General features: G+C 39.4%; 5 protein-coding genes across 10 annotated transcripts; 4 read left to right on the forward strand and 1 right to left on the reverse strand.

Moving 5' to 3' along the window:
• Positions 1 to 20,388: 20,388 nt before the first annotated feature.
• On the forward strand, positions 20,389 to 22,694 carry LOC113032457 (secretory phospholipase A2 receptor-like). Its single transcript, XM_026185388.1, has 5 exons — positions 20,389 to 20,646; positions 20,820 to 21,176; positions 21,269 to 21,622; positions 21,741 to 21,835; positions 22,397 to 22,694. The coding sequence occupies exons 1-5, from the start codon at positions 20,601 to 20,603 to the stop codon at positions 22,478 to 22,480; spliced, it is 936 nt and encodes a 311-aa protein (XP_026041173.1). The 5' UTR covers positions 20,389 to 20,600; the 3' UTR covers positions 22,481 to 22,694.
• Positions 22,695 to 28,026: 5,332 nt separating this feature from the next.
• Positions 28,027 to 34,500, forward strand: ankmy2a (ankyrin repeat and MYND domain containing 2a). Its single transcript, XM_026185590.1, has 10 exons — positions 28,027 to 28,267; positions 28,706 to 28,770; positions 29,577 to 29,715; positions 29,822 to 29,920; positions 30,330 to 30,490; positions 30,874 to 31,088; positions 32,182 to 32,317; positions 32,511 to 32,639; positions 32,839 to 32,968; positions 33,568 to 34,500. The coding sequence occupies exons 1-10, from the start codon at positions 28,201 to 28,203 to the stop codon at positions 33,705 to 33,707; spliced, it is 1,281 nt and encodes a 426-aa protein (XP_026041375.1). The 5' UTR covers positions 28,027 to 28,200; the 3' UTR covers positions 33,708 to 34,500.
• Positions 34,501 to 35,874: 1,374 nt separating this feature from the next.
• Positions 35,875 to 37,927, reverse strand: lrrc72 (leucine rich repeat containing 72). 3 transcript variants are annotated; one of them, XM_026185593.1, is made up of 7 exons: positions 37,644 to 37,927; positions 37,477 to 37,550; positions 37,307 to 37,376; positions 37,148 to 37,229; positions 36,319 to 36,432; positions 36,103 to 36,118; positions 35,875 to 36,020 (listed from the first exon to the last, which is right to left on the reverse strand). In XM_026185593.1, the coding sequence occupies exons 1-7, from the start codon at positions 37,656 to 37,658 to the stop codon at positions 35,915 to 35,917; spliced, it is 477 nt and encodes a 158-aa protein (XP_026041378.1). In that variant the 5' UTR covers positions 37,659 to 37,927; the 3' UTR covers positions 35,875 to 35,914. The 3 variants fall into 3 exon arrangements, with proteins under 3 accessions (XP_026041378.1, XP_026041376.1, XP_026041377.1); XM_026185591.1 differs by having other exon boundaries at positions 36,103 to 36,192; positions 37,644 to 37,724; XM_026185592.1 differs by having other exon boundaries at positions 36,103 to 36,192; positions 37,653 to 37,723.
• A 6,788-nt stretch (positions 37,928 to 44,715) lies between these two features.
• On the forward strand, positions 44,716 to 47,436 carry sostdc1a (sclerostin domain containing 1a). Its single transcript, XM_026184920.1, has 2 exons — positions 44,716 to 45,043; positions 46,385 to 47,436. The coding sequence occupies exons 1-2, from the start codon at positions 44,839 to 44,841 to the stop codon at positions 46,828 to 46,830; spliced, it is 651 nt and encodes a 216-aa protein (XP_026040705.1). The 5' UTR covers positions 44,716 to 44,838; the 3' UTR covers positions 46,831 to 47,436.
• An 812-nt stretch (positions 47,437 to 48,248) lies between these two features.
• crppa (CDP-L-ribitol pyrophosphorylase A) lies at positions 48,249 to 108,435 on the forward strand. Of its 4 annotated transcripts, none has more exons than XM_026184233.1 (10): positions 48,249 to 48,671; positions 52,072 to 52,345; positions 58,798 to 58,947; positions 65,351 to 65,455; positions 66,555 to 66,600; positions 68,567 to 68,664; positions 77,799 to 77,876; positions 77,974 to 78,066; positions 85,208 to 85,333; positions 107,728 to 108,435. In XM_026184233.1, exons 1-10 carry the CDS (start codon positions 48,436 to 48,438, stop codon positions 107,821 to 107,823), a joined length of 1,302 nt encoding a protein of 433 aa, XP_026040018.1. In that variant the 5' UTR covers positions 48,249 to 48,435; the 3' UTR covers positions 107,824 to 108,435. The 4 variants fall into 4 exon arrangements, with proteins under 4 accessions (XP_026040018.1, XP_026040020.1, XP_026040019.1 ...); XM_026184235.1 differs by lacking the exon at positions 107,728 to 108,435 and adding an exon at positions 95,793 to 96,931; XM_026184234.1 differs by lacking the exon at positions 107,728 to 108,435 and adding an exon at positions 86,834 to 88,089.
• The last annotated feature ends 35,744 nt before the right edge of the window (positions 108,436 to 144,179 follow it).

Consider the following 144,179-nt stretch of genomic DNA (forward strand, 5'->3'; position numbering starts at 1 on the left):
ATACAAATTGCATTTTATGAACATTCAACAAAAATGGCCACAACAGCTCTCCTCAGTTCTTTCCAGGAGGGTGGCACGGTTGCCCCTCCGTTGGTCCTCCTTGGGCTCCCGCACTCTGGTGGCCTGGATCTCCTCCATTCCTGCTTTATGCCCTGGGGGATGGGGCTTTGGCTCCCCACACCAGCAGAATGTTACATGGAGAAACCTTTTGAATACAGGCACGCCCGTTCACACAGGTATGCGCACAGGTGTATACATAGGTGCTCACAGGCACAAACTACACCTTTTTATGGCTGCTACATCAAAGCACATTGTGCACTGTCAGTTTTGCGTGCTGCATAAATACATACAATATTTAGTATTTACTGTTACTTAAATTTATTTAGGTTATTGCAGTGATGCTCTGTATTGTGTTGCTCTCTTTTTTTGCTTGTTTTCTCTTTTTTTCCTCTCAACAGGTGAGCCAGGTGATTTTTTTAAGTGCCCTCTCTCACTGTCCCTCTTCCCCTCTGTTTTTCTTCCCCTCTCTCTCTTTCTTTCTTTCTCCTTTTCCTATACCCCAGTCATGCCTGTCCCATCTGTAATAACTAAAATAAAATAAAATAAATAATAACAAAGTTCGATCAAATGGACTAATATGGCAAGGCCGTGATGATCCACCTGGTAAAGTAAATCCGTTGGGCATCTTTCTTGGCCTTCAGACAACAATTCTGATGGCTAAAAAAAACAACCCAACAAACAAAAAACAAAACAAAATATGGGAACACCTATGTGTGAAAGGCTGTGTAACAGTTGTGATCTGCCTGTAAGCAGAGGAACACCTTGCATGTAACACACTTCTCTTGAGTTTTCCCTGAGCGGTCTTTTGCTCTGCAACACGCTGCATTCTTCACTTTCGGCGCCCCTGACAGATGTGCATTAGCCCTCCTGCGGAATGAGACATGGTGTTACACCCCGGCCTAGGCAACCGGGGTGCAACGTAGAAAAACAAAGATAAGGAAAATAAAACCACGAAGGCTCTCCACCAAAATCCCAAAACGAAAATATCCCATGACGAAAGTATTAACAAACCCATTCACAACTATTTACAACAGACTATTTATTTACAACAAAACACCAAACTATTTACAACACGGGGGAGATCGCGACCATGACACACTGAAACACAGGGTTTAAATACATAGAGGGAGCAATCAGGAAATGGACCACAGGAGGGAAACACAGCTGGGGCAAATTAGAACTGACGAGACAGGGAAAATGTAAACTGAACACACTAAGATAACACAGACTTTCAAAGTAAAGCAGGAAATACATAAGTCATGCAAAAACAAAACACTGACACACCAAAACGTAACATTTCCCCCTACCCAAAAATCAAACATGTAACCCCAAGTGAAAAGTTTGATTCAGACAAACGAAGGCTGAAGCGAAGGCAGACGAAGCTGATGAAGGCTGGAGCGGTCCCACTGACCCTCCAGCAGACGACGAAGGCTGGAGCGGTCCCACGGACCCTCCAGCGAAGGCGGATGAAGGCTGGAGCGGTCCCACGGACCCTCCCCCCAGCGAAGGCGGATGAAGGCTGGAGCGGTCCCTCGGATCCTCCAGCGAAGACAGACGAGCAGCTCACTAGCTGCACACATAGACACGCAGCCCACCAGCTGCACACACGGACACGCAGCCCACCAGCTGCACACACGGACACGCAGCCCACCAGCTGCAGAAGGCTGGAGCGGTCCCTCGGACCCTCCAGCGAAGACAGACGGAGGCTGAAGCGGTCCTCGGACCCTCCAGCGAAGACAGAAGGCCGAAGCTGTCCCTCCTTCGGACCCTCCAGCGATCCCGGACGAGCCCCCATATGTTACACCCCGGCCTAGGCAACCGGGGTGCAACGTAGAAAAACAAAGATAAGGAAAATAAAACCACGAAGGCTCTCCACCAAAATCCCAAAACGAAAATATCCCATGACGAAAGTATTAACAAACCCATTCACAACTATTTACAACAGACTATTTATTTACAACAAAACACCAAACTATTTACAACACGGGGGAGATCGCGACCATGACACACTGAAACACAGGGTTTAAATACATAGAGGGGGCAATCAGGAAATGGACCACAGGAGGGAAACACAGCTGGGGCAAATTAGAACTGACGAGACAGGGAAAATGTAAACTGAACACACTAAGATAACACAGACTTTCAAAGTAAAGCAGGAAATACATAAGTCATGCAAAAACAAAACACTGACACACCAAAACGTAACACATGGGGCACTGCCTTCACTGGATGCTTTTCCCTTGGACTTACACATCTGGGTCTTCTTCCTGCACTGAAAAGTCAAAGCTGTCATTGGCATGCTCAGCCAAGAAAGTCATGGCCACTTCCATGCGAAATTCAAGGAACTCCATGCTGTTCTTCTTTGGTGTGCCACATACAGTAAGGTCTTTGCGGTACAGTAGCCAGCTGTTGGCTAAAGGCAGATCCATAAAGTGCATTAGCATTCGCATGTGTGTCCATTTCTTTGTATGGACACACATGCGATAGTAACTCATCATTCTATCAACAAGGTCAACTCCACCCATCTTGGAGTTGTATTCAGGGATAATACTTGGTCGTCAGATTGTCACATATTGTTTTAGTTGTTTGACCCATCTCCAGCAGGTGTCGTCTGGCTCTCCAGCATGAACAGTAGACATCATACCACTTAACCATGCAAATCTTTCCATCCGCAGTGGTAACTTGTGCTGAGGTCCAGCTTCGTTTCTTTTTCATTGTTTTGTCAGTTGGTCACTTCTGTACTGCTGCAGCGACCTGATTCTTCATAACTTTAGAATCTGCTTCTTCATCATGTGTTCCACACCTTGGGTGGACATAAAGAACCGATCACAGTAAACATTTGTATTAGGATGCAGTATTTGAGACAGACAATCTATGATCAAGCCTCCCAAAAACAGATCCCCTGGTTCTTTAACCTGCTCAAGGGGTGCAGCTGCCCCTTGATAAATGTTAAAGTCCAGCACAATACCATCTGCTGTTGCGTAAACACAGTTTTTTATGCCCACTGAGTTTGGCTTCATTGACAGATATTGTTGATATGGACAAGCCCCTGTCAAAGGAATCATCTGCTCATCAACTGAAACGCATTCTGGGCGAGCCTGAGATTTGAAGCCTTTCAGAATGCGTTTCAGAAAAGGCCTCACCTTCCAGAATTTATTACACTCTCTCAGGTCCTCTGGAACATTGTCAATGAGCACTTTGAGCGATTGCCTCAGTCTGAAGAATCTGTCAAGAGTTTTCAGTGATGGCAAGGAATCTCAAGGATTTGGACCAGTCCATCCTGATTGTAGGATATGGTACGCAAGACATCAAAATACAGGCACCGAAAAAAATTATCAATTTCATCAGTTGATGTGTTGAGTGGATTCCCACTTCTAGCCAGTGACGTAGCATTAGAACAATCTGGAATCATTTTTGTCAGAGCTTTATCAATATACTGCTCTATGTAGTCCAGTGGGGTCCAGCCCTCTCTGTCCTGCACAGTTTCTTGCTCAAAGTGGTCTTGATTTGGTGTTAGCGGAGAAGCTTTCCATCGCATCCCACGCCCTTTCTTAGACTGCTCTTGATGGCTTGGTCCTGGTGTTGTCTCTTCTTCCAAGAGTGACATCTGGGAGTGCGTGATCTGCCAATGTCACAATCTGAACGATATCCTTCATATTCATCACAGAGATGTTTACGTCCCCTGATAAGCTGAGTGGGCCGTGGAATGGGGTCTTCACACCCACTTCTGTCCTCCTCACTGCTGCTTAGCCCCTGTCGTGGGGGTTGATATTCAGCATCCCCCACGGGATCGTCAATGTCTAACAAGTTGTCCACCACAGTAACTCCATTGCTCTTGTGAGAGAATAACACTCTGGGGAAAAAAAACTATGGAGATTTTATTTATAAAGCATGCTATATCTGCTTGAACTGTAGTAACCTGTTGTTTTCTACCTAAATCAACCAAAAATACAATTTCATTATCACATGTTGTTAGCAACATAACTCCCTCTGTCCACACAACAAAGCTAACAAGACTAAGTCCCTCTGTCCACATACGCGTACCACATGTTTAGCAACTTTAGTAACGTTTGTAAAATTTGACTTCCATAACACACATTAAACACTTTTGTACATATCTGAACAAGAATCAGCCAAGAAATGTGATTGGATTTTTTTACCTGGTTGAAGTGTGGCTCAGGAGTTGCCATCTGAACTTCTGGGTGTGTTGTTGGCCATCTTGAATCTAACGTGTAATGAGAAATACTCTTCTGCCATCACCAGGTGGCAGTATAATGTCCTCATAAGTGGATATCAGGCCCTTATAGAATAAAATTTTGTATTGTGGTCTAAACAACACAAAATGTGACGTCGGCATACGTGGACATCAGGTCCTAGAAGGTTAAAAAAGCATTTTCTAATAACTATAAACATCCCAAATATTGACAGGTCACAGCAAAGTCACGCTACAGACATTTGCCAACTACCTTGCATGACTTGGAATTAAAGCTTTTTAACTTTCGTCTTATTCAGCAGTATATTCTGTGGCTTACATTTGGTGTTTTGATTTTTTTGTTTTGGTGCTGGGTTTTTTGTCAGAAACTGTGTGTTAGAAAAAGTGCATTATGATGATGAAAGTTATACAACAGCTCTCTCTCATTATCTTTTTTCTGTCCGTGTGTGCATTCACAAGTGTTTTACAATGAAAGGTTTTAAGAGTGTCAGAGATATAGGTGCACTTATTCTTTGTTGTGGTACTTTAGTGTTCCAATGAAAAGAGCCCAAATGAGCTCATTTTAACGTGCATTTTTTGCCATCCTGTGATCTCATGTGACATATTCTCTTAATATCTAAGAGCTATTTCCAGGGGGAGAATGTTTATGTTAGATCCTGTTTCAAATCAGGTTGTGATCGTAAAGTCACGTACATAGCACTGATTTTAGAGTAATGTACAACAATTGTAATCTCATTTAAATTTCCAAACTGCCTTTCGCCATTAAGGGTTATGGTGAAATGTCATTATTTGTGTGTCATTGCACACTGTCCATGAGAGGACCCCTTATCAGGTTTATATGTATAGTGCCAAATTACAGAGTCACCTGAAAGTGAGTCTGTTAATCACTGTTAAACAGTGTCATCTACGCCAGGCCTGGCCCATATATGGATGACATACCATTTACCATGCCAGAAGTCAGCCAGCGGTGCCGGCTTGACACCAGATCCAGCCCAGACCTGTCTGCTATGTGGGTAATTATTCTTTTGTAGTCTGTGCCCTAATCTCTGTTGATAGATTTTAAAATCAATTTAAAAATAATTTTATTTTTAACAATAAGCTGTAGTCAAATAGCTCGTCAATACATAAAAATTGTCTTGCGTTGATTCTGGGGAATACTACAGGACATACTCTTGGCTGAAACCCGAGGACCACTGCTACATAGCAAATGTTTTAACTGTTAATATTGTGGAAATGCAGTGAAGCTAATTTTACTTTACTTTGCAGCAACAAAACAAGGTGCAGATCAGTACATCCTTAAAACACAAAGCATGTTTTGGGCTGCTGCTCGGGATCACTGCTGTGGAATAAAATGAGGCGCAGGTAGCCAGGATGGGACAGAACAGTTTTTTCATATAATTTACATTCTCAGGAAAAGTTATTTACATAGTTGCAACAAACACACACCCAAGCTGCCTGAACTTTTTTGGAATTAGAAACCTAGACTAAAAGCGAAAGAATAAAGCAAACCATCCTTCCAGAGTTGTTTAATGGTTTCATTGCTTGAAGAGAAAACATAGCAAATTCGGTAGTTCACAGACACCAATTTAAAAGACACCAACATGTTAAGTAGGTTTTTAACCTTGTACACTCTCTTTGTTATTGCTTTGATCGTGGCTGTGTATTGTTATTCCAGTTCTACTGAAGGGCTGATTGTTAAATGAATAAATGTAAAAATATATGAAGTTTGTCTTGTTTCTTTAGCCTTCAGTCATCAATCAACCAAAGTTTTTAATTGGTGCCACTCACATACTCAACTCTGCTGCTCAACCCAGCAAACCTTGTTTACAGAAACCTGGAAAAGCAGGATGATTATGTTAGTTTAAATGAGTCACAATCTCAGATTCACAATAACTGTCACAATCCCCAAAGCACAGGCTGAGGAGGGGCCATTGCAGCATCTTTCACTCCAACATATTAATCAATCATAGACCCAGACAGTTTTAATTAATTTAAAAGCCTGACTCTTAGCCTTTTTCACCATAATCAGCAAACTGAGAAAACAGTTTTGTTATTTATCACCTCTTACTTAGAGACTCTCTCAGATTTCAGTTTTTACATTTTGTTTTTTATCTGATTTAGTGCTCAGCTCAGATAAAATAAATTGGGGTGATTTTAACATCCATATAGATGCTGAAAGTAAAATTACAGACCAGTTGGGAATGCATTTCATTACAGTAGTGTCACGGGGATGGAATGGACTCAGACACAGACCAATGCGTTCAGAATAAAAAGTCAATAGTTTATTTTAGAGATGGCACGATACCACTTTTTTGTGTCCGATACCGATACCGATATCATAAATTTGGATATCTGCCGATACCGATATGAATCCAATATAGTGTTTTTTAATCAACAAAACTGTTTTTTTAAATATCTTGCTGCATTTTGTATAAGTTCATACTCAAGTTTAAAACAACAACTACACTAAAGCTATTCTGTTATACCTGTATGCAAAAAAAAAATTTCATAGTTCAGCAATACTGATCAATCTAATAAACTTAAACCTACACCATCCTCCCTATTCTGGTATTTTAAAGAGTACTTAGCATAAATATTAAGCAACCTAACTAATAGGGTTCCAACTCCCAGCAACAACAAAAATAAATAAATAAATAAAAAATAGGGAACCACCCCTCACGCTCCACCTCATGATGCTCCTGAAGAAATTCTATGACTCTGTTGTGGCTTCTGCTATCTTTTATGGCGTGGTCTGCTGGGGCGGCAGCATCTCTGCTGGGGACAGGAAGAGACTGAACAGGGTGATCCGAAGGGCCAGCTCTGTTCTAGGATGCCCTCTGGACCCAGTGGAGGTGGTGAGTGACAGGAGAACAGCGGCTAAGCTGTCATCCCTGATGGACAACATCTCCCACCCCATGCAGCAGACTGTGACAGCACTGAGCAGCTCCTTCAGTGGGAGACTGCGGCACCCACGGTGTGGGACGGAGAGATTTCGCAGGTCTTTCCTCCCCACTGCTGTCAGACTCCATAATAAAGACTTTAACTGATCAAGCACACACATCCATACATATGCAATAATACTAAGTGCAATAATCCTTTCTGTCATCGTTGTATTTTTACTCAGTTGTATATAGTATTTGTATTTGTATTCTATTTTTATCTTATTGTATATTTATTTTATTTTATTCTACTGTATATAGTATTTTATTTTATTCTATTCTGTACAGTTGTGTACTGTATTTATTCTTATTGTATTCTAATTTTTGCCTCATAACTTTTGCACTGTCCACTTCCTGCTGTGACAAAACAAATTTCCCACGTGTGGGACTAATAAAGGTTATCTTATCTTATCTCATCTTATCTTAATCGACGTAATCAACCTTAATTTGATGCAGTGTGAAAAAAAATGCACAGAAATCAATTATTTTTCAAGAAATATTAAATAGATTCAACATCTTTCTTCAACAGAATTGCAGACTGCACAGATGGTACCTTCCCAAAGTAAAAAGTACTATAGCTTACTAGGGTATATATATTAGACTTAATAGTTACTATATACAGTAATGGACTTCTATTCATTTTGCATCAAATTAAAACTTTGGGTGTCAGATAATTATTTATTAAAAGCTAGACATTTTAAATGAGAATAAGAAAGAAAAGTATGTCTTTGTGCCCCCTTTTCCCTGTTAATGCCCTATCGGCCCCCCTGGCTAAACTTTGCTAGATCCGCCCCTGCACAGTTACCAGCCGTCAGCTACTAGAAAAAGATCCTGGTGTAGAAAGTAATATTAAATACATTCTAACAACAGCTGATCAAGCTTAAACGTGCTGCTGTTGTTCAGCCGCTGGTTTCCTCTTTCTGGTGCAAAGTGGGCCAAAAGCAAACTAGAGACACGGACTCGCGACAGAAAAGCCGATCAGCTGATCGTTAAGCAGTTTCATGATTGAAGTAGCAGCCAGAAGAGGCAGTCGCTCCATATATCGCTTGTTAAGCTTAACGCAGGAATGCTTTACAAACATTCAGAGATGGACTTACACACTTGCTTTACTTCTCTCGGGATAACTTTGTCGGAGATGAAAATGCTATCCAGACCACCGACAGGTCCCGCATGCCACAGCCGCTCTATCACGTGATGCATACTGCTCCGACTGCTAACGTTCTGAGGTGAGTTACGGCGTGTTGCAAGTTTTGTGAGGTGCTTTCGTGATATTTAATGGATCGGATTACATTTTTTATTTTTCTCCGATATCCAATCCAGTAATTTAGGTCAGTATCGGACCGATACCAATACGTAATATCGGATCGGTCTATCTCTAGTTTATTTATACAGAAACACCAGATGAAGATATATACAGTGCGAGGGATCAGGGGCTCCAGGGATGCAGGGAAGGAAGGTGTTAGAGTGAATTGTTAAATGTTGTCATTTTATGCATGCCAACTCTGATGAAAGGAATTCCACTGCCCCCCTCCCCAGATCTCGAGGTTCTGGGTGGGGGGGTTGTAGTCCTTTATTACAGACACATCCTTGTGCTTTTTGATGTAAGCTTCCTGTGTTTACGACCCTTTGGTCAGCAGGACGACACACGCACATTCTTACTTAGATACAGAAGTTCACACATATACATACAATGCCTTGTCTTAGAACCATGTGGGCGTTGCTTTGCTGTGATGTGTTTTGTGTGAACTGTTTCTCAATAAAAGGCAGCGAGAGGAGGCCGGATTTGGGGTCATTTCATGGTAGACATCAACGAGGCCTTTGCAAGTGAAACGATCGATCGCTGTTGCCTTGTTTTTCTTTCACGGGAATAAGTCCTGGATACAGCGGGGTCTGAGTTTAGACCCAACAGAAGGGAAACAGGTCCAAAATACACACTCCTCTCCAGTGTTGGTCAAGTTACTTGAAAAAAGTAATCAGTAACTAATTACTGATTACTTCCCCAAAAAAGTAATCCCGTTACTTTACTGATTACTTATTTTCAAAAGTAATTAATTACTTAGTTACTTTTTAAAAACCCGATTTACAACCTGAATAGGTGATAAAGCGATAGATCTCTCAGCCCAATTCTACTTTTTCTACATAATCCATCATACAAAATGTAATCAAATGGAAAAGTATCTTTTTTTTAACTTGTTTTATCAGTTTTAATCTTTTAACTTTATGCATCAAGCAAAACTTAATTATATGCAACATTCTCTGACTTGACTAAATTAGTTTAACATTTAAACCTATTTTCTGCACATTCCAGCACATAAAATAAAATATTTTCTGTGTTTACACTCACTCTTTCAAATAGATGCAAGTAAAACACAGCAGAAAATAAATAAAGTCAAAGGCTACGTTCACACTGCAGGTCTTAATGCTCAATTCCGATTTTTTGATCAAATCCGATTTTTTTGTCTCCTCGTTCACACTACAAATAAAATGCGACAGCAAACGCGCTCTAGTGTGAACGCTCAAAGCGGCCCGCATGCGCAAAAGAAGATGTCACACACAACGCGCTCTGTTTAGACCAAGAACAAACAGTATTGTTTGACTGATGGCCGTTAATATAAAGACTTCGGACTTTACGTTTCCCAATTTTTGCTTTAAGTTATTTTGTTATTTACATAATAATGTAAATAACCTAATAATGATCCTTGTTGCTGTTTAAGAGAGGAGCGGTGCTTCAAAGGATAGCTGCAGATTTCTGTCAGAATCTGCAGATTATACAGTACAAATAAAATGTTTACGTTGTCTTCCCAACAGTTTCACTGACATCTACACTGGATGGCTAGGAAGCGTTCGCGATGTCTTCTCGGGCGCTGATAATTGGCTTCAGTCTTGTGTCGGTGACGTAAAAGGCGGATTTAATGCGACTTGACCGTTCAAACAGCAGTCGCTTTCTAAAACATCGGATATGTATCGGATTCAGTACCACATACGAAAGTGACCCAGATCGGATTTGAAAATATCGGATTTGCGCGGTTCACACTGTCATATCATGATCGGATATGGGTCGCATAGGGTCAAAAAAATCGGATTTGATGCGCTTTCGCCTGCAGTGTGAACGTAGCCAAAGACTCAGCGGTCCTGTTGCTCTATTTTCACCTGTAAACCAGGACTGCGGTAGGCGGAGGTTTACCCTGGTGCAGGTGTGCCACGGTCAGTTGAAGAATCCGCGAGTTTCTCTGTGAATTTCCCATTACGTCGTTGCGCACTCGGTGCTTGCTTGGAAGTTTAGGGGGTTTTTTTCGCTGTAAAAATAAGTTTTCTTCCCACGCACAACGGACACTAATGTTTTTGTCACTTTTTATGGAATCAAACTCAAAGTAAGGTCAGTACTTCCACGCTTTAAACGCTGCACGCTCATACTCTCTCCCACAATCGATATGTGATCCATTGTTGATCTGCACACAGCTGTTGTGACGGTTTTAGTAACGCAGTAACGCAGCGTTACTACGGGAAAGTAACGGTAATCTAATTACCGTTTTTGCAATAGTAATCCCTTACTTTACTCGTTACTTGAAAAAAGTAATCAGATTACAGTAACGCATTACAAGTAACGCGTTACTGCCCATCTCTGCTCCTCTCCAAACTCCTCTTCACGCACTCGTGCTCACACTCCAAAAAACTCCACACCAGACTTCCAGACTCTCAGATAGGACAGGAAACAGGGATAAGTCCAGGAACCAAATTTAAAAAAAAAAGATACAATCAGAAAACACTAGTGATGGCCCGCTTGAAGCTGACGCTCCAGAGCGTGTGTCGAAAAAAACAACACACTGGTTCAGAAGCACTGTGTCGAGGCTTGCTTCGTTTGGCAAAAGTCACGTGACCAGTGACGTCCGAAGCTTCATTACGCACGTAACTGCTTCGGTACCTGATTCAAACGGATATAAGGAAGTGAATCATCCACGGGATTCGTGGAGTGTGTTGATGGTGACAGATAGCGACGAGGTGATCATTCCACTGACAGATATGGAGCCAGCGAGGAAGAGAGGACGTTATGGCGTGTGGAAAAATTTTGAGTTGATTTTGCTCAATTCATTTTATCTGCCGAAGTGAAAAACTTGAAATGTCCAAAATCATGTTTTCATAATGTAAATATCATTACAGCATATGACTTTAGGAACACTTCCATGTGATTTAAAGCTAATGAAGACTACAAAAATGTATTTGACACTATACGTAAATTACATTGCTACAGTTTAGAAAATCATTTTGTTTATTGTTTTTAGGTGATAGTCTGCAGGACCCAGGAATACCTGCATATCTACCAGCTTGCAGTGTAGTTCCTGCACTCCACAGCCTCTTCTGTTCCATGCAAGTGGATTTTCTCCAGGGCAGGAGAAACTATTTCTAAGAAAAGAAACAGACTCAGCCAGCGCACAGTAACACTAATCCTCTTTTTAAATGTAAATAACAAAAGGGCTACCTGACATAGAGCATGTTTTTACTTTGCAAGTTCTTGATTAGGGGTGGGTTTTGATTATCGCTTTTCTGATTACAATCCATGCTAAATTGAATAAAGTGATATTGATTCATTAAAATCCCGTGTCGATTTGTAAATTAACGTTATTATGCCTGAAACGCCAGCATCTCAGGTTAAACCTCACAACATGTCGTCAAACACCATGCAGCTAAAACAGTAACTAGGAGCAGGTTTACGGATTCTGCATACAAACGTAAACACAGAGCGCGGACCCGACGCGTCAGAATCAGATTTTGGTGTGTCGTCGGGTCCGCGCTGTGTTTGCCTCTTTTTTTTTTTCGCTGGCTTCTGCAGCTGCAGGTTTCATAACTCTCTGTTTACATCTCTAATTAAGTCTCACATGTGTCAGCTTTCTTTTAATAGATACGAAATTATGGATATATACTGTTAAATGATCAGAATTGTAATATTTCTGACTGAGGGAAAACTTTCCAGATTCCAATCAAATTGAATCGGATCCTGTATCGAATCAAAACGATTCTACAAATCAGTGACGATGCAGCCGTACTCAGCCCCCTAAGCATTTTCCCTTTCCAGTTCACAATCAATCCCACCCCTAGGTCAAAAATATGTATAGGACAATTGGCCTCATCTAATATTTTGTATGAACCTGTCCAGCTGTCCAGTGATTAAACGACAAGTAGATGGAGGCAGGACTTCACAGCAGGGGCATACTCCATAATGTGCTGTGCATTATCATATGTATATTATATATATTGCTCACTTATTGTATTTACCAACATCAAGGAGTTATGAGCAAAGAAAGGCCACACCATAGTGCATGTTTAAATAGGGAAAGTTTATTGATCAAAATGTATTACGCAGATACGCATTACATTTTTTTCAGCCCCCCAATCGAGAAAACAAAACCAATTACATGTTCAAAGCAACGGAACGGTGGCCCAATATCAGAGAGAACTCCACTCTTGAGTGAGCAGTGATAATTGAGCAGTCCGTTTTATTTTGCTCTTCAAAAAAGTGCTCTTCAAAATTTTCACCACCAGATGTCACCGGAGAGGACTGTGTTGAAAAGCTTCGAGTAATGAACCGTTTTTCAATACAAGCTTCAGTGCTTCGGAAAGCTTCATTTGGCCATCACTAGAAAACACTCTAGAGTTACATAACTAGAGCTCACCAAGGCTGTACTGACTATGGTTACTCTATGATCCAGCAACAAGACACTAGTGATGGGTCGTTCGCGAACGAAATGGCTCTTAGAGCCGGCTCTTTGACGTGAACGACGCGAGCCGGCTCCTTATCGCGAGCCGTCACGTGGGGTTTTTTTTTCTTCTTTCTCTCAGCCTCTCTCTCGCACTTTTTTCCCGCTTCACTCTGCACGCGAGCCTTGTGCTTTACGCTGGGCAGAGGGGGGAGGGGCGGTAGTTACACTCAGTAGTACAGGAACAGAGCCAGAGAGAGAGAAAGAGAGGCAGGGACAACAACATTAGAAAGGTATAGTAATCATCCACAACTATTTTCGGTTGCAGATGATAAAGGATTGAGAAAGTTTATTCATGCAGGTCCATATGACAGAGAATATGCATGTTCTTTTAGTTTTCATATTATAATTTATATTTAATTGTGTTGTGGTTTGCAGTGTTTTGTGTTCTTTTCACTTTAAATTTGTGAAAGGAAAAAGCTGAAAATTTAAATAGTTAAAACTTGAAATGTGAATAGTTGATTTTTGTATTATATGATTTATTTATTACATTTTATGTGGAGTGAATAAATAAAAGTATATTTACGGTGGCCCCTAGAGACAAAGCACATACAAACTTCAAATCACGTACGAACTCTGAAGCATGTACAAACTCCAAAACACGTAAAAACACGTACAAACTCCAAAACACGTAAAAACTCCAAAAACACGTACAAACTCCGAAGCACGTAAAAACTCAGAAGCATATAAAAACTCAGAAGCACATAAAAACTCAAAACACGTACAAAAGACAACAGAAGTGCTCCAGGATGCTGGGCGCAGTGTTGAGCCTTTGTTATCTTGTGGCTACACAAGCCAGCAAGTACCAACGACCGGATTTGGTGTGTGGTAATAACAGGTAAATGAACTTTTTTTTAAATTATTTGAATATATATATGAGTGCCTGTGTATAAATACACAAACAATACACACATGCTTTCAATTGTGTCATTTAAGTGATCTAGTAGCTCTGCTTTGGAAGTTCAGTTCATGCTAGAAATGTGTTTTGGAGTTTGTACGTGTTTTGTCTCTAGGGGCCACCGCATATATTTATATATAAACATATATAAATAAAACCACTTGTTTTTACGTTAGTAATTCCTTTTGTGCATAATTTTATATTATTGTTAATAATAAATTAATTAAAGCAACAAAACAACCTGAAGAGCCGGTTCGGAGCCGAAAGAGCCGGCTCTTTTTAGTGAGCCGAACCGAAAGAGCCGGATCTCTAAAAAGAGCCGGAAATCCCATCACTACAAGACACACTGAGCCGCCATCTTATATAGTAGCTCAGCAATCAGACAGATCAGAGGCAGGTGGTTGATTAGACCAGGTGCGTGGGCTAAGGGCAAGAGCCCGTGATGATCTCCACCCAAACAGACGGGAGAGAGGAGAAAGGAAGAGATGACAACAATAACAAAAAACACAAGACCTGAATCTATATCAGCCAAGGAGACACGGAGACCAAGACACCACTCCTGCACAGCTTCTAGTTATGTGATTTCCATCCTTTTTACCCATTCATGAGGTCTTAATGGTGTGCTGATAAGAAATTCTCATGCCTCACCTGTTGAAAATGGTGGTGTTGGAGGAATAGGCTGGAATTCAGGAAATTCAAAGATGGGTCAGTGGAGAGTGGGCAGGCAGGTGAATAACACATGAGTTCTTGTTTCCACTGAGGTGGGTTGAGTCTCAGAGAGGAAAATGAAGTGACTGGCTGTAATCTTGTTGGTTTTATACTTATTGTACTTTGGTATTGCAACATTTGAAATTATAAAATCTACTTTAAGGATACAATATATCACAAGATTATATTTAAGAGAATTTACATTGTACTGTGCCCTGTTTTTCTTTAAAGATACTCTTTATAAGTGCTTGTGTTTAAAATTAAAGCTTCCATAATAAACTAAAACAATCAGCTCCACCTCTTTTTTTTTTTCCTCTCGTCTGTCCCGTTTGGTTCTTTTGCCATCAGAATTATTGTCTACAGGCAAAGAACGGATTTACTACCAAATGGACCATCCCAGCCTTGTTGTATTGGTCTATTAGATTTACTTTTGCTTTTATTGTTTATTTTATTTTATTTTCCCTTGCTAAACACGGGACAGACTTGACTCGGGAAAAGAAAAGGAAGAAAGAAAGAGGGAAAGAAAAACAGCGGGGCAGAGGAACGGTGATGAAGGGCAAAAAAAAACAAAACAAACAGACAAAAAAAATACATATATAAATCACCTGGATCACCTGTTGAGAAAGAAAAAAGAGAAAACAAGCAAAAGAGAGAGCAATATAATAAACAACATCATCGCGAGGATCTATGTGAATATAACAGTAAATACTAAATATTGACTATTATTGTGCAGCACGTAGGATTGACAGGGCACTGTGTGCTTTGAGGTGGGAGCCAAAAAGGGTGTAGTTTGTGTGTGTGAGCACCTGTGTGTACACCTGTGAGCATGAGCGCACTTGTATTTAAAAGGTTCCTTCATGTAATGATCTGCTAGAGGGTGTGGGGGGCCATAGTCCCGCCCTCCAGGGCATGAAGCAGGTATGGAGGAGATCCAGGCTCCAGACATCCAGAGGCTCTCACAAGAGACCAAGGAAGATCAATGGAGGGGCAACCAAGTCACTATCCCGGAAAGAGCTGAGGAGAGCCCCAGATGAGGGGTCACTCAATAGCCGCGGGGCAGAAGCCAGGGGGGGTTGCTGTGACGTGCCCGTGAGCTCCGCCGTCAACCAGCTGTGCCAGAGTGACCGAGCCCCAGGAGCTCCACCTCTTCAGTGCAAATCTCCTTACTTATCCAGTCCAAGAACAACTAGTTGTAGATTCTGGTGAGGTGGATCTGTGAGCTGGTGTGTCATTCACTCATGGCATACAGTTTGCCGTCATCCATGTACGGGAGGGGACTGACAGTCACTTCACTGCTGAATCAGTATCCATATCTGTTGTTAGTGATGAGCTGGCTTGGGCATAGAGACCCAGCAGAACAGTGGCAAGGACAGTGAATCACCAGCTTAATTAACCTTGCATACACAGCTGTGGTTCTGTGAGCTTTGCAAAGTGTCTTTTTCACTTGTTACTTATTTATTTATTTGCCTGTCCCATTCGGCACTGTAGCAATCAGAATTGTTGTCTGAAAGCCAAGAAAAGATTTTTCCAAATTCTTAATTATTTGTTTGATTTTTTTTTTTTTTTTACTTTTAAGTTTTTACAAACGGAACAGACATGGCTGGAGGATAGGACAGGGAAAGATGTAGACAAGAGAAGTTCAAGAAAAGGTCCCAGACATCTAAAGGCCCTCCAGAGCGCGAGAGCCCAAGGAGGACCACTGGAGGGGCGGCCGCGCCACCCTCCTGGAACGGCCTGAGGAGATCCTCAGACTGGGCGTCACCCATCAGCCGCGGCGCTAAAGCTACAGGGAGCTGCGGCAATGTACCCGCAGGCTCTGCCAGCTGCGCCAGAGCGGACTGAGCCCCGGGACCAGAGGCTGAAGGGGCCCCCCACCCTTCAGGAGGGGCCTGACCAAGCCATGAGCGCCAGGCCCCGCCAAGCAGCCACTGCAAGTGAGCCAGCCACCAGCAGGGAGTGTGGTGGCTGGCTCAACGTGGAGACAAACAGAAATGAACACTGTCTTCTTGTCTTTTTCACTTGTTAAATATCAGTGTGGGATTTATTTTCAAGATAGACATCCAACATTTCAGTATAGAGTCATTTGGATTACTGAGCGTATTGCTGCTGTCACTGGGAATAAGAAGCTCAGTCGTCTGAGCAGGAAATATTGGAAAAATCACATTTTATTTTTTACCCTAATTTGTTTTAAGCTACTCACATACCCAATATAAAAGTCTTTATAAAGAAAAGGAAAAGTCTAAAAGAAACAGTTGTCGTCTTGTTAAGGTTCAAATATTTGCACACAACAATCACCCCCTTTATGCACTTTAACATACTTAGATTCAGCATAAGATATTAACCCCCTTACAACAACATATCATCACTAAACTATAAATTTCCTATCCAAATCTGCACTCCTGAACAGTCTGCTATACTTCCTCTCCTGAAAACCTCAGTCACACACACACACACACACACAGGAAGCTTCTTCGTCACCACTTACTCCAGCTAATTTGCATACTGAGTCATATCTCAAGAAGTTGCCGTAACAAGAGAAACACATGTTTAAACATTACCAACTTATTAAATTATTTTATTTCTTTCTACAGTGATCACTGGTTTTGATCACTCAGTACCAGGGCACTCCTAAGTCACTCTTTTAAAACTACTTCAATCACTTTTCTTTTTTCATAACTCACTCCCTTGTCATAAAGCTTCTTTTGGGCTATTCCTCAACTTCAAACTCAAGTGTATTTTATTAAACTTTCACAGCATTCGGTCACTCATACAAATAGCAAGCTGATCTTCATTGCGTATGTTTGTGTTCTTAGCCAGGTTTAATCAATGTCTATGCATTAATCTTCATGAGCTTGTCCTTGTAAGGTTAATGCATTTTCTGCTTATGTATGTGAATTTGCATATGTTGCTTTTTGCAGTGTTTCAGACTCCTCCACAATTCTCCACTTAAACAGTCAGTTTTCTCTTTCCCAAAAGTTGCTAACCCAAATTTTAAGTTCCCACCTTAAATAACAGCATTCCTGGTCCTCAAACATAGGTCAGAGTTTGATTGTGAGGTTCAGGGACAGGGACACATGGCGCTGTGAACAATTCAACCAGAAACTTGCCTTAACATGTCCAGTCATGTTAACCTATAAGTTTCTTCCGACCACTGCATGTGGAGAATTGATCCAGGTCTGTTTCGCCCCTGAAGAAACACAACTGAGACATTTTCATTATTATCATGAGGCATCTGAATGCAATATCAATGCTGTAGATTATATTATTAATGCAATGGTAATGATGATGATTATTAACAATAGCAGCAAAATAATTTCCCTGATCTCCACACTCTTCAGTGAATAATGCTCATAACTATATCTTGTGACATGAGCTGTGTGTAGTGATGGTAAATTCGATTCTTTTTACTGAATCGAGTTTTAATGAGTCACTCACCAAAGTGAATCGGAGTTTTTGAGTCATTTGATTCACTGAGTCAGTTGACCAGAGAGTGCAAAAAATTTACATTTTCACTCAAACTTAATTTGTTTCTCTTTTCATGTAAATCCCACTGCTAAGATGAATGATTCTAAAAAAAAAAAAACCAACTATTTTATAGAGCAAAAAAAGAGCAAAAACATTTCTAAAATTAAGCAATTTCCTATCAAAATTGCTTAATAAACATTTAGTTTGTTTATTTTTATTCTATTAGTATTTTCCTTAAATGTGTTAAATATATATTTTCTCATCGAAATGTCCACTGAGCTGCCAGGGGGCGGTAATGCACCTTAATATTGGTTGCCAACCAAGAAGAAGAAGAAGAAGAAGCTGTTTTTTGTTTTTTGTTTTTTTTTTTCCAAAAATTTTAACTTTATTAAGAAACAGTATACAGAACATGTATACAATCAGAACAAAATTAACATATGCCAGGGGGTGTAATACAAAGAATTACAAACATTCAAATAATTTGTAATTACTACAAATAGTAATAGTTTTCATAGCCTTTTTGTTAAGTGATCCACTAATCAATTTTTTGTAACATAAAACATCATTATAGTAATGTTTAAAATTAGGTTTTTTGTTACTGTATTTGCATTTGTGAAAATAAAATTTAGCTAAGATAACTAACAAGTTTATTATAAAGTAAACGTCTTCTTTTTTTTGCCTTCGAAAGAAACAAAATACAACATTTTCCCATTTCACAGTAAAGTCTTTGTAGAGATGTCCAGCAATGAATCTACTGAAGTCTTTCCAAAATGTTCTAGCGTATGAACAGATCCAGAAGAGGTGTTGCACAGTCTCAGGACGGGAGGGAGGGGGTGAGTGAGTGAGTGATTCTTTCGCTCGCTCTATGATTCAGCACAGGAGGGAGGGGGTGAGCGAGTGAGTGATTCGTTTGTTCGCTCTATGATTCAGCACAGGAGGGAGGGGGTTAGTGAGTGAGTGAGTGAGTGAGTGAGTGAGTGAGTGAGTGAGTGAGTGATTCGTTCGCTCTATGATTCAGCACAGGAGGGAGGGGGTGAGTAGCTCAAATGTGCTGTTAGCATGTTAGCAGAGCGATGCTACTGTGAACCGAGGAGCTATTTTCTTGATGTGAGCTTCTACTCAGGGTTTTTTCTTCCAGTTCAGAGCAGAAATGCTTTTGTTAAGAAACTGGCTGTTGTCCCCCCCCCCCCCCCCCCCACACACACACACACACACACAATTTTAATTATAAGCTAGATATATTTCTACTAAGCGAATTAGTTTGCTAACAAAAACAGGGATGAGTCAGTGAGTCAGTTGGGCTTGTGATTCATGATTCACGAGTCAGTAAAGTGATTCTCGAGTATTGAACGATTCGTTCACGAATCGTTCATCAACTAGCTGTGTGCAGCAGTCAGGAATGGAGGACCCAAATGCAGACTCCAGGACGCAGAAGGTGAACTCAAACAGCCTTTTTGCTGGACCCAGTGAAAACTAACCTAACTGAGGAACACAAAGGCAGACATAAAACACAGCCTGATGAGGGTACAACATAACACTGACGAAGAGAAACACACTTTTTTAAATACACTGAAAAGCCGGCGATTGAGACACAGGAGAAGAGCACAGCTGGGAGCACAGCTGGGAGCAAAGCAAAACTAGAAACACTAACATGAGACATGGACTTTCAAAGTAAAACAGGAGTGACACAGAGACGCAGACTTGACTGAACTGAACTTGAATGAACATGACACATGGAACACAGGGAAGGTACAGATACTGAAACTAGAAACTACTACAACGAAATAACCCGAAAAGAACTAAAACCACGAATAACAATAATCAAGAAATATAAATAAAACACAAAACACACCCAGGACCATGACAGGTTAATGCCTAAAGCATATAAACTTAGCACAAAAAGTAAGGAAATTTATTTCGTTTGCTTATTTCTTTGTTGTTCATGTTGGCCATAAATCTTATACTGTTGGAAAACTTATTTTCCCTCTGTATGGTGCCATATTTGGAAGTACAATGCATGCAGGTATGTGTCCAGAGGGTATTTGTGGATTGGTACTACCATTATATCTGGCAATATTAAGGGTCAGGTTAAAGCCTTGACTTTGACTTTTCCTTTAAATGGAGAAGAATAATTTGCATTACTTAGTCCAGATTTCCACAGGCTTTGCATACTGAGGAAGAATTATTTGCGCATACAGGTAAATGTGTCAACCCACCTCTTTCTGATAAACCCTTGTCAGTATCACATTTAGGTCCAAAGACTGAATCAGTTCTAGCATAGTAACAACTGCAGTGCAAACTGCAGAAATTTAGGACACATTTGCTCGTAAATGTAATTTTGGGACAGATCATGAAGCAGTTAACATTAGGTAAGATTCTTTCATTATCTTCTTTCATGTCATGTTTACATTACTTTTTGAGAGATAGATAGTTGACTGGCAACCCTTTCCAGGGTGTACCCCTAGGAAAGCTTGGATATTATTTAAGGCAGTACGTAAAGGTTCTGCTTTAAAGGATCTTGATTATTTAAAATATGAGGAAATAAATGTTCTTACATTATTCTTATGAATGTCTTTACAGTCTTGGAAACACACCTAATTCTACTTGCAGGTCAGTGAACTCCCAGTATTTCTGAAAGCCCTGTTTCTCCTCGGGTAGTATCTCCCACAGCAAATCCCTGTCACCTTCTCAAATGATAAAATTTACTATTAGTTGTTGTCTTAATTTCAGAATTAAGTAGCAATGTGTTATGCTGGCGTAAAATTATGACCTTTCTTCCACAGGGATGTGTTTTCTACCTTTGTATCCCTACCAGATCCAAAACGTCTTATTCTATAGTCCAAAAACATGGTATGAGGCACAAAGCTACTGCAGAGAGAAATGCATTGACCTGCTCACCTTTGACAACATGAAACAGATAGAAACAATTGTTAATTTTCTTGAGAACAAATACAATGATGCTGTGTGGTTTGGGCTTTGGAAAGGCAAGACTCAGAGATGGCACTGGTCTATGCCAAGTAACGATTTCTACAATTATTTGCCTTGGGGCTCCAACACAAATTACAACTGTGGTACATATGAAAATAGGAGTTTGTCTTCAGACCCTTGTCATTACGCCAAAAATTTTTTATGCTTTGACGGTAAGAGAGTACCACAGCTACAATATACCAATATACAAATTAAGTATATTAAGTTTGTTTGCTTTTCTTTAATTTTCCTTTCTTTTTATCAGGAAAGAAAAAAGGTGCTGAGCAGTATATTCTCAGTTCAGCAACAATGGGTTGGAGTGAGGCTCAAAACTACTGCAGAACCAACCACACAGACCTGACCAGTGTGAGGAATGATGCAGAGAATCAGATAATTCAGAGTCTAGCTAATGGTATGGATGTTTGGATTGGACTCTTCAAAGACCCCTGGGAGTGGTCTGACCAGAGTAACTCCTCACTGAGATACTGGCCAGTAGAGCAGAAAATTTGGACTGAAGAAACTGAGCACTGTGGTGCTTTGATGAAGAATGAATCTGGTAAATGGGGGCAACTGCCATGTTCTAACAAATACCCATTCTTATGTGTCTGTAAGGTCAAAGGTAGGTACTTAATTTACAGCATCTCTTGTTGTTTTTACTGTGTAAATATCTGAACTAAACACACAGAAATGATGAATGAACAATTTTCTGCTTATATGTTCCTTTCCACTTATAATAGAAACCACAGTCAAAGTGATTAAATTGAGAATCAGCCTGCAAGACTCTGGGCTGGATCTAAATAACCCTACCATACAAGAGAACATCTTGAAGCAAGTAAGTCTTGCAGATCTTTGCTCTAAGTGTTTTGCCTCCTACATTCTGCTCAGAGAATAAGAAAATACAGTATTAATGACCTACTTAAACCAGGCCAAAACATGTTGTCCAGTCCTACCTGCAAGGTAGTAGCTGGGTTCAATGCAGGCTCCTCCAGTCTGTATGCCAAATATCCTTGGGCAAGAGACTAACCCTATGTTGTTCTCCAATGCATCCATCTGAGTATGAATGTTAGATACTAAGCACTTAACAAAACGTGATTGGGTGAATGAATTAGTTGAATAAAGCGCTTTGAGTGCTCAGATAGAGTAGAAAAGTGCTATGTAAGAACCAGTCCATTTACCATAGCACTCCTTTAATGATAATTTACTTGCTGTTGTTGTTGTTGTTTGGTAACGTGGCAAGTTAAATAGTTGATCACAGAAAATTTGGACATGTGATGTATCTACAAGATCTGAAGATCACATTATGTGCTTTTTGTTGTTCTGTTAGAACATTTTGTGTAAGATGTCAGATCTAAATGATCCTATAAACAGGTCTTGTTTTTTTTCTGTTTTCTAGCTGATGGCTTCAACTGGAGCTAACATAAATCTGAAGTGGAGAAAGCAATCCAGTGGAAAGGTTTTCATTAAAGAGATTCCCTAAAGTGGCTGAGCGCTTAACACCAGTTTTCTTATTTATTGATTGGTTTGATTTGATGATTTTGCCAAACATATAACAGTATGCTAAATCCAACAGCACAGTGTAGAAGCATAACCTACGAGTATAAAACAAATAATCCAAACTGACACTTTTTCCAGGTTTAATAAATATAGGCAACTATCTTACAAGCACCAAAATTAGATCTGTTTGACACTGTCTGAACAGCAAAACATTTCTGGATTTTTATATATATATACATATATATATTTATTTATTTATTAGGGGTGCAACGATTCACAAAATTCACGGTTCGATATTTTTTCGATACAAAAAAATGTTCATGCCTTTTTAATTTGTCATTTATTAAAATTATAAATATATATTTTAACTCAAAAGTACAAGATTTCAATTTTATGTTGCTGAAACAACAAAGTAATAAAAAAATTTATCTATCTGATCGACAAATCACTCATCTTTGGAAAAGAGAGTTTATTACAGAGAAATGGCTCTTTCCAAAATAAAAGCTATACTATACGCTTCTTCTGGGCTATATTCTCAGCAGCATATTAAACATATCAGGTCCCCATAAGGACAATCATGTGCTAACTCAGTGAATCTGCGTTCGACTACGCCTAGGCTGCACTGTCGAGCGCAGATCCACTGAGCGCTCAACACAGACAGCATCGTCAGAAGAAAAGTTGATAAAATAAATTAAAATTCTTGTATTGTTCGATACATATGCGTACCAAACCGAAAGCACTGTATCGAACGGTTCAATATCGATACGAGTATTGTTGCACCCCTAATATATATATATATATTCCTTACTTGGACTGACATTACAGAATGAAATGTCATTCATTTCATCTTCTCCTAATTTACATAATCCACACAGGTATCCATGTCTGCCAACTTCACAGAGTAGTGCAAGGATTCCTGTTTGGAACTCTGCAAGTAAACAACTCATGTTGCTGATAAGAATTCCTGATAAGTTTGCAATAACATACCGTTCAGGACTGTAGTTTTGCTTAATTTGAATATATATTTGTAATTTTGGCTTTCATGATATTTTAATGAAAGTATCTTTCTTTTAATTGTGTTCAAAATGAGTGTGCAGCACTTTTGCTTCCTCAAAAACAGTATAGCCTACAAAGAATTATTATTTATGTATTTATTGATTGTGTTCAGCTTAATTAACATCTTATAGTTAGATTATATTTTTATCGTATTTATCCAAGAATTAACTTTTTCTTAGGAGTCAATCAAGCATCTAATAAGAGTTTATTTTGTCTCCATGTAAACACCCACCAAGCAAGTTCTGTGTAGAATCTGCTGTTGTGGAGATCAGAGAAATATTTTACTGCTATTGTTCATGGTCATCATCATTATCATTGCATTAATAACATAATCTACAGCATTGATATTGTATTCAGATGTTTAAACATATTGGCACCCAATTAGCCTTTATTACAGGTGCAGTTATAACCACTTTAAACTGTTGAGTTAAATCTATAATCTTAAATGCTTTGGAATGCTTTTCATAATCTTAAATGTTTATATGTAGATTACATTGCATTATAAAAAAAGGCCTAACTCTGAGTACACTCTGTGCCAAAGTAGACAGGGATCGCAGGCTTTTGCAGAGCGTGCTTGTGAAAGTGAAACTAAAGCAGAGTCTAAGTGTAAGTTACTTTGAGGAGCTGTTGGGAGGATGCTACTCATTTATAGGTGAGAGGTTAATCATATTTTGCTTGTGACTGCAAAACTGTGCCTGCAAAAGAACAGTTTGTTGCAGAATGTGTGCCTGATGTTCCAGACGATAAGGCAGCATCCGGCAGCGACAGGAAGACACCTGGCATGGAGATGAGGCGATGTTGCTTTTTCAAACTGTGTTAAAAGTCATTGTGGTTTTGAAACTTATGCATGTGATGACCCATGAGGGGGCGTCATAAATTTCCCTGATGATATAAAAACAACTGATTGTGTATTGTTAGAGAGAGATCGATGCTGTCTGCGTACAGTGTTCATCTCCCACACGTGTGTTCATTAAAATCATCGTTTGACTTAACCCGGCCAGACCAGTGTTGTTATTTTGGATTTCCTCCTATATCCCTCCTCAGTATTTGAACCCTTAACACTGTTTTACATCCTTTACATTACCCACACCCTGTATCATAGTTGTATATAAAACAGACACATGTACGATAAAGCTGAAATTAAAACATCCAAGATCTTTTCCTACAGTTTGCTTTCCCAGTCAAATTGAACCATCTGAATTTTCAGTTTCACAGTCCCTCAGAGTCTTAGAATAATAATAATAAGAGTAAATCCTAACTATGTGAACTGATATGTATATTAAAATGTAAAATCTTTAAAAGCCAATGCCCTTTTTTCTTCTTTGATTACCTTTAATATTACCTTAAAAAAACAGAATAAAACAGCTTTCCACTGGAACCTATTTGTGAAAGCTGGTATGTAACTTGTAGCACTACGTAGTCTCTATATATGAAATCTTTGCAAAAATAAATTATTATAAATGCAGCAGGTCAAATCAGAACAGACTTTCCTGTCACTGCATCTACTCAAGTAATTTATTGTATTTATTTTATTTCATTTTATTCTTGTATACCGTGGCACATTTTTATGTTTATTTTATTTTGTTAATTTATGCGCTTGGATGACAATGAAACCTTGAACCTACTGTTCAACATTTGTTTTAAGTCAGTGTTTTTGACCACAAGTTGATGAAGCCTTCTAAATTTATTTCAACCTAGCATATTTGCCATTAACATGACTGTGGCTGAAAAGTAAAATGCCTACAGATTTTGACTTTCTTAAAAAGCTTTCGCATCACAAGTTCATACACCATAAACCTCACTACATCAGTAAACACATACATAATAAATTAAAAATTTAATTCAAATTTTAAAAAGAACACACACATCGGTCTCCTGTCTTTAGTATCTTTATTCTTATTATTTTGTGAAAGCTCATCAAAAAAACATTAATTTGAACTGTGGCTGATCTACGTGGGTTGGAGAATTTAACATCTTAGACAAAAAACTGCCTCAGCACTTGTTTATGACCTCTAAAATAGCCTATTAAATCAGGACTTCCCGAAAAAGAGCTAGGATGTGCCAAGATTTCTCCTGAAGCTCTTTGCATGCTGATGTCACAAACCTAAATCCAGACAGGAGACTTTGCATATAGTCAGGCTTCAATCTCTTCAGAGGAAATTACATGTATTTACTTTCATTCCAGTCGTCTAGTTCTACTTGCCTAAATATGATCATGAGATTTTAAGACAATATTATTTAATGATCAACAAAATACATATAAAGTGAAATGCAAAGAGAATTCTAATCAAACAGACCAATTCACGTATGTACCGCGGCACAGAGGTTCGGAAACACTGGGCTATAATACATACAAATCTAAAAAATATTTTAATGAGGGGCTACATAAATAATATTTTTGTCACCTCAGACACATCACAGCAAAAACTTTTTTGTGTGATTTTCAGACATTAAGCTTGTTATTGGATTGCATTTAAACATTGATTAATTGAGGTATTTTATTTCCCTTTATCTTGTTTTACTTCTCTCTTTTCTTTTTTTTTCTTTTCTTTTTTGTCTTTTTAATCGTGGTACTTTATTTGTGTAGACTTAGACTTCTTTTTTTTAACTCTTTTGTCTTCTCATTGATTTTTTTTTTATTTCATTGAACTATATTCTGCTTTTCAGTTATTTAATTTTTTTTTATTATTTTATCATTTTAAATTAAAATATCAGAGAAAGTTTAAAGGGTAAATTGATTTTTGCTGGAATGGCAAACAGCTGTGAATCAAAGAGTCCCAAAATACACATTTGTAAGATATTATTTTATCTTCGAAGTATATACTAACTATTGTGCTACTTTACATTAAATAAATGTAACATTACATTCAAAATACTAAATTGATTAAAATGCTAAACAAGGTTTTTGTTTTTCTACTTTATATACCCTAAATAAAGGACAAATCTAATAAATGGTTGCTGCATTCCAAAGAATCCCCTGTGCTGAAGTAATATGCCTGTTATCTTATTCATGTTGCTTGAGTGTGTGCAACTTATTTTACGATTTCTTACAATTTGATGAGAACAAGTCTTTTTTTCTTCTTTTATTTGTGTTCTAATTGTACTTCTTCATAAGCACAAAAAAGTAGAAATGTTCAAAAAAGAAAGACAAGAGAAAACAAGAGATAAGACAAAAAACAGCTCACATTGTGTTTATGTAACCAATACGTCTACTCACCAAAGAATGACTGAAGCAATATGGATAACAGCAGAGGACAATTTATTTAGGGTCTGATGCCGATTTACCATCGGTGTCCAGCACTTTAAAGGATTGATGGACTGGAGCACATATCCCTCAAAACATTCTATGTACAGCATATAATCTTTTTCAAAACCCTGACTATAGATCCCCTGACCTCCCTGAACTCTTGGTAAATGGGCATAACATTACAGCTAACAGTCTAAAAAAACTCCCAAATTAGGGAATTATTTACCAATGTTTTTTTCCCTTATAGATCCAATCCAAATTCCATCTCACATCTGTTCCTTGGTGATCAAAAGAAAGAGATCAGAAACAATTACCTAAAACTTCCCATTCCTCAAAGCTAAGGAGGTCCACTACAAAATCCTTTCTGGTATTTACCCTTCCAAAGAATTTCTCAGACGTCGCTTTGCTATTGATAGTAATTCTTGCTCTTTTTGTGATGGGGATATTGAATCAACAGAACATTTATTTTATAATTGTATATTCTGTAAAGCCCTGTGGAACGATGTGCACTACTGGCTCTTCCCAAAGATTCCAAATTTACTTGAATTTTCTAAAAATGATATTATCTTTGGTTCTCTAAGAAAAGAAAAGAAGCTTGAAAGTGTTCTAAATGTAATAATTATTATGGGCAAATTCTTCATTCACAAATGTCGTTTTCTGAAAACAAAGCTGTCCTTTTGTACTTTTCACAAAGAACTCTGCCTCTTCCTCTCATCTGTTAAATTTATTGACAAAAAACAAGCTCTGGTCCTGAATCATATGATTATTGAACTAGATCTGCTAGAAAACCCCTAAGGTATAACGTCTTTTTTTTTTTTTTTTTTTTGCTTGTTTGTTTGCTTTGATTCTGTTTGGGGTTTGTTTTTATTTATTTATTTGTTGTTGTTTGTACTTCCTGTTCATTATCTATCTTCTATATGTTGGAATTCAGCCTGTTCTGATAATATTTCATGTTGGGAAAATAGAATCTTTGTAGAGATTGCCATAATTGTTGTACATTTCTGTGCAATTAAAAAAAAAAAAAAAAACTTTCTAGACTTCTGTGGAACTCATCAGTTTTTTAAAGGGGTGTTATCTCTTGCACTTCACTGTTGTGACATATGATGAGAAAATGTGACATTATATCTAATCCTCATATTTCTTAGATTTTTTTGTTGCATTGTTCTAAAAAGTCAAAAAGTCCAGACGGTGGATTAAACGTTGACGTATTTTTGACTGTGACACATATCCTCCCTACTAGGGGTTGGCAGTGGTACGTTCCAGATGACAGCTCGTTCTGAGCTAGCCTTCATGCCTGAGCATCAGCATACTGTCGGAGCCACGGACAGTGTAGAGTTATTTGAAAACTCGGTGGTTTATTTGTGCCATTATCGTCTCGTTTGAAGCTAATATTGGCCAGAATGTCTGCTTTAAAGAAAGGAGACTTGTCACCAAGTGAAAAGGAGTTGTTTGAGGTTATTACTGCAGGTAAGCTGGCTAACGCTAATCCCTGAAAACACCATACAGCAGTTAGCTCTTGTTAGCTCTTTGGAGAAAATGTGACTGAATTAAATAACTGAACCGCAGTTAAAGCCGTGATGCATGTTTGCAGCTTCTTTATTAATAGCAGTTGACTTTAAAATTAGCTGTGTCAAAGCTTGTGAATAGCTGATGTTAGCTCAAAGCTAATCATTCAGGCTAAAATGTAGTCCCACCTCACTAATGCAAACTTGCAGGATAACATGAGTTTTAAACGTGATCTAAGTGGACCGAACTACATGGTAGATTAGAATGATTATGCAGTGTATAAGTTGGACTATGGCAGACTAATTTAGAAAAAAAAAATCTTAATTTAATATAGTTTAGTAGCTGTAAATCGTAGTGTTGTGTGTACTGAAATAATACTGAGGGGTTTTTTGTCTTTAGGAAACGTTCAAGAGGCCTCAAGGTTGCTGGGCTGTAAGGATGTTCGAGTCAACTGTTTGGATGAGGTAAAAGAGTATGTCTGATCGCAATATCGAGAAAACAAAACATGCACATGTAACAAAGCACGTTATCTGTCTCGTCTCTTTTACGTATTTAATCGAATGTTGACTTGCAATGATAATTTTTAGTTACGTTTAATTTATATTAACAGCGTATGCACTAATAATTCTTTTTTTGAGTACAGATACTAAATCTGGTGTCATAAATTGACAACTTACTGGACATTTTTCAAAAGCTCCTCTCTACCTCGTTTACAAGGGTCAGGGGGGCGGGGGCATCGATTTATATTATTTCTTGTGTCTTATCCTTGTGACAAAAATCGCATTCATCTCTAATTACGATATAATCATCAGGCCAAAAGGTTCAAATGGTAAAATAACTACATCTGAGACACCATCTGTGGTTTCATCTAAAAAGTAAGTCTTTTCATTTCAGGACTGCAGTGTATTTGTGGAGCACACATGATGAGCTATTTAAGACAAGGTCAAACACATGTGTTGCTGAATAAAAGGACAAATTATAAGTCACCACTCTGAAGGACTTTAGAGGACGTTTGTCCTGTCCACCTGTCAGAAGCAGATGGTTGTAGTTTGATGGTTTTTAACTTTACTGTACCTGTAGCAGATGGTGAAGGTAAGTACAGACAGATAATAAAAACAAGCATTTTAACTGTTTAGAAGCAATTGTAGTAACCTTTTTTTTTAATCTATTAGTTTTGAATTTTTTTCTGTAAATATTTCCTTATTTCTAATCTTTGCTTAAATGCAATAAATATCAGCAGCTTTTCTTAACTTTTTTGTCTTATCCACAGTATGGGATGACTCCTCTCATGCACGCCGCTTACAAGGGAAAAGCAGACATGTGCAAGTTGTTGCTTCAACACGGTGCAGATGTGAATTGTAATGAGCATGAGCATGGATACACAGCGCTGATGTTTGCTGGCCTGTCAGGTAAAACCTGTGTGTGCATGTTGGTTTTAATCGCTCCAGCAGCATCACTGAAGAATCAGTTGTTTCTTTATTAAGTGTTGTGACTTTCCTTCTTTTGTGCCTGCAGGAAAGACTGATATCACATGGATGATGCTGGACGCAGGGGCAGAAACAGACGTAGTTAACTCTGTCGGAAGGACTGCTGCACAGATGGCAGCTTTTGTTGGTACGTTTGGAGTAACGGTTAGCTTTTAGGTCTAGTGGTCTACACACAAAGACAAAAAGACAGAGACAAAACCTTTTTAGTCAGATTTTTTTTTCTTCTTTTTGCATTGGAAAAAAAACTAGAGATTGGCATTAGCTTCAGTTTTTTTTATGTATTTCTTTTTCTTAACATCCCTTACCTACCTACTTGACCTACATTAGATACAAATTATTGGAACTGACTGATCTTGGGTATGATCACTTTTTTTTGATTACATCACTTCATTTTTTGCTAGCTGGTACATTCCACCATCCGTGCCCTCCATACACACTGAAGAAATCTTAGAATTGCCTTTAGTATTTCCGTTTGACTGGTCATTTGTTGTACATGTGCTAAAACAAATGAACAAACTAATTTGTTCTCTCTTTAGGGCAACATGATTGTGTCACAGTGATCAACAACTTCTTCTCCCGTGCCAGACTGGATTACTACACTAAGCCTCAGGGTTTGGAGAAGGAACCCAAGCTACCACCCAAACTTGCTGGACCTTTGCATAAGGTCATCATGAGCACCAACCTGAACCCTGTCAAGGTAAAGCTTCCCTGGTTTCTAAAAGGTCATGATATAAAAATATATAATTGATGCAGCTATTGTTATTACCCACTGATACAGATTAAAGTGCTGTTGCAGTCTTTATTTATTCATTTGCAAATATTACTCTGATTTCTTCTGGTTATGGGCATTGTGCAGCAAACTTTCAAATACATTTTGTCACTGAGCAATGGGGTATAGTTAAAAACAGCCAGATACTGGTTTAGCTCTGATTGACTGGTCAACAGCAGGGATGTCCTGTGGTGCACTTGGAGCTATGAACGGAACTGAAAACAGATTTTTACATCACAGATTATGAGCAAAGACATGCAAACTGCATTTCTTTTACTAAGAAGAACCTCGGTGTTTGATTTGTTTTCCAGATGGTGATGCTGGTGAAGGAGAATCCTTTACTGGCGGAGGTGGAGGCGCTGGACAAATGTCGCCGGGTGATGGAGCTTATCTGTGAAAAGTGCATCAAGCAGCAGGACATGAACGAGGTGTTGGCCATGAAGATGCACTACATCAGCTGTGTGCTGGGAAAATGTGCCTCCTTCCTCAAAGACCGTGAGGACAAGCTAGACGGTCTCCTTAAGAGGTGTGTGACCTACAATAATCTAGTGTTTACTTTCTGTGCTTTTTGTGTGTGTTAAATAAATGTAATGATAGCACAGGTTAGAATGTGTTCTTAATTAATTTTTTTAATGCTTCTAAGCAGCTTTTCATGGTAGGGCATTTGTTTTTGTCAGTGTTGTGACCAATATGGAGCGTAACAACACTGATGGTGACAGAATTGTTGGTTATTCTACCCACTCTAAGGCTACGTTCACACTGCAGGTCTTAAAGCTCAATTCCGATTTTTTTGATCAAATCCGATTTTTTTGTCTGCTCGTTCACACTACAAATAAAATGCGACAGCAAACGCGCTCTAGTGTGAACGCTCAAAGCGGCCCGCATGCGCAAAAGAAGACGTCACACACAACGCGCTCTGTTTAGACCCAGAGCAAACTGTATTGTTTGACTGCTGGCCCTTAATATAAAGACTTCGGACTTCATGTTTCCCAATTTTTGCTTTAAGTTATTTTGTTATTTACATAATAATGTAGATAACCTAATAATGATCCTTATTGCTGTTTTAGAGGAGCGGTGCTTCAAAGGATAGTTGCAGATTTCTGTCAGAATCTGCAGGTTATGCAGTACAAATAAAATGTTCACGTTTCTCCAACGTTGTCTTCCCAGCAGTCTCACCGGATGGCCAGGAAGCATTCGCAATTTCTTCTCGGGCGCTTCTCCGGCGCTGATAATTGGCGTCTGTCTTGTGTCAGTGACATAAAAGACGGATTTAATGCGACATGACCGTTCACACAGCAGTCGCTTTCTGAAACATCGGATATGTATCAGATTCAGTACCACATACGAAAGTGACCCAGATTGGATTTGAAAATATCGGATTTGTGCCGTTCACACTGTCACACCATGATCGGATATGGGTCGCATAGGGTCAAAAAAATCAGATTTGATGCGCTTTCGCCTGCAGTGTGAACGTAGCCTAACACTCAAGCCTGATCCTGAGTGGAGCTATGTCTGTTAAAACCAAAAATTCCAAAATGCAGTGAATTTTATTATTTTAAGTTATTTTTGAGATGACATCCACTGTACAGTTATAAATGCCTCTAATCCTTGTTTTCCAGCTTGCTGAAGGGTCGGGACTCTGATGGTTTCCCCGTGTATCAAGAGAAGTTTATCAGAGAATGCATTCGCAAATTCCCATATTGTGATGCTACTCTGCTGCAGCAGCTGGTGCGGAGTATCGCTCCTGTAGAGATTGTGAGTTTGCAAATCCAACTCACTGGAAAGCTAAATGGATCAAAAGGCTAAATTAAGCAATGTGTATCTTTTCATGAAAAAAAAAAAAAAAGTCAGAACTTTGTTTTGAATAGGTTTCATTCAAGCTTAATGTATTTTGTAATTAGCTGTGTGTGGTGGTTGATTTGTGTCTTTCTTTCTAACATCATTGCAGGGTAACGACCCCACAGCTCTGTCAGTGCTGACTCAGGCCATCACCGGTCAGGTCGGCTTCATGGACGCAGAGTTCTGCACGACCTGTGGAGAGAAAGGAGCCGAGAAGAGATGCTCCATCTGTAAAATGGTGAGCGTCAGAGCTACAACAGATTGTCGGTTTTACCTCAACAATGAAGCCTGTTGTTGTTTCTTTGTTTTAATTTGATGTGAAATTTTTAATTATGACCTTTTCTGAGAGTCCTTTCTTTAACTGACTGCTTGGATTGTTTACCTTTTTTGACATAAACGGTGTACAAATAAAGTTGTTGTTTTTTTTTTCTCACCAGGTGATCTACTGTGGCCAAGCTTGCCAAAAGATGCACTGGTTCACCCACAAGAAAGTTTGCAAGAAGCTCCAAGAGCAGAGAGAGAAACAAGAAGCAGAAGCAGCCAAACTGAGGATGCAACAGAACAAAGGTATTTTCTTCATTAGAAAGCTAAAATAAGTCACACAAAATAGTAACGCAAACATTTGTCCCACAGAAGCTACTAAATGTAGCTTCTGTGTTAAATGTTACAAAATGTGTGTAATGACAGCGTTCTATTAAAGTAGAATCAGTTCCATTTTAAGGTCATTTTAGCATCAATATCTGACTTTTTACTTAAAATCGTCTGCTTCAGGATCAGTGTGAATAGAGCCATCATGTTTCAATATTTTTCTTTAAATTTCACTTTTGAGAAAACCCTTAAAAGCTCTAATTTTCTGCTTATGGATTTACAACAAAAAATATTTTCAAATTTTAAAAAAAATTATGCTTTTCTTTTTACATTCTTAAAAAAAGAAAATTTAAAAAAGGGAGGCATACAAAATAACATCACTAATTAAGAGCTCATTTGAATTTTCTCCCATATTTAAATAAACTCACAGTAAAAGCATGCTGTGAAAGACTATATTAAAATATGATCAGTTTAATATAGAATTTTAACTGACGGTCATCAAGAGTTGATCAGGGATAAAACACAAAGCTGCATGTGATTAAAATAGGTTTGAATGACTTGTCTTGTTTGTCTTTCAGAGGAGAGTAAAGCTGTGCAGGATGCCACAGACTCCATGCAGGAGCTTTCAGTAGACACTAGCAGTGAGGTCACCCCTTCAAACACTGCAGCAGAAACGGTAACATCAGACCCTGCAAGCACCCCAGCTGCTGGCAACTGATGAACATCTGACAGTTGAAGACAATGACCATCTTCTCTAGGGTCTATCCACACACCACAGATAGAGAGCAAACTGGCCATAAGAATAAACGCCAGATAAAGACTCGAAGAAGGACTCATATTTATTAACAATCTAAGACTCTCACCATAACGGCAAGACACATCCGAGGAATGCCACAGTCTTTGTGTCCTTTTTCTAAGTTAACTTTTCATATGGAATTGTTATAATATCTGAATGTGAACACTGCATAGGCTAAAGTGTTTTTGGTAGACGTCACTGGGAGGGATTCGTAATGGCTCACATCCATTATGGAAAGCAATTCTGCCTTAAACTGTAGCAAACTGTGGGAATGAAGTAACCAATCAGAGTTGTTTCTTTGCAGTTATTTGATGTATTTCTGGGACGTCTTTTATACTGAAAACATTATGGGAGCTGTGAGTGAAAGGCATGGCTGAAAAATGTTGACCAAAAATGTATATTTTTAAATATAAATGCCATCAGTTTATTTTTCGTGAATGATGAGATGTGACTTTAATTCTCAGGATTTTCCAAATTCCGACTAAATGGAAACATTTACTCCAGCATCCACTGTTGAACAAGGACATCATGTCAGGATGGCAAGTGTCAGTTTGTCTTGAAAGATCTCACTGTTTTAGTTTTGATGTTCTTTCATTTGTTGTGCACCATGAATTATTAGAGAAGCTGAAGTCAAAATATCAAGTTCAATAAGGCTGTGATTGTTCTGAGAGCTGGTGACTTCAAATACATTAAACAGAGACCAACTTCACTGAAATATGCTGTAGATTCTCATTTTTTAAGTGTATTTATTTATGTTTGTTCACTCACTCCTGAAATTATCAGGGTGTGTTTAGTGCAATCGATAGCATGTAAATCCTGTGAAACACACTTGCCCCTGATCACAAATCATCACAAACTGCACATTACTTTTGTGTTTCCAGCTGTGCTCGATGTGCCCTATTGATTTGTTTCGAGTCTTCCTGAGGCCTTGACAAACATATTCAGCATAGCTTTCCTTTATTGTTCAAAATGCCAATTAACACTTTAAACTTTTACCTATAAACATTAAAAGTTACCAAGATGCATTCTGGGACTTGACACCTTTTCATAGTTTAGTAAAGCCGTGGAAAATCATTTTGGCATAAGCATAAATGTCAGCGATGGACGAGGAGGCAGAGCGGTTCTGCTAATCAGAAGGTGTTTCGATTTATCCAGTATGCATGCCAAAGTGTCCTTGAGCAAGATACTAAAACTCAAATTCCCCCTAATGCATGGATCTAGGTATGAGTCCATGATGGGGTAAAGACATTCAAGGAATAGAATAATGAGCTGTATTGATGTGCAAATTTGTGAACGGGTGAATTTGAGAAGTTCTTTGAGTGCTGCTATTATTTATCAAGTGTATTACTTTGAGTTTTTTTGGTCAGAATAAAGTGGAAATATGTATTTATGATATATTCTGAGTGATAACTGGACTATAAATCACTTTTTATTCTGTAATTGTTAGCTTTAACTTTGCTAATTAGGACCAAGCATGAAAACATCAAGTATATATGTGACTCACATTGTTTGTGCTGCTGTAACTTTACTGTATGGTTTCCATTGGTGGTATTTAACATCCAGAAGTGACGCATGTGAAAGAGCATGGAAATATCTTTTACAAGGAATCTGTAGTTCCGAGTATGTTGTCCAGGAAAGAACTGGTTAAAATGCGACGCTTCCTACTGATTTGAAATCAAGTCTGAGTATATCCTGTTCAGCAGACATAAACCACATTCTCCTGTCCATTAACCCATTAAACTCTCTTGTTTAGTGCACACTTAAGATGACTGTACAAACTGTTACTGCCAGTTTGCATCTATCATTTCATTTTGCATTTTATTCTGTTTGACATTTGTTTTAATTTCTTTTCATCTCTGGGGTCATCTGTGGCTCACTTTGTGTCAAATAACATTTTGACACAAAGTGATTTACTTTTACTTCCTGTGATTGTTATTGGTCTTGGGGGAAATCTTCAGTTGTAGCTCTTTTTTTTGTCTCAATCCTTCACTGTTTTGGTTTACTGGTACTTTAGGCTATTCAAATTTACGTTTGCAGTGCACCTTTTGCTCTATTTTGAACATATCACAGAAATAATGAGAATGGAGGAGAAACTTTGCACTGTGTAATGACTGAACTTGCATAGGAAGTTAGGAAGCTATCACTGGCATCTTCCAAAAGCCACAGACTGGAGGATGCGGTGACAATCCTGACTGTAAATCTGGAACGACGTCTTCCTCTCTGCTGGCTCCACTTCTAATAACACAACAGAGACAGTTCCTGTGTTTGTAATGACAAACCGCGTGTCTGATATGTCAGAACATTTCAACATCTTTACCTTTTCCATCTAAGATCTGGAGTGAGGGCAGGCGATGGATTACATGTTGGCGATAGCCAAGTTCATGAGAGATGGGATTGAGGAAAAAAGCTGCATTTTAAAATACACAGTATAGTCAAACATCCACATTTGCAAATGGATCTTTAAAGCATGAACAGAATTTCTCAGGCCAGGTTGTTGATCGGTGATGGGTGTGGTTGATGGTTCAGGACTCACTGGCATTTTGGAGCTGCTGCATCCTCCTGAGCTCGTGCATTGTGTCCTCCAACCCTCTGATCAAGTTGTTGTGAAGAAACAGGATTTGCAGGCAGGTCAGATGACTTAGAGCACCTGTGTGGGAGAGAAAGTTTTAAAAAGTCATGACTACATATGTCTTCTTTTCTAGAACTTTTTCTTCAGGTCCCTACAGCATATCTATATGCACAAATGTGCATGTCGAGGTGAAAAATTACTTTTAATAATTAAAAATAATTTAAGCATTAATTCCAGCACATTAGAGTAAAATGTTTTTTTCACCACTTTATATTCATCTGATTTGTGTAGTAACTTTAAAAAAAAAAAATCAAATAACTAATCTAAAAATACACAAGTAAGTATATATGAAAGAAAATAAATTGTTAAATGTTAAATCATTAAAAAGATGGGACTGTGTTATAACAGAGGAAACTATGTATTATTTCAAAATAAAAGTACAAAAGTGTTTGCCACAAATGTGTTGTAGCCTCCCCCAGTATTTCAGGGAGTTTCAGAATTTAGTTTAATAAGGACCTTATATACATGATTTTTTCTTGTAATTCAGGTGATGCTCTTTCTTAAAAGAAAGACTGCAGCACTTGTTTCAACACCTAAAAATTAAAGTACCTAACTAAATATGTTGCAAACTGTGAGTAAAAATAGAAAAATATATTATACGCATATTTTAAAAAAAATCTACCATTAGACTTTCTTTTGACCCAGTAAAAATTACGAGTTTGTGTTTCTTTTTGTTGTTGTTGTTGTTTTTTGTTTGTCTCTTTTTTCATTCAGGGGAGAATGAGAGGTTAACCTGAGACAGACTTGATGTTGTTATTTTGAAGGTAAAGCTCAGTCAAGCAACAGTTGACGGAACGGCAGCTCAGCTCTCTAATCTGTAAGAATTAGAGAGAAATAAATTTAATCGTCTGTTCCATCCTGTATGCAAAAAAAAAAGCTGTAAGTAGATTACCTTGTTGTTGTTCAGCCACAACGTCCTCAGAAAGTGAAATCTTGATAAATCAGGAACACTGGTGAGTTTTCTGTTTAACACAATACAAACCGTCTAAATAATCTCTGGAAATTTTTCCTCTGTAAGTTAAAGATATACATATATTTTAGAAAAGTAAATGCTTTTCTTACTTTGTGGCAAGGCTGAGTTGACAAACATCGCAGTCCCTTCTTATTCCACGCTTCTGGAGAGAGTCTTCGATGACCTGTGGGTAGTAGGAAAAGGAAAAAAAGGGGTAAAACATACATTCATGGCTGTGAAATGGTTGTGAGTGGTGTTGAGGTTAAAGCCGATTCACCTTGCCCACCTCCATCTTCTGCTATATTTCCTGACCAAGGCACACCTGTTGCCAGGATACACCTGTTGCCAGGATACACCTGTTGAAATCACAACAAACACAAAAGTTGCTCTTCTATTTCAAAAAAAATATGTGATTGTGATATGTGATGTTGTTGGTTTTTCTCTCATAGGGCTGTGGGAGATTTACGCACTTTTTGTTCATTTTTGCACAGGTTAAAGAGTTTATGTTTGTAACATCTGCAGGACAGCCAGAGATCCAGCAGAGGGCAATGCTTCACCAGACCTGAGTGGCAAAGTCAGTAGAATTCATTTAGGTTAACACAGTACATGCAGCAACCTAAATGATTAGTCAGATTTTTCTATTATCGCCAGCTGCATTTCAGCCACTTAGTGCAGTGATTCACATTTAAGTAACAACAGTTTAAGTCTCCATATGTGGAAAGTCATGTTTAAAGTACTTTTTTCCCATTTACTTTATCTGAAATTTGACTGTTTGTTTTTATTAACGTGCTTGCATGAACTATGTGTGCAACAAGGATGGCTTTTTGACCCCAGATACTATGTTTAGTGTCTGTTAGTCATAAGTAGAAACTGTCTCTTATGCTCTCAGACAGTTAACTGTTATTTAATGTGACTGGGCATGAAACAGAGCACTAAAACCCATTTGTGAAACTGACAAAGGGAAAATTTGCTAAGTTACTTGTTCTACATTTCTTTCTTTGTCATGGCTCACTCGTCTTCACATTGTTGGAAATAGTTTTACTTGCATAAATGTAAAATCAGGCTACACTGTTACATCTTCAACATTACATAAATATTTTAAATAGAAAATATGTCTATGTAAAGTTTTAATAATCATTTTCATTTACAAATATTTACATTATTATTTTATTTAAGCCCTTCATAGACTTCCATACATAAAACTGAAATTATGGCTCTTGAGGAACTTGTGTTTGGTCATATCTATTCTCAATCTAATCTTAATTGACTTAATCGCTTTTGATTAATCAAAGTACTGATATACTGTAAATAGCCTCAGCTTGCGGTCAATTTGATGGGTGTTCAATCACATTTCATAATCTTCTTTATCAGCTGGAACAGGCTGATTGTAAAGTGGTTGCATAAAAATGAAAACTGTCAGTGGGAAGCATGATGATGACAAGAGTGATACCACTCCCCCTCTTTTGTTTGTATTATACATACAGAAGCTGACTAGCTTTGTTTACCACAAATGCTTGAAATGCAAAAACAGCTTGTTATAAATGGTAACTTAAGACAGCTAGCAGCATTTCTAAAACTCACAAATAACAACACATTTATTTGCCTTACATTGGCGTTTTCTACCTTTCCTTTTCACTATAACATTTCAAAAGTGTAAAAAGCAAACTGGCTAAACTCTGTATTGGATTCCACTATGACACCATGAAATCTTGTTGTTCTAAGCACCTCGGAGGACCTGCCAGTGTTCCTCCATAAATTTCGTTTGTCACATTCTCTTTTATCTTTTTGTGTAATCCGGGATTATGATGTTGAAATTTAGGGCTGGATCAGGTGACCCTGAATCCTCCGTTAGTTACACTGCATTAGGCCTAGGCTGCTGGGAGTTCCCATGATGGACTGAGTGCTCACTCAACTCTTTTCATTTCAACATCATTTCATTTAATCATTAGTTATTATTCATCTCTTGCCGTCTTCCAAAGTGTGTGTTTTATGCTGTCTTCCCAGCCGGTCATGGCAGATGACTGCCCCTCCCTGAGCCTGGGTCTTCCGGTTGTTTCTTCCTTTTGAAAGGGAATTTTTTTCTTCCCAGTGTCGCCAAGTGCTTGCTAATAATAACAGTGTAAATACCAGACAGGTAAACTCGGGAGAGAACAGCAGTGACTGAGACACCAGCCACGTTTTGTTCAGCTTCTGCTGAGAACTTTTCCAAACTGTGTTGCCACATTGACCCTTCCTTCTTGGCTTTGTTCCAGGTGTTGTGCATACCTTTTGTACCCCTCCGGTTGCCCTCGCCTCACCTCTCATTACTGCATACGGGCACTTCCTGGTCATGCACACACTCCTGCTTGTCAATATGCTGTTAACCCGGCCACCTTTCATTTCCCATGAGGGTTGGGGGAAGCGTGTTCCTGCTGCTGAGTTAGAGCGTGTGCAGAGAGGGAGTCGCTCTCACCTTTTTTTTTTCTTTTATATGGTGAGGACACAAAAGGTAGAGCCTATCATGTTTACCCTTCGGCTTTCACCCACTCCCATAAGAAGCTCAGAGGGGCGTCAAAGTGTAAATAGTCCTCTGAGAAGAGTTGGCCACGTTGTCCTTTATTTTCTCTCGGAAGTAGAGTGAATGAGCCCCCGGTGTTCCTGTTTGAGGAAAAACAAAAGAGAGAGGAAACAATAACAGAAGCTCAGTGTCAAGCTTAATGACAGAAACCAATCATCTGCGGAAGGGATAGAAAGGAATTACATTTATGCAGGTGTGGTACTACACTGCAAAAACACCACTTATGAATGAAGCTTCCAATTTAATGTCCATCTCCAAAGTCATATTAATCTGTCTTGAGAATTGTATGTAGTCAGTAGCATTGATCATGTTAGAAAATCCTGAAAGGTGTTGAGCAGGCCAGTCAACGTCTTTCTCACAAACTGGGAAAACCATTTCATTATGAACGTTTCTTTCTCTCCTGCACAATTAAATTTTTCTTTTCACTCAAACTTTTTTCTTACTTTCCTCCCTTATTTTGTCTTGTTTCTTTCCTTCATTGTTTTCTCCTTTTATCTTTCCCATTTCTATTTTTCCTTACTTTACTTAATTTGTTTTTCTCAAGTCTCTTGATATTCGTTTCATCCTGCTAATGTTGTTTCTATTTGTTTTTCCTTCTTAATTTCCCTTTTCCTTTCCATTTTATCGTTCTTCTTTCTCTTTCCCTTTTGTTTCTGCCTTTCTGCCTTCTTACATTCTTTAATTTGCCCATCCTAACCCACTTCTTTCCTAAATTTTTGACAATTCTTATTAATTTTTAAACAAATTTGGAAAATTTTGATTTTTAACATCGTAGTCCATCTGAGTATTTCTTCCATCTCACTCAGCAGAAGAATGACATCCTCAGGCTGTCTCTCCTGAAAAGGGAGACCAGCCCTAAAAAGTGTTTGTGTTATAATAAAAGCAAACAGGTAAGAGATCTTGCATATCAACTTTCATTCACATGAGCAACAATTAGTGCCTGTGCATGACACCGCTTTTCATATCTGTAAGACAAGCCTGGATTGAGTGTTCCCCACAAAAGTAATTATATCTCTTGTTGTTTTGTACAGCGAACATACAAAGACTCCAGTTAGTCTGGGCACTTGAATCATTAGACGTGTAACTGACAGGAACTGAGGGGTCGGCAGAGGGAGGATACAGCAAATTACCCACACACAGTATCAGCTTTCATCACTGAATTCAAGGCAAGTCCCAACGTGGAGTATGTCTAATGTGACAAACTGAGCAGGAGGTACAGCTTAACCCGGTGTCTTTAACCGTCAGCCTTGCAGACGTTTGCAGTTAATTTTCTAGTATCACTACTGAAGACGAGCACTTTCATCTGCACTTATAATTATCAGGTTTAGTCATGAGTGATGCATTTTTTTCCTTTTTTAAAAAAACTTTCTGCGATTGGTCTGGAACACAGAAAGTCAGAGAGGTTAGATTTTTCTTTTATTTTGAAGAACATGCTGTAAAATTGTTCATAGTTCAGTCATATTTACCTTTATTTAGAGTCAAAGAGCATATTATTATAATTAATCCATTATTTTCATTTCCAGCTCAACTCTATTTTTATTCTTGGACTTCATTAGACGAGCATGAGTCACCATTCTTATGTAGCTTATACTGAATGTTGGTTCAGTCCTTAAGTTCATGCACAGTTTGAAGCCAGCTGTTTTAGCTCATGTTTTTTTAAGCCCACCGTTCCTTTAAGCCTGCTTTGGCTACTCCTCACAAAAAAGAAGGTTTGAACAGCAGGTGGGTGAGGCTGTGTGCCTGAGGTTATCATATAAGGGACATCCACTCTTTGACATGATAAATAGCCAAGAGCAATTTTTTTTTAGGGTAAAACTGAGAGTTTAGAGCAGTTTGAATCTCGAGATTCTGGCTCACAGGGACTCTGCACATACACAGACCTCATTATTATGAGGTCCACTTTATAGACTCTACCTATTCTGGACAGAGTATATATTTTTCAGCCGCATGCAGTTTGGATTTGTCTCATGTTTTAAATTTCACTGTAATTTAGGAAATCAAATTCACACGCACATGGATAGATGGATGGATGCCACATTGTGAATTATACTGACTTTGCTTTGCTGACTCCTGCTTCTCTCGTGCCACCATTAAGTTCACAATTGAGGTTGTATGAGTGCCATGAAATAGCATGGAGATGGTGTGATGGTTTGCACTGTTGCCTCACAGCAAGAAGGTTCTGGGTTCAAATCCAGACTGAGCCTTTATGTGTGGAGCCTGGCCAGCCTGTGTTACCTCCAGTTATTTGAACTTCCTCCTTGTATAAAGACATGTAGGTTGAGTAAATCAGTGACCCTAAATTTGCTCTAGGTGTGAATGGTTATCTGTCTCTATGTGAAGGTGGTATACCGTGCAACTTGCCCTATGACAGCTGGGACAGGCTCCAGCTTTCCTGCAACCCTCATTTAATATGCAGAGGCGAACAGATTTAGCACAGACATTTATGATCTTCCCAGGATGAGCCTAAAATTTGATGACCCTAAAACTTTCGCTGTAGTACCATGTGATCAGGTATAATTATTAATTTGTCAAATCAGTAATGATGTTTATAAGCTAATATTTACATTGCCATTGTGTTCACTTGTAATCATCACATTTAGGAGTAATTAGCAACTTTGAGGAAATCACAGGCCATCTTCCCATGAACCTCTACCAAAGAGTCTTTTCATGACTAGATGAGCTGCGCCCTGCTGGCGCAGTTGGAATCAACTGGAATCCACCATTTATGTGTTTGTGTTGAAAACACAGACGTTCCTGAGCCTCCCATAGCTACTATCAAAACTGTTGCTTTTTCTCTTCTTCCATCCTTATACAGACCACTTCGTGTAAGGTACTTTTTTGTACTTGGTAAGAATCAGCAGGTTTGGCCTGAAGTGAAGTCCCGATGGCTTTAGCAGATATCACTTACATTGGGAAGAGGCTCTGCACTGAAGAAATCCACCACTTTCCAAAGAGCTTGGGAAAGCCAATATCAGCTGCCATGACCGCAGTAATGGCACCATATTGGGAGCTGAAAGTTGACCTGGAGAAGCAATTACAGTCAAAGTTGGTAAAACAACTTCAAGGTCAGACATGGCGCTCATTTGTTTCATGAGGAGGATTGTTGTTAATGAGCCAGCCATCCACAGGGGCCAGCAGGCAGGGGCTGTTAAGCTGGGCAGTGTGGTGGCAGAGGTTTTGGTTGGTTCTGGGGAGCCATGAAGCTTCCCAAACACTGTGTGATGATAAAAGATCTGGAACAACCAATGACCCCAGGAAGCACCATATAAGCTGTACAGGTGCATTAAGAGTTTCATGAATTATTTCTACATCTTTTTCAGCTGACATAAAAAAAAAAGCCTCAGACTTTAAGGTATAAGACTTTCACCCAACAAGGACCATTGCTGCCGATTGCTTTCCAGGATGCATTTCCGCCAACATAAGCAATTACTAACGGTACACTATTTATATGTGTTTTAGAACTTATGTAATGATGCTCACACTTAAGCGCATTTAACCAATTTGGGTTTTCACTGCTCTGTTATGTTGTATATCCAGTGCAGGTCTGGAATATTTTAATATTTGTGTTGCTGAGAAATTATTATCTAGTAAATAATATTTAATTAGAGCAAACAGAAATCAGTCATGGTATTCAGAGTTGAAGTAATCTGGAATAAAATGCAACCACTGATTTAGAAACTATAACTGTACGAATAAGCAGCAAATAATTGACTTTGATTGGTCAAAAATGTTTATTTAAATCAATACTTTGTCCTCCTCTTTGGACTTAAAGTGGCCCATACACCTTTAAAGTGGCCCATACACCTTTTTAAGCACCTTATGCCCCTTCATGCCACTTAAAGGATACACTGATACAAACCAGCTTTGCTTTTTTATAATATCAACAGCAGGAGTCACTAAAAGCTAATCTGTTTATTATGGGAACCCAGTAGCAGTCAGTCTTATTGTATGACACCTCAGTGAAACTATTACTTCAAAACACTGGCACACAATAGAGCCCTTTTTCTTTTTTCTTAAGCAGAGGAACAAATCTGATTTAAGAACGTTTTGGAAGTCAGAATCATTCCTGATCTCTAATAAAAAAGGACTGACTACTCAGCTGCCTTTTCTCGAGAATGGAAAAGTTTTATATGATTTATCTGTTTTGACTTATTCTCTGTATTTAAGCTGTATAGCTAAACTATTGCATTCAGCTAACTCAAATTCAGACAAAAAGCTGCAATGGACTTCCAATCTAATCAGCATTTCTTGGCTTTTCTGCCCTCCTGTAGCAGATTAAATTAAAGGTTAAGCTCTCTGATATTTGATTTTGGTACGCCGTCTCCAAAGAATACATGCAAACTTGTAATCTTGTTTCCATTCACTTGATTCTGGTATGACAAATGAGATTATAAAGAATTATTCTGAATCATGATGAAATTTCTTTAATGAAATCCCAAAGATAGTTTTACCCACACTGTGCCTGTAATTGCTGTTCTTATTTGGCTGAGTCAGAAATTAGTTTTTATGCCGATAAAGGTCAGAGCTGTGGAAACTTGGGAGCATTATATTTCTGTTTACTGCTGTTTGTTAATTTAGCCCAAACTGAATCTGAATGTTTAAGTGAATCAGCAAAACCTGTTGATGTGCCAACTGCTCACATAATCCCATCATGCTCATCACCCTTTCTGCATACTGTTTAGCTCTCCAAAATGAAAAATAAAAAACTGGGCGGGGTTGTCTTACTGGGGTATACTTTTGGCGACCAATCAAATCTTCTCGATGAAACGCACCTGAGAAGCTGCCAAAGCGAGAGGCGGGCGGGCTATATAAAACCCACTGCCCTCACATGTGTCCCTCAGCATCGGTTCGCTTATAAGAGGCGACTGCTTCTCGTTTCCAACGTTACACACTCTCTCTGTCCCCAAACGCAGCCATGCATCTCAGCGCGCACGAGTCTTGCCATTCCCTCTTCTTGTTTTGCATCCTGCTGAGGAGTTGCCAAGCCTTCAAGAACGACGCAACGGAGCTCCTGTTCTCTCACGTGAGCGCCCCGGTGCCGGAGGTCCAAAGCAACGTCTCCATGAACCGTCCACGAACCGGCGGGAGAGGAGCGGGCAGCGCGGCGCACGACAGAAGCGGTGAGTGGAGTGAAGGGACGCATCTTGTTTCAGAGGACCAGAGGATGCTCCTCTGCTTTGGTATTTTTGGAGTTTGCAATGAAGTTTATTCTGCTTTAAACTTACTTTAGAGAAAAAGGTTCTGCTTTGTTGCAGAATGTGTGTTTTTTTTTTAAATTGCTTATTGTAAATTTCTGATGTTTGGAGGTGTTTCGCATGATATGCGAATATATCCTACCATGTGTGCCTTTAGCACATTGTAGACTGTTTTTGCATCTTTAGAAGCTTGAACGTTTTTAATTTATCTAGTTATTCTTCTCTATGAAAAGGTGTTTGCAACTACAACTAAAACCAGTTTATGAAGATCAGGTTATAATGCTTTTTAAACCACAAAGATCAAATGTCTTTTAATCAGGCACTTAATCCCATCATCACCATACTGTTCCCATTTACACATTCCTACATTCTTAAAAGGGATTATTTTACACTAAATCATCACCAGTTTGCAGACATGACTGGAAGCTTATCGGAGTGTCTAGACTGGAAAGACATGGAGCAAATTTAGGGGTGTTATAAAAGGGAAAGATGGGCAGTGAATGCAGTGAATTTGAGCACACCAACCCCCCCCCCCCCCCCCCCCCAGTGATATATTGCTCAGTGTAACACACACCTGATTGGCTGGGGTCCAGACAGGGATGCAAGGCTCTATCAGGCCGAGCAGCGGACTGGATGAAAGTGTTCTCCCATACCATTGTGGCGGATTACTAAACGGGGAGGGGGTGAAGTGGCAAAAGGGAGGGAGAGATCAGGCTGGAGCCTTCCTTCATTCATCAAACACTGTCACTGAGAAGGGAGGGCATTGTATATGGAGTTGTTTCAATGGACTCAAGCTTGGGTTACAGTGACAGAGGGGAGAGCAGTGGGACACTGTTTGTAGCCTACGGGAGAATAATGTTGCTGTACAGAAGTAGACCCGCTTCCCAGATTTAAAGAAGAGAGTTTTTCTGTTTCACAGTGCTGTAATTACTGAAGTAGAAATGTCAGGGTGCTCCTCTTGTATCGTGTGACTTGCCAGAGGCTGCAAAAGGACTTATGACTAGTACAATGGGGGTAATCTTCAATCAGACCAAAAACTAGAGATGCAAAATTGTTCTGCAAGGAAAGCAAAAACTCTAAGTATAGCACTTGATTGGAGCTTTGCAACTGTGAGAATCTTCTGCTTTTATTTTTCACTTTCAAAAAGAGTACACAAAGAAATCTGTGAAGTAACTAATAGTCAAATAATTTGTTGCAGCCCAGTTTCTGTCTAGCTGCCTACATATATTTCTTCATATTCTCACACGTCTTTGTTTCTGCCTACAGAGCAAAGTCAAATTGGATGCAGAGAACTGAGGTCCACTAAGTACATCTCTGATGGTCACTGCACCAGCATCAACCCCATCAAGGAGTTGGTGTGTGCAGGCGAGTGTCTCCCAGCTCAGATGCTGGAAAACTGGATTGGCGGAACCCATGGCAGAAGGTTCTGGAATCGACGGAGCAGCAACCAGGACTGGCGGTGCGTCAATGACAAGACCCGTACCCAGCGCATCCAGCTGCAGTGCCAGGATGGCAGCACAAGAACTTACAAGATTACAGTGGTCACCTCCTGCAAGTGCAAGAGGTACTCGAGACAACACAATGAATCCGGAAACAAGTTTGAGGAGTCGGCCCTGTCGCCACCGAGGCTTCTCCACAAACACAAATCTAAGAGCAAGAGAAGGTCGGGGAAGAACAGGCTGAGTGAAAACTGGCACGAGACTGAACCCTGAGAGACACTGAACATGCAGAGTGACTCTAAACCTCAAGAAGTTTTGTCTCAGTGATGTTAAGACACGACATCCAGAAACAGCAGTTGTGGATTATATGTGTGTGACTGGGACTTGATTTATGTGAACTGGTTCCTCACCATGATGAAGAACTCCAAGCAGGACTCTGAGAACTTTTCTTGACATTTTAATCCACATGCTTAAAGCTAATATGACCAGGACTTGTCTGCAGAATGTTCTCCAGCCATGAACCATGCATAGACTGTCCTCTAGCCCTGTGCATGTGTTCATATAGTCATTTGATATGCAGATGGAGATCTTTAACTAACGAAGCGCCAACACCAATAAACACTACCCAACATCTTAAAATAATATTGTGTAAATAGATGTACATATATAAAATTCATGCTTTATAAAGTATGTCCATTTGTATAAAATTTTACCATGTAAGATTTATGATGTAATATATTTTATTTGGCAGCGAACCTGATAAGTGTGGCTTAAGTGCAGTCAGCATGTGGGTGAATCCTCTGGAAAAAGCTTTGTCATCAATCAGTCGTGTAAAAATAACATTGTATGAAATAAATATCCTTTTTTTTTTTAATCATATGTGTTGTTTCTAGTAGGAATTTTTGGTTTGATGTGTTTCATTTTCAAGAGGGCTCTCATTAAAACTTAAAAAGCCTCGGACATAAAATGCACCAATAAATTTATATTTTTCAGGTAAGAAAGCTGGATGGATTCAGCACTGGCATATAGCATGATTTCTGCCATAAACACATTTCCACCTATCTGCAGTGTAAATGGTCTTGAAACATCTCAGGAATTAGGACCTCCCAGTCCTGACCAGTGGTCCTGCGGACAGGAGCAAATATTTCCCATAATTCTTTTTTGGAATTACTACTTTACTAAAATGGGAAATTAAACACCGTAACGTTTAAATTATACTAATACAAACAATAAATGAAAGAACAGTAGATGAAACTGATTATGATGCTTCTGGACTCAATTAAATAGTTTGAGTATTGTTAACATTAGGGAATTACCGGGCTAATTGTGTTAATCAAAAATAAAAATCCCCTGGACTTTTTTGGAAACCAGAAAGACATACGTACAAATGAATGCATAGAATAAAAAGTACATTATAGGTGCACAAATGTAAGTATTTCTAAAAGTTCTCTCTTTTACATCCTGCGTTTTCCTCTTTAAGGACCACATATTAAAGGGAAAACACTGTTTTCTTACTTTTCTTCAAGTCACATAAACTTCACAAAGCGAAGTTCACAAACTGTTACCTTTAATCCTCTGTTGTGAAGTGTAGTTAACTTTTTAAAATCAAAATAAATACTCTACGAGCTGTTGTAAGTTCATAAATTTTACATTTGCAACTTTCAAACGCTTTTATATTTATTTTGAAGCGTTCACCGGAAGTGTTCGCCATCGATAATCTGCCCGCTTCACAGCGGTGGTTCCCCCTTTTCCTCTTTTCCATCCACGTTTTCGGTATCTTACCCACCCCGCCCATCAGAAGGGAATGGATAGCTTTGGAAAGTAACCTACAGTGAAACCCCTCACACCCCTATCTGTAAACATATTGAGGTCAGTAATATGAACACGCGGGGTGATAACTGTGAACCGCACAGGCCCGCTCATCCCCGGATTTTCACAATGTGCGAGGCCGGGAAGAGCGACCACCACTCGGCAGAACGCTGCGTGGACTTCCCTGTATCGGTGGTTCTTCCTGCCGGAGGCACCGGAGAAAGAACGGGACTACAGACACCAAAACAGTTCTGCACGTTTCTTGGCAGACCGCTCATAAGCTACACTATTCAGGCTTTCGAGAGGTAGGAAACGTCTACGATAGGAGAGGCGACAAGATTCAATCCCCGTTAGTTATTAGGGAGACACGGAAACAGAAGGAAAAATGCCTCAGCTACTACCACCATGGCCGGATTAGTGGCTCGGGTGGCCCATGGGCAATATTTAATCGTTGGGCCCCCGCAGTGCACAGTACAGTCAATATCTGATTGCTCATTAATAATCATATTAAAAATATATATAAATACTGAAATTGGGGGGAATCCTGGTTTCTAATTCAAAAGAAAACAGCTTTGGCAATTTGAGTATTTGCTTTGGCTTCAGCAAATATGGTGGGCATATTCTCCTATTTTGTGACATATGCACAAAAATTGTGGATCATTTCTATTTTCAGTACATTTCCTGGCTTCCATTAGTTATGAAAATAATTTAAAATAGAAAAATATCTCATTCCCACTCATGCATTTTCAGCCCTAATACAGCAGTCATCCCTATCCATTTGAAAAGGAGCTGTACTGAAAAAATCTAAATCTGGTCACTTGTTTTACGCAGTCCTCTATTTGATGTGCAGATGTGGCATACATAAATGTTATGCTTTGCAGGCGACTGAACCCTAAGATCAGGTGTACTGTAGAACTTCTATTTTTACAATAGAAGTTTTTATGTCGTCATCCGATATATATCGTTATATTGAACAGCCCTATGTACTGATGCAGTATGAGGAAAATAATTACTTGGAAATAAGTTGCATAATATTTTTTTTTGTTCCAGAAGATTTTTCTTTGCATGCATATTGGGATTAGCTAAATTTTGCACAACTGGCAGAGGGGGTCAATTGATAACTTTTTCTCTGTCATGCTCCTTCAGCTTTTCTAGCATGTTAATTCTACCTTTCTTTTTCAACCTATAACAGTCCATTAAGTGTTTGTACCCTTTCACATGCTTTGTCCAATTTGGTGCCTCATTCTGATACACCAGAGACATTTTTGTGACTTATTAACCTTTGTAGGAGTAAAATCTGCTCACTCAATTTTTTTATTTTACTCAATTTATGATTGTCAAAGCATTAGGGTATTTTTGTTCAGCAAACAAACATATTTTCTACAGATTTTTGGCTCAATAACTAAAGTGATGAAAAGATGGAGCTACTCTGTGTTGTGATCATTGTTTGACCTCCATTACAACAATACCAAGACAGCTGGTTTTTGAAATCTGATGTGTCTCCTAGCTTGTTGTCAGTTTATGTGCCTGTCAGAAAATTAACAAGCAGAAAAGACACAGCCTGTGTGCCCCTCCTCGAGGTTACAGGGAGGCTGCCAGGGGTCAGGGGCTGCCAGTTTGCTGGTAAAAAGTGGCTTATTTGAACCCAGAACTTTTATTTTGTTCATGTTTTTCATGCATTTTACAATCAGCTACAGCTGCAGGTAGTACCTTATTAGCTTGGTTTAACATTAAGATCCAAAGCTTTTAATTTTCTATAAAAGATGAGATGATACATTATAGTTATAAAAAAAAGGTGCTGGCTGGCAGATTTTTGAACTAGTGGACATCCACTAGTCCCCCCACTTCACTTCTCCATGCTAAGCTAACGGTCTCTTGGGGCTACTTTCCTATTTAAGTCAAGTATGTGAATTTAATGTAAACTGTTTGCAAGAGAAACAACTATACTATTTTTTACCCAAATGCATATGTTTTACTAAATAATAAGAGTACTTTAAGCTAAAATAAAATTAAAACAAGCATTTTTAGCGTGTTAATTGTCATATAAATATTATACATATTTATATTATACATGTTTAAGTGGTCAGAAAATGTCATCCAGTGTTTTGGGAACTTTTCAAATCTTTCCTGACTTTTTCCACATTACACAGCCTAAAAAATACTAAATATTTGAGTACTTGCAGTTAGGGCTGGGCCATATTATACCGTTCACGGTAATACCGGTATAATGTTAGGCAACGATAGGAAAATGAAATATCGCGATAGAATGGGAGTAAAACGCGCATGCGCAGTGCCTTTGTTTTCATACGCACATGGCCGATTGTTGAGTGAAACAGATGAACCAGAATTGGTTTGTAAAAATGGTGCAACTTCCGTGATGTGGAACTGCTTTGGTGTTTGTCCATCAGATACACAACAAAGCACATTTTTTTGCAGAACATGCAAGCGGCCGTTGTTATTGTCATATTTGTCGGACTAAGATGCTCTTAAATCTGGGAGTAATCTGGGTCCTAAACTCCGTATTCTTCAGGTCAAACAACACTGCAGCATCACTTAGAGTTAAAAACTTTCTAAATTCTTTCATCTTTAATAAAACGATCAGCATTGCTGCTTTACCAGGTGTAACTATAAAGTTTAACTTCCAGGCATCCATGAGAACAAAAGTTATTACATTTAACGGAGTTAGAAGTTAGCAGGAAGCTAGCGGAAGTTAGCTCGCTAGTTTCGCTAGTTACCTAAGCATGATATTGCATGTTCTGACTGAGAGATTTCTGAAAAAAATCAAACGTACAGCTCTGCTATCACTTCCAACATAAATGAAGACAGGAAACTAAACAGCAGTGACGTTTGTAGGGTTACTGAAGTTGGGCTAGCTGGTATATAATGATGTGCTACGTGATCGCTAGCGACACAGCTATGTTAGCATAACATAAACAGTGAAGCTGGAGGACGAACACTAACACTTTTCCACTTATAAAAGTTAACGTGAAGGTTCTTCCTGGTTAGAGACAAATGCAATCGCATGGCAGGATGTTGTAAACGGACCAAACTTCAGTCAGGAGAACAACTGAGATAATCCATCCACAATACGAGGTTAGTCATTAATATACTGCAACAACATGGGAATAGAGCAGCTGCAGAGAATTCAACATTAATGAATCAATGGTACAGAAGTGGAGGAAGCAAGAAGAATGAGTTTAATAAAGTTTGATTTATCTGACTGCTTTGTTTCGCTTAATGTGCCTTATAATCCCGTGCACCTTATGGTCCGAAAAATGCGTACTGCACACTGCAGTTTAATGTTGCAAAGCACCTCTTTTTAACCATATAACCATATTATACGTGGTTATGCTCAGGATATGCCAGCCCATTTCTACTGGAAATGCCTTTTGGTTAAACTTTCAGCAAGGAATTTGCATTTGCACTGTTACATTTTTATAAAGCTTTAATGTACATAAAAACCAGCTTCTTGTTTAAGTGAAAATAAATGGAAGGTTGTCTTTTTGCGCTAGTAATGTTGTGGAGTTGTATTTTGTCTCGCATCAATTATATCGTCGGTTATATCGTTATCGCAAATTTTCAAATATATATCGTGATAAATATTTTTGGCCATATCACCCTGCTCTACTTGCAGTCCCAATTCTCCATCTGAGGGCTCAGTTTACAAATCAGGCATTTCTGACCTGATGTTTCTTTTTCTTGCAGTATGCCATGGATCCAAAGCATTGTGGTCGCTGTTGCCAAAGAAAACATGGACCTGATGACGGACATCATCCAGCGGTTTAAGCACAGAAAGGTTCGTGCGGTGCCAGGAGGCTCGACGCGTCACAGGTCGATATGTAATGGAGTCCTGGCTCTGGGTGAGGAGGAGAGGCCAGCAGTGGGCAGACCGAAGGTTGTCATCATACATGATGCTGTTCGGCCTTTTGTGGAGGAGGATTTTCTGTGCAAGATAGCAATGGCTGCCAAGGAACAAGGGGTTAGTGTGACTAAAATGATTAATATTTAAAAGATTAATCACGTATTGGAACCTGACCTGAAATCCACCCAACATGTTGTTACATTTGCTGCTTATTTTGTGTGTTGTTTGGAACAGAGTTTTCATCCTTAGATTGTCTTATTTCCAGCACCTCAAATCTGACCTTTCCTGGAGTAATCTGTTACATGGTCATGTAATCATCCTCTGTGTGTATGTTCCTCTTTTGCTTCTGCCTTGTAATGATTGTTCTTAAAATATCTTCAAATGTTAATATGTACACAAGCTGGCTCATAGCCAGTAAAAAAGAGGGAAGACAACATTGGTTGTGATGCCAGTAATACTTTAATTTACAAAAGTAAAAAATAATAAACATGACATCTGAGGAATCAGAGGTATAAGTCGTGGCATGGAGGCATAGATAAGTGAAGTGTAAGTGAGGTGGTCTGGGCATCAAAGCAAACAACAAATGGAAACCTGGAGGTGTCATTCCGAGGAGGTAGAGAGAGATGACGCTCAGGCTTACTTGAGGTATAATGCAAACCCTGCACAGATCAGTCAGTGGAATGACTCTGTCCACCACCGAGCCTCTGCAGGAGAAAACCTGGCAAAGTATACAGGAAAGGTACTCGGCCTAACTCGACTCGCTTATCTATAGGGAAAAGAATACAGAGCTAGGGAGCACACAGCTCGGCAGGAAGACTGTAACAATATATACATGAGAGGTAACGAGGGAAGGAGAAACAGATGGGGAACTAAACACTGCTGAAAGCAATCTAGACAACGAGCAGGGGGAAGGTTAAACACAATACAGTAGATGTACACAAGATACAAACAAACCACTATCAAAATAAAACAGGAAATAAAACAACTAAACATGGAAACAGCAAGGCAGTGGAACACTAAAAGGCAAAAGAAAACAGAGACAAGACTGGAGGAACAGAATGGAAACAGCAACTGTTAAGAATAGTAAAGTAAATACTAACCCAAACATAGAACCACAAACCTAAACTGCACGTCCTGAATAATCAGCTAAACACAAACAAGAGCCACTGGGAAAGTATAATACATAAAACCAACATATAAACAATGTTATATTTAAAAATAAACATCAGTCAAACATAAATCACGTCAAAAAAACAATGACAAAAACAGGATATCTGAAGGTGCTACCGTCAACTAGGAAGGAGTCATTACTTAAAGCTAGGTTCTAAAACAAAACTTCCTCATTTTTCTATGGTGTTTCCATCTTCTCTACCCGTCCTGCCACCACCACTTTTGAGTCTTACACTGCCATTACATTAATAGCAGTGTAAGGTTGGACAGCTCTTTTAAACTCGAGAAACAAATCTCCTCTGTGGTAAAAAGCAGTTTCTACCAGCTACGTCAGATATCTAAAGCAAAGCCATAACTTCCTTTGAAGGACCTTGAAAAGCTCATTCATGCTCTTATCACTTCCAAATTAGACTACTAATTCTCTCTACTCGGGCCTCTCATCTTCCTCTATTCACCAGCTCCAGTTAGTTCAAAACGCAGCTGTGCGTCTCTTAGCTGGTACTAGAAATTCTGCCCACATCACACCAGTTTTAGCCAACCTACATTGGCCCCCCGTTGATTATCGTATCAATTTCAAAATTCTTTTGCTTACCTTTAAAATTTTAAACAATTTGGCTCCCAGCTATCTATGCGAACTCCTTCATTTGTATATCCCTAACAAGGCACTTAGATCTTCCAATCAAAAGCTCCTGACGCAACCGAGGTCTCGTCTGAAGTCCAGAGGTGATCGGGCCTTTGCAGTCATAGCTCCCAGACTCTGAAATAACCTCCCTCCTTATATTCGTTCTTCCGAGTCTTTTAAATTGCGTCTTAAAACGTATTATTTTAGTCGGGCTTTTGATTCAAACTAGTATGTTATTTCGTGGCTAGTTTTTGTTTCAAACAATTGTCATATTGTTTCCTGCCCTCCTTTTAACTGTTTCTTTTGTATTCTGTCTTATGCTATTGCTCTGACCGACTGTGAAGCACTTTGGTCAACTTTGTTGTATTATTATGTGCTATGGAAATACATTTTGATTTGATTTGAATAATAGTGGCATCATTAGGACAGATGTCATTAGATGTGAAGGTTAAGTACCACATGACTGTAAACGCATACAAAACAGCAGAGTGTATCTAACAGCGATGGCAGGTTGAAGGCAGGATTGGACACCACTGGTGTGTCTGCTATGTGCTCAGCAGACACTGGGTTTGCGGTGAAACCCAGTGTCTGCTGAGCATACACAGTTATTTTCATTACAAACGTGTTCTCTGTTGTCGTAAACAACACACCTAGGGCCTGTTCTTCGTACCGCGCTAAGTGAGTTAGCTGGATTAGATTGTTGACGATTTCGCGTGATCCTGGATCGTTCGGTTCCCCGAAGCTCATCCGGGACTTGCTGTCATAGCAACAGAGCCGTAAGCGTAAACCTGCTCGGGAGCAGGTTTACTTTATGTAAACAGGATTAGATCGCGGCCACGCAGGTATGTCCACTTCATTTATACGAAAGCAACAGCGATATTCCACCACTGTTTCACCATAAATAAATAACATCAATGTAACTAAAGATAATGCAGCACCTGATCCTTTTATTGATGTCACACAGATACATACAGGTCATTTCCTAAAAAAGGGAAATGTACTATTAACATTCTATTACATGTATGTGATTATTACAGATGTAATTCATATTTCAGAGTAGTAATTGTAAATTACTTCGTGTAATCAAGATGAGAGACCACGGCTATAAAAGCGAAGGTGGATTTGGGAAGCCTGTTGCAGCCATGTCCTGTCCGTTTACGCGAGCCACCCATTGCGGAAGGTGCAAGATTGATAAGGAGAGTCCTCAGAATCCAGCGTATATTGCGGGATAGACAGGATCCTTTAGCTCAGCGCGACAGTGTGCTCATTGAGAGATATCGATTTCCCCGTGAGGGTATTATTTACTTAACCAACTTGTTGACGAGGGGGTGCAGGACCACCACCTGTCTTTTTTTGCTCTGCCCTTTTCTTGGTTGCTGTTATGAACAAACAAACAGATTATTTCAGGGTCTCATTCCAAGAGACGAAAAGCAATATAAGTGATAGATATTACCATTCTGTAGAATATTCTTATATTTCACTTTTACTTGTTCCCATGTTCTAGTGGGTCCTGTTGTGGCTCTAATGTGAAAGAGGATATAATATAACAATATAATATAATGTAATATAATATTGGATAATATAGTGTAATATAATAAATCTACCCTACCGCCTGCTGGTGTTGGCCAGAGGGGCCGATGGCGCGATATGGCAGCCTCGCTTCTGTCAGTCTGCCCCAGGGCAGCTGTGGCTACACCTGTAGCTGCCTCCACCAGTGTGTGAATGTGAGAGTGACTGAATAGTGGCATTGTAAAGCGCTTTGGGTGCCTTGAAAAGCGCTATATAAATCCAATATATTATTATTATTATTATTAAATTACTTACGAGTTTAATTTGTCAGCAACTTTCTGCCAGCCCTCTCTCCTTGCTTTTGCAGCCTTTGCAGTGTTCCCTTGCGTTCTGATTTAACTCTGAAACTCCTGAAATCCCTCACTCAGGAGTTCTTGCTCTGCTGCCGAAAAATACCGAGCCGAGCGCACTCCTTCGACATTTTCGCCGACCAATCAGAGGGTTGCCGATCACTGTTTCTGCTATCGATGCGTATCCCCTTTTACGGCACCCAGTGATCGCACATTACTTCATCCAGCTGTACTAATCGTCAACAGCAGGTGTGTTCGGGGAACCGGATTAGCGCGCTCACGGTTAGCGCGATGGTTTGGTCTTGGATGTTTCATTTGATCTTGGATGTAGTAAGCGACGTACGAAGCACAGGGCCCTAGAAGAAGAACGACTATTAGTGGCTCTAGCTGAATTTCCCATTAATTGAATTCCCCAATGAATGAGGTGAATTTCCCATTGATTTTCTTCACTGAAACATAAAAAATTTATAAATCTATGAATTTTAAGTCTTAAACCAAAACAACAACAAAAAACAACTGCAAGGTGACTTATGACTTAAAAAAGACATATTTATGTTTAACAGTAAAGGAACGACACATCCCATAACTCATTACAAATCCCAGCGTCCACAACAAACAACTTCCAACCTTCTCAAATGTAATCCTGTCCATTACTGCAATGTTAATATGGTTAATATTAATGTTGTATAATAAAAATTATTTATATATATATATATATATATATATATATATATATATATATATATATATATATATAGTAAAAGGCAGAATAAAGTCAGAATAAATTAAATAATCTTTATAGTAAGGTAAAACACACAGATTTCTTTCGGCAAGTTTCACTTTGCTGGTGCATAGTTGTGTATTTAAATCTCAGAAATTGTCATATCATGAAAAATCTGGTACGTATTCAGGAAACCTCTGTTTTCATCACAGGAGAGAGAAAGATCTTAATCCTCCTGCAAAAAGAGGAAAAACCATGAAAGCCACTCGTTCCTCACGCTTGGAAAGCGTACCTAAATGAAATTGCAACTTTAGTGCATACTTCATTTTTTCTTGTGCTTTAGCAGAAAACCAGAGAAGGCCAATTAAAGCACATGGTGTAAACACATCAGACATCCTGCTGTTTTATTTTTCTGTGAGGAGTACAAGAAAGTTAGCCACACACTAAAATACAAGAAGTTCAAGTTCTCCCGTCAAAGAAAAACCAAAGTGTTTTTGATTGCACCTTTCACTCACCCCTTTAAAACCAGATGAATCCATCTTCTCATAAACTGTTTATGAGACCGACAGCTCCATTGCTCTTGGCGGTGGTGTTTATGTCACTGGTAACATGCAGAAAACATTTAGGCCGAAGCCACGGCCTCGTTGATGAAGAAACTCACAGATTAGCTCCATTATGAGTCATGATTGAAGAACCCAAACTGAGAGAGGTCACACAGGTTATGAAAAAAGCAAGCGCTCCTTTACACAGGTCAAACATTTGTGGTGTTTCTGAGAGTCCATGCGTGCTATGTGACGTGCATTCACAGCGGACGATCTGGTCTTCATTATCCTGCCTGTGTCCACGCTCATGATAGAAAGCCTGTCTCTACTAAAACGTAACAGATTAATTTTGATTCTAACAGCGTGTGTAACATGCAGAAACACATGTTTGCTTTCCTTTCATTTGTTTCTTCCACACAGGCTTGCTGAATGCCTACTCCTGGAGTCTGTCTTCAATCTGCCACAGAGAGATGAAAATATTATCTCAGAAGTTGTTATTATTTTAAATATCCAAGGGAGGAAGTGCAGAGTGTGTAGTGCGTACTCTGGCTGTTCTGGTTACGATGGATTTATTGTTACTGTGAAGCTGCCAGCTCATGTGATCAAGGAAATGTTCTGTCCTCGAAATTTTCACTCTTGGCTGAAAAATAATCAGAATTATTTGATGAAAAAATATCTGAAGTGAAGGCCAGTTTACTACTTGTATAGCAATATTTCATGATTCATGTACATGTTTAGTAATATTGTTTTAAAGGTCACACTTTGATCATAAAGGGCAAACGTTATACTAAAGCGTTGACATTAACTCACTATAGACTTTTGCTTTGATGGAAGGTAACTGCATGTGCTAGAAAAACTCTGATTTTCCTCTTTTAAGTGTTTCTGTCTGTTCCTCTCTCTGTTCTGTAGAACTGTATAGTCACACAGTATTTGGTCAGACTGATTTGTGGCACCATCAGCTCATTGCACACTGCCTTGTGTGAATATTTTTGGTTCCCTTGAGTGTGTCTAAGTATGTGTACATGTGAATGTACTTATTCACGACATTTACCTTAAATATTTGGATTTAATTGTGCCTTACTTATGCGTTTGGAAGCAAATGTGATCCTTGTTTTATTGAGGATTTTCCTGTCTAGATATTTTAATTTTTCTGTGTATTTTTGCATGAATATGTTGATAGATATGTATCAGTGTGCTCCCAGTATGCTTTCTCGTAAAAGGCTTTTTGTTTTTTCTCTAGTCTCCCTTCAAAAACTATTAACTCATTCACTGCCAGCCATTGGCAGTGAATGAGTTAAACCCATTGACTCATTCACTGCCATTGACGGCTATAGACGTCAATGGCAGTGAATGAGTTAAAAATTGTTAGAAGCATCTGTGATAGTTTTTACAGCGAGCTTTATGGCAGTCAGGTATATATGTATGCAGAAATGTTCCATACATATGCATGCTAACTGTGAAATTACATTCCAAAGCTCAAGATAACACTGCTTTTATAGCATGAAATTATTTCATGTTCTTTTGAAGATAGTTTGGGACTGACTTCATTGTTTACAGAGCTTTTCTTGTTCTCTTTTTTCTCTTATACATTCTGTCCTTGTGAACTATTGAGCACAAATACGTTAACCTAAATGCTTTGTCTTTTGTCCAAACAGGCAGCGGGAGCTATCCGACCTCTTGTTTCCACAGTAATCGCCACCACATCCGAGGGCTACCTAGACCACTCTTTGGAGAGAGCCAAGTACAGAGCCAGCGAGATGCCTCAAGGATTTACATATGATGTCATCTCTCAGGCCTATCAGAGGGTAGGACCTATAATCTGATGTATCTTTAACAAACAAATGGGCTGTTTGAGGCATCTTGTTTTGGGTCTTTCTGGTTTGATGCAGTTATATGCACGATAAAAAGAAACCTGACATTCTGTATTTAGCTAAGATTTCAGTTTACAAAAAGGAAAATACGAAATACTTGGCTGTCAAGTCTTGCTGTAAACACAGGTCTGTGTGCGACCATTTCTGTAACACCCACTTCACACATTGATTGGTCAAGTGTGGGAGGTGGAAAAACAAGCTGGATTTGAGCTTTTCTTTTTCTTGTAGTTTGTTTTGTAATTCCTTTCAGGACAGAGCGTCTGTAACTGTGTGCCTTTTTCACCATATTTGGCTCTTTTCTGTGAAGGCTGGCTCCTCACCCCACTTTCAAAGGTGACTGAGGGTACACATCAGTTTAAATATTGATGTTTAACCACAGTTTATCTCTTCCAGTTTTGGTCTTTGTTTTTCCACCTTGTACTTCATACACAACGTTCACATTTTGGACAGAGAAGAAATATGGTTTGAAAGACGAGTGAAAGAAGCCATCTATGTCCACTGTGAACGGCCATCTTTGAACAGAGGCGGTGGTTTACGGCACCAACTGTCTGCCATCTATAATCCAGTTTTGAGATCCCTGCTCAGACCCCTTAATGTCCACTCACATCCTGGGCCTGTTGACCTCAGGAAATCACATGATAGGGTGGGGCTAGACTTCACAATGGGTTCACTTGAAACCCTGGTTGATTGTGATCTTCAGACCTTGGCTTGTGTGTGGTAGAGGATCAATAGGGGGTCCATGACCCTCTCGGGGGACACTCCCATAGGGCTTAAAATCTGGGACTCTTTACCAATTGCTCTTAGAGCTGAAGAAGCTTCTTGGATGAGAGATGAAACGTCTTCAAGAAATCTGAAGAAGTCTAGACACTTTTCTTTCCAAGGTCCTTAGACTGTTTTGCTAAAGATTAATTTTAGCTGTTAGTACAATGGTATTTTCAACCAGAGAAAATATTACTTGATGCCACAGAATTGTCGCAACTTTATAAATAACAATAGAAATTTCCTTAGCCCAACCTCATTGATTTTCCAGTGGATTCCCCTATCTTTTAAGAAACTTCCTTTTGATTTGCTGCTGCATGTAAATAGAAAGTAGTGGTCCTTCTATGCTCGCAGTCGGAGCTTGTTGCCTGAGATGAAAAAAGTAAAAGTACATTTTTGTATAAATTTTGTATAAACATATCACAGGATAGATGGTTAAGTCCTGCAGGCATGTGTGACTTATTTGTGGTGTCAAATAATTACTAAAAACCATCTGGGAAATCTTCTAAAATGACAGATTGAGATTTATGCACTAAAGCTTACATGAGTTGGATGACAAAGGGCTTTATGATTCCCATACATCATAACGGACCCTTATAGTCCTTCATGGTTCAGCTGATATGCCAGAACCTGCAGGGTTTTACTCTGAAGAGCTTGTGGCATGGGTGCTATCACTTTCTCTTGGCCTCATCTGCATCTAGGAAAGAAATCACACACGATTATATTCTGCCACAGTGCAGAAGATTAGTTTGTGGAACAAAAGTGAACAAAGGCTAAGTTGGAAAAATGGTAACATAGGACTGAAATTACACGGAACGTCTAGGTGGATTCAGATTAATGTTCTCGCATGTATAGGGTGTTTTACTATGTGTACCTGAAAAATGGAAAGAATTATACGCTGACGTAAACTGTAAATGCATTAATTGTTCTGTGAAAGCAGAAGTTTATTGCTAAAACGTAGTGGGCCAACGAAATGTGAAACTTAAGTCGATGAAGTTGACCTTATTTATTTTTCAGACGCTTCCAGTTTGCTATTTCAACCTTTACTTCATTAGATGGTTCTTCCGATAGCCACTTTTTTCAAGGGCACGGCAAACTTTGAGCTAAGACGTTAAGTATGCCTTAAATTGGAGCGCTGTGTGTCTGCAGTTATTTTTACTCCTGGCACACATGGATCTTCAGATTGCTCTGAGAGGCCTGTTGGCTTTGGCCTTCTCAGAAAATGAGCTCACTTTTCTGCAGTATTTTCAAGGCACACTGGAGAAGGAGGTCGAGTAAGATTGCGTCCCCCTCGCCTCCTTTTCAAACTTTTCAAAAGAAGGGAAAGTGTAAGGTATCTGTCAGGTTAAGACTCTAGGACATGCACATGAAAAATCTCTAGAGCTGCTCATTTGTAGTGTGACATCTATTGAAAGCAGAAGAACTCAGGGCTGAAAAGACAAAAGGGAGGACACTTTATCCAGTCCCCAGCAAGAGCCTTTGTACCAGGAGAAAATGCTAAAGGTTAAATTACCACAAAACCAAGAGCATATTTCTGCTGTAATTTCTCTCTGCAGTTCCATGGTCCCAGATATAAAAGACTCCCCTCTCTTTTATAGCTTGATAAAATATTACCCTGCTATAATCTCAGGTAGCCTGAATTTGTCTTTGTAGTAGAGAAAACCTCATCGCCTCAATCCAAACTTGCATGTGATCTTCAGAAACGGAGCCAGCAAAGCACAAATAAAATATTCATTGGTAAAATTAACTCTAATGAGTTTAGGGAGGGAAATGACACAGAGTAACAAGGACATAAAAACACTAGAACATTAGTCTAATTGCTCTAATCAGCATAGTTTCCAGCAACAGACAGCAAAAAATCTCATATAAACCCATTGCACTTTACCTGCTTTGACCCAAACAGCAAGCAGACACAGTTAGTGAAGAATTTAGCAGCTAAATATGGAAGTATTTTCCTTGGAGTTGATATTGTTATTCAGTGCTGTTTAATGTTGGTTCGTATCTGCTGGATGTGTTCTTAAGCAACTCTTTGCTATAACCCAAGGTCTTTTTTGCCTAATTAAAGCTAAACTTTTTATTTTTTAAACTGAAATAATAAAAACTAAGTAAAACAGTACTGTGTTCTTAAGATAGCTAATTAAAATTAAATGTATGTATAGACAATGACTTGAGTTTTAGTCTCGGTCAATTTAGTCAAAACAAGAAAACCATCCTGAGGAGGCTTTAGTGATTATCTTTATTGCAACTGTGACCTTTACATTACTGTGAGTCGGTCATTTTTAATGTAATCCATGTTTTCAGACACTTAAATTGTGCCGCTGAAAACTACACTACATGGACAAAATTACAGCACCTATTAATCTCTGAATTCAGGTCTTTTCAGTCCCATTGCTGCAGGTGTATACATTCAGTGACCTAGCCATGCAGTCTGGAGGAACAGTAACTGCATGTGTATATAAAACCTGCAGATAGTCAGATTAACAGTATTTTGTCTCTATCTGCCATTCTGCAATTCATCTCATGTAAACAATAACGTGGCGCACAGCGTGACGTGAAAAAAGGCACATACCTTTGACGTTGCGTGATGAACTCTGTATTCCTCGTCCACACGTAAACGCAAAAAATGAGTTTTAAAAAATCTCAGTTTTCAGTGATTCGAAACGCCGTTTACGTGTGGACGAAAGACCCAAACAGCTGCGTTTTTAAAAATACCCATGTAGGTGTGGGCGTATTGTAAGAGTTAGTAATGTATTTTATTACTACCTCTAATTTATTGCAGTTTACTTGTATCTGCTTAATTGTTTACTAAATGGTTGAGATGTGAAATAAACCACAATGGAGTTTGAAAGGTGAGGGGGCGCGAACATTTTTATTGTAAAACCAAGGGGGGCCTAGCAAAAAAAGTTTGGGAACCACTGGTCTACAGAGTTCATGAAATCTGAGTGTGGTACTGTAATATATTGTGTAAGTGAAGTGACAGACCACATAGAGTTACAGAGTGACTGAGTGCTGAAGCATACAGGGAATAAAAGACTTTGGTAACACTGTAATTGCAGAGATCCTATCCTACACTGGTATTAACATCAGCATAAAACTGTGTGCAGGGACCTTCAAGGCATGGGTTTCCATTGTCAAGCAGCTTCTGTAGGCGTAATGTGTAGATGGCCAATGCTTTTTTCCATGTAGCGTATACTCCAACCTAAACTAAAACTCACGCTGTAACATATAAGAGTAAAACTAAAGCTAAAGTCTTTCAAAACAATGAAAACTAAACTGAAAGAGGGATAATCTCTCTGGAAGCTAAGTTGAATTGCAAACAAAAAATCCCTAAACTATAAAACTCAAACCAAAAAACCCGATTCACTAGGTTACTTTTAAGATCCACCAGTCTTTGAAGTCCTTACACTGCAGTGTAAAAAAGATACAGTTGTGAGACGTACAATTTTGGTCATTCCTTTAACAATTTATTTATTGTTATAGGAATTTCTTTCAGGCGAAAACCTCAGAGCCTGCTAACCTTTTAACCTCGACAAAATAACCAAAAAAAGCTCCTCTAAAACCTCTGTACACCACATCTTCAGCAGCAAATAAAACATTTCACATCTCCCACAACAATGTGGGAAAATGTCTTATGAACCTGATGAAACCAGTGTTGCACATTTTAAATCTTATTTCAGAAAGATAAGAGGGTTACAATTCCAAGAGCGCATTAGCCAAAGAAAACAACGTCCTGTGAAGCATCCGTTGAAAAATGTGGTGACGGCAGCTTTGTTTTATGAAACCTTTACTGTGTAAACATTGTCACAGTATGGAGAGTGAAATAAAAGGCTCCAGATATGGAAATCTTTTCAGCTGAACGTCTAACCTGTGTTGCACAAAGCCAACTTATCTGAGGAGCGCCCAGAGGAAAGAAGTACCTTATTTAGCAATTTGCACATCATACCAGCAGTACATAATAAATTAGATTGTACCTGAAGTCTTTTAGTAATAAAAATGTAAGATAATTCTTAAACACAGGTGCACTAAGTTAACTAAAATCTTTCAAACCAATAAAAAGAGTCAACGCAAGAAGTATCTATAAGAACTGTTTCACATTTGGTGCTTCTGCTTAGCGTAGAAATCGTAGAAGTCATCATTTAGTTCGCTAGTTTAAGAATTTGGTGCACAATGAACTTTCTCAACAACTACATGTAAAATCTCTAGGAAATTTGGGTTGGAAATGAAATGTCTCCAGGGGGTTGTTTATTATGATTTTGGTAATTGGTATAATCAAGTTTAGGTTCCCCATAGGCCATGGACAAGCATCTCAAGGTATAATGACCACATGTCCACAAATACTGGGAACAATAGTAGAAGCCAAAAATCAAATTTTCTGGCTGATGTGAAATTTACTGAGTTAATTAATTCTTCACGTTCCTCAGAGGATAAACAGTTTGGATGTGTTTTTGATGTCCCAAGACAAGATATTTCTCTCTGGCAGCACATATGATTTAAAACTCCAAACAATACAACAAGTGATTGATTAAGCCACTCAGTGGTTGCTCTTCAAGCTTTTTGTTTTGATTTAGGCAACATTTGTTTTACTGTAGGTGTTGAAGATTGGATCAATGAAGAAAAGTAATGCTGTTTGCTTTCTGCATGGGCTGCTTTTCACAAAGACTGCTTGAAAATGGCTCTTGTCTGGTATAATTCTGATATTAGCTGGCATGGTGAAAACGGTTTTGGCAGTCACTGTCTGAGATTTCACAACAAAGGCATGAATCTAATATTTTTAGCCCCTCTACTATAGATTATGTCTAAAAGATGGATGTAGCCATGATGACTTCATCAAAGGACTGGATAAGTGTGTGTTTTAACAATGCCGTGGGTTTTTTTTTTTTTAAGGTAGAGATGACCATATTTGGCTGCTGGCAGTACCTGCTAATTGGTGCAAGATTCGAGCACATACTATTTGGATGCTCTCTACTTCAAAGCGCACTATATTAATTCAATTAAGAAAGCTTCCAAAGGCCCCAGCACCACAAACACAGGCTGAGAGTTGTGGGTATGACTGTTAATCAAAGTGGTCCACACCCTTATCTAACAAAAATAGAGACCTTAACAACATTCAGACTGGTGAGTTATAATTTACTCACTGAAATATTCTTAATGAAATGTTATGAAGTAGGAAACTACCCATACCTACCTGTAAACCTGCTTATTTCTGCTCTAAAGTTGGGCATTTTAACCTGGTAGTTTATGGGAACTAAGTCAGGCAGCCTCAAGTGTCCAGCTGGAGGAATTGCAGTTTTTGACATTTATGTGTTGGATTCATTTTTCAACCCTGAGGTTTCTGCTTGTCCTTTACTGGCTCTTTAAATATGAGTAATCGTCCTGTTACTCAACTCAGATTGTGGTAAAAGGAGGATTACAAAACAGAACATTTTCAAACTTTTGTAAAAATCTGTTAGTAAGAACATATTTTATGTGAAGCAGAGCATACACTGTGGTGGTACCTTCATTCCGCTGAGTTTGATGGAAATACACTGGTGTCAGCGACCGTCCACAGCATCTGCTCTCTCTTGTGTCCCCTCTGCAGTGCAGTGAGTCAGACTTCGAGTTTGGCACAGAGTGTCTCCATCTGGCTCTGCAGTACTGTGGCACCAATGCCAAGCTCATTGAGGGTCCGCCAACACTGTGGAAGGTGAGCTCGCCAGGGGCCTGCTTTGGGTTTGGGATCGAGGATTTTGTGACATTTTGGCTAGCACAACTGCACGCCACTGATTTATCAAATGAGTAAAGATAAATCATGAATTGAAAGTTTGTGGGTGCTGGCAAAAAAGGAAACACACATAAATTGACTGTGACATCCAGGATAAGCATATAGAAATTAGGCTAACTACTGTATTAACGTTTTCTTCTCAGTTTTCTGTGTGATCCATTCTTAATGACGTGTGTTTTTTTAGTTAGACGTAATGTTAACTTGATATGAAGGCAATTTGGTTTTACATGCTGAAGGCTCTGCTCCATTATAACAGGTTGAATTTACTTTGCGGTGCTCAAAGCAGCACAACAGTGACCCACTGAGTCAGAGTTACGATGGATCGCTAACCCTTTTTTTAGCAGGTAGTTTGAATATTTATGGAGTCAAAAACTAAATCAAGAATCGTACATGTGTTATGAAACTGTGAGATAATGCATTACAAAACAGAGTGTAGTCTCAGATGATATTGTTTTTGCACAAGGGATACATTTGTGGTGTTGTTTGAGCACCTCAGTTTTACTTTCAAAGTAGGAACATATTCTATGGCAAACTAACAGAAGTGCTATCTTCTTCAGTCAAATAAATTTTCTAAATACTTAAAATGCTGCTTATTCCACTGGAAGTTACAGAGTTACTATCATATTGTCTCATTTGAATAATCTTTAGAGATGTGAAAGTGCATCATGACATAAAAACTGGAGGAAAGTCCAAATCTGAGGTCCAAATCATTGATTGAAGCTAAACGGGTTGTTGTTGTTTTTGGAAAAACACATGTATGGCTTGTTTTGTATTTGATGAACACATTAATTTTACTCAGAGAATATTTCTAATAATCTGAGAAAACCTTTAAAAAGCAACATAATCAGCTCAATTGTCAGTGTAGCTCACAGATAAGATTCCAGCGAGTTTCTGGGAGCAGATATCTGAAAATCTCTGCACATAAAACTGAAACAATGTGCACAGATCTCCATAAATAAAACGTTCCTTTCTCTCATTTGGGTAAACTGACTGGATAAACCCAAGTTATTTTGTCCTCCAGGTGACCTACAAACGGGATTTGGCTGCCGCAGAGTCCATTATCAAAGGTGAGTTTCTTTTGTGGATATGCTTTCATAGAACTTCCTGTATGTACAGTACAAAGTACAATAGTTTTTCATCCTCTTACTTATATAAAATGTGTATGCTGACAGGTAGACATGAATGGTTGATTCCACTAGGTCTTCTCACACAGGTTAAATGGTCAGAAATAAGCAGTGTAGGAGTGTCTACATTCTTTTTGTGTGGTCTGGAGTTGTGAATAGGTGACATTGAATTAAAATAGGCTATTGTTTTCAAAGGAAGAAATTCTTTGTAGTATTGTTTAGCCTGGGATGAACACTATGGATTTACACAGTCAGTGAGTACTATAGAAAGCAAGTCAGGACAAGGGAGACTATCATAATCAGAGAAATGGAAATAAACACAGCACTATATTTCACCCCGCCAGCACCTGGACCAACAAGTACCTGTTTGATGATGACATAAGTGATTATTCTCAGAGCCTCTGAAGTGAATGAATTCATTGTTTGATTTTTAGAAAGGACGTGGAAAAAAGTTCTCATATCTGTCAGTACAAGAAACTGACGAGAGCTTCAATTTGTGTTTGCATTTCTGTGTGATTGCATAGAGCCACCACAGAGTGTGTGTGTGTTTGTTTGAACATTTATGGCTACTCTACAGAAGGCTTTCAAATAACAACAATATATTTAGTCTTACTTTTTTTTTGCTGCAGCAGTAGTGTGCAATGGGATGAATGTCACAGTGAAATTGTGTTATTTCTATCTATGGACTTTTAATTTTGATTTGTAGTCCTCCTTTGAATCCTCAAAGGGCCCACAACACAGTAGGTGACGCTGTTTGCCATCACTAAAATTAAGATAAAAGTCAAATTGAGGTAGTCATGTTGGACTTGCTGCTGTTCAGTATTTGTTAGCTTTAACTTTAACGAATTCAGGAAAAATAATAAAACTTCACAAATACTTTTTTCTATAAATTAATTGTCATAACTATGAAAAGTAGGAATCAGGCTTTGTCTACAGTGCTATTTTTATAGCTATTTTTAGCATTTTGAGCGTGCAATGTAAGTAATATGTTGTTTGCCCCGGGCTGGCAGACCCTTGCGAATAAGGGAGCACTGCATATTACTACCAAACATAAAGTGTCACCTGAAGAAGCGCAGTATTGTGTCAGCGTGTAATGTCATAATTAGCTATGTATTACATTTGGTGCTCGCCTCTCCTGATAAGCTTTTAAAGTAGAACAAGTTTGCAAGTGTATCTTTCATTTTCATACTGAGGAAAGAACTTTGACTTTGAGTAAGTTTATTTTCTTGTTTTGAAACTATGGCAAAGTGTATGGATCCTACCTTATTTTAGTGCAGTTTGATTCAGACAACTCAAGTAGAGGATTTCAGGTATCTTCTGCTTTTCTTTACAAATGAGGGAAGTAGATGAGAAATTGGTGCAATATCTGCAAAAGTGAGGGCTTGGTTTGTTGTAGTGAAGACTTGTTTGATTGTGAAACCTAAAGCTGTCGATTTGCTTGTCAGTCCACATTTCCCCACAGGAATGGCCAAAAGCTGGGGGCGAGTCTCTCTCTGACTGCCGCCTATTTGTAACTGCTGCTTATCCATGTCCAGTGGGTGATGGAGGGTAGCTGAGGGTCTGGGTGTCTATAAGCTACGTTTTCCCACACAAACTGACAACAAAGATGTAAATTTACAGAAATAACTCTCGAGAAAAAATGATCAGTGATGTATATTTTACTACACATCACTGATAACTGTACCGATTGTTTTTTTTGTAGCTACTATTAAGTCAATGCTGTTTTGATAATTTATATTCAATCTCAAATTCTAATTGTTTTCCAGGCAAGCCAGGTTGTGGTGCAGTCATGTTAATTTTTCAAGTGCACCTCTTGTAATGTGCCAAGATTGATTTATTTGTCGTTCAGAGTTTTGCCATTTTTTGTTTATGTGGAGGAGTTTTTAAAATCACACGTCTTCTCTTTCAGAGACTTTATCACGATCAGCATGCGTTATCACAGGTGGATTGGCAGAAGCTGTGAACCTGGCAGATGCTCTTCGGAAGGCTGTTGGAGCTCTGGATATGGTACGTACGGGGCAGTAACAGCTAATTCAAGTGTTGTTTGTGATGACAACAAAACTGTAGAGCCTCACCAGTTTACCATTATGTTTTCCTCTATCTCACCCGTATCCGTCTCCTGTCATATACCTCAAATCTCCCCATAAACTCTATGCGAGCTCCACTTGGGTGGCCCAGTGGTGAAACTTGCCATTTGTGGTCACACCTCTAATGGAGCCTGTCTGGGACTTCCACACCCTGCAACTTTCCTCCCCACAGCCCCAGCCTCCTCCTCTGACTCTGCACGCAGGAGAGCAGATGCCCCTTCTCCTTAACTTGTAGTCACTTTGTGGGCACATCAAATTCCCACGTTGCCTTCAGTCCATATAGCAAACATCCTTTATTTAGTTTGTAAAATTGTTCCTGATAGACAATGAGTAAAGTGTCCATGTGCAAAACAGAAAAGAGTGACAATCTGGGACATCTGACAGCACAGACCACATAGAGGCTCCAAATATGAATTACTCTCCTCTTACCTCAACAACCGTTGGGTTTTCTTAGAGGAAGCCACGTAACAGGTAACTCAAACAACCTGGATTTTGAAAAGAAGGCAAATAAACAAATGTGGTAAATTACTTTTAATCAAAATAAACTGTTCTTAGTATCCAGTTAGAGGGATATCCAGTAGGAAACAACTGTAATAAACCTACAGTCAACCATTTTAAACATTGTTGTACTAATAGGCATAGTTTGCAAATGAGCATAAAACAATTTTAGTTTGTTTATTGTACAAAACAATTCAATGAGTTCAGATGAATTTTTGAAGACTTTGACGGTGAACTCAACTTATTGCTTGTCTTCGCCAGCAGTGATATTCAGGGATAAAAAGTAAAAAGTTGATTAGCCTTACCTAACTGTTAAAAAAGCCAAATATTTCGAACTGTATCGTCGGTTATTCGCTGCTTTTTCTTGCCTATAAACAGTAACCTATTTATTATTAATTATTGGGATGTGTTGTCTGCATATAGCCACTGATGACTGTTATTGGTCTGTCGGCAGGTCTGACAGTAATGCAAATTATTTGTCAGCTTCACATTACTAATGAGAAACTGCTTCTCCACCAGTGAGATCTGGTGACTGTGGAGACCATTTGAGTACAGAGAACTTATTGTCATGTTCAAGAAACCAGTTGGAGACTTTTTGAGCTTTGTCCATTATTCTGCTGGAAGCAACCATCAGGAGATGGGTACACCTTGGTCATAAAGGGATGGACACGGACAGCGACGATGCTCAGCTGTGTCATTTAAGCAGTGCTCAGGTGGAACTAAGGGACACAAATTGTACTTAGAAAATATCCCTATGCCTGAGCTGTTGATCCAATTGAGGATAGATCCATGCTTTCATGCTGTTTACATCAAATTCTGACCCTACCACTAGAAATCAAGACTCATCAGAACAAGCAGAGTTTTTCCATTCTTCAATTATTAGAAGTTTTCTGCTCTTAGCTGACAGAAGTCCCACCTGGTGTGGTCTTCTGCTGCTTTAATCCAATTGCTTCACAAATGATATTTTGGATGCCTCGGTTGTAATGAGTGGTTATTTGAGTTACTGTTGCCTTCCCATTAGCTTGAAGTAGTCTGGTCATTCTCCTCTGACTTCTGGCCTCAATATTGTATTTTTATCCAGAGAAGTGGCTTTTTCTGACCATTTTCTCCAGAGATGGATCTGTAGGAAAATCTCAGTAGATCAACTGTTCCTCAGATACTCAGGGCAGCCGCTCTGATACCATCAACTATGCCAGACTCAAGCTCAATTTGAACTTTGGTGGGCCGATTTGACCATGTCCACATGTTTTATTGAACTAACTACACCGACTGGCTTCCATTTTATTGGATGACTAGATATGTCACCCAATAAAATTGAACAATTGAACAAACAATTGAACAGATATATCTAACAAAGTGGTCAGTTAAATAGCTGACTTATTTGATCCCAACAAACACCTTAAATTAACAATTGCAATGGACGACTGTTGATTTGAAAACAAATCATTGTTGCCTAATAAATTAGAAATGTAAATGTCTTCTTAGCAAGCAAGAGTTAATTAACTCAATTTAAAAATAGTCTACATTGTCTGCGTACCATACCTTGTCTTTTTTGTTAATATAGCACAAAATAGTGTTGCGGGAAAAATTGATGCAGCAAAGTAGGTTTCAATTCATTTATTTATTTAAAAGAGGCAATGCACTTTCACATATTCCAGTTTTGAGCATGAAACTGATCTGCGGTCATTAGTTTCTGCACACTTTAGAGCTGCTGCTAATTTTCAACCCTTGTCTCTTGTGGCTTTTACATTCCCAATACACAAACAAATTTACAACATTCAATTACATGAAACCAAAATACACTATGATTCCAAATCTACAAAGAATTTAGTATAAAATATATTTTGTTTAAAGCAAGAGAAAGATGGAAAAAAACGTATAATTTTAAAAAGTATGAATACTTGTAAAATATAATATGGTATTCTAGTTACATAACTATAGAGCAAAACGGGTGCTGAGGGCAAAAAAATGGCAGACGCGCAGTGAGATTTTAAGTACACAGTGTGAACGCTGATTGAACTGAAGAAGGCCAGGAGAAAGATGATTGGACTAGACTACAACAAATTTGTGACTTTCAAAAATGTATCACAATTAATTGCAATATTATCATAAACAGGCTACAGGTAATTGCCAGCTTTACCCCTTTCAGACACACACTGATATCAGACTGATATGGTTCACAATATCATTTTGTAGCAAAAAAATAACTGAAGTGAAATAAATGTATCTTATTGGATAAAACCGATATTGACAAGTAGAAATATATGTTTTTTCAATACTCGAATATCACAGAATGTTAAAAATCCCAATTATACTGTATCATGAGTGAAGTACTGTATTGGTATTACATCGCAGGGTTTGAGATGATTTCTATCTCTGCCACATAAGCAAATAATTATGGCTCTAACATTGTTTGAGTTGCAGCAGCTGGGAATGAAAAAAATAGTAGTTTTTTAGGATAAAATAATCCATGCGTGCTTTAAGCAGTTGAAGAAGAAGAGTTGACTCATCAGTTCTCTTACACTATGAATCGTGCGTATTTACATCAAATGTATTTTCATAGTGTTTATTATACACTGAAATTTCACATCCATCAGTTATTACACATCTATACATGTTTAGTAATGTTTTTCCTGTATTTTTTGATGTGGTATAGATATTCGCTGGGCATTACTGCAGACAATGGAGTGCAGTGGCACAGCAAGCTGCAAGTCATGATTCCATATTTGTCAGTGATCCAAACTGTTCATCCTCCTTTAAACTTGCTCCAAGTCCCTCCTTAGCTGGTGTCAGAACGAGCGGATCTTGCTGTCTGGTGCTGGAATGGGCCCCAGAGATGGATTTGGGGTCATGTTTTCTCCTCCTTGGATCGGCTGATTAGACCTATTCCAGTCTGTACTTAGGTGGCCGGTGAGGCTGTGTTTTTTTCCGGAACACGTGTTCGGAACCAGATACATCCTTTTCAGGGAGTATGTGAGGGAGGAAGAAAAATGGGGGAGATGAAAGGCAAGTGGAAGAAGCGGAAGATGAAGAATTAGCTTTGTCCCAGTGCCATTGCCTGAATCTAATACAGGGATAAGTGGGATATGTGTGTGCAGGTGGATGATTTGGCAGCATGTGTGCACAAGAGACAAAGACCGTGCAAGTAAAAATATGATTAGAGATTCTTTCAGCAGGATATTATCTAAGAGATCAATTTGATGCAGTTTAAAGGGCCGGTTCACCTCAAAATCACATTTACTGATTTTCCACTGGCCTGTGGTGCTATCTGTCTTTCTAGATTTGTTTTAAGTGTTAGTTGCCCAGTTTTACTGGCTGTAGAGATGTCCAAAACTGAGCATCTCTTAAATATAATGGAGCTCAGTGGTACCTTGTGGTAAACCTTGATGTGAGTAATCTCATGTGGAAACCAAAGAGTGAAGAATGAAGCGTGCACCTAACCATGACGAGAAGCTTGTGGTTGTGACAGTGTGATAGAATGTAAACACTTGCAGTGTACCCCACACCTGAGCCACAGTCTTATCTAGCTGTGGTGGCTGTAGGTAGTATGAAAAATAATTCTCCCATGAACTTGCTCATTGCAATGTTCAGATTTTTATGAGCCACGAGCTCTGAAAAGAGACATTGTTGCTGAGTTTTTCAAAATTAAATTCAGGAAAAGGATTGATATCTCTACAGATGCAAAACTGGGTAGCTCATACCAAAACAGTCTGCATACAATGTATATGTTTTATTGAGGGACACAGGACAATTATGTGCATTCAGTTATGGAGTGAAATATTCCTTTTTAAATTTCTAAAAAAATGTATAAAAGAAGATTCTCTCATGTTAACTCCTAAAAATACCGTACCACCACCAATGTGTGAATATGTTTAAAACCTTAATAGAAGCACTTGCTCTTAAATTCCCAGATATTGTTTTCCATACTAACATTTACCCACGTTTGTGACATTGGATTGGTGAACACTAGTGTGGTTATTTTGGCCAAACAATGTAGCGGTTTTGTCATTATAAATACTTAATACTGTCATTGACATGATATGCAGCGCACACATGCCTTTGTTTAACCTCTTAAGACCCAAACTCTTTCATGGCATGCATTTTTTTTTCTCTTTGCTATTTGGGCTGATTGGGACCTGATGAATGTAAAAGCAAAGAATTACTTTTTTTTTTTTTTTTTTTTTACCTGATTTTTGTTTCCGAGAAAAATTAGATCCACATATGAGGATGTTCGTTTTAAATTTTGATAGAACAGTGGTAGTATAACGTCCTCGTAAGTGGATATCAGGCCCTTGTAGAGCAAAATTTTGTATTTTGGTCTAGACAACCCAAAATGTGATGTCCACATATGTGGACACCAGGTCCTAGGAGGTTAACCTACTTTACTAAATATGAAACAAATATTTTTGTGTCTAGTATATCCAGTGTTTGTTTCCTTCAAGTGACCACATCTAAATACACTGAAAAAAGTTAACATTGTGATAAAAACCTTAACCTCTTCCAAGAAAATTACTCTGCATTGAACAGTGTCATTAAATACCCGACAATTGCTTTCTTGTTTTATTAAAAACACATTTTCAGTATTTGATTGGAGTAAAATCGAAACAAAGACTGACACAGACAAGTAGATGTTTTATGGGAGGAAAAAACACATTAAACTTTTTTTTTTCAAATCAAATTATCTCCTCTTTCTTCCCCCTGGTATCGTTTAATCTTGACACATGTTGTTATTTTAATATGCTGTGCACATCAAAGGGAATCCTCAGATCCATATCAGCTTAGTGAAGGTTTTTGATAATTACTTTCAACTCAAGAGAATTTGTCATTTAGACAGAAAACAAGTAGTATGATTGGACAGACAGTGTGCCAGCAAATGTGCTTTTTTTGGCTGTCAGCCACAGATAGTTTTAAATAATGGGTTCTAAGCTTTGCTTGCAATTTGCCAACAAGTTGTTTTTTTTAGACTAGATGATTGATCTTTGAATATATTTTAGGGCCAAAGTGTCTGGTAGCTTTAATAAACGTACCATATTCATACTGTCAGCAGTATTTGTAGCTTGCAGATGTTGTTAATGTTTCATCTTGATGCAAACACAAGCTTAAATATGTATATGTATATGTAAGTACCTGTGTCTGATATAATAATTACCTTTCATGCTGGAATCTGGACTTAAAGCACATAAACTTTGTTTAAGAAAAGAAAATGATAAGAGTATGCGATACAAGTCACTTTGGACATATGAGACAAATAATAAATAATGTATTATTCTTACACAAAAAATTATGTAAGAATTGGACATAAGTATCATAAAGACAGTAAAAATAACCAGTCAATAATGTTACAAAGTAAAAGCTTTGTAAAAGAATTCACATTGTAAGTCTGAGTACCTTGTTCTTTTTGTACCTTAGAGAAAAAAACCCAATTCAGGTATTAATTCAAGATGGAGTCCGTTTTATTCATAAAAGTTGGATTCCTCTTTTAAATCTTGGAACTGAGCAATTCTGTGGTCACCATCTTGTTGTTTAAAGGAATAGTGGTGAACCAGTGACAGGCTCATGGGCAGCCAAGGCTCACTGATGCATATCGGAAGTGAAGCATGTGGTCCGATCCAACAGACTAGATACTGTAGCTCAAATTGCGGAAATTGGTTCTGATAGAAAGGTGTCAGAATACACAGTGCATCTCAGCTAGTTGTGTATATATATATATGTATATATATATATATATATATATATATATATATATATATATATATACAGTGGGGCAAAAAAGTATTTAGTCAGCCACCGATTGTGCAAGTTCCCCCACTTAAAATGATGACAGAGGTCAGTAATTTGCACCAGAGGTACACTTCAACTGTGAGAGACAGAATGTGAAAAAAAACTCCATGAATTCACATGGTAGGATTTGTAAAGAATTTATTCGTAAATCAGGGTGGAAAATAAGTATTTGGTCACCTCAAACATGGAAAATCTCTGGCTCTCACAGACCTGTAACGTCTTCTGTAAGAAGCTTTTCTGTCCCCCACTCGTTACCTGTATGAATGGCACCTGTTTGAACTCATCATCTGTATAAAAGACACCTGTCCACAGCCTCAAACAGTCAGACTCCAAACTCCGCCATGGCCAAGACCAAAGAGCTTTCGAAGGACACCAGGAAAAGTATTGTAGACCTGCACCAGACTGGGAAGAGTGAATCTACAATAGGCAAGCAGCTTGGTGTGAAAAAATCAACTGTGGGAGCAATCATCAGAAAATGGAAGACATACAAGACCACTGATAATCTCCCTCGATCTGGGGCTCCACGCAAGATCTCATCCCGTGGGGTCAAAATGATCATGAGAACGGTGAGCAAAGATCCCAGAACCACACGGGGGGACCTGGTGAATGACCTGCAGAGAGCTGGGACCAAAGTAACAAAGGTCACCATCAGTAACACACTACAACGGCAGGGAATCAAATCCCACAGTGCCAGACGTGTTCCTTGCTGAAGCCAGTGCATGTCCAGGCCCGTCTGAAGTTTGCCAGAGAGCACATGGATGATACAGCAGAGGATTGGGAGAATGTCATGTGGTCAGATGAAACCAAAGTAGAACTTTTTGGTATAAACTCAACTCGTCGTGTTTGGAGGAAGAAGAATACTGAGTTGGATCCCAAGAACACCATACCTACTGTGAAGCATGGGGGTGGAAACATCATGCTATGGGGCTGTTTTTCTGCCAAGGGGACAGGACGACTGATCCGTGTTAAGGACAGAATGAATGGGGCCATGTATCGTGAGATTTTGAGCCAAAACCTCCTTCCATCAGTGAGAACTTTGAAGATGAAACGAGGCTGGGTCTTCCAACATGACAATGATCCAAAACACACCGCCCGGGCAACAAAGGAGTGGCTCCGTAAGAAGCATTTGAAAGTCCTGGAGTGGCCTAGCCAGTCTCCAGACCTCAACCCCATAGAAAATCTGTGGCAGGAGTTGAAAGTCCGTGTTGCTCGGCGACAGCCCCAAAACATCACTGCTCTCGAGAAGATCTGCATGGAGGAATGGGCCAAAATACCAGCTACTGTGTGTGCAAACCTGGTAAAGACCTATAGTAAACGTTTGACCTCTGTTATTGCCAACAAAGGTTATGTTACAAAGTATTGAGTTGTATTTTTGTTATTGACCAAATACTTATTTTCCACCCTGATTTACAAATAAATTCTTTACAAATCCTACCATGTGGATTCATGGATTTTTTTTTCACATTCTGTCTCTCACAGTTGAAGTGTACCTCTGGTGCAAATTACTGACCTCTGTCATCATTTTAGGTGGGGGAACTTGCACAATCGGTGGCTGACTAAATACTTTTTTGCCCCACTGTGTGTGTGTGTGCATATATATATATATATATATATATATATATATATATATATATATGTGTGTGTGTGTGTGTGTGTGTGTGTGTGTGTGTGTGTGTGTGTGTGTGTGTGTGTGTGTATGATATGCCTTATTATTTGTATAAAAATGAGAATAGTTTCTTAACACTTTTAAATTCCGTATTAACCGTATGTCTCCGGTTTGTTTAACTGGTCTTTTTGGTGTTTGGGGTTCTGTGGCTTCTTGGCTCTCTAGGCCTAAACTAAAATAAACACGTCTACTCTGCGATTTCATGGCCAACCTGTTTTAGATCATGTCAGATTTTTTTTTTTAGAACCCTGCAAATCGGCATGTCGGACCAAAAAGATTTGAAGCTGGGGGCAGTTATCTTTCAAGAACAATTAACCATTGAGCATATGGTTCCCATAACCATTTCACATTCTCATTTACTTTCAGTTACTTTAATGAGGAGAACAGTGACATCTCAATGCCAAACATAGATTTTGAATGTTTATTTCTGTGTTTATTTCCTGAATGTTTGACACTATAGTAACAGGTTATATTTTTAAGGGAAAACAACAAAAATGAATTCAAAATGGACATTGTGGGCTATCCAGTTGCCTCAATTTATTTGTGTGCCAGAGCCAAAATTAAAAGATCAGAACGTAAATGTCTCATTTCTCTAAGTAAAAAGGCTTTTACAGTTCTTGGCTGCATGTCGGCTTCAACTCAATTTGCAGCATAATGAAATTTAAGTTGGCTTACGTATGATTGCTGTTCCCGTTTTTTGCGTATGACAGAATTTTTCTGCCAGTTCAGAAGTATAAGAAGCCCAGAAATAGTTTCTTTTTTACCCTGTCTCATTTGTTCTAATAAGTTTCTGACTGCAGTTGATGGAAATAAGCCACTCAGTTATGTGATCTTTAGGCACAAATCTTTTCCTTTTTTTAATAACCTTTTTCTGTAATCATAGAATGATTCATGGCAGAAAAGCAGGTGGATGTACTCTCGCAACAGATGACTGAAATAGTGGCTGAAACAAAAACCAGAAGCCTCTTGACCTTTGAGTGTTGGAGTCGATCAGTCATTCTATATGAAATGCATTAGGACCTTGGCACTGGTGGACCTACCTTAAATCTTATCAGTCAAGCAAGATACATCAGCTGAATATTTAACATGAGGGTATCTCTCATTCACAGGAGTTGGACATCGTCCCAGATCTAATGGGAGACAACGCCAGGTGTCTGTTAAAGGAGTGGAACTTCATCCAAGTTTCTGTAAGTTCTTATTCTATTTTCTACAACTTCTCTGTGAAAGTAAAATATGCCGCTGTAAGTAGTCATGAATTTTTTTGTTTTTGTCTTTGGTCTTTAGGTCAGTCACTCATGCTTGTCTGAAGTGGAGGCGATACTTGTGGCTTTAGAGGCAGAAAATCGAGCTCTTCTCCACCCGGTGGTTGTTATTTGGGTGAGTTGAGATGTAGATCCTATAACCGTACATCTCACAGTTAGAGTGCTAATCCATGTCCATCATCTTAGTGTGGCATTTTTCTAGGTTCCTGGACTGGAAGACAAGTTATGGGGGGTGTAAAAACTGAGATGTAATGAAAAACCCAAGGAGAAATTAAAGCCTCTAAAATTTAATGAAAAATCATCCAAATGTTGTTGACACATTTGACTAAAACCACCCAAGTCAAAGGCTTCGGTGGTTTTAAAGGAAAATGTCAGTAACAATCATCCTCTAGAGCCCACGAGTGTTCATGCCAAATTTCAGGGCATGAACTTATTAACATATTTCAGTCAGGACCCAAGTGGTGCACTCACTGACAGATGCAGCCATCCTTACTGTGATTTCACATACAAATCTACTCTACGTCCCCCACAACTCTGTTTCCATTCCTTGCTGGGAACTCGTGTATTCTTGTTGTTGTCAGATTTGTAAACCATTAAAAGACAAAGAATGTATTGCTGGCAATTACAGGGACAGCACAGCAGCTCTTGCATGCAGTTATGTGGGGAAAACGCATCATTTTTTAAGTCATCATTGCCATTCTCAACTTTTTAACTCCTACAAACTGTGTACCTAAAAAACAAAATACAGTTCAGGAATCTAGTTAACAGAACCTGGAAAACCTGCTCTTGATTCTGTTATGTACAGTCCTGCCTTGAAAGCATCCACAGGAAGTATCCATAAGAAGTGTGCACACTGGCTTAGTTATTGCAATAGACATATAAAATAAATGGGCATAACTTAAAAAAATCCTAGTTGGTTTAACAAGTTATTTTTATTTTATCAATGTCAAGCATTATTTACACAGTCAATTCTGCTGCCTGTATGATTTTTTGCTTCACTGAAACTAGACAATAGTTTCCTTCTCCCATCTCTGCTGCCTCAGATGTTGTAAGCCAGCGAGGCATGAAGAAGGTCTAATGACATTTGGAACAACCATGATTCAGTAACTTTTAGAACCAACTTTAACAGCAACACCTAGAAGTAATCATTTTCTGACTGACTTTATCAGTCTCTCATATTATTTTGGAGGAATTTGTCCCACTTTTTTTTTTTTTTATTAATTCATGCACAGCTCTCTTAAGTTCCTATCACAGCATTTCAATCTGGATGAAGTCTGGACTTCAGTGTGATGGACTGAAATCAGCCATTGTGTTGTAGATTGCTGTTGTGCTTGGGATCACTGTACTGTTGGAATGCCAAACCTTAGCTTGGACAGATGGCCTCACGTTTGTTTGTTAAATAATTTGGTAAACAGAGTTTAAGGTCCCCAAGACGTGTTTGTGCTGATATGCTGACTTTTCTCCAAATGTGGCTTTGTGCATCATCTCCACTTTGGTCTTGTCTGTCCAAAGGACATTGTTCCAGAAATCTTGTGCTTTGTTTCGACGCAGCTTTGCAAACCTTAGTTGTGCTACCATGTTCTTTTCTGAGAAAAGAGGCTTAGCAACCCTTCCAAAAAAGGCATACTTGTTCGTACTTGTCTTTTTTTTCTAATTGTTCTGTCATGAACTTTATAATTTAACATGCAAACCAAGGTTTCTAGTGTCTGAAATGTAGCTCTTGAGATTTTTAGCATTTTCTCGGAACATTGTATGATCTGACCTTGGGGAGAATATGCTGAGACATCTACTCCTGGGAAGATTTTGGCATATTGTTATAATATATACCTGAAAGCCCCAGACCAACAAACTGTCAGAACTTGTCCAGTGACATCCATGTTAGGCTACTAAATTGGACAGATGGATGGAGAGAATGAAAGCTATAGGCTATATCATACAAATGTTATAACCAGTGCATTAGAACAATAAAAAGGCTTCTAGGTATACTTAGTTCAGTTTCTTTTTAACAGGAGGGGACCTCTGCCAGCTGTCTACTATGGCTGGATTGAGAGGTAAAGGGAAAAAGAAAGGGGGGGGGGAAGAGTGCATAGAGAGATGAGGACAAAAAACATACTATTCGAACGAGAAGACAAAAGTTAACAGCGTGGATTAGTGTTATATATACACATGCAGTGAATGGAAAGAGGTGAGTGCTGAACAAATGCTCTGTGCAACATGTTAAGACCCACAGGAGCCTGAGCCTATTGCAGCATAGCTTTGTGTTGTGTTGACTTACTGTTATCATCATGATTCAATCCAAAATTGATCCAAATGGGACTGAATCATTTTCCTTTTACAAATAACTACTCGCAGTCTCACTTTTTCCCAGCTCACTGAGCTCAGCTTCCTGTCGGACCAGTGGAAACTGCTCCAGTGCCACAATACAGTTTTTCCACACCATTTTAATAAAGCCTGAATCATGAAATTGACAGAAAATAGCATTTTTTTTAAACTGAAGCATTCAAACGTAGCATCTTAACAAGTTTTTTTAAACCCAATTAAATATTAATTTTCATATATGTTTTAATTTGTATCATATTTGCTACATCCAAGAAATGATACCAATGATGTAAAGTCTCAAACTCACAAAAACTGCATACATCAACTGTGATACATTAACATTAGGGGGTTCTGTTTTTTCAAGTACTGAAATTCATACCGTTGGGAGTTTAAACTGTTATAATTGATACTACTCAAGCCTTCTATACATCGCCACTCTCTTTTCTTGGATATCTACATACAGTTCAACTCACTTGTAATTCAAAGCACACAGGTTTGACGTTTCTTTAAGCAAACATTTTTTCTTTTTTATATGTAGTGTATTCAGTATGTACTCTTTTTTTTCTTTCTTAAACGAGCTATTAATACCATTTGAGGACTAAAGGTGTGTTATTTGCAGTTGTGTGTTTGTTAGAGAAGCCACCTAAAGGGTTACAAGTTTGTCTCTTTAATATATAAATAAAAGCTCATAAATCTATAACATGTCCTTAAAGTCATACAGTATATAAACTACTGTATGTCTGTGCATATAATGTCTCAGTGTCATTTCCCCACACAACTGGTGCAGCACAGATTAAGTTTCATTGAGGTACATGTACTGCATAGCATTGAAAACCTTTTCTTTTTTTTTCTGCTTGTAAAAATCTAACCTGTGGTCCACCTCACGTCCCTTCTGGAGCTCTGTAGCTATTTGGAAACTCTACACCTCCCTTGAAAGCACCTCTGCACGACCTCTCTTACGGCTCGCTTTCCTTCAAACTGTGGCTGATCCCACCAGAGCTACACTAACCTGAGAGCTCACTGAGGGGAAAAAAGAACAAACTGCTTTAATCTGCTCTGGGAAACATTTAAATGTTTGTGAAAGGCTTGTTTACTTTTTTTAATTTGGAAAATGTAACTCTTCATCTAAAACAAAGAGCCAGCATCAAAAACAATGCCAGGTAATGAGAACAACATAAACCCACAGAGGCTGATTTCTGTGACAAAACAAGCCAGATGTCATGCAGAATTGCTCCGCTAAAGCCCCTGTGCTTACTTGTGTTAGTTTTCAATAAAGATTGAAGCACATAGATTCAGATGTGTAAACACTCGGTTTGAAGCTGTGGGGTTTAATGGGATTGACTCCCTTCCACATCAGAACAAACCAGGTTCCCACAAAACTCTCACTGGTAAATGTTGCTAGTTCATCCTAATCTTATTCTGTTCTAACATTTATTCCGATCAGCCACAACAATGAAACTGCTGACAGGCAAAGTGAATAACATCGATCATCTTGTTACAATGCAATGTTCTGCTGCGAAGCCTTGGGTCCTGAGATTTATGTGGATGTTACTTTGACGTATACCACCCATATAAAGATTGTTGCGCACCAAACTGCAACCTCCAGGGATGAAAAATTAAGCCAATTAATTAACTGTAGTTCCTTGGGAGGCCACTTGAGGCTATCTCATAAAGAGGTTCAATGCTTGTAGACTGCACTGTTTAAATGCCAAACTTTAAAGCAATTAAAACATTTTTAGATGCATCCATTCTCTGCCACTTATCCTTCTCAGGGGGGGCTGGAACCTATCCCAGCTGTCTTGGGGTGAGAGGCAGGGTACAGCCTGGACAGGTTGCCAGTCTGTCTCAGGGCTAACACATAGACAAAGACAACCATTTGCACTCATATTCACACCTCCATTCACACCTATGGGCAATTTAGAGCTTCCAATTAACGTACCCCCACTAACTGCATGTCCTTGGACTGTGGGAGAAAGCTGAAGTACTCGGAGAGAACCCACATGCAAACTGCACACAGAAAGGCAGGTTTGAACTCAGGTGGAATTGAACTCAGGACTCTATGGATAGGTCTTGATGCATGCTCATTCATCCAGGTAAGTAAATCTCCAAAAGTTGATTTTGTTCATCTGGACGTAGCGTTTTTAGTGGGAGAAACATTTAACTACTCATCCAAGTGACTTCTTCAGTCCCAGTGGACTGCAAGTTTCCCCAATCTTATAAACAGGGAGGAACGCTGTTTTGAGCGCGGAGTCAAGGAGGCCATTTACGTGAAAAGGGAAAGACCATCTTTGAATTGAGGAGGGGGCCTAAGGGTACATCTTTCGCCATCATACAGTGATGTGATTGCAGCCATTGCCCAGCTCTCTGTGAATGGTTCTCATGGCCATTGATCAGTGGTTGTTGATCAATGGTCATGAGAATTTTCATAATTATGATGAAGGAACTGACTTCCCAGCCCTTTGTTCCTTCAGTGGTGCTGGTTTCAGTCATTATGCAAATGTACCTTTTATAAGATTGGGGAAACCTGCAGTCAGCTGAGACTGAAGAAGTCACTTGGTTGAGTGACTAAACGTCTCTCCCACTGAAAACGCTACGTCCAGATGAACAGAATCAACTTTTGGAGACTCTATGGATAGCTTTCACCTTCCAACAACTCTACTGAGGCGGATATTTTTAGTAACTCCATCCATCCATAAACAGCAGTATTGTTTCTTGGTGGTGAAATCGCTGAACTAGATTTCGCCACCATATTTGTGCTGTTTGTGCCTCCTAGGTAGTTTTAGGTTGAATTTTAATTAAACAATTAAGACACAAAGCTTACTGTGTGATATAGCCTGTCCAAGCAGTCTGGGATTTGAAAGAGAAATTCTAGTGTTTTATCAGTTTGTTACTTGTCTGCCTTTCTGCATCTGTTTTTTTTTTTTTTTTTTACTGCTGAATGCAATTTGCAAGCTTCTAGCATTAGATGATATGTTAGCACCCCCCCCCCCCCCCTTTGCACAAAAATGGTTAAAAAAAAAAGACAAAAAACACAACTATGGACAAAAACTAGAGTTAAGGATTGAAATTGTTGAATCCCAAACTAGTCCATCTTTTGTGTTGTGGAGTGACACTCTGTTGCTCCAGCACTGTCGCCCAATGAGAAGGACCTGCAGAACACAAACAACAGCCCAATTTGCTGACTGGGCTCCAAACATCAGAGTTTGTGGTTCAGTAGATCAGAGTTCTGTTGGCAGCTTAAAGGAGCCTGGTTGCTGCATATTTCTGTTGTCACTTTTTTGTCTTTTGTTGTTGTCTTCTATGCTGCTGTATTAATGAGTGGTGTCCTTTTCTTATTACATGAAGAAGATAGAAGTTATTAGAATTTGATTGCTCCTGTAATTGTATTCTATCAGTCTATATAGACCTAGTACTTCCTTATGTAGTGATGCTCTGATCTACAGTGAGACTGTGAATTATAAAACCACGCTGGATTTCAGATTATTTTTTGTTACCAAATTGCTATTTAAAGGATTGATTCATTGATTGGAATATAAAAAATGCCTTTAGAAATTTGCAGGGGAAAACCAAAAGGGAGAATTAAAGCGTATTCTATTAAAGTAAATCACATCTGTCATTTTTCCCCCCATCTATGCCTAACCTAATTTCGTCAACATTCAAATGTGCATAAACTCAGCCTGGAAAGTTGAGAATATGGCAAAACATGAGGCAGTCCTCCTAAGCGATTTGATCCTGCACCAGAGTGTCTGGGTTTTTTTGGGGGGGGGGGTTTGCCTGGGGCTATTATTAGATTGCATATGCACCCCGTTATTTATCCCAGGCTTGATCACATGGTAGTGATCACTGAGGGATCATAGAGTTTCAAGTGTTGGTGTTATCCATGTGATGGTGGTAGCCTCAAGGGGAGTAAAGGAGACTGGATAATGGAGGTCACTTTGTTTTACTTAGTCTAAGATGTTATGGCCTTGAGCAAGACATTTCAAAGAAAAAAAATGTTGCTGTTGAGTTTACGCTATAAGAAATCACCAATCTATGATAAACATTTGCCTGAAGTTTATTACCATTAATATCAATAATATTATTATTGTATAATTATCACTCAAGCAGCTTGTACTTGATTGATTGTCAGGTTGTTGGGGGCTCTTCAAGTATATTTTACATCAGCTTAGCATCCCCTCTAAGTCATTATGGAAGGTGCCCAATAACAATAGTGTCTATGTTCAAGTTTTTTTTAATTTCTGGTAAAATCCAGTCTAATAAGGACAAATACTCTCATTCTTCATGAGCTCGCTCACCGTTGAGGATTCTTGGCCCGAATAAGACAATTTGGTGTCCTACCCCTGCGAATGTGCTGAATAATCAGTTTTCAAGTTGGAACTTCAGCTGATGACAACCAACATTTGATTGATATTCAAGGAGAGTGCAATAATTGTACGTTTAAAGCAGATGTCTTGACATTTTTGAAACTATTCTCCTGACTATTGCATCTCACTGTCGCAGTTTTTTACGATATGTGACAGAATAATTGAAAGGAATAAATCTCCATTTAAGTTGCTGTCAGCAGTATGGTTATGGAAATCGACTAAAGTTTAGCTGCTCATAGAGATGACACAGTAACCTGAACCATTGTATCTGGATTATGCTACCCTAATTGAGGAAAATAAACCCCAGAGGTCCATAAGATTTACAACTCAATTAAGAGTCATTATATCCTCAGACAGGATTGTGTATCAACCAACCTCTGTTTACTCTAAGCAGACGCTCATGCTTCCTCGAACTTCCCCAAACATAGCCCTAAACAAATAAGCCTATTGAGCTGCAACATGTTTAAACTACTGCTTGAACAATGTCCTGTAATTGCTCCAAAATGGGGCGTAATTGCTATTCTTTATTGGCAGTTGTTTTCTGATTGGGTGCGGTGGTCTTTGTTTTGATAGGTGCACTTCAGCAGGACTGATGAGCTCCCTGTCAGCGAGAGAGCACCCACGGCAATCACGGAGTTGGCCTCAACAGCCAAGCACAGAAATATTCTCATCTATGGCATCCAGCTTAAACAGTCAAAGGTAAGAGTGTTGTCTTTTCTCCATCTTCTCCATTCCTTCCTTTTATTTCTTTTTAAATTGAACTTAAGAGTTATTGAGAAATGCACAACTAAGAAAGGCCAAATTTAAAGCAGTGGAAAAGTAATTTTTAACTGTGTAGTTCCAATGTCTTGTCTGACTTTTTGTCTTTCAGGTAATGTTGCTGTCTTATATCAGCCATCTGTACATTTTAGGATGCACACACATCCTCATTTGCATTGGAATAAATGTGCCCAGTAGTGCGACTAAGAGGATGGATAGAAACTTTAAATCCTCTGTTATATGAGTTGTTTTTTGAACTGAATGACAGGGATGAAAAATATGCAGAGGTGCTTTAGGTCCAAAGCACTGTGCAGTTCGAATGAAGTACATGTAGGCCAAGTCACAACAGTTAACCTGATGTGGGGATCCTATGTAAGGCCCTCCAAATGTGTACTGGAGTCATTAGGATGGATGTGACTGTCAGACTTGATCTGAAATCCATATCTGACTTCTTACTTATTGCAGGATTATATAAGGAGAAATTATTCTTCCCCCACAGTGAGAAATATCAAGATTCATGCTACTAAAGCCATCAAATCAAATCACTGTTTTTGGGCCAGATGTGTAAAGCAAACCTAAGACAATTTAAATGAATATTCATGGCGTTATTGGCCTTAAATATGACATTCGTTGTGATTCATGTTCCTGACAAATTGGCAGCTGCATCACTTCACAAATAAATGGTAAAAACCTCTTTGCCTCAGGCAAGAGGATGTTTGAGCATGTCGGGTTTGTTCACATTGGTGAGAGGAAAAAGAAGAAGAAGAAAAATGTGATGGGTGAGCTGGTTTTGTTTGTGGTCAGTGAGATGGTATGTCGCATCAGGTCTTGACTGTTGTTTAATTAAAAAGAGATGTTTTGTTTTCTCGGTAGTGAGGCATGCAAAATGTCGCTGCCCCACATGTGAGATTGATTCTACTATCGGATGTTGGATATCATGGTTTTCCTGAGAATTGCGAAGAGTAAAGTTGTTAATTAGTCATCCTGTTTAACTCCTTAGAGAGAAAAGAGGAAAGGGAAAGGGAGTGACAGAGATAATGCGCATTTCGCCATGATAAAGTTCTTATCGTTATGAGATAGTGGAACAACAGAATACAACCTCCTATAAATCACTGATAGCTTTTTGTTATAATGAGGATAATTCTTCCCAGATGTCCTTATTCATACTTGCGGCGATGCCTGCCAACACACGCTCCATCAGCCGTACACCTTATATGAATATTGCTTTTATACCTAAGTTTGCTGCATGTCTTTGACTGAAAGCAGACACCACTATTAACATTGCTGTTAATTTGATTTTAATATTAGTGAAAGATTCATTAGCTCCACGTGGATTATTAGTCTTTAAATAAACAGAGCCATTAAAAAAGAAGCTGGGGTGGCATGAATTCACATGAGTGAACATGTAACTATTGTTAGTATCTTTGCCATGATTTTCAGAAGTTTGTCATCCAGAGAATTATGATGTCTACAGTTTGGTCGCATGAAGACGAACATGTTGTGTTTTCCCCATGACAACATGGTCTGGATTGCATTTTCTGTTCCTTGCAAAGAAAGGTCAAGTTTTCCTGTTTGGATTTCTCAGAATGTCTTTGTAAGGGAAGCCAGTGCAGACTGCAAACATTTAGTTATGCCTCTGTCTACAGCTTTATACATATATCTTCCCTGTGACACTTGATAGCTTGCTCTCTATTATTAAACATAGTTAGTGTGCATTTTTTGCTTTTTATGACTCTGTGTATGTGTAGAAATTTCACCACTACCATGCAATTTCTAAAGAGTTCCCTCCATTCTGTACAAAACAACTCAGTGGTCTAAATTCTATCTCGCTAAGAGAATGCCTGGCTGTCCTGGATCCTAAGATTGGATGGAGGTTATCTTGCTTATTAAACTATTGCCAGTAACCAATAATCAGCTTATTGCAAGTAGGGCTGATGTGCTGATTAAATGTCCAAAGTAAATCACATAAGGACCCAAAAGACTTGTCTCGTCCTTTATTATCTTTAAGATGAACAAAATTAGTATTTCTTCAGCCACTGTCCAAATTGTTATTTTTACACATCCGTATTGATTTCAACCCAAAATTTCACAATTGGTGCTTTCCTGTGCAGTATTATGAGGTCATGTTGTACAAATCAGATACACAATCTGTCACAATTTGAACTATGACTACTGTTAATGTGTGTAACAGTAATGATGAAGGATTATACTCCTGTATTATCAGCACTGAGGTGTTCCTGGAGAAGATGGATAGCTGCTCTAGGGGACAGCAAATCAACCAGAATAAATTATTGTGTAAAAAAAATCATATATACACGGAGGGGAAAAAACTACAAAACTGCTGATGCTTTTTTGCTGACCTGTTGTTTTAAGGTTTGGGCTCATTTTGGTGTCTAAAAACCACTAATTTACTTCATTTTAATTTTGCCTCCTTGTTGTCTTACTGAAAGAAGATCAGCACAAGGGGTGTGTTCAGTCTAAAACTACAGCCAGGAGTAGGTTAGCTTAGCTTACCTAATAGTAGAAATATGACTAAACTCTAAAGCTCAAAGTGCAAAGTCTAAGTTCATAGGTCAACACGTTTCTTTATTCTATGCAAAAATTTGAGTTTTACTTACTTGATAATTAGCCAGGCTAATACTGCAATTAGTAAGGCAAGGCAAGGCAAGGCAAATTTATTTGTATAGCACAATTCAACAACAAGGTGATTCAAAGTGCTTTACAGAGACATTAGAAACAAAAACAAATAAAAAGCATGATTTAAAATTGATTAAAACAAGCAAACAAACAAACTAACTAAACACACACATTTCACACCTGTTCGCGCGATCTGAACCCTTATCGTAAGGGGAGCTACCAGTCCTTCTGTGGACGAGCTACTTTCTATTTTAAATTCCCTGAATTTAAAATACTCTCTAGACCCAGTCTAGACCCAGCTGGGGAGCTACCCAGAGCTCTAAACCCACTTAACAAACAAACAAACAAAACAGTATATAAAATCAAAACAGATAAAATCAGAAATAGATAAGATCAGTAGTTAGTGTAAGTTTTGAAATTTAAGCTTAAAAGTGTGGATTTGGTGCTTTATTCAAATGCAGCTGAGAACAGGTGAGTCTTCAGCCTGGATTTAAATAAACTGAGTGTTTCAGCTGATCTGAGGCTTTCTGGGAGTTTGTTCCAGATATAAGGAGCATAAAAGCTGAATGCAGCTTCTCCGTGTCTGGTTCTGACTCTGGGAACTGATAAAAGACCGGATCCAGATGACCTGAGGGATCTGGAAGGTTCATACTGGGTCAGGAGGTCACTGATGTATTTTGGTCCTAAACCATTCAGAGCTTTATAGGCCAGCATCAGAACTTTAACGTCTATCCTCTGACGGACAGGCAGCCAGTGTAAAGACCTCAGAGCTGGACTGATGTGGTCCACTTTTTTGGTCTTAGTGAGGACTCGAGCAGCAGAGTTCTGAATGAGCTGTAGTTGTCTGACTGATTTTTTAGGTAGACCTGTAAAGATGCTGTTACAGTAATCAAGCCTACTAAAAATGAATGCATGGACTAGTTTTTCCAGGTCCTGTTGAGACATCAGATCTTTTATCCTTGAAATATTCTTGAGGTGATAGTAAGCTGATATTGTTATTGTCTTAATGTGTTTTTCTAAGTTTAGGTCTGCATCCATCACTACACCCAAATTTCTCGCCTGGTTTGTGGTTTTTAGATGTATGGATTGAAGTTCTTTGGTGACCTGTAATCGTTTTTCTTTGGCGCCAAAGACTATTACTTCAGTTTTGTTTTTGTTTAGTTGGAGAAAATTGTGGCGCAACCAGTCATTAATTTCCTCAATGCATTATCATTGAGTATCAAAAAAATCCTTTAAAGTAAACAATCTGTAAGGACATAGTGTTAAAACACTAATGCTGGTTTTGAAAATTAAAAATAATAATGAAAATATCAAGGATTCATTATAGAAAAACTGAACAGGTACATTATGAGAATGTGTTTACTTATAATTTCTCTTCAGTGGAGTTTAACCTTTAGGATGTTACTACAAAGTAACGTGGTGCTGTATACTGCTGACCAGAATACTGTTCTGTGAGAAATGTGAATATTAGAGCCACATTCCAGTGAAAATATTTATATAAACACTTTACAAAAAACGTAACAACGCTGTATAAATTTAAGATGTTGTAGCTTTATTCTCAATTTGCCATCAATAGTAAAAACATGTGTAGCATCACCACAGTGTCTATTTTCCAATTTTTTACACGCATCATTGTTAATCGTCCATAAATTTTGGGTGCCTTTTGTTCCTCCCTAAATGATTTCATCCTTTACTCTGACATGACTGCTCGTTGTCAACTGCACACAAGTGAAAAGCACAACTGGGGAGTGCATTTAAGTGTCCCTCACTTCTCATTATGCATCGCACTGAGGAATTATTGGACGCACCCGCTGCTTTGGAAAAGAAAAGCTGTTTGGCTAATTGAATTTTAACCTTCTGACAGCTAAAATGCATGAGCACATGGAATTGTGCTCGTCCCAGTGAGGTTGGAAAACTGATCCACCTCATTGACCTTCGGTGATGTCTTTTTGGATAAAAAGTGTGTTTTTCTTAAATGAGGCCCGATTGTGGTTTTACTTTATAACACCCAGCCGCTGAAGCACAATGCATCCAGCAGCACGTTGCCATGCATGGTACTTCGCTTTGTCAACAGGAGAGAGTGAAATGGAGTCTTTGGGCAATGAACAGCACTCTCTCTGAAAGGATCAAAGAGCTTCTCTAGAGCTCTTTTCCGTTTGTGCTGTTGCCTCTTTGAAGATGCCCACAAGCCAAACATCAGGTGCAACAATGTGTGAAAACCTCAAACCGATCTGAAGACGTTGGCTGAGAATGCGAAGACACCGGATCCTCATAAACTAACACGATGTTGTGAAAACGGTGACGGTATATGCTATCGGTGTCTGCTGTGTTGATAGGAAGTGTCATTGGATCCTTTCTCGCACAGGGTCCTGGTGACTTGTCATTTGTTGAAAAGGGAGTTGTCTCAGTGATATATGGGTGTTGTAATCCCTGCAGTGAGAGCCCTGATGTTTACCCAACCCCATATTTCCTCCTCCTCAAAGAGCCCGAACCGGGAACCCTAAACCTGAGAAGAGATTAGCCGGCCAGGAAGAAAAGAGAGGGAGAGAAAGGAGAAGAGGGAGGGGAGGGAAGAGGAAAAGAAGAGGACTCTATAGGCCTATTCTCCTCTACCTGTTCAGATCTGGGTCTGAAAGGCAGACAGGTGAAACCGTACACGACCAAGTGAAAATCTTGCTGTGACGCCCGTGGAGTTGTACTCCTGCTGAAGTCGGGGGGAGATTAGGGAAGGCTGCTGTCTCTGTGTTTTCAGCTCACTCCTGACTATTTCACATCCTAAATCCAACAGTTATTCTGTGCCGAATAAAAGAATGGTTTTTCATGGCGATGCAGAGCATTGGATAAAAGGAAACAAGTTCAGTGAACTGGATATCTCTACTAACCACATATCACAAAATCTTTGCGTTCTTAAATGATTTTTTAAAGAAAAAATCATTTAAGAATGACTGCCGGTAAATTCCGCCAGAGCCACTGCTGCCCCTCAGATAAATCTGAGGGGCGGCAGTGGCTCTGGTATCAAGCCAAAGCGTTTAGGAACTATTATGATTGATGATCGATGCAAACAAGGGTATTTATGCTTGTCAAAAAAATGAAGTAAATGTAGCCAGGAATGTGCAGGGTTGTTTTACTACACAAACGTTCCTACTTTCGCCCATTAGTAACAGTGTCTAAGTTGTTTTTTTTTTAAGGTTTTAAAGATAAAATTGTTTTCTAAAAATCCTGCTATGCTAGATGCCATAATACTACCCAGGACTAATTGACTTGATGAAAAGTTAAGAGATCAGTAAATCACAATATATACCAAATTTTATTATAACTACTTTGGTTCTTACTGGTACTTTTTAGTACAAATACCAGCCTAATAGTAGTCCTACTGAAATAACTGGATGGCAACTACAGCTGATGTTTAAAAAAAGAAGAAGCAAGTGGATCACCAGACATTAGAAACAAACAAGTGAAGCTCTTTTCGTGACATCTCTGTGTTTGCCTGCTGTTAGGGTCAAGAGAAATCAAGGATGGTTGCTGTCTCCGCTCACTGCTAACCTTTCTGTTAGATGTGACTGGTGTCTGGTGTTAATTTTTCTGTTGGAACGTTAATAAATGTATTCAATTATAACCTACGATTGCATGCAGTAGTCTCCTCTGATATTTTAGTCCAGTTGAAAATAAGAGATAAATTGTGAGTTAAAATAATAAACACTAAGTAACATCATATAACTTAATCCAAACAGTGCAGAAAACAACACAGATAAGAAATGACGTGGCATTACACAAATCTGTTTATTGTTACCAAAATGTTTCTGAGACACATTTGGCAGGTCTTTCAGTGGGTTCAGAGAGTAAAAGTTCAGTATCCACCCTGCCCCTTCACATAATTTTTCCCCTGTTGTTGTCTAAGTACTTGTCTTTCTTCTGACAATTATGTCGTTTTTACTTTAAGATCCTTCTGGAAAAGTGGATGAGAGCACTTGGCTCCCTCAGTTGAATCCTGACATCTCCATAAAGACAGAAGCCTGGGATCACTCCCCTCTTAGTAATGTATTTGTAGAGTTAGGGTCGAGCCATTCACTGCCTTGACATGTGCAGAATATCAAGCTTGATCTTCCACGCTGAGTGCTCCAGATGTGTGTTGGTATGTGTGAAACTTGACCGCTGGAGTTTGGCTCAAAGAATTAGACATACCAAAGCGGTGTTTACTCAGCTTTGATTTCATAGATTAAAAAGACCAGCAGCGTTGTGTTTGGGTTGATGTGTCTTGAATCAGGGAGAATCTTGCAGACAATTGGAAAATGACATTCCAAGAGGGAATATATTTGAAACAGAGAGTTTATTCTTATGGAAGATCGGTTTAAGCCAGTTCTTCACAATGAGTTTGTAAACATTCAGTCACGCAGAGAAAGAGCCGAACATACATGTATATTTGTTTTGCCACTTGGTTTTTAGGCCTTTCTGACCACCCACGGTAGTCCTGGTTTCAGTTTACCTCCAGTTATGTGGTGGGGAAGTGCAGCTCTGCTGAAATTATGCTTTCAGTTAACGGACCTCATCAAGGTTTATTTTTGTGCCACTCACCTTCTTACTCTACTCGTGCTTTTATTTGCAGAGACCTTGGCACACGTGCTTGCGTGGCTGTTTATGGTTGAAAATAGCTGTAGAACACCACGTAACAAGTTCAGACCAAAAAAAGTAGAGCAGAAAGCCCCAAGAGGTTGGTAAAAATGTGGCCGTCCTCATCAGTCCTTATGGAAAATTAGAAACGAGGATTAAAATCCATATTGCTTTCCTCCGAAAAATAAAAAATACTTTTTCTCATGTAAACTGATATCGATATGTATCTCAGTATAAATCAAATCACTATTTCTGTTAACCCTAAAGGTTCCCCTTTAAACCTAATTTGATATATAAACATAAGGTTAATTTTTTTCCTGTCAGAAGTTAAATATGATAAATATACTGCAACATTGTACAACTTATGTTTATATTGCTAGGACCTTTGCATGATAATTATGTTATTGTTTTATTGCCTAGCTCTGTGTGCACCCATGAAGTCAATTGATGCAGTTTTCTTGGTGCTAGCACTGAACCCACTCACCAAAATACGGCCACTTCTGGCTACAAAGCCTCAAGATGACAGTGGCCATTTGAAGCATCAAAATGCAAATCCACAAACTATGATGTTATGTCTCTGGATCTGCAGCCATCCTCTATATACAGTCTATGTGCCCAACCGACGATTTTCCACAGCTGACATGTTGAATTTGCCTGGTTAAAACTGCAAAATGAGTTTTTCCAAGAGTTTTCTCACGAAGCCTTGTGTAAAAACATTTTTCTTAACAGTTTCTTGTAGCAATTCTGTTCACTCTTCATCTCTCAAACCACATGGGTAGCATCCCCCTGTTGTTTAGTCTGCAGCACACTGGTATTTTGACAGGAGTATAAAAACATTGTGTTGCACCTATGTTTGCATGTTTAGCATTAGCGATGGAAGTGAGGGCACCGAGTCTTGGCCAGGATGCTGCTGAAAACCCAGGTAGTAATAAATGTCTTGTTTTCTAAAATCTGCCTGCACCTGCAGCTGACCTCAGATGACCTGCGATATGGAGTGTATTTAGCCTCCCTGGGTTTCTGTAAGTGATACAATGTGATCAGTAAATGAGGCTTCTGTGGCGAGTGTGTGTGCGCTTGTTCTTCTCTCTCAGCGCACGGAGGATTTGGTATGTCCCAGTTCATAACTCCCCACCCATGCCTTCATGCATTCATACCTCCTCAACTAAGGATCCATTGTTCTTGCACACTGTTTTGAGGTCTGTCTTTCGGTGAGTTCAATTCAAACAAAGTCATCTCTCACCAGAGCTTGTTCAAAAAGTTCTCACTGAAGGGCTCCGGTGGAAATACAGACCACCTCAGTGTCCCATTCTTAGCAGAGTTTTCCTTTTCTCTGGAGGGTACACAGAAGGAGAAGTCGCACATGGAACATGACTAACAAACTGCTTTGTTTGCCCGACGGATGCCCCTAGACAGGATATTTTGGAAACCCTTGTTGAAAGAGCTTTTCCAGTGTACCGTGAAAAGGTTGTGTGGCAGCAGTTGTTCTCTCAATGTGATCTCAAAAGGCAGTTATCAGGACAAAAGTTCTTTTTTTTAACCTGTCAGCTCTTTTGGACTTTTGGAAAGTCTGAGGAAGCCTCACAAAAGTAGGGCGGGATACAGACTTATTCATTTTCCTACATTATAGTCCCTTTCAGATGAAGTGAGGCAGAATGGGAATGATGGGAATATCTAAAATACAGACATTCAGGCAGCAACACTAAATACCTCAGCAAAATTCAATAAAAACACACTCCCTAGAGACGCTTCATCTCTGAGAAGTACGAAATAATACTTATGTCACTGTCATCTCTGTCAGCTTTAGGTCCCAGTCTCTTAGCTTGGATACAGACGGCTTTTAAATTTATGGCTGAACTTTCAGTGTAAGCCTGATATATACTCTGAAAGTTGTTTAGACCTGAAGCTCAGCAGTAAATATTAGCACTGTTTGGATCTAAATCTAATATTTGGATGTATGTGTGTGAGCGTTTTCTTTCTTCTCTGTCTCCTGTCACTTTAATCCAAGTGCCTGACTGAAGTTTGGCAGTTATTGGTCATCTTTTATTCATTCCATCTCAGTAGATTGAAGATAGAGCCTCTGTTCGTTTGTCCCATAATGTGCTGCGGTCAGTATCCCCGTCATTATCATATCTGGAAAGTATGTTTACTGATATGAAATACTTTTATTTTTAGTTTTATTTCCTTTCTTCTTATCTCCTGTCGTTGCATATTTTGTTTTTGTCTTTCAGTTAGATTTACTATCTTTTCTCCAAGCAGCAAAACTGAACATTAGCTTTCACATAAAACTGCACGTCTTGGTACAGATCACAATTATATACATTTCCTTTCCTTGCTCTTTCTTCTATCACTTCCATGTATTATTTCTAACTTCCTGTAGAGCACAAATTTACCATGGATCTGAAATGTTATGTGCAAGAAAATAAATTAATCTTCATAATTGATTTATGTTGTTTTTTTAAGCACAGAATGCAAAAACGATGCCAGGACTTTTAATACTCTCTGTTGTGGGTTATGTTGATCAAACAAAGGGAGTAGTTTAAATGGAAGAAAAAAAGTATGACGTGTAGCCTAAAACTACACTAAAACTACATTTTAATACTGATGCCTGGACTAAAAGTACTCTTAATGCTCCAGCTAGAGCTGAATATAAGTTTACCATTTTGGCAAAACGTTTCAGTTTTCTTCCTGCTTTGTGCACATTCCCATTACATTTCTTTTCTTGAACTGCTCTGTAATCTTCATGCAAATTCTGTAACACAGTTCTTCACTATTACTGTTTTAACTGTTTTAATATTCTCATCTACATCTACTTTTTTTAATCCCAATAACCCACCAGTCTATTGGCTCAATGTGTCGCTAATTATATGCTGCTAAACAAATCCACTAAACCAATCCACAGAAACTTTTGTCAAATTATATCCGAAAAGAAATCCCAAAGTTTCCAAAATTAACTTGACACCAAAGAATAAAAAATAAGATAAAATGTATTGTACTGGTGTATTGCTTGGTGCTGCTTTCAGTAGAGGGAGTTAGTCATTCTGCCACAGCTCCTGATTACATCAATGAATCTCTACAGGACATTGGTGGTGTAACATTCAGGGCTCTAATCAGACTGACCAGTAATTGAACCTGTTATCCCCCTCTCCTTTCTCAGTTTAGCCCCTAGCTACTGCCTGTCTTCAATGATACACGGAGAGGAGGGAGAGCAAGAGGACCACAATACCCACTCAGGGACGAGCTGTCAGAAGCCCTGAAACACTATCCTCTCTGTGTTAAAAGCACTGGGTGTTTTTAGCAGTATTATATCACTGGGATTCAGTAAGGCAGGTCGTTTGGGAAGAGTTTTCCTGAGAAATGACTTCTATTAAAGAGCATTGCTCACCGAGGCTCACATTAGGTGATGGTTTTGACTTTTAAGACTCCCAGAGTGGAGAACGCTGTCTGGCCACAATGCCAGTAATGATACTGCCCTCAAGTGGATCCTACAGCCGTTTGTACTACAGCACTTTTATGTCACAGAGAAAAATGCAGAGACAGTAAAATATTAGGATGATGAAAAGAGGTGATAAAAACTCTCCTGATGTTCTTGGCCACTTTAGCTATGGTAGCTAGTGTGACTCTAACAACTCTTTCCAGTTCTCTTAGCTTGGGGTCAGTGCCAAGCCTTTCCATAAGCTGTTTTTATATTAGGACCTGGTTCTTGGCATTTTATAAAGGGAATATGAGTGGACCAGAGGGCCCAGGTTCTCATGAGAATGACAGAGATGTGCAAATTATCACAGCTAAAAGCCCTAATTGCCTGAAACCTTTCTGCATCAAAGCTGGCCCTTCTTGTGTGGCAGAAGTGCCGCTGCGTGCTCTTTAAGATGGAAAGGTTGATTGCATCAGTGGCATTTAGAAGTAGAGAGTTTGAGGATCGCTTATTGTGTGGTCCACTGATGCTCTCCTCCCCCATTCTTCCCCATGTATTTCAAAGACCTGTCACCTCACGACTTGTCAAAATCTTTCCTTCAAACAGTAAGCAAAAATAGAAGCTAATGATTGAAGTTCCATTCTGTAAACTTGCGGTTGCCGTGTGGAATAACAGGCCTGTTGCATGTGTTGCATTTGTACACATGGGAATGATTGGGAACATTTTCCCTTTAGTTACTGCACCGTCATAGGATTATACAGTAGATCGCATTGTTTATGTGTCAAAACAAAGCTGTAACTTAATTTTCTAATGGGCCTGCTTGCCGCAGCTGAAATCCGCGTTTTTGTAGCACAAGCCTAAAAATTAAAAGAAAACCCTTAAGCTCTCCACAACTCTCTCCAGCTGTGGTTTGTATCCAGTGGTATTTTCCCCTTGATACCAGTTCATATATTGTTTTCTCTCTGTTCTAAAATATAAAATCTGTGAAGAAAAACTACATGAATGCCATTTTGGCCACCGAGAGATTGGACGTGTCACTAATGGATGTAGCAGACAGTGTTGGGGGGAAAAAGTGTTTCAAAATGTAAATGTGTTGCTTTCCTATTTAATATGACATACACTAGCGATCGTCCTTCCACTAATGTGAATAAATGATGATACTTTTGGCTTTAAGTGAGGATTTGTGGCAGTTAATCATTATGAAGTGGAAAGTGAGGTTCCCTCACGAATAATAATAATAAAGTGAATCTCGTAAAATCCAGCCCTTTTAAAATAAAATAAAATACCCTCCTGCTGTCTGCACTTAGACTTTGGCCTGCCTTTGGAACATCTGATGATTAATTCCACATTGTAAACAGGTGAGGAGTGCCTATTAGCTCATAAAGGACCATCAATCAAACTAATTTGCTTGTGGGTTTCGTCTCACGGGGGCTCAGTTATGCTTTGGCTTGAGGTTTCATCTCATGTCAGTCCAAATGCCCACTCCCAGTCTGTTTATCTCAGCTCTGCCACAGTGAGAAAAATTCAGCTTCGAGTTAACTGGTTTATTCATCTACATACGACTGGAGAGGCCGGGTCTGAAACAGTGGAAAACCATCTCAGTCAACGCTGGAGGACATGGGTTCTGATGATGATGAAGATCTGGAGACATGCAAATCCTCCAGGATCACATTCCACCTCCTAGTGTGTGTGTATGTGGGCGCATGCATAGGCTCATGCACACTAAAGTGTCTATGCGGTCTGTGCATGTGTTCAGTCTTCTGTAGGCATCTGTCCCAACACATGTAATCCCTCTCATGGATGTTTGCGTGCCCATAACAATGAGCCAGTGAGCTGCTTTATTCATCCTGTATGGTCCACAGTGGAAAGAGGAGACACGAGCTGTGGCACCCCCGCCAGCGGCAGCTAAACAGACATACCAGCTCTTGTATGTCAAGAAAATCTACTTGCTGGAGTAAACTGCGGCTCTTCCATCAGTTTGCAAGTTCCTCACACTTAAGTCATATAGATTTCAGCCTGAAAGCAGTTTAATATGCAAATGTCTCTGAGGGCTTGGAGTTTGTTGTTGTAGTAAGTAATTCTACCCTTTTTCTTATGCCTTTTCCTCAACCGCATTTGAAGCCTGAGTGGCAGTTGTGACTACTTAAAGCTGTGCCACGAGTCAGTGAAGAGCTAAAGTCGTATTTGTGTTCCACTGTGCAAGAAAACTACTGGATTTAATAATGATGTTTTATGAAGCGTGATTCATATTTCAAAGGCTGCATATCTGGAGTGGAAATAATTCAGCACTGGGTCTTAGGCAGGCTTAAAACTTTGATCCTCCTTGGTGATCTTTATTTTTTTCTGTGTGTTTTTGTGTTCAAATTAAAATGTTTGGGGTTTTTTTTGCTTGTCTATTAGAAGACAGACTTCTATAATTGAGCGATTAGTTGTGGTTTAATAGCCGTAGCTGTCTTCCATTTGCAAAGAGACACCCGGCATTCTTGCTACTTTCCCAGGGTCCTCGTCCCGTACACTTGGGTGGTAATCAGCTGATAATCGTGCTCATCACATTTATCATACCCACAGTATTTCAGATCATCCAAACACATGTAGCATTTCAAAAACCTTCCGTGTGAACATGTAATTGGTTTTAGATAACAACTGAAGGAATGCTTTCATCTAATAAACAATGAAAAGACGCAATCACATTTACCAAAACTTTCGGTTTCTCGCACTGATGAACCAGTGCATATTCCTTAGTCTATATGAGTAACTTTGTGCTATCAGCCACATTCTGTTGACTGCTTACAGATGTACTGCCCAATCTCCTCGTTTCATTGTACCATTGATTAAACCACAGAAGAATGGCTTGGGTACACGATAAAGAAAAATGGCACCCTTGATCTTATTCCTCAGAAAAATCAAAAGGCATACTAAGAAGCGGTGGCATATGACAGAATGGCTCTGGAGCCCATTCATCATATTTTAATTCCATATATTATTTATTTATTTTCTTCCATTTCACCTATGTTACTTTAATCAATGAAGCTAAAATTGGTGATCTGTACTCCAATACCTCAGTTCCCCCTTCAGTTTCTTGGTGTGGAAAATCAATGTCATCTGATTCCTCCTCCTGCTGGTTCTGATTATTGAGGAGTGCTCTAGGAGCTCTGGATCCCAGGTTTTCTTGCTCCCTTTAACCACGGTCAGGCCCAATTCCACGCTCATCGCTCTCACACCTCGTTGCACTCCCATCCAGGCCCTGCACAAGCTGGCTAGTGGAGCTAGGCTTTAAGGTCAAGAAAGGACAGAGTGACAGAAAGCTTATTTTCTGCTCCAGATGCGTTAAACTGCCGACACCAATCTGTAATACTAAATGTATTTAGAAGCCAGGTCCAAATATGTGCTAAACAGGATGTTCCAGATCACAAATCACAGATGATTTGTCATTTTAGCAGGATATATTTTTAATATATTTTTATTTTCCTCTATGTGGGTGTTAGAAAATTAAAAGCTTTGTGAAAAGCCCTCCTAAATGTTTTTATTCCTTTCTAAGAAACCCTTCATTTTGAGAGTTGGCTGATGAAAGCGGCTGCAGACCCAGGAGAATAGCTGTCAGCCTGGTTGGTGTTATTTTGCTGAAATACTGCAAGTCTGATTCAAATCTGTTGTAAGGGATAATTTGCCATTACTAAAACCTGGATTCTGCATTGTAGGTTTGACCATTCTTTTTGTCTGACAGTATTGCACTTTGATAGGTTTGTTTTTGGATCTTAAACAAGACAAGCGAAAGTGGGAATAATGATAAAGACTTCCTGAACAAAGCATGGTGGGTTTCTAAGTGACAATATGTTGAGTGGATTATATAGCTTTTGGTGGTATGTCTTCCACCGCAAACATTGCAAATATGTGCAATGTTTTGGAAAGCTTTACAGACAGTAACTAAAGGTTGAAGGGCTGAGCTAGTGATTACTTATTATAACAAGGGTTGCATACCTCTGTCAAGGCAGAAAATTCCCTCTGCACTATGCATGAGTTGAGTACCAGGATTAAGAAGAACATCTGGACCCAGTATAGTCTCTGATATTTTCTTGGGAACATCCAGGCGATATCTCACAATGTCTTCTTATTGCAATCTCTGTGAGTTCGATGTGCCCACTTCAGGCCAAAAACAAATTTACTGCCACAGCTGGAGGAGTTTAAGTATCACCGGGTCTTGTTCATGAGTGAGAGGAAAGTGAAGCAGGAGATCGACTGATGGATTGGTGCAGTGTCAGCAATGATGTGGACTCTGTAGCGGTGAAGAAAGACCTGAGCGCGAACGCAAAACAGTCGATTCATTGGTTGGGCTCTGCTCCTACACTCACCTCGCGGTAGTGTCAGAAAGAATACGATTGTGGATACAAGCATTGGAAATTAGCCTCCTCCTATGGGTGTCTGGGCTCAGAGATGGGATGAGGAGCTGGCCATTTGGGACTCAGAGCTTCCTGGGCACCTCCGAGTATTTGAGATGTTCCAGTCGTGTCCTTTCCAGGAAGAGGACCTGAGACACCCCCAGGATATGCTTTCAGCTGGCTCAGAAGTGCCTTTGTGTCCCCCTAAATGTGCTGGAGGAGGTGGCCGGAAAGCGGAAGGTCTGGATGTCTCTGCTTAGACTGCTGCCCCTAAACCCAGATAAGCAGTGATAGATGGATCTGATATGTATTTGAGAGGTATAGAGATGGTCAGAATCAATTGCACAGATAATAGGGTGCCAAGTGAGGAACTGTGATACTGCACAAGGAAGTCACAGTAAGACAGTGGTGAAGTGTGCAGTAGGAGTGACAGATGGGTTTAAAGTGGGAGTAGGATTCGATCAGGGATCTGCTCTGAGCTCCTTTGCGATGGTGATGGACAGGTGAACAGTTGAGGACAGGTAGGAGTTTCTGTGGACTATGATGTTCACAGACAACATTGTGATCTGAGCAGGTGGAAGAGAACATGGAGGGGTTTATTTATTTATTTATTTATTTAGGACAGTGCAGTTTAATGAACATAAATGTAAAAAAAAAAAAAAAATTACATGAATGTAAACATACCAGATTATAGCCAAGGGCTAATTTCCATCTGTTGTCCTTAAGCATAAAAATAGACATAATAATTCATAAAAATTCATCATTCATTCATAATAAAAAACTCCATCACCAAACTTACACATACACACCATTCTGTTCCCAAATAAAACATTAAAACTATACAACTTATACATGATCACACACTTGATTTGTCCATAACCAGTTTTTAACCTTTGCCTTAAACAAATTGAATGTCGAGCATTCTCTAATGGGTTGAGGAAGACTGTTCCACAGATGGCCACCCTGGACAGAAAGGACGTTCTGCCCAAATGCTGTCCGTCTGTGGGGTATAAACAAGTCTCCTCGGATTGTAGCTCGAGTGGTCCTGTCTGAGCTTTCTTTATGCCTAATGAACTGCTTTAGTGGTGGTGGAGCAAGGGAGTGTAAGACTTTATATATTAAACTCACTCTTTTAAGTTTCACTAAGTTATTGAAGTTCAGTAATTTATGTTTTTTTAACACATGACAGTGGTGGTGGGAAGTCGGTTTTTTGTCAAGTAGTTTTAAACTTCTTTTATAAATGTTTTCAATAGTTTTAAGTCTTGTTGGACAAGCAAGTGACCAGGACGTCAAACAATAGTCCATATGAGAGATGATCATTGAGTAAAAATAAGTTTTTGCAACATTCATATTTAAATTATTACGTATATGATTAAAATTTCGATTATTTAATTTAAGTACCTGGGACACTTTATTTATGTGACTCTTGAAGGACAATGTTGGGTCTAGAATGACCCCAAGATATTTAAATTCTGGAGCTAATTCAAGCTCTACTCCATCCAGGAATATGTTTGACTGCTTCAAGTTTAAGGGGCGTTTTGAAAAATGCATACCGACAGTTTTTGAGGTGTTCAACATTAGGCATGAGTCCTCCAGCCAGCTATGCATTAATGCTAAAGCAGCTGTAAGATCTTTTGCCACCTGCTGGACACTATTTGCTTGCGTATATATAACTGCATCATCTGCATACATTTGAGTAAATATATTTGGACAGACTTCAGGTAAGTTATTGATAAAAAGAGAGAACAATAAGGGCCCAAGAACAGATCCTTGAGGAACCCCTGTATCACAGTCTAAATATGGAGATTTAACCCCATCCAACACCACACACTGTTTCCTGTGTGAGAGATATGAGGCAAACCACTGAAGAGCCTGACTGGAGATATTAAACCGAGTCAATCTGGATAACAATATCTGATGGTTTACAGAGTCGAAAGCCTTCCTCAGATCTAAAAATACAGCTCCAACACAGGGACTCTTGTCCAGCAAGCTCTTCAAGTTCTCCACTAACATACACAGGGCAGTATCTGTGGAGTGATGTGCCCGAAAGCCAAACTGCAATGGATGTAATGAGGGTTGGTTGTTTTCTAGGTGAGCAGTGAGGAGTTTAACCACCCACTTCTCAGCTATTTTAGATACGACCGGGAGTATGCTTATGGGGCGATAATTAGCCATGTCAGTCTTCACACCTGCTTTGAAAATTGGTGTAACTGCAGCAATTTTCCAATCTGTTGGAACAATGGAGTGTTTGAAGGACATATTCAAAACATGAGTTGTTGGACGTACAAGAAAATCCATATGTTCCTTTAGGAAGTTTGTGTTAATACCATATACATCAAGTGCTTTTGATTGTTTTAAACCTGTAATTAGTTTAGCAACTTCAGTGTCTGAAATATGAGTGATGGTGAACAAATTTTGACCAACATCATTCACATTATCAGAGCATATGACTGAGTCAAAGCTCTGACTGATCTCCTTAACAGATGAAATAAAGAAAGTGTTTAAGTTACTGGCAATAGATAGAGGCTCTCTAACAATAGAGTTATTTACATAAAGTTCAATTGTGTTTTTACTTTTGTTTGAATGACGGCCAAGTAATTTATTTAAGTGTTGCCAGATAATTTTACCATTACCTTTGGCTCTTTCAATTATATTTATAAAAAATTTTGCTTTGGCCTGTCTCAAACTTCTTGTTACTTTATTCCGCATTGAAGTAAATCTCTGTCTATCCAGAGTTAGACCTGTTTTCAGGAACTGCTTTAGTAATTGATCTCTTGTTTTCATTAAATTCTTGCACTCTTTGTTTAACCAGGGCAAATTAGATGTTGTCTTTATTTTTTGTCGAGCTCTAATGGAGTATGTTGATATAACATCCTTGACAATGTCAGTGAAGTGACTGCTGCAGAATTGTGGATCATCACTACACAATAAAGGCTCCCAGTTAACTGATGCTAATGCTTCTGCTACATTTTGTCGCTGACTTCTTGGTATGAATTCATAAAAGGATCTCCTATTAGATGAACTTTGAAAGTCATTCTTAACCTGTGATTTTATAAGTTTTCTAGAAAATAATATAAAATTGTGGTCTGAAATACCAGTGATAAAATTATAAGATTTAATAATTCGCTCGGGCTTATTACTGAAAACCAGATCTATTTTAGTTTTAGAGTGTCTTGTTATTCTTGTGGGTTGTTCAATGTGTTGAGTAAAGTTCAAAGTCTCCATTATGTCCTTGAGTGTTTTTCTGTCCTTTTCACAGTCCCAGTTGACATTAAAATCTCCCATTACAATTATTTCATTAGACTTATTATTTATAGCATGATATTTAAGTAATATCAGAATCAGAATCAGAATACTTTATTGATCCCTGGGGGAAATTATTTTTTGTTACAGACAATACGCTAACTAAGAATAGTACAATATATACATATATATACATACATACATACATAAGTCACTTATAAATAAATATTTGGAAAAGAAACATGTGTAGTTGTAGCAGCAAACAGTGTGTTAAGTGGATGCGTTGTACAGGGAGATGGCCACAGGCAGGAATGATTTCCTGTGTCGTTCAGTGGTGCTTTTCGGTAATCTCAGTCTCTCACTGAACGTGCTCCTGTGACTGACCAACATGTCATGGAGTGGGTGGGAGGTGTTATCCAACATTGTCTTTATCTTGGACAGCATCCGCCTCTCCGACACCACCTTGAGGGAGTCCAGCTCCATCCCCACAACATTGCTGGCCTTACGGATCAGTTTATTAAGTCTGTTGGCATCTGCGACCCTCAGCCTGCTCCCCCAGCATGCAACAGCATAGAGGATCGCACTGGCCACCACAGACTCATAGAAAATCCTCAGCATTTTCTGGCAGATGTTGAAGGACCTCAGTCGCCTCAAAAAATAGAGACGACTCTGGCCCTTCCTGTAAAGTGCTGTGGTGTTTTTAGCCCAGTCCAGTTTATTGTCAATGTGTACTCCAAGGTATTTATAGTCCTCCACAATGTCAACACTGACCCCCTGGATTGAAACAGGGGTCAAGTGTTTCCTGGTCTTCCTGAAGTCCACGATCAGTTCCTTGGTCTGTTCCTAATATCTGTAGTTGTTCATAAAAAATATTCTTTGCTGAAGGAGGGCGATATAAACAGATCAACGTAAATGACATTTCTGGGGAAAGAGTGATTTTAACAGAAATATGTTCTATTTCGACATCTATTGGTGAACTAAGTAAAGAGCAATCCAGGTGTTTATTTTACATACACAAGTATTCCTCCTCCTCTTGTTCCAATTCTATCCCTTCTGAATACTGTGTACTCTGGAAAGACAACCGCAGACTCAGGAGAAGAACTTGTGAGCCAAGACAGACAGCCTAGGTGGAGGTCCGAGCAGCTGAGGTGGAAGCCCAGGCAGCTGAAATGTAGGCCCAGGCAGCTGAGGTGGAGGCCCAGGCAGCTGAGGTGGAGGCCCAGGCAGCTGAGGTGGAGGCCCAGGCAGCTGAGGTGGAGGCCCAGGCAGCTGAGGTGGAGGCCCAGGCAGCTGAAGTGGAGGCCCAGGCAGCTGAAATGTAGGCCCAGGAAGCTGAAATGGAGGCCCAGGCAGCTGAGGTGGAGGCCCAGGCAGCTGAGGCGTAAGCCCTGGCAGCCGAGGTGGAGGCCCGAGCAACTGAGGTGAAAGCCCAGCTAGCTGAAATGGAGGCCCAGGCAGCTGAAATGGAGGCCCAGGCAGCTGAAATGGAGGCCCAGGCAGCTGAGGTGTATGTCTAGGCAGCCGAGGTGGAGGCCCAGGCAGCTGAAGTGTAAGCCCTGGCAGCCGAGGTGTAAGCCCTGGCAGCCGAGGTGTAAGCCCTGGCAGCTGAAGTGTAAGCCCTGGCAGCCGAGGTGTAAGCCCTGGCAGCCGAGGTGGAGGCCCGAGTAACTGAGGTGAAAGCCCAGCTAGCTGAAATGGAGGCCCAGGCAGCTGAAATGGAGGCCCAGGCAGCTGAGGTGTAAGCCCAGGCAGCCGAGGTGGAGGCCCAGGCAGCTGAAGTGTAAGCCCAGGCAGCCGAGGTGTAAGCCCTGGCAGCCGAGGTGGAGGCCCGAGTAACTGAGGTGAAAGCCCAGCTAGCTGAAATGGAGGCCCAGGCAGGCCTAGGCTAACTAGGCTAATTAGTTGTAGCCAGTCCAAATCACTGATGTTTGAATTAGGTCCAGGATTTAGTTCTATATCACCAGCCAAAAGTAGCATCAGAACAAGTTTCAGAATCTCCAGCGACAGTTGTGGTATATCTGATTGTTCATGTTTACCTGGGGGTGGTCTGGCATGACCAAAATCCAAGAATCTTGTGAACAAAAGATGTTGACTCCATTTGGCTGGGAAAGTGGTATAATTATCCAGCTTTCTTGGACATGTCGAACTCCACAGAAGATAAAAATGTATAAAAACAAAAAGACAAGTTGATGTCAAGATCCAGGGGTTTTTAGATGGTTTTTTAGGTGGGTTTTTTGGCAAACGCACAGGACCTGCCAAGCCGTGTGTCTGCACCCTAGCAGCCATCTTGTTCTTTGTTCAACTCATGGTAACATGGTGTATGTAGGTTGAAGGTATGCAATGGAGAGAAGAGGAACAAAAGTAGAAGCAAGACAAAGTACAGTTGGAAAGGTGAAGATGCAAGGAGAAGAGGTAGTCAAGGTAGAGGATGATGCATGGTTTATAGATGGTGGCAATAGTTAAAAAATTCAAAAAAGCTTCATGCAAAGAAAAGAGGAAGACAACAGAGAAGATTAATGCAAAGCATTAGTGTGACAGGAGGTGACGCTTGAGATAATGTTGGTGAAACTAAGGCAGTGGCAGTCCCTAAAGTGAGGAGCTGAAAGATCTCATTACAGTCTAATTATCTGCTGGGAAACACTGGATCCTTTGGGGTCTTGACGTGTGCCTCCACCCCCAGCCTCAACAGTTCAGTGCTGATTTGTCAGCACGAGGGCGAGCTGCGCAATATGAAGGAGGTGGTTTTTAGCCATAAGCTGCAGGTGCTGTAGCAAACAAAAAACATGAATGTTTTTTGGTGTTTGAGTAGAAAACATTTTACTGCATTACAAAAATTTAATCTTTTCCAGACCTTTGCTTTTCTTTTTCTCTCTCTGTGTGTGCTGTTTTGTGTTCTGAGTATACTCTTTGCTGCGTGTTGTTGCACATTTGTCTTTAATGCTTAATGCTACATCAGCTACATCAAAAGCCATAATGAAGTCCACAGTTTCTATATGAAAAAGGGCAGGTTGAGCATGAAGCATAAATCTGTGTAAGGAAACAAGCCATGGTTTTAAAAAAGCGAAGCTCCTTGAACTCCATTCCCTTTGAAAAAATGGAAAACAGGTCACTCACTGACGTCATCAAGAAACTAAATCAAAGTAGGGAGTCAATGCAGCCTAAAAGGAATGAAATCAGGGGAGTGAGAACCATTTAAAGTGCATTGCGCAGGCGGTCTGCATAGAAAAAAGAAACAGATACAGACGAGAGGAATCACGAAAGCAAAACAACCACAACAGTGGAGCCCGCCTTAAAGGGCCAAACTGGTCTCCTTTTGTCTGAACGTGTGGTTTACTGCAGATCTGTCCAATATCATGCACCATAAATATCAAAGGAGATCTTATCGGTTCACATTAAGAGAGCTTGACCACATTTCTGAAAAAAGAAACTGGTTTACTTCTGTTCCGTTCTGATCTTTTCGCCCTTTTTTGAAAATTGCTTTCGGCTGTTGATTGAACAAGCTGTGAAACTGACACGCTAGTCGAGAAAATCCACCACCAGAATTTGCGATTGTTAATATCAAATTAAAGTGGTGAATTCAGAATACCACGCACTTCATGCCGTGTTTAGATTTTTCTCTCGTTAGGGGAATTCTTGTGGAAAGCGTGCGTGTAAATTTTAAACATCGAATTTGTCACTCGTGTCTGTGTAGAGCAGAGCACAGCCAAGCCACTGATGTTACAAATCCAACTAACAGATCTGTTTCTTTCTTTTGTCATTACTGCAAGTGGAACAACATGGGTGTGCTTGAACATTGTTTCCAACTGTTTTGAATTGGCTGCTAATGCTCACTGGGTGCTTCTGGCTGAAGTTTTGAGGTTACAAACCCTGTGATGACTTAAACACACTCATGTCTCCTGAGAAGAGACATAAAAGTGAACAAATGGTTATTTGAACTGTTATGTTGGGACTTTATTCACACTAGCAGTGTGTTGTTGTCTTGTTTTAATTGAATGTTCTTTAAAAAATGACCTCACTGTCTTTTGTTTTTCTCCTCCTGTTGTCTCTCTGGCACCAAGCACTGGGAGAGGTCAGCGTCGCGGGTCGCCGAGATCGCGTCAGCCTTAATTCGGGAGAGGAGCCCTGCCCTGGTGGGACAGCTTCTGCAGGCATGAAGGAATCAGCACAACTGGAAACCACGCTGTGACTCATGAACACTCCTGGGATGAGATCGTCTGAGACTTTTCTTTGTAACCTTGAATCAATTACTGTAAGGTTAAATGTGTAAATGTATAGATCATCAAGAAGCAGACTGAAAAAGAGACTTTTTTCTCTGTTGTTGGCCTGTTTATCTGTGTGTGCGTGTGTGCATGTGTATATAAAAAAAAAACTGTTGTGGTTCATCATAGTAAAAAAGAACCATGTCATCAGTTGGCTTATTTTTTATTTTTCAGAGTTTGTGTTCCCCAGACAAACAGTGTCGCTCTGTCACACTGATGATTAAGATATGTGGCGCTTTGGCTGCAGATGATTCTTGTTGTCGGATCAGTTCAGTTCTGGTTTTTAATCGCTTTAAGAGTTATTTTGCTGCGGTTGTCACAGATATGCAATAACAGGCCACATCGCTTTGAATTATTACTGTGGAAATGTGAACTGCAGCGCGTATGCCAAAAAAGCTGGGTGTCAAATTCGCTGCCTTTACCACTGGATGAAGCTTTTTATGACTGAAACATGAACACGGAGCTGCTAATATTTTTGTACTTGAATAAAACAATGAATATGTCAAATCTGTGTTGTTCTGTGAGTCTTTCTTGAACATAAGTCATTCAAAGATGTCAGGAAAAAAAATAACATTTGAGAGTAGATATTACTAATACTGTTTTCAGAGAAACTTGATTGGTAATTGAAGTCCGTGAAGTCTGCCTGCGACCACATGCATCAGTGACGCCCTCCGGTGAAGCCGCTTAGTGCAGAAGAAGCTCGTGTTTCCTTCAGTGAGCCAACTCTGGTGAGCTGGTGGAATCCCATGTTCTTCTTGGAGAGACTTTGGAATAATTAGCATTCATTAAAAGTATGTTATTATGCAGTGCAGCTTTGTTCTGGAGCTTCCCTGCTCTTCCATGGATATATACAGAAAACTGACAGCAGGGAATAAAGAACAGAGTAGATATCAATGACAGCAGATTGGTATTTCTTTATATTTAACCTTTCATCATCTAAGTATCATACAGGCTGCCTGGATGTATTGTTTTACTGGCTGTAAAATTAAAAAAAAAAAAAAAGATCTTACAGGATCCTTTGGATTTTCTCTTTAGCTCAAAATGGTTGAAAAGTTAAGGTAATGTTAATACTGTAGCTGGTAAAATCTTTATGTCTTGATTTCTGTGTTCAGACAGATTGCTTTGTGCATCTGTGAAGGTCCTCTTCTCTCCAAAGCCATTCAATTTGAATTTTGTCTCTTGGACAGAACAGTAATAGAGTCACAGCCTCTTAAGATGTACTGGGATCCCTATCTTGGGGGTTTGTTTGTGCTGCAGTGTTCATGCTGGGCTTCTGTCCTGAAACACCATAAAGATGTTCCCTGACTTTGCTCCATTTTCATTCCATCTTTGCTTTGTTCTTAAATCCATTTGAAATCATACCTTAACAAGATTAACCAGAAACACCGGCCTTTATAGTGAACAGCTTCAGCATTAAAACCACCTGTGGCCCCACCTCACAGCCCTTGTAATAGGTCAGATTTGTTAGGCCATGGACTCCAAATCCTCAGAAGATGACTTTTGATATGAAGCAACAAAAAGTAACCACCAGATCCTTTAAATCCTCTGAGATGCTAGGTATGACTTCCATGGATCAGACATGTTTTTCCAGCATGTTTTCCAAGATGCTTCATCAGATTGATATCGGGGAAATTTGGAGGTTAAGTCGTCACCTTCATTTTTCTGTGTAATGTTTCTCAAACCATTCAAAAGACCAATATTTATAGTGGATCAGAGTGTGTTAGTATTCTGAAGGAGGCTAATTTCACATCAGGATGGTGCACAATTAAAAGAAACATTCAGGTAGCTGGTATGTAAAGTCATAGCCACATGAAAGCCAGAACCCAAAAATTCCCAGCAGGATGTCTTCTATAGTGCATCCTACTGCCTTTCCTTCCCACAGATAAACAAGAGAAAGAAAGAAAAATGCCAGGCTACTTACTTCACCTTTTCACAGTCCAGTTTTAACATTTGTACATCTAATACAGTTACTGTCTATAATACAGTCCCGATCAAACGTTTAAGACCATTTGAAAAATGGCAAAAAATCATATTTTGTATGGTTGGATCTTAAAAAGGCTTGAAGTAGAGCTTCAACATGCAACAAGAAGAAATTGGAATGAGACAAAGAAAAATTTTGAGCATGCAATTTATTGAAAACAACACTTAACCTGAAACAGGCTGTTTTACAGCTGATCGAAAGTTAAGACCACATGTCTTTAAAAGGCCAAATCTGTATAAAAATGTGGATTCATTGTCACTTTCTGCCAGGTAGTCACACTGTCACGACGTTCTGGTGGTAAAGGCAAATAATCTTTCCCTTTTTGAACACAGTTGGGTTGTTGAACTGCATAAGCAGGGTCTCTCGCAGCGCACCATCGCTGCTGAGGTGGGACGCAGTAAGACAGTCATTTGGAATTTCTTTAATGATCCTGAGGGTTACAGAACTAAAAAGTCAAGCAGAAGACCCAAAGAATTTCACCAGCAATGAGCCGGAGGATCCAATTAGCTGTCTGTCAAGACACTGGACGATCCTTGACCCAAATTAAGGCTGTTACTGGTGCCGACCGCAGCCCCATAGCCATCAGACGACATCTGAGACTGAAGGGCTTCAAAACAAAAAATGTCTTCAAAGGCCTCGCCTCCTTGAATGCCACAGAACTGACTGTTTGGACTTTGCAAGAGAGCAGCAAACATGGGACATTGAAAGGTGGCAAAAAGTTTTATTCTCTGATGAGAAAAAAATTAACCTTGATGGTCCTGATGCTTTCCACCATTACTGGCATGACAAGCAGATCCCACCTGAGATGTGCCACAGTGGAGGGGGCGCCGTGATGGTCTGGGGTGCTTTTTCTTTCAGTGGAACAATGGAGCAGGTGCGTCAAACAACCACTGGCGATGCCCAGATGTTGCAGAGAGCATCCCTCATGACTGAGGGCCATCACCTGTGTGGTAATGACTGCATTTTTCAGCAAGACAACGCTACAGTACACACTGCCCGCAGGACAAGGGACTTCTTCCAGGAGAATAACATCAAACTTTTGGACCATCCTGTGTGTTCCCCTGATCTAAATCCAACTGAGAACCTTTGGGGATGGATGGCAAGGGAAGTTTTGAAAAATGGACAACAGCTCCAGACAGTAGAAGCCCTTCGTGCGGCCGTCTTCACCACTTGGAGAAATGTTCCCAGTCACCTCATAGAAACGCTCGCATCAAGCATGCTGCAGCAAATTTTGAAGTGATCAACAATAATGGTGGCGTTACTGAGTTGATGTTTGGAACTTTGGTTTCTGTTTTGGGGGGTTTACGGGGGGTTTTGGAGGTGTGGCCCTAAATTTTTGAACAACTGTAAAACACCCTGTTTCAGTTTAAGGGTTGTTTTCAATAAATTGCATGCTCAAAAAAATGTTCTTCTCACTCCCATTTGTTCTTGTTGCATGTTGAAGGTCTACTTGGAACCGTGTTAAGATCCAACCATGCAAAATCTGATCTTGTGCTTCTTTAATATCTGCATTTAGTTTAACCATCCTGAATTAATTAATTTTTCCACGTGCATGGACTTTTCTCTAAACTAGACACAAAACAGGTGCTGCATCTTCTCGGATCGTGGTTATTAGCGCATACTCCTCATTGGACTTTAAACCCACCTCCACTTAAGACTAGTTGGTTTGGAAGGGCACCTAATGCGGTGGACCCCAAGCAACAGCACAAAAACATTACTAATGAATGTTAAATGGAAAATATTAAACACAGTAACCACAGTTTATATTATTTAATAGATTATTTAACAAATGAGTCATTAAAGTTTTCATGTGCATGTGCTAAAGCACAGAGGATGTTCATGTGTATATAAAATGTGAGTCATTCTCAGGCTCATTCTCTGTCACCAGAGTGGCGAGAAGGAAAAACAACCTTGGACATCAAAGAGCCTTTAAAGACTGTCGAAGCCGGAACATTCCTAAGGTCGTCACAAAGACCTGGCCGTTTTGCATACACTTCTCACACTTCCAGGGCATCTCCAGTTTCCTGCACTTCTCCTTCCTCTACAGCTCGCTGGAATTCCAGCTGTTGATAGAGAGTCGCCTGAGGCGAGAGAAGCCCCATCTTTGCGTTCAGATCCCTGTAATGAACTCCTCAAAACATATACTTATATTTCAGTTCAGTGGCAACCGTAACCCGCAGTGACATGTGATGAGAGCTGCAAGCTACAATATGTAAAGTGCAAAAAGTACGAAAACCCAGACTTGTCTCTGGAGCTCATATTATGGGATGAACACAAATCTTCTGGCAGTTACTCACTTTTTGGTGTTTTGGTGGAGGAGAATGTTTTTAAAGATGCAGAGAGATCATGCATTATTAATGTGTTGAGATCTGGGCCTGATTTAACATTGTTAAAGTGTTGCATGGCTGCACTAACTTGTTTAAACCTTTGTCTAAAGATGTATAATACATGTAAACTGAGGTACCAACCCCTCTTTTTTCTTAAATGTTAATCCTCAAAGAATTTTTACCTTTTTTCTTTTTTTCTTTTGGACCGTTGAGCCTCTTGGAGATTTTTTTTTACTTTTTTAATGGCTCATTGTTCTAGTTTTAAATCTCTTAACTCTATTCTGTTGGTTCACTCCAGCTTCCACTCATCAATCAACTTAATATCCACCAGCAGGAGAAGGCAGCCTTTTTCACTGAAAAGCTGAAACCATCAAACTCCATGAAGACAAAATCTGCATCCAGAGAAGCGGCAGAAGTAGAATTGAAATCCCTCTAAGTGCTGGGTGAGTAGAGTAATGGTGCACTCCTGAGTATTCAAGAACTCTCTATCTTCACTTATCTCAGCGTTTCAGACCTGGCAGGTTATCTGCCGGGGGCCTGGATAGGTGCAGCTTTGACTTTGTTGTCATTTTGAATGAGCAGTTTTCAAATGTTGACTAAAGGTTCTTCACCCATGCGTTGCTGCTGTGTGCCAGACAAACAAAAAGTATTGCCAGGCTTTTTACCCCAAAGTTTACCATCACAGCCAAATGCCACTTTCTTACAATAATCTGAACCTAGTTCTAATTTAAACTAATTTAAAAAATGTGGTTAGAACATATGGTTTCCTGTTTCACTTGTGTTGTTTGGGTGAGTATTTTTTGTTGTTGTCTTGTTTGTTGGTGAAATCTGCAGCCCACAATCTTCATGTTTTTAACAGACATAACCACACACACACACACACACACACACACACACACACACACACACACACACACACACACACACACACACACGCAAGTGTGTGTTTTTAAAGCTGTCTTGTTTTTTAATTGCTTGCATGTGATGTGTTCATGGGAACGTATATTTCAGTTGTAACAAATAACCTGGGCTACACTTCCTCATAAAGGGCTGTGCATACTATAAATAGTATTTTATTTATAGTTTTTTTTAAATACTTTATTACATGATTATTACCATGTTAGTCTCTCCCTAGTTGTAAAAATCAGTTACCTTTGATCAAGTTCTTCAGTTTTTGTTACAGAAAATGTAAAACATGCATTTTCTGTAATGATGCTTTGATGTGAAGCTGGTGAAACATTTACATCAACTTCAACAACTGACAGCTTTGGCTCCTCCTAATACAGCCACCACTTCCCACCTTCACAGGAGACATGCTGTCCTAATTTCAGTTCAGTCCCTAAACAAAAAGGATACTTTCTTTGTTCTTTTGAAACAGAGACACACAATAGGATCAAACTATTGAGAAAGGCCACATGATTCAGCTGTGGTGAAACATGTGGAAAAAAAGGGGGGGTCTGATCTTACAGTGGGAGGAAGGTGGGTGAGGCCGAGTGTGAAAAATCAGTCTGAATGACTGAAACTGCAGGAGAGAGAAGGCCAAGCTGGATGGGATGACAGAATAACTAATGTGTAAATACTGAATTTGTTTGAGTATGCTGACACCTGGTGGACAGAGCGATTAAACTTGAAGACCAGTTCAGTCTGGGTGTTTAGACATACTTCCATCACTAGAGGGAGACACTGGATTTACTTTTCTGTCTGCAGAAAGGCAGATTGTACCTCCTTCACTAAGAAATGCTGGATTTTTTGGTCAGGCTTGTTACAAACCTGTACTTTTGTGATAGTGAAAGAGGATTTTCTAGTTATTTAAACTTGCAACTGCACATTTTTGTGGCATTTCTGTACTGTACTTTGGTCATTTATCAGATAAAATCTATTATGGTGTTGGAGAGCTGTTGCATATTCTTTTACACCGTTTACTTGGTGAATCTGTCCTGTGTAAATACTTGAATAAATGCCCTTTAAGTGTATCTTTTTACAATAGTAGTTAAAAACCCTGCAGGCTAATTCAGGGTGTTATTTGATGACCACTGTCCCTTTTAATTAAATGGACTATATAAAACATAACCACCCACCCACTCCATGACATGTTGGTCAGTCACAGGAGCACGTTCAGTGAGAGACTGAGATTACCGAAAAGCACCACTGAACGACACAGGAAATCATTCCTGCCTGTGGCCATCTCCCTGTACAACGCATCCACTTAACGCACTGTTTGCTGCTACAGCTACACATGTTTCTTTTCCAACTATTTATTTATGAGTGACTTATGTATGTATGTATGTATATATATGTATATATTGTACTATTCTTAGTTAGTGTATTGTCTGTCTTGTCTTAATGTTGGTTTAAAATGGAGCACTGTAACAAAAAATAATTTCCCCCAGGGATCAATAAAGTATTCTGATTCTGATTCTGATTCTGATTCTGATAACGGCCCATTAAATAACTGCAAATAAGAAGAAGAACAGGCCAATGAAAAATATGTTTCACTACAGTCAAACACAATTACATAGAGATGAATTACTACTAGCAAAACAAGATGCAGACAAGGGATAAGGCAGAAAAACAGAACAAGTTAACAACAGCAGCAGCAATTTAGCATTTAGTATATGACCTAAGTCCCAGTTGTGTTAAGTCTCTCTGACTGGTTTATATTCAATATTTTAATGCTGATATTTGAACTGAAACTCATAAAGATGTTTTACTAAGTGGACAGAAAAGCTATCCTCATTAGCTCTCCCCTCTCTACTTTCAAATCTTTACTGAAAGGCTAAAAACACTTCTTTGAATCGAGATTGTAATAGTTTGATCCATTTAACATTTCTTTTGCATCTTATTTTTTAAAATGAGAAGAAAACATATCCAGTTCTTTAATTTCTTCAGCCTGTGACTAACCTACAGTGTTACGGTTGTAGGTGCTGCCAGACTGGATGAGTTCTGGTTGTTTTAGCTGCTGTAATGTGCTCTGTCTGTGTCCAGTTAACTTAATGCTAACCAGAGACACAAACCTTGGCTGGAGCTGTTTAGATAGCGCCACTGCTGGTGCTACAGAGAGGAAGACCAAATCCAGATCCCACAGTTTGGCTGTCTGTAGGTCAGCCAGCTGAGCCAACCACAGCTCTGATTATTGCCTTGTACCCGTCTGAACAACCAGATTTTTTTCCCCCTTAACGCCTGTACAGTGTGTGACAGCAAATAGGACGTCTGTAAATTTAGGTTCCAGGTGTCTCAGTTCATCCCAGTCAAAGGATTCCCAAATCTGGATTAGAGTAAAAGTGACAATTGTATTTCTGCAAATCCAAGCACAGGCCACGGAGACAGAGAGAAAAAGTACAAAAAAAGCTCTCCTTCCTGGATACTTGAAAACAAACAGAGCGAGGAGGTCAAAAGAGCAGACCGAGAATATGAGGGGTTTGGACAGGTCAGGAAGCTCCGTGAGATGAGATGCCAAGTAAAATAATGCAGGCATGAATGTGTTCAAGAACTGGACCTTGTTAAGTCACTGCAAACCCACAATGTCTGGCATCCTGGACTGTAAAGCAAACTCTGATTTGTTGGATTCAACATGTGTTTGTTTTTGCTGTAGTAAAAACCCTAAAGCAGCAGCTGCAGCACTTTGATTTCTTCCCATTAGTTCATGCAACACTAACATTAGAGGCACATGAAGTCACTTCGCATTAGAGCACCTGAACCCTAAGAGGAACATCTGTGGACAATAGTGCCATCTGCTGGATATTATGTTTCAATTTCATGGTGGATTTAAAACAAATGCTCCCTGCTCAAACCGCCAAATGCAAACAACTGCATGCAAGTTTGTTGTGTCACATTCAAGCTGCAATAAAAGGTGCTATAATACTCAGATTATGCTTCCCTTAAAGAGTCATCAGACTACGGTAACAGACGGATGTTGAAACAATCCACCCCTGAGACACTGCAGCGTAAACATCATGGAGAGAGTTTATAAAGAAACCGGGAAGCTAAGCTGTGATTTTGGTGCTCTGAGGGGAGGCTTACAGACATCAAAGAGTCATCTTGGGAAATTCCAGAACGGGGGAATTCAGTGACACTATTGCTGTGCATTTATGTTGCACTTTCAAAGCTGTTTTCAAGTCTTTTGGACATCCTGGTTTAAGTTTTTCCCATTTTTTAAAGCACAAGATGCAAATTCAGCTTTCAGTTAGGGTGTTGTGCAAATTGCCTATATCTGTGCACCCAATGTCCAGCAATGTCTCATATAACAGAAAAATCTGTATTTCATTTGTTAAAATTCACTCTGAAAATGTTTAATGAATGCTGTCTTGTGTTTAACATACCTGTGATTCAGCTGATATCATAATAAAGCATATTACTGTTAAAAAAAAAAGTTGGTTAGGCAATTTTGTTTCATTGTATTTTTCTCCTGTGTATGATAAAATCACCTTTCTGAGTTTATTTTTGCTTTTGTTCAGTGCCACAGTTTCACTTCAAGACATATTTTGATCTCTGTTGAGTTCCTAATTGTAAAAATTGCACATACATTGTTTTCTTGAGGCCAAGAAATCCTTTTAAAAACATGGATGTAGCAATAAAAAAACAAACCCTTAAATATGAGTGAAGAGTAGACGTTTACAGGATCATCAAAACCTTTAACAGAAAAGATAATACTAATTTATTTAGTCTGAGTTTAGTCTAAGTTAATTAATTTTTTTGGTAATTTAGTTTAAAGACTTCAGTAAGCAGAACAGAGGGAAATCTTTGGATCTGTTGGTCACTATAAAAAAATCGAGTTAAGTCTTTTAATGTTTTCTAATCTTCTTCAGCACTTTCACAGGAAATTTATTATCTGTATCTTAATCCTCTTTGTCCTGGAATGCAAACAAGCAAATGCTGCAGCATTAAAAAGTGGTGACAGCGATCAGCATTGCGGGGGAATAACTTCCACTCAGTCTTGCGTCTTTAGTTACCGTACAGTAGAATTTGGCAGGTTTCGCTCTATTGTATTTCTTTTATTGTGCTGTCTTCTCCAGCCCCCGTACCCACTCCTACATATTTTCTCCATCCCTCCAAGATGACTGTTCCTGAGGGCTAGATGAATTCCACATTTCTCCCCCTCCGAGCTGTCACTGCTCCACACACAGCTGAAGCTCGCCTTAAAAATGAGACTCAGCAGGACGTGGGATCTCGCTGACAGCTACGTCTGAAACAACCTGGTGGAAATGGAGATTCAGTCAGTCACTGTGAGGCTTCATCTGATGCTCTGCTCGATGCAGCCTCGAGTAGCTACCCAGGGTGCACGAATGTGGACAGGTCTGGGGGTGCATGGCGGTGCTGTGGTGAACCACTGCACCTGGTGCTGAGTGGCAATATTGTGAAGATCTGCCACAGCTCGCTGCAGATGAAGGGAGCGTTTTACTTAGTATGCTCAAATTAAGGTTTTTTTCTTAGCCACAGAGGTAATGCAGCAGAATCCAATGCTGAGAAAGAAAGAAAGAGCCAAAGTCAAAATTGGATTCACAAGTAGTTCTGAGTCATGTCCTACAGTATTATTACTGGAGCATTCACTCAAAGCCTGCAGTTTAATGTGTGTGATGGCAGAGTGGAAAAACACTTTTTGTAAAATGCTAGGAATAAAATGTACTTGAATGTTCTTTGTAAATTGATGTTTGTTCTATTTGGTATTGTTTCTTTGACATTAGGTGAAGAATGGAAAGAGAGATGATATTAGCCTTTTTTGGTGTGTTTTGAATGTGAAATCCTGAACTCCAACATAAGCAACTTGACTGTGATTGTTTTGTGCTAAATTAAAAAAAATTTTTTGAACCATGTTTTACAGGAAAAGTCTTTCAAAAAGGTAATACTAAACTTTATTTCCAGTCTGTACTTAAAGCTGTTTTAAAGGGATTTTTGACTACTAGAGGGCAGAAATATGTCTTGGCCACAAAACCGTATTTACAAGCATAAACTAGGCGTTGGTGTAAAAAAAAGAAAAAAAGAAGTCTTATCTGTTTTAACAAAAAAAGCACAAGGCCAAGATTGTGTGTGAGAGGTAGCAGCTCTGCTACTTTTGTAACTGACCCTGTTGCATATGTATTTTATAGGAGTTCCTTCTCAAGGCTCAGATGGGGAGGAGAATATTTAAATCAAGCGCACAAACTGATTTGCTAATGTTTGCGACACATCATGTACCACTAATGTCAACTATTTGAAGCTGAAAAAAAGCATATCCTATGTTTTGCGCTTGACATTGAGATGAACTGACTCCACCTGTGTTTCTAAAGCAGCATAACGTTTGTAGAGCACCCATAAAACCAACCACAACTATAAACAAAATTCACCTGGTTCACTTGTTTGTGTGGGGTTTTTTTATGTCCAGTGGATGAAATTCAGTATTTACTTTCTATTTGGCTTCAGTTTTGGCCTCAACCAACTCCTGGAGGGAATATCTGGCTATTTAGCTCGAAGCTGTTGTCAAACACACGTGTATCTAAAAGCTGAGAATCTTCCGTATTTGATGACCTGGAAGCCAAATTTACTAGAAGGACCTGCAGCTAACTTTAGCATATCACCAACATATAAGAAATCGAACCCAAGGATGATGATGAAACTTTTAATGAGACATCAACAGCTTCATTGATATGTTCTTTTGATCATTAATTAGGTAGTTGGAGAGCTTGTCAGAGAAATGAGGCTTTTTCACTGTGTTGTTTGACATTTTAACGTAACATTTTTAGCTGACTGCACTGACATTTCTAGTCAGCACGCCACTTCAGCAAACAAACATTTTCTATCCAAAACCTTAGTAAATAACCATAAAAATTAATCATTTAACATTCCTATTTTATATTGTGTATATTGAAACACAGTGACAGTGACCTCACAGATGTGAGAGAAAAATTACAGGTTTTTATTTGAAAAAAAGCACAAATACTAAATTCCATGACCCGATACTGGTATTGGTTCAAACATCAAGGGCAAAGACGAGTGCCTTTTGCTTTTGTGCAACATTCTGACATAAGTGCACTAGCACATCAGGGCAAAAGAAACATCCATATCAACCACACTTTGTTTTCCATTTCATTTACAGCCAGAAAGTGTGTGTAGACCTGTGCCAGTATGCTTAAAATCCATCCCCAACCATTAGTCCACACCAGCACAGATCAGTACCTTCAAAGGCTGTGATTTGTTACAAATCACAAACCTTCGGTGTCCGCCTGGCTGACAGACCAAATAATATTTGTTGTGAAGCTCATATTTCATGTATAGTAATGTAATCCCATCATCTGAATCTCCTCTGCTCATCACATACCACGGCCATACAAAAACAAAGCAGCAGACACTCAGAAAGAGAAATGGTGCACATGCATTGACTGATTTATTTATTTGACCCAGTAGAAAGTTGCTCTTCAGTCTCTTAATAAACATGGCGAAGGTTATTTGCATGCATGGGCGGCCAGACCAGCTACCAAAACATAGAGAGGCTCAGATTATGGCACAAACAAAGGGAGTGCAACTTCATTTGCTTCTTAGGATGCCATTTCTCCATTTTATATTTGCATATACTCGTGAATAGATTATATTAATCTTCACAATCTTTAGATCCTGTCATTTCTAACTAAACTAAGCAAAAAAACTGGCATTATCCAGTGTTTACTTGTGCTCTTTGCAGACTCTATCAGTCAGCAGGTCTGACATCCAAACATTGTGTATATTACGAGTGCCAGAAAGAGGGATTAGATGTAAGAAAGAGTTTAGCAATAGGGAGAATTGGTCCAAATTAGGTCCAACAATTATCTTCAATTATGGCAGTGGGAGGACGCAATCGCACATCAGCACTGATTATTTGTGTTTGGAGGCGGAGGGTGCTGTGGGTTAATGGGTGCTCCATCAGAGGAGGGAATGACTCATCTTCTGTGTACATCTCTGTAGGGTTTCTTCTGGGTCTGATGTTATAAACAAGGATGTCCAGAATGGTGAGCAGGTGAAATGTGACAGATGAAAGAATGTGAAAACTATTTATTTAGAAGAGAGATGAGAGGATTAGGGATTAAAATGAGTGAAGTGAGCAATTGAAGGGTGGAAAAGGAAATAGTGATCGGACAGCAAAGGCTTGGGTAGTGAAAATAATAATAAGCAAGCAGAGTAAACAGAAAGAAACTATAGGCAGAGGAAGAAAGGTTTAATGAACCATAAAAAGACAGAAAGAAGGAAGAAATAACAAGGAAAGGATGGAAGGAAATGAATCAAAAACAAGATTTTGGCAGAAAAGAAAGCAGGGGTGTGGCGCCAAATCCAAGGAGCAAAAATAAATAAAAGAAAAATGAATAAAGAGATTTCTGAAAAAACGAAAAAGAAGGAAATAAATGTAAAACAAAGAACAAAGGAAAGGAAGCAATGATCTAAAGAAACAAGCCAGGGCAGAACAATAAAGCCTAAACATTTATTGAACAAAAAAACGCTTGTCGGGAAGAAAAAGAGACACAAAAGAGAGAAACAAAAGAAAGATGATTAAAAAATGCGAGGAAAGTGGGAACAGAGAAAGAAAGAAAAAACACGAAATACTAATAGTTTGGTGGAGCAGGCAAGAAAGAAAAGCAATAACATTTGGAAGTGAAGACAAAATTAAAAAAAATGAAGGAAAAAAACATATGAGGGTGGCCGCTAAGAGCAACAGTGAAAAAAACAACAAAGGAAAGTAACAAAGTATGATGATAGGAAAGAATGAAGGAAAGAGGGGAAGAAAGAAAGAAGAATGAAAAAAGTAACTGGGAAGAAGGGACAGATAAAAGCAATGAAGGAAAGAAGAAAAGACAAAGAAAGAACAAAAGAATAAAGGGAAGGAAATGATGGGAAGAAAGAAGAGGGAACAAGGAATAAGGGGGGAAAGACAGTGAGGACAGAAAGAAAGAATGAAGGAAGAAACTGATTGTTTATGGTTCAGCTACTGAAACACTTGCTGATACAAACTCATATTAGAACAGAATTAGAGTTAGCACAAAAAGATGCTTTATCTGGAGTTACGTGATTTCTTGTTGCTTTCGATGCCAGTAAAGTTCAGTGAATGGATCTGAAGCTGAAGCAGAGCCGAGCTAGTTGGAAGCAGCTGTGGATTTGACTTTTGTGATGCGAGCTCAGCCCCCCCACCCTTCGATAGGATCTCCATCATGCTGACAGCCATGTTGCAGCTCTGTTCATGATTCAGATGATGAAATATCAGCAGGGCTCGGTGGCTCCTTTCTGCATTCATCTCCTGGGTTGTTTTCTTTGCTCCTCAACTCCTCCGACGGCATTCAATCAAGCCCACCTTCAGTGGGTGAGACAGGACGTCCATCCATTACAGCTCTCTCTCACACACACACACATGTGAACACACACTGTAATAATCCACATGGCCATATTAATAAATGTTGGATTGCCTGTTTAATTAGCAGTGGGTAATTTGAATCCAACAAGCACAACTATTAACCTTTTAACAATTCAGCCTTAAGAGGGACTAAAAAAGGTGAACCCATTCATCTTTTAGCAAGTAACTAATTATGACAGGCAGCAAATGTGCAAAAATCTTTTACCGTCACAATATTTTTATAATTAGGAACATCCTGGAGCAGTTATGTTGATTGTGGTTATATAACAATAATTATTTTTAAATCAACATATCCTAATGTCTCTGAAACAGCTCAACTTGGTGAAAATGCTGTAGTAAGAAAACTAACAGGAACTAGAAAAAGAAACCATATTAGCTTCACTTTGTTGGTTTTAGAATCCTCATAATCACTCAACTGCTAAATTGAGAGGCCCCGTTGAATTTGTAAATAGCTCAAAGTACCATGTTATTCCAAAAAGAGCACTTTGTTCTTACAGTGTGTTCAGACTGGACACAATTCAATCCAATTCAGTGTCGTTTATTACAATAGTTGCCTCGGGGGGCTTTGTAAAGACACAACAATAACAATCACACAACCTCCTGAGAGCAAGCTCTAGGTGAGCGTGAGAAGATAAAACTTCCTATTAAGAGGAAGAAACCTCCAGCAGAACTATGTTCTGATTGGCGACAGAGGGCATAGTGTTTGCTTTTTTGTGTTATTCATGCAAACAGAGTCACTGAATTTCTTTTGTACCATTTTGGAACCAAATGTTCAGCCCTAACAGCTAAAGGTGACCTACTTCTTTCCAGTGATGGAAAGAATTAAGTAACTGGAATTAAGTAACAATAGCAAACTTTCAGAGTGTCCTACAATTTTGCTCTCTTTTATTCAAATTCTCCCTTTTTTCTCTTATAACAAAGCAAAACTGAATCCAGCAGATCCAGCTGCCGGCAACTGGCAGCAGTTATATAGTCCTCAATTTCTTATTATCAGTAGCATCATAAAAACCCCATAGTCTATGAGAAAATCTCATAGCATCAAGCTATTGTTTCACAATAGTTTTTTGAAATAAATTTTAACATTTTATTCATGACCTTGGGCATAACTTCTAGGTGTAGCCTGTGGGTGGAGGGTATTGGGTTTGGTGGGTTCGAGAGATCATTTCTCCTTTTTTGCAGATGAATATGGTTCTGTTAACTTTATTGAGCCATGACCTCCAGCTTGTGCTGGAGTGGTTTTCAGCGGAGTGTGAAACAGATGGGAGCAAAACCACCTCCGAGTCCGAGGTCACAGTTTTCACTTGGATAAGGCCAGAGTGCCCACCTGGTGGACGAGTTTGTTATCTTGGAGTTTTGTTCATGAGTCAGTGGAGAGTGGAGCACGAGACTAACACATGGATTGATGTAGAGTCAGCAGTGATACAGATGGCGTACCGGTCTGTTGTGGTGAACAGAGAGCTGAGCATGAAAGCGAAGCTGCTGATTTACTGGTTGATCTACGTTCCAACTTTCACCTTTGGCACTCTGGGAGTGATGGAAAGAATGAAATTGCTGATACAAGCAGGCTAAATTAGATTTCTTCATAGGGTGTGAGGCGCTCAGTCATTTGGGAAGGATTCAGAGTAGAACCTGCTACTCCTCCACGTCAAAAGAAGCTACTTGAGGTGGTTCAGGTATCTGATTTGGCTGCCTCTTGTGCGCCTCCTAGGTCAGGTGTTTCAGGGATATCTTAGGGAGATGAGGCCCCATTTTGGCTCAGGACACGCTGGTGAGATTACACCTCTTGGCTGTCTTGGGAAACCCTTGGTCTCCACCAAGAGAGCTGAAGGACGTGGCAAGAGAGAGAGAGGTCTGAGGGAACTCAAGATCTCTATTCACTTCTGCCGTTGTCACCCAGAGCAACAAAAATACAGCCATATTTGTGTCATCACTGCGCCTTTGCGTGGAATTTGTACCAAAAGAAAACTTCACTTCATGTTTGATCTGAAACAAACCATGAGATTGCAGGCCTGCTTGTTTCCTGTTGAATCAGCTCTTTTGATGTGTTTACTTTTAAGACTAGGAGTAAATCTTTCTTTCCTAACCTCAGTTTCCAGGGGACCTCCAATGATGCACACTACCGTATCATTAACTTTGTGTCTTCTCTCTGTTCTGCTGTTTGTGTTTTTTTTCTTCTTGGTTCTTGCTTTCCATAGCTCTCCACCTCAGAAACGGCATGTTTCTGATCTGTGGTTGGCCCAATCAGTGTGCCCAGTGTTTGTTTATTGTGCCTCAGTGCTTCTCTCTCCATTCTCCCCTCACCCAGACCGGATGAAGCAGACACCCGCTATCCCTAAGCCTTACTCTACTAGGAATAAAGAGTTTTCCTACTTTTGACAAGAACTGCTAATTTTTGTAAGGCCTTCCAATTTAAATTGCCCCAAAATAGCAGCTTTCAAGATTTGGTCCTACAGGAAAGCCTGAATGAAAGCAGTGGCTGCAGTAATAACATCTGGAAGAAAAGGAATACATATGACATAATGTGACATAGTCATAGTGTTAAAAACTCCATGAAAGGAGGAGATAGGTTTTATTTTTCTCTTTCAGACCATCAGGTGCTTATTTTTGTAACCCCAATAAAAGATGTAAAGACACATATACTGATTTCTTTTTCTTCAAAACCTATCCAAATGAAATTAGATTGGTAAAGGTGCAGTGTCGTTTTGGTAACTTCCCACTAAAAGCATTCAGACTTCTGCCTTTCCAGTGTTCACAATGTCATCAACCATAAAGAGCAGTATATTTCCATTCATCATCCTATCTGGATGCATCCTATCTACTCTGAGCTGTACGGCAATGTCTTTTTGAATTGTCCTGATTAACATTTGCCTGTAAAACTGGCTCTTTCTTCTCCTTGTAATCTGTGCTACCTGGCAAACGACAAGCTTTTACCCGTCCGTCTCAGGGTTGTTCATTTGTGTCTAAATATAGTTTTTTTTCTGCGCTTAAAACAAAACAAAACCCACCACAATATGAAACTTTTATAGAGAGAGAATTTTTTAAAAAGAAGCTAAAACAGAAGCTTGTTGTGAATGGCTGTCCCAAACAAAGAACAAATGATTTGTTTTCAAATTTATCTGAATTACTGCGGCCATAATTTCAAACTCAGCTGCACTCCCACACACATACACACACACATGCATTCACAGACTAAGTACACCGTAGAGACAAATTCCCCCTTGATCTTTCCCATGAACATGTCTCTCCGACTCAGGACTCCCTCGGCTCCCTCCGGGCCACGGTGAATGACTCTAACTATTTTCTCCACAACGAAAACCTCAAACACAACAACAGCAAGTTAGTCATCGCGACCTGCCATAACATCTTGATTTGTGTTATAGCGTGGGAGCTGCAACATGCACACACAACACCGTTCTGCGCAGCACCTTTTGAGGGATCAACTAATCAGTTGTGCATGAAAAAGACTCCCGGTTTTGGAAGCTCCCTGCATCTCTCCCCAAAAAATGATTTATGAGGCCAAATCATTCACAGCACTCACTTCCTGTCAGTGAAATCTCCAGACGTTCTCTTCTGTTTTATACTGTCACGTCCCATCTAGATGGCTGCCTGTGGAATTTAGTGCACTGCTGGATTAGTCTTGTCCGCACATGTGTTTCACTGCGGGAAGCTCTGTGCTGTTTGACTGTCCTCGTTCGCTTTTAACAGTTTTCCCCCCTCTTTTTATGCACAGACTCACTTCGTGTTTTCTTTACATTTCTTAATCATCTCCTTTGGCAGTGAGTTAAGCATTCGTACTGACAGAAATACAGTGTCCTGTAAGACTTTCAGGCTCCTAAATTGTTCATACCCTTGGCTTTAACTTTGGCTTCATCAGTTGGCTTGACGACTTCCTTTCCGATGCTGCTGTGATATTTTATGGCCTTCTGGTCAGGCACTTGAAGATGCTGAAGCACTTGCGCAAGAGCAGACAGAAAAGACAGACAGAAAGGTAATATTTCAGTGACTTCAGTATTCGTCCTGTCTAAAAGATCCACTTTTGCTTTTCACATGCGAATTGACTGTTCACCTCCAAGTAGCGACATGCTCTGGTGGTATTTATTGATATGCAACAGCTTCTAAGCACCTAATTGGCTATTTTGGAACACACCCGACCTGTGATGGCTCCCTCAGCTGCCAGCTCTCCTCCCAAAATGGCTGTCCCAACCACAAGCCTTCGGTTGGCCCAGCACTTTTCATAGAGCTCGGCTGTAAATCCTTTTTCTTTTCCCTTCTCTCTCCCTTGCCCTCTAACGTCTTCATTACCCAAGTTGTTTTGTCAGCACACCATTGGGTGTAACAGAATACCATACTGACCAACATTTAGGTCATTTCCTCCTCTTAAGAGCAGATATTGCTCCGCCGCAAAGGTAGCCGGATTGCCAGATTGGAGCCCTGGGTTGCCAGATTGGGGACCCGGCTAATCTAATTAGAGAGTGAGGGAAAGAGGCCCATGGGGCCCGCAGGACTGGGACTGTGGTGGAGCCAAGACTGGTTCCCCCTTTTGAAAAACTATGCACTGCAAAATACAATGTGGTAATGTCTGCGGGCCTAATTCTTCCGGAGGGGAGAGAGCTGGACTCTGTGCTGCAGACAGCCACATCCCTCGCTTCAGAGAGAAAGAAGGGGGGCAAAAAAGAAAGAGGGAGCAGAAGAAAGAGAGTCCGAGGATGATTTATGTCCTTCTCTACAGGCGCAGAAATAAATCCAGGGAACCTAGTGGGGGGGGGGGGGGGGGGGGGGGCAGGCCGTAAAGCACGAGATCAATTCAGAGCTGGTTCCCTTTTCTGAAAAACCCCAAATGAGCTAAAATCTCCTCCCACGTCAAAGTCAGTCGCTTTGTTTTATGTCATCAAGGCCTTTTATGATAGTGTTCCCATTCTTAAGGGTGGGGGCGTGGGGTCGCCTGTCTGTTGACATATGAGGTTCAGTATCTGGAGTGAACTCAGGGCTCACGAAGCTGATAATTAGGGTCTTCAGTAGTGAACGTGGTGATAGCTGCGTGGGAGGCCCCTTTAAAAGTGCACCTCTAATTTGAGCCGTAGAAGTTATTGGGGTTATTGCTCCTCGCTTCACCTCCAGCTCTCAGCGGTGTGTGTGTGTAGCCTGCAAGGTGTCTTAGATGTCACTCACGTTTTTATGCATGCGCACGCACACACTCACATGTGTGTGCACCTCCAGGTGGCTGAGCGCTGCGCATATATTTCACACCCACTCTTCTACGATCAATTTCACCTCCTTGCATGCGTCCAGTTAAGTGTGCAACTTTTACAAGTGGGAGAGGGATCAGTTTTCAACTCCCCCAGAAATCCCAGCTTCTTTCCATCTCTATTAAATGGACCTGATGTTGACCAGTAAAATGATCGCTATGCTTATATGTGACCCCTTGAATCTTGAGTCTACAGCACAGAGGCAAAACGCAGCCAGAACATTTCCAAAAGGCAGAATTAAACAAGTGTATATATACAGATTAAGTCAAGATTTTCTTATTTTGCTAAACAGTCTCACTCACAGTTACAAAGAAATGTCATAAAATAAAATGTACTCAGTGGTGCAAATATGCTTTGGTACAAGTGAATTCAAAAAAAGAAACACAACAAAAATTAAATGGTATGATATTGTTTAAAATATTAAATAGCAGCAACACTGTAATACAATTTTAAGGACAACATTGAACTGTTTGTGGGTTTCTTTTAACATCACTTGTTTAATCAGCAAAACTGAATTTTGAGGGGACTGTAAAGAATAAAAATAAGAAATGAATAATAACATCGGACCCATAACAGAATAACAGAACATTTTTATAGTCAGCTGAGTTTTTTATCTTTCCTTGCAAAGGCTGCATGATTCAACAATAGACAAACAAACTACAGAAAAAAAATATACAGTAAATAATATTGTGAATAAAGGCTTTTCTTTTCCCTCAATCATTTGTTATTATTTATCTCTTTTTGCTTTACTTTGGACTTGTGTCCTGTATTTGATCAAACTTTATATAATACGTAGGTTAATAGCCTAATATTACGAGCTCATTTTCTTTATTACTTCATTTTTTTAAACCTTTCTGTCTATATTTCTTTTTAATCGCTTCTTAAATGAATCAATCATTTTCACTTCAATCTACATGTAAAGTTCTTGATTGAATGAGCTTTTTAATCTTTGTCTCAGCAGCCTGGCTGTACACTATGATATATTTCTGTTTCCACTTTCAGAAGTGTGCGATCAACCTCACACAAGGTGCCTCCAAGACCTACCAAACCTTATGATTATTGATGCACATTGGCCAGTTCAAGCCTTAAACCAGAAAAAACAAAGGACAAAAGGATGTACAAAACCACTTTTGAGATTTTGCAGTCATGTGACCTTGAACTTGTATGTCAACATAAGGTCAGCTTAGGACTAGTAAGGCCACAACTACGCAGGCCTAGAGACTGGTCATTGACACCGGTCATTATGGAAATTTGTATTCCCAAACCAGTTGGTAAAAACCTCCTCGGGACAGCTTTGGTCGCTAGCAGCCACTGCTACACAAGCCAGAAACACAGACTTTTAGTACAAAGTACAAGCTGCAACTTTTGAAAACAGTTGACATCAATGCTTAGGCACAACTTTTATTTTGAAGGCATGAACATTACTCGTCATTGATGAGAGTTTGCAGAAAAATCAGTATTTTCCATGCAAACTGCAGGTGACTATGGCAACCTGCCAGCGACCGAAACAATCGTAAGGAGGTTTTTGGTGCAGCAGTCAGATTTACAGGAACCACTTGCTAACCAGCTGGGAAATACATCCTCGTAATGGCGAACAGCTCTCAGATATGTGACTTAGCTCTAGAGCTGGCTATTCCTGACAAGTTGATAGGCTATCAGATCCAGTATAAATGATGTATAATTAACTGAATACATTTAGTTCATTGGTTAAAGCTTCAACCTTGCTCACGTTCTGGGGATTTTCACGACTAAGATGGTTAACGTGTGATTTAGGGTTTAAATAAATAGCAAATGTTTTGCATAACATTTTCATACGACGTTGAGTCAAATGAGCTGATATCCATCATGCCACACAGCAGACTAAATAATTTGGCACTAGCTGTCATATGACACAACTAAAGAGTCAGAAGTCTTTCTCAGGAGTTGATAGAGACCAAAAGACGGTCACAAGAAAGCTGGATAATTGACTTGGATTCATCAAGTGGCTCCAAACTAAGGCTAATTGTTCCTTTTGTCTGGTGGTTATGTTAAAAGGCGACCATTCACTAATGTGACAGAAGCGGCAAACACTAATAGTGCTGTTTCAATAGAATATGTTTAATTCAGCTGAATTATCAGTGGTTTTCATTTTTAAACAGGAAAAATCATTGTGCAAAATTTTGTTTACCCCTTACGTTTCCCCAGAGCTTTGATTTTGTCACCATGGAAAAAAACGAAGAAAAAAACAGAACATGCCCCTTTTCAAACAGTAAAAAATATTTTGAGTACATTTCACAAACTGTGATTAAAATGATGAATCGATTCCTCAGAACAAATCGCAAACATGCTCCTTTCTGATATTATTATAAACCACACATATCCATTGGTTATGTGTGGAAGCTTTCAGTTTACAGTGGGCTGAACATTAATTTCCCTCATTATAATATAATCGCAGGGATCCCAGAGGAAAACATTTTTTGCTGCAACACAGTTTCTGGCACAACAGCCTGTCTTCCTCTCTCCTTCTTTCTCACACGTTGTAAGTCCCGGACCAAACCCCCTCATCACTCCTCCTCTCAATCTCTCTGACGTTGACTGATTGTGCTTTGTTGTGATTAAAGCGGCCAGATGCTCTGGAGAAACTGGCCAAAACCCCCGTAAACTCACAGCTCTTTTTCTATGCCTGCTCTTTCTTGTGGAGAGCAGCAGGAATGTCGGCCATCTTCCCATCAGCACGGGATGCCACAACACGCTCGCTTTTAAGAGCGTGTTTACAGTGAAACGTTCCGCTGATGTGGGATAGATTTATTACTTATTTACTCTCTGGCTTGGCCCGGCTTTTTGTTGGTCCCACTTCTGATCACTTTCGATGCCTCACGCCAGACCACGAAGTGATGGTGGCATGTAAACACATCCCAGGAGAACTAGAATCAAGGAATGTGTATGTTAGTGTTTGTGTGGGTGTGAGATTGAGGCAGGGAATCAGTGCAAATATATCCATGCAACGTGTGAGTGAGCGCTTGTGCACTTTTCATTATTTGTTAATTCATAAATCTGCGCGCCGGTGTGCGTTTGCACATGCACTTGTGCTTTTGTCTTTAAACTTTGTGTGTGTTCCTGCAAGTTTGAGTGTGAATGTGTGCGATCTGCCTCCCACTCAGCGCTCCCTAATTAGTCGGATGTAATCAGCGCTTTATAAAGGATCAATCAGGTGGAAGATAAACATGGCATGGTTGTGTAACACACTTCATTAGGAGAGAAAATGGAGCCTGTGATCACACAAACAGCTGCACTTTGTGATATTTCTAATGTTCATTTAACTTTCACACTCTGGTTCAGGGGTGAAAATTTTAGCAATTTTCCTAATAGACTGTCTATAATAATAGTTTTGGTTCATTATAAACTGGGTCGTATGTTGTGTTTTCATAGTTTTGGAAACATGGTTTAGCAGGAAAAGAAACACAAACAGACAATCAGGTATGTTGTAATGAATCCAAGTTTAGCTAGAATATCTAAACCACATTTTAACCACATTTGGAGACAGAACAAAAGCAACTGCACTTGTCAGTACGGTCATTCCTTATTATAATACATGATCATGAAGCAGGAAGTTGGTCTGTAAACTAGGATGGATGTTTACATTGGATAGTTTGGGTAATAATTTAACTGTCCGCCTTTGTTTTTTGCTTTCAGATATGTTTGGTTAACTTTGACGTTTGTCTAACTATCTGACTTTTTGTGTTTCTTTGTTGTTGTATTGTTGGACTTCTTTTTGGCCATTTTCCACGATAACATATATCTGTAAATGACAGGGTAAGTAATCAATAGGAATGGAGACATAAACTAGAAAATTTATAGTGACTTTGTTGCATGAATCTAACCACACAAGTGAGGCGAACCTAGCTCTCGGGTGTTGGAGTTGTGCGTTTTGTATGCCAGCCGTCCGCGCCAACCAAGCCCTTAAAGTTTGATAGTCAAAAGAAGATTGTTTCAATCTACGGCAACATAGCGGGCCTCGGTGACGACAGTGATGACATCTGTTAAGTCGGACACAGCATAAACATGAGGAGCTGGGGTAGCGGTGCAAAGCGGCCTGCAAATGAGCAGAAACGGCTGGTAGGTGCCTTAAATAGTGTCCATTAACTGGATGCAGATCATTTGAGCCATCAGCTGATGTAGAGTGCCCATTTTTTGTGGGGTAGGTAACCTGTCTCTGTGTTGCCCACACTCAAGATTGGATAGCAAACTGATTATGATATTATGTTTTTAGTAAAGGGTTGTAGTTCCCCATCCGTCCATTTCAAGTCAAAATGTCTGTGATAATTAAGTTGGGTCAGAGCAACATTTGAAAAAAGGGAGGACTAACTTCAACTATGGTTTTCTGCATGACAGCCTCTCACTTAACTGAGTTTTGCAGGCATTCACACAATGGTCGAGTCAAACTGCACTGACTTGACTCTTTTCTTTTTCAGCTGTTCTGTTTGCTGCTGTATTAATGCTCATTATTCACTTATAAATCTTTGGCTGTCAAACATATCATCTCAGATTAGACTCTAGAATACGTTCATCATTGACTCAGTGACTGCAATGTGCCCCAGTCGTCATCACCATCATCATCATATGAGGTGTTTGTGTTGATAGGCAGCCTATCAGCTAATATACTGATAGCTTTCACCAGATGTGACGCTGTGCTTTATGTCCAGATATCTCCAGTTTGGTGTTGTGTGCCCAAAGGACATTGTTCCAGAAGTCTTTTGGTTTGCTCAGATGTCACTTTGCAAATCTAAGATGTATTGCTATGTTCTTCTTAGAGAGAAAAGGGCTTTATGTCATGAACTTTAACATTTAGCATGCCAAGTGAGGCCTGTAGAATCTGAGCTGTAGCTCTGGGTTTTTTGCAGTTTCTCTGAGGATTGCACAGTCTGACCTTGGGGTGAAGTATCAGGGACATCCACTCTTGGGAAGACTGGCAACTGTCTTGAATGTTTTCCACTCGTGAATAATCTTTTTTCCCTTCTAGACTTCAAATTCTTGGAAATTTAAACCTTTCCCAGATTGACGAGAAGCAAAAAGCCATACACCTGAATGCTCCAGACCAGCAAAATGCCAAACCTTCTGCTTTTATAGAGCCAGTCACACACATGCTCATGATCAATTAATGAAGATGCATGTGCATCAGCAACCAGCTGCTATGTCTCTTCTTAATTTCCATGGAAACAGTGAGAGTGTACTTCACTTCACATGCAAAGTCAGGTGAACATTTGTTTTCACATTGCATTTAGCACGCTTTTTCATCCACATGGTGTCTTATGGTGTATTAGCACATTATCCTCACAGTATTAGTCAAGTCTATCTTGCATGTGTCGTGTACACCAACATGTAATCTGTACCTCCTCTCTGTGTTTGCACTGTAATAATTTGGTCTTTGTAGAATGTAGCGGAATTTTGGACAAATTGCTGAGAAAGTTATCTGGTGATGGACAAGTAAAAATAAACAGTTACCTCAAAGGGAATTCATTGTATGCAGCTGTTTGTATACTTGGCAAATAGCTGTGAAGCATGCAGCAAACACACATAATGAATTTTAAACTAAAGAGTTTATTTATTCAGAGTTTATTTATTCATTTCACAGAACATCCAAAATTACAGTAACAGTGAGTTTTTGTTCAAGACCAGTCTTTATCCAAATGTCCAATTCTGTCACAGTGATGGGATTTTTTTTAGGCCTTGATGGTTTTGCAGTGGTTTGCAGGAACATTGTCAGGTCACGGTGGCCGAGGCATTTTACACCCACTGCTTTTAATTTCAGTGTGACTTGTGAACCGTTTTATTTTTCTTGTTACACTTTCTTGACATTGCAGCTTTAAAAATAGAGACGTAAATCAATTTTATGGAAAACTATCTGGGATCCAAAGTGGCAGGCTTCCCACTCTGGTTCCTGAGTGAGTCTGTTGCTTCAGACCGACAACATCCCCATTGTTTCCTGCCGGATGATGAACTGCAGTAACGCAACTGTCAAACCCCAGGTGTTGTTCTCTTCTTCTCTCCCTTTCTGTCTCTCCTCTCCTTTTCACCATTTTCTATCTTAGTATGGAGTCATTTTAAGCTTTGTGTAATCACATTTTGCACAAGCACGCAACATTTTCTGTCTCAAATGTCCTACAAAATATCTGCAGGGAGTATATGTAGTTATCATCACCAGTGAATCATGAAATAATGCTCTGTATTGATGTTTCTGCCTCTCACTTTCTGGCTCATTTTGTTTTGGAAAACAGCAACATGAAATCCCTTTTTGTCCCCCTCAAGCTACTCATCAAGCTATCAAGCTGACATGGTCAATACTGCAGGACAACAAAGCATGAACACCCTCAGAATGCATGTAAAGTGTATAACGGGTAATTATGGTTGGTGAAGGCTTGCAGCTACAGGCTGTTGCACCTGTCTAAGTTGAACCAGCTCACAGTGGAAGGTGGAAAAAAAGCAGAAAGAGAAACTGTTAAAATGTGTGTGTTCCCCTCTGTGCAGCCCTATGTTGTGATACCAAATGCACTGGAACATAAATTATAGGAAATCGCTGGAACAAGGTGACCGCACCCTGCCTGTTCTCATTCATTCTCACACTGTAGTGAACAAAAAGCGAGCTGTAGTGAGGTAGGTAACTCACTCTCTGCTTGTCACTTATGGACGCTTGTACTTTAAAGGATCCCTAGGCATCCCATTTAAATTTGATGGGTACTGATTATTTTTCATCCTGTAGGTTTAATGTTGTGAAGGGCCACACTTTAACTCAACCAATCAAACTAACCAAGTATTTTGTGATACCTAAACATAAACTGCAAGTGATGACAAAAGCAAAAAGCAGTGAAATGAAGTGCAAAACACAAATCATGGTCGCTTAACTCACCAACATTTATCTTAGCCCACATCCACCCCTCTAACAACCGTGCAGGCTGCACCAGACAATGGACTTCAAAGAAGTATAACAGGAATCACTACTCAGCCATCCAGCTGTCTGTGTCCGAGTCCACAACAGAGTAAAATCAAGGCTTAATGTAAATAGACCCAGTATCAATGAGTGTCTACATTTGGCAGAGCACTACTTAACATCTTCTTAGTTTCCCTACAACACCAGGAGCATCTAACAGGATGGCAGAATTTAATGCCCCAGGATTAGAAAGTGTTGCCAAGGGCTTAGTGGAAAACTTAGTGTACTGTCACATTTCACTTGAATTCTACAAAACTCTTTCCAAGACTTGGGCCCAAACAGGATTGTGTTCCAATGGCTGGTTTCATTTTTGGACCTGGCTCCCTGTCTGCAAAATACCAGAATTTATTAGGCTCAGATGCCACTGAGGCAGACTTTTTATCTCTCAAGCAAACAAAGTGTAAACAAAAGCCATGCAATGTTAACAGCATTTCATTAGACAAACGATGACTCTTGTTTATAAAATGACAAACGTTATAGAGGATAATTAGTATCATGTTACTGCTATAACAACTACACTGAAATAAATATTTGCTGTTCAGTGTACTATCTTCAAGCTGATGACTGAATTCTTCCAAAGACTCACAGAGATTGTAAAGAAACGATTAGCTGATTGTGGTTTGTGACACAACAAATAAAGAATGGTCCTTTTTAAGTTTTAAGAGCGGCTATGATGAAGCAGCTTTAAATCAACAAAAAAAGCATGTGAACAGTGTGTGAGCATACAATAAAATAACTGCTAAATAATTTGCAAATATTGTACGACAAAAAGTTTATTAATCAGCCCTGCCTTCAAAGGTGAAAAAAGGTGACGTATGAGTCTGCATGAGGTGCCAGGAGATTACTTTAAAAGGAGAAAGACAGACGATTATGAGCCAACATATATATCCAACACAGCATTTAGTTTATGTATGACTTTAAATTTAGATGAAATAGGTGTAATTGATAATTATGTAATCCTTACTATTCCTCACTAGAGGTCAAAGTTGTTATACTTCTGTATTACAGCAGGTTTGTGCTCAGAGTAGGTATCATTATCTTTAGAGATATATACCATATTACTGTTGAGTGTAGTCCTTCAGTGCACATTAAACATTGCAGTTCCTATGCGGTCATGGTTGGTCTCTTGCATTCCAACAGGAAGTCCCTCCTCCTCCTCCGCCTCCTCCTTTTGTTTTAATGAAGCCCCTGGGAGGTTCTGGAAAGCCCTGGAACTGAATGCAGTCCATCCCGTCCAAACCGCCGCCTCCTCTTCAGTCCCAGTGAGCTTGGACCAAACCCTGCACTACCTCCTGCACACTACCCTGTTTCCACAGCAACTGCAAACAGGACGAGGACAGGGTCCTGTTGAATACAGGGCTATGATTTCAACAGATGTCACGACACGCAGGCAACAGAAAGGCTCAGCTCTGGTCAGTTTATAGCGTGACTCCCCATGGAAACGATCCACGGGCAACACATTTTATATATTATCAGGGTTTCTTTTATGGGTCATCATTTTTAATAGGGCAAAACATGAAGAGGACCTCAGCTGGCTTAAAGTGTCACCACATAAAATTCAGGAAATCGATGCTACGCTGTATGACAACCTATTTAACCCTGCTGGTATTTGCACCCTTACAGCATGCCTCTGTATCCTCCTATTGTCCTGGCCATGCGTCATGTCCACAAAGCTAAAAGGCTGTTTCTCCAGTCTCTTGATTGGGCGACGACTTGGGATTGTTCTGGACCACAGTCAGGGGAAATGCTTGGGAACTCCACTTCCCAGCGTGAGAGGAGACCGAGAGCAGAACGGCTCCCGGGAGGCTCAGCCAGTGACCCCTCTGAGTGCAAAATATGCAGAGGTCACGGGGTTTCTATTGGGCAAGAGTTAAATCAGACTGACACCGAGCAGCAATAACCCTTGACTCAAGAGCTGCTGGGGAGACACGCTATTTATTTGCAGGCAGATAAATGTCAAGCAAACGGTGTTGAATTTTTAAACATGCCTTCAGCAGAAAACAATCTGTGATGTAAACTGAGCAGAGTGAGGAATTTCAGCTCAGTCAGAACACGGAGAGGAGATGCCAGAGGAGGAACGTTTTATATCTCTTCACAATCATCTAACAATTTGCACTTTTAGTGATTGGCAACCTTCACATAAATATTGTGTTATAAAAGATCTAATCCAATACATCAAATATATAGTGGAATAAGCCAACGTTTACTTTTAAAATATGGGTTTAAGATTAGGCTTATGATCACATTTTAATTTCACTGATATTATTGTGACAGAGACGACAAGCTCTCACATGCTAAAATATGTAGTAATTATAATGTTTCAGTCTATCTAAACTTCAGTGTCTTCAACAGACACTGGACATGTTGCCTACAGTGGCAGGTATCTATATAAATAATGAACGTAGGATACAGACAAGAATATTTCAACAGTTCCATTCAGGATCAGAACTGAAGAAGCTTCCTGGATGAGAGGTGAAACGTCTTCAAGCAACTTAAAGAAGTCCAGACGCTTTAATGATCGTTATACCCGAAATACAATGAAATTATGTGCTGGGCCATTCAGTGTAAAGAAAAACAAGGAAAGCAATTCAAAAAAACTGAAAACATAAACGAAAGACAAAAGAAACGTCAGCCAGCTTAGTCATTTTCATGGATAATTGCACATTTCAGTAGTAGTTTAAAGTACGGTCCATGACTAATATATTAAAATATATTTACATACAAATACCTATACTTAATACTGGTAGATATACTCAAATAAAGTGGTAACAATTCAGATTTTGCAGACACAAATGAGACTGTCAATAACTTTATAGCATGAGAAATGTCAGATGTTTTATAGGAAAGAAAAAAAAATGTAATGTAAGTAACTTAAGTCATAACTTCCATATGTTTCAGTGTAAAAATCGACAATATTTCCCCGTCACATTGTAGATAAGGTCGTTTTTGTCTTATGGATCGATTTAGCTTCCTACTCTTCCTCTGTAATTATGCATTATTTTGGAATGCATGATTTTTGACTATCCGATTGCACTCTGATAATAACTTTGGGGTAATTTGTTTCTTCTTTCCTGTAAAACACCTGGTTAATGACTTCTTAAAATGAAATGCAGTACAATTATTTATTCTTTCCTGTAAAAACTTGAATTGTTACCCCTTTATTCTAGTGTAGCTACTGATAACTATCTGTAGGTAAATATAATTATATCAGAATTTGACAAAAGTAATAAAATTCCATTTAATTCTAGGGGAATAAGAATCTCAATTGTGGGTCATATATTGCTGTGTTATTGTGTTGAAATATCTTATTCAGTTAACTGTACATGAAAAATAACAGTCTAAATGATAAAATAATGAACTGTAATACTATCAGGGGCTATTGTGCCTGTAGGAACTTTAATTTTGTTGCTATCAAGGTTGAATCTGAGATGGTGGTGTGTTTTTACTTAAGTAAATGATCTGAATATTTTCCACCACTCCTCAGGGCCAGAAATCGAAATATTGTTCTCTCTAGAGAAGCGTGCATAGTGCACAACAAAAAATACCAGAGCTCACTAGCCGATGCCGCATTTTCTGTCTATTAATTTGGATTAGAAATGAGTTAAGTGTAAATATCAAGACCTAGCTTAAAATTAGAGCCCCTTTCTATATAAACATAAAAGAATGGTCCAAGTTGATATTCTTTAATGTCTATTTGGATCCATGTGTGTCACTACCAATACAGGTAACTTTTGCAAAGGACTCTGAAGCATGAGCCAGACCACAGACTTTCAAAAAGGTTTCTTTTATTGTAATTCAGATCAGGGGGAGGGGGGGGGGGGGGGGGGGGGATCTCAGGTGAGCCTCTTTTAACAGAACAGAAATGGTCTTCTTCCAGACAGCAGAGATGAGAGATGGATTAATTATGGCCAGAGTAGTACTGAGGGTTTTTTTTAGCAGCGATTTTGATTTGAGTACTTGAGCTTTTTTCTTTCTTTCTTTTCCTAGAACAGGCAGAATAGGGAGTTTTTTCAGGAAATACAGGAAGCAGTGGAGGGTATGGAGGCTGTTGAGTTTCAGGTAAGTGAAAACATAACATGCCAGCTCAGGATTGCAGGTGAGTATTTTCCAGTAGCCCAGGGAGGTCTCAAAGGGTCTGGTGGCAAAGTAGTAGTAGTATGTTTGGCGCACTTGATCCAGGGTAACTGTGAACTCCAAACAGAAGGATTTAGGGAAAAAACACATTGTAAAGCAGCGTCCAGGTCCTCGCCATTATTTGTAGGATGAAACCCAGAGGTCAAACTCAGAATAGCTCTAAAGGCTAAAGGAAAGACTCTCCACACCTAAGAAATTAACTGAAGTCCTCTAATGTCTATGTAACTGGTAAACATGTTGAACTAGGAAGTTACTCGTTTTAGTGGAGGTTGAAAGTTTATTTAGACCAAAAGATGAGCCGACTTAGAAGATTTGTCCAAGTTTATTTTTATAAACAGCAGTTGCCTCAAGGCATTTTTTTATTTTAAGGTAAAAACACTAAATGAACACAGAGAAAACAGAAGACCCCAACAATCAGATGACCCCCTCAGAGCAAGCACTTTGGCGACAGTGGGAATGGTGGTAGGATTGCTTTAGGTTCCAAAAGTTTAGCCTCTGGACAAAACTTTCATAAGAGGGCATCAGGTCTAATTCTGCAAGAACCAGGGGAGTAGGTAAGGTTAAACCTGAAGTGACCAAAAAACAGAGACCACCTTGCCTGTCTGGAGTTTAGTTGTCTGGCGGATTGCAGATAGGAACGATTTCAACATTTGACCAATGCCTCCGCTCCACAGCTGACAGCTTGCAGGTCCCAATATTTTTGCTTTGCTCAGCAGAAGTCCGATGTTGTGAAAGGAAAGAGCAGGAATGTAACTTACCGTGTGGGCCTAACCACACCAGAGTCAGAGGCCTCCACCTCCACAATGAACTGTTAAATTAAGCCATTGGTTCCCAAAGTGGGGGGCTGGGCTGGGCTGTCCAAATCACGGACAAACAGTATCCCACAGTTGTTTATGTTTTTAAACCTACTTTGCACAGAGAGACATTTTTTGAAAAAATTGATAGTAATGTGGAATATTATTACACAGTAAAGAAAAAAAAAACTACACGTAAAATATTACACCATAACAATGTTTTTATTTCCTGTTATTTAAAAGAGGTAGCAGTTTATTTTATTGCAACCTGTAAATTATTGCAGTTTACTTTAATTTGTTTAATTGTTTACAGAAAGTTTGAGGTGTGAAATATAATGCAATGGAGTTTGAAAACAACATCTGCTTCAGTGGAAAAGAAAAACGTTTTTGAGGTGATGCGAGTTTTGTGACGGGAGCATCAACCTTACTGTAGTTCATGATGAATCATTGGCAGAAGTAAACAATTCTTAGGAATCAGTGCGAGTGCGATTACTGCACAAATGAACCAGAGTTTGATTAAAATGAACTAAATGCCGTAGGTTCAGGAGTGACACCCACCATGTAAGATATTTTAGTCTGTCATCAGGAAAGGAACAGAAAGACAAAAAAATCCCACCAGTTGCCCGAGTCTCGGGAGTCTCTGGATCAGAGTGATGTAGTTGGTTCTGTTATGGGAGCCTGAGATAAGTTTGCATGAACTGACTGAACCATGCTACACCACTAACCAAGGTGTTCATGGGTAACTTGGTGCTACCAAAAAGGGCTTGATCATATTGGCCAAGCAACATGCATTGATTAGATATCATATGTGTGGCTGCAGAGTCCGTTTGGTTAGATTGTTCTGTCAAAATCAAACAAACAAGCGAGTTTTTCAAAGGACTCTGAAGCAGGGCTTAGATCACAGTGCTCGGTTTTAAAGGCTTTATTTTACTGAATTCAAATCAACTGAGGGAGACTCTGTAGTTGGAAAAATCTCAGGTGACTGTTCACTTAACTGGAACGTTCTTCTCCCAACGAGGAAAAATAGATTAGTTTTGGCCAGAGTTGCACCAAATAATATTTTCTGCCCTCAGTTAGACCACAAGGTAGAACCAGCCCAGACGCCACCTGAAAGTGCAGAAAAGGGGAAAGGCTACAGAGAGAGAAAAAAAGCCAGCCACCCATGGAGTGTGAGTGCTTACTGCTACTGGGTTCACATTGAAAAGCTCAGTATAAGCAACACATGTTTACACAAACACAGGAAACTAAGACAGTGCTGGTTGTCTTGTTGTTGAAAAAACACATTCATTTATCTTTGTATTGCCATGTTTCAACATGAAAATCACACTCATATGTATGCAGATCACTTTCATAACCCACCAGTGGAGGTCACTGTTCTCCTGCTGCACTTCCTGTGACCTTATGGACAGGAAGGCTGCAGGACCTATAGGTCCTCAGGTCACAGTGTGGAGAGATTTGGTAGTAAGGATGGATCAGACACAGTGTGGTCTACACACTGGATATAAAGTCAAACACACCGATAATACAACTACAAGACACGTACGTGTAAGTGAATATAATACGGCTGATAATCACAGCACAAGAAGTGACTGAACTATGTTAGCAACGTATTCAGTTTGGATTTTAAGACTGATGCTATGGTTGCAGTCTATCTTGCTATTCTACATGCATTTTTCTATTTCTAGACTAAAACCACTTGAAAGTGTTGCAGATGCTCATGATCAAAAGCTTAAACCAACAAATTTGCTTTGATCATAATGCAAAGACATGCGGAGCTCTTACTATTCAGACCACCAGTAGAGTGTGCGGCTGTAAACACATGGCAAAATGGCATTTAATCCCACAGACATCCATTACGTAGTACCTTTGCAACAAACAAACTTACCAAAATCTAATTATTCGACAAAAAAGACAAAGAAAGATAAAAAGAACAACTCATGCAAGGAACAATATGTCAGACATATGTTACAAAGATACATGCTAAAGATGAAAGGATTTTCAAAGAGACATATTTTAATCACAATGTACAAATATATTAATGAAATAAGTCTCACTTTTTTTACTTTCTTGTTGTAATTTCTCTGTTCCTAAAGTTGTGCTATTTTCATTGATAAATATCCACCAAAACAAGAACGTGGGGCACTGTCAGGCTGTATAAAATAAAATGCAGCTAATTCCTCTTCAAACTCAAACAGCTGTTTCCAGTTATTTTGATTGATTAGACATCTGGTCAGACTGAAATGTGAAGAAAGAAAAATAATGTGAAGAAAGTGTATTAATGATGATATTGGTGTTATTTGTCCCACCTTAACAGGTGCAACAAAGCTAACAGGAGGGTAAGACATCAGCCAATCACAGCCACACCCACACACCCTACACAAGAGGTTTACTCGGGACAGAACAAAAAAAAATGCTTTAACAGCTGAAATAAAGACACAATGAAAATTGATGTTGACCTTACTTACACAACTGGAAGTACACTTTATTATCATTAGCTTCAAAATGTGATCTAAGCCTGCTTTTAGAGCACCAGGTTAAAGTACAAGTATAACCAACCTGGGAGTTGATTCACTGGATGACATTACCAATGCATACATACCCATCCATTTCTGATTTGGTAATAAAGATTAGACTAAAGTTAGGAAAAGATCATCTTTTTGGCTGAAGTTGCTGTGGACATTTTTCCCTGTTAAACCACACTATCCTTCTAATTATATCCAAGAGGTGCCAGTGCCTGAGCACAAAAGTACAAAAGCTGAGTAGTGAAGGATGTTTCACTGGAGGGTATTTTGAAAGAAAGCAAATGAAATCCATCACCCATAAACAAGTTCAACACCAACATTTTTGCAACTCATTGAACAACATTTCTGCGTTATGTAATAGTTTTTTTCTAAAGCTGTTGCAAATCAGTCCTGTATGAACGTAGCTTCTAAGAGACAGTGTTGTAAATGAAACTATCATTGATCCACTATGAAAATAATGATGATGCTGAGCAGAAATCAGACCGATGGCACTGGATTAGGTGTTAATGAGATTTACCAGCCCTAACACGTTGACTTGCATTAGTCAGAAAACAAGTCAGTCCCCCGTATGGTAAGTCGACGGAACAAATTCTCTGGGAATCGTCCAGAAACCCCCAAGAACCCAAAGGGAGAAGGAAGCCGTTAAATCATAAAAGGTTGACTTCACTTTTCTGAATGATTTGCCTTATTGAAACAGCATGTTGAAGCTAGACCATCAGAGGGATGCTGGAGTGATGCAATACGACCAGAGCTCTTCCACAGCGACTGGACCAGGCCTGCAGCATTATGTGCTATAGTGTGGAGCAGGAAGTGTAGTGTGCAGGGTGGTTTTGGTTGGGCGGTAGGTGGGCAGGCGATCAAATCGAACAAATAAAAAATCACTAATGGGCCGGTTCACAAATTGAGAAGTCTGGAGTTGTTCCCCGCCTGGCAACCATTCCCACTCGTTTGGAGATGGTGAGGAGTGTGAAGGGGGTGAAATGAAGGAGGGCGTTTACAAATTTAGTCTGGGAGGAAACGAGCTTAGCACTGCGGCTGGCTGAAGCCGGTGCCGCTTTTGGTTTTGGCGGTTGTACTGGGTCCAGATCTAAATGGAGGTTTTAGTGTGGCGACCCCGGGCTGTTTGAGGTGTGGTCTGACTGGGTGCGGGGGCCCTGCACAGCATCACACACGTCTACTCAGGCTCCAATTCCTTCAAGCTGGAGGCAAAGGGGAACCATCACACCAGGCATTTCCAACCAACCCCCCCATTATAGATGATGATCTCACCCCGGCTGTCCACGGCCATTACAGACACAGAAAATGGCCACCTAAGAGCAGCAAGTGAGTTAGATGACACCATTAGAGGAGCATAACAGACTCTAGAGACACATTTTTGGCAGAGGCATTATCATCAGCGCTGTGTTATGTTTGAAATAACACCTTTTCGGGGGGAGAAAATGAGCCTGTTTTTAGCTTGTGTTTTGAATCTATCAGATTAATTTTGTACATTTTTGTCAAAGGAGCCAAATCCTTTTTTCAAACAAAACAAAAGTAACAGGAAAAAGTGGAGTGTGCGAATGTTCCCGGCAGCAGTAATATTAAAAAAAATACTTTGAAAGTAAAAAGGTTTATGTTTAACAAGTGCATTTTAAGCAGAAAAACCTTCCTTCTCAGAGTTTAAACAAAACATTCTTTCCCCATCATGTAAACAGAAATGTGTCGAATCTCATGCGAGTAAAAGCACAAATGTACTTTGCCCATCTCAAGCCAGAGTTAGTCAGATGAAAATGACAAAATGATTTTAAAGCCGTCACAGGTTTTTCTTTATGCTGTCTCACTGTCACTCCCTGAGAGGGCTGCCGTTCCCTTTATGCAATTGAGCTGTAAACGGAGACAACTTTTACTGTCTCTCTTCATCATATATCACTGACATCCCGCGATCCTGCATACGGACAATATTCCTGACAACTGCTGTAAATCTGCGGCTGAAGCTTGAAAGGAAATGAGCAGCGAAGACAGCTTCCACACCACCCGCATACATTCATCCCGACACAGCCACTGTCCCTGTTCTGTTATTACTCACAAAATCAGCTCAGTGTGATATGGTATTTGTCAACGAAGCTGTAGCACATTTAAGTATTGTCTCCTTATTAAGAATCTGAGTCCTAAAAATATGTTCAAGTTAAGGAGCCGGACAAAAATGAGTAAAAACTACTTGCTGCTACTAATTTTAAAGTGATTTTCTATTGATTACAATCATGAAAATTGCTTGTCTTCTAACACATTTAATGCTTGCAATTGTTTTAAAAGAGATAATAATACAATTTATTTAAAAAAAAATCACTGTACTCACTCCATCTTGGGTCAGGAGAAATCAGTGTTCTAACTTCTGCAGGTTTCTACTTATTTACAAAGACACTTCAGTTATCACGTCTGTACTTGGCTGCACGCTTTAGAGGCTCACTGAGTGTTATACACTCTGAAGTGTTTCCATATTAGCCGGAGACTAAAACAAGAGGAAAATCTTTAGTACTGATTACGCATACACTGGGCCTTTTTAAATGCTCATATTAGACTCCGAAGCCGAGAGAGCTGGCATCAAAGCTTTTCTGTAGTGAAGCATATTACACATCCGGGCCCGTTAAATTTGGGGATTTGAGTGCAGCAAGTGGCAGCAAGAATAACTGAAAGGATTTAGTTTTATCATAAAGTCTGGTAAGCTGGTGTGCCAGCAGATTTCTTTTTAAATGCAGTATATAAATATATAGTGTTTTGTAACACACTCTAAAGTTGCTGCATGTGGACATACAGGCAGCAATTATAACTTTTCCTAAAAAAGATATTTTACATTATTACGTCTGTGTTTTTCTAATTCGTGTTTGAACACGTGAGCCCCATAACGACATATTTGTTACATATTAACAAATATATAAACATCTTTGTTCACTTCCAGGT

The sequence above is a fragment of the Astatotilapia calliptera genome, chromosome 11 (assembly GCF_900246225.1).
Source record: "Astatotilapia calliptera chromosome 11, fAstCal1.2, whole genome shotgun sequence".
Lineage (NCBI taxonomy): Eukaryota > Metazoa > Chordata > Actinopteri > Cichliformes > Cichlidae > Astatotilapia > Astatotilapia calliptera.

What these genes read in the sequence shown, in the direction of transcription:
- ankmy2a (XM_026185590.1), top strand. Translation starts at nt 28,201, where the DNA reads ATGTCTGCTTTAAAGAAAGGAGACTTGTCACCAAGTGAAAAGGAGTTG. An exon ending in CCAACCTGAACCCTGTCAAG is followed by an intron (nt 30,491 to 30,873) that starts GTAAAGCTTCCC and finishes TTTGTTTTCCAG; the next exon opens with ATGGTGATGCTGGTGAAGGA. An exon ending in GTATCGCTCCTGTAGAGATT is followed by an intron (nt 32,318 to 32,510) that starts GTGAGTTTGCAA and finishes ACATCATTGCAG; the next exon opens with GGTAACGACCCCACAGCTCT.
- lrrc72 (XM_026185591.1), bottom strand. An exon ending in TGTGGCTGAACAACAACAAG is followed by an intron (nt 37,230 to 37,306) that starts GTAATCTACTTA and finishes TAATTCTTACAG; the next exon opens with ATTAGAGAGCTGAGCTGCCG. An exon ending in GCAGCAGCTCCAAAATGCCA is followed by an intron (nt 36,193 to 36,318) that starts GTGAGTCCTGAA and finishes TTTAAAATGCAG; the next exon opens with CTTTTTTCCTCAATCCCATC.
- crppa (XM_026184233.1), top strand. Translation starts at nt 48,436, where the DNA reads ATGAACACGCGGGGTGATAACTGTGAACCGCACAGGCCCGCTCATCCC. An exon ending in ACTATTCAGGCTTTCGAGAG is followed by an intron (nt 48,672 to 52,071) that starts GTAGGAAACGTC and finishes TTTTTCTTGCAG; the next exon opens with TATGCCATGGATCCAAAGCA. An exon ending in ACCCGGTGGTTGTTATTTGG is followed by an intron (nt 78,067 to 85,207) that starts GTGAGTTGAGAT and finishes TTGTTTTGATAG; the next exon opens with GTGCACTTCAGCAGGACTGA.
- LOC113032457 (XM_026185388.1), top strand. Translation starts at nt 20,601, where the DNA reads ATGAATGTCTTTACAGTCTTGGAAACACACCTAATTCTACTTGCAG. An exon ending in ACACCTAATTCTACTTGCAG is followed by an intron (nt 20,647 to 20,819) that starts GTCAGTGAACTC and finishes TTTCTTCCACAG; the next exon opens with GGATGTGTTTTCTACCTTTG. An exon ending in ATGTGTCTGTAAGGTCAAAG is followed by an intron (nt 21,623 to 21,740) that starts GTAGGTACTTAA and finishes CACTTATAATAG; the next exon opens with AAACCACAGTCAAAGTGATT.
- sostdc1a (XM_026184920.1), top strand. Translation starts at nt 44,839, where the DNA reads ATGCATCTCAGCGCGCACGAGTCTTGCCATTCCCTCTTCTTGTTTTGC. An exon ending in CGCGGCGCACGACAGAAGCG is followed by an intron (nt 45,044 to 46,384) that starts GTGAGTGGAGTG and finishes TTCTGCCTACAG; the next exon opens with AGCAAAGTCAAATTGGATGC.